We start from the raw sequence: 134,226 nt of genomic DNA, 5'->3' as shown, positions 1-134,226 counted from the left end.
TGGGAATCGTTCTCCATAGGGAATAATAGAGTGCCCAGTAGCCATTTCCCTCCCTCCCCTGCTTTTTAAGGCAGGGGGAGGGCCTCCAAACCGGGGAATCCCTTGCCCCCTCCCTCTCTCTCTCACAGACACACACGCACACACTTACTGGGTCTGGTCCCTCCACAACTTTACTCACTCTGAAAATGAAAGCAAAATAAACGGAGGGTCTGTGCTCTGACGAAACTGCTGCTGACCCTTCCCCATGAAGCACTTCCTGTTTCCTGCTTCCTGCTCAACTTTAAAGGCACACATTTTAAAAACAGACTTGTTTGCAGGTTTCTAAACCTGCAGGAGCTCTAGAGGTACATGGTGACTGTGGGGGGCGGGGGGAAGCCTGTAAAACTGGGGGATCCCCCGCTGGGACCTGAGGATTGGGAAGCCTCCTCTCTGGAGAATCTTCTCTAGTCTCAACCGGCTAGGAAGGTCAACTTCTCAGTGGGGGTTGGAGAGCCACTGGAATCACAGCTGGTTTCCAGATGGCATAAGGAACTTATTTCACTTCTCCTGCAGAATGCGGCTGCTTTGGAAGGTCGGCTGCGTGGCATTATACCCTACCAAGCGAGGCCCCTCCCCAACCCCACCCTCAAACCTCCAGGTATTTTCAGACCAAGTTGACAACCCTACAACCTGCCTATTAGCTAGCCACTTTCCTGAAGGCCCTTTTGCCCATATACAAAACTTGGGAAGTGTAATGTACTGGGAACGGCGCAGTAAGAGACCAGAGTCAGAGAGTGATTTCAGCAAGCTTTACTTCAGGAACACACACACACAGACTGAGCTCTGTTCAAACTTCCCGCTCCTTTATACAATTCTTCCCCCCTTCTGATTGGTCCTTAACTATCTACATGGATTGGCTATTTACAGGGCCCTAAGGGCCTATCAGGGTACAGTATGAGCCTGGATGTTGATTGGCTACTTATGTTTCAATCCTTCCCCTGATTGGGCACGCTTAGGCCTTCTCTGGAACCCTGCTGTGGAGTTCAAGCTCTGGCTTGTTCAGCTTCCCTCCAAAAGTAACAGTTCCCTCCAAAAGTAACAGTTCTCCCATTTGAGCCTAGGACACAACAGGAAGAGACACAGAATTATACTAAAGATACAGAATACTATAGTGAACTGATGGGAGCTAGGTACACACTATTTGCTTTAAAAAGGTAAAGGTAATCCCCTGTGCAAGCACCAAGTTTTTACCGATCCATGGGGTGGCAATCACATCATGATGTTTTCTTGGCAGACACTTTTACGGGCTGGTTCACCGTTGCTTTCCCCAGTCATCTACACTTTATTTGCTTTGAACGATGTTTTATTGCTGTGTAGGGTGGCCAGACCGTCCCGGTCTCCCGGGACATTCCCGGTTCTGGCCACCCAATCCCGGATCCCGGGCTGCCTATACCGGGACCATTAAAGGTCCCGGTTTAGGCAGCCCCGGAGCCGGTGGGCCGCGGGCGCCGGCGGGGAAGGCGGGGAGTGAGGGAGGGAGCGTCCCTGCGCCTGCGCAGGGCCCCTGCGCACGTGCAGGGACGCTCCCTCCCTCACTCCCCGCCTTCCCCGCCCGCGCGCGGGGCCCGGCGGCAGTAGTGGAGGCCTCTCCGTGGCCTCCGCTGGTCGCTGGAAGCCCTCCAGAGACTCTGGAGGGCCTCCAGTGACCAGCGGAGGCCGCGGAGAGGCCGCGGGGCACCCGGCGCTGGTCCCGGAAGGCCTTCCAGAGCCTCTGGAAGGCCTTCGGGGACCAGCGCCGGCCAGCGAAGGCTTCCCCGCTGCCTCCGCTGGTCCCTGGAGGCCCTCCAGAGTCTCTGGAGGGCCTCCAGGGACCAGCGGAGGCCGCGGGGCACCCGGCGCTGGTCCCGGAAGGCCTTCCAGAGCCTCTGGAAGGCCTTCCGGGACCAGCGCCGGCCAGCGAAGGCTTCCCCGCGGCCTCCGCTGGTCCCTGGAGGTCCTCCAGAGTCTCTGGAGGGCCTCCAGGGACCAGCGGAGGCCGCGGGGAGGCCGCGGGGCACCCGGCGCTGGTCCCGGGAGGCCTTCCAGAGCCTCTGGAAGGCCTTCGGGGACCAGCGCCGGCCAGCGAAGGCTTCCCCGCGGCCTCCGCTGGTCCCTGGAGGCCCTCCAGAGTCTCTGGAGGGCCTCCAGGGACCAGCGGAGGCCGCGGGGAGGCCGCGGGGCACCCGGCGCTGGTCCCGGAAGGCCTTCCAGAGCCTCTGGAAGGCCTTCGGGGACCAGCGCCGGCCAGCGAAGGCTTCCCCGCGGCCTCCGCTGGTCCCTGGAGGCCCTCCAGAGTCTCTGGAGGGCCTCCAGGGACCAGCGGAGGCCGCGGGGAGGCCGCGGGGCACCCGGCGCTGGTCCCGGAAGGCCTTCCAGAGCCTCTGGAAGGCCTTCCGGGACCAGCGCCGGCCAGCGAAGGCTTCCCCGCGGCCTCCGCTGGTCCCTGGAGGCCCTCCAGAGTCTCTGGAGGGCCTCCAGGGACCAGCGGAGGCCGCGGGGAAGCCGCGGAGCAGCCGGCGCTGGTCCCTGGAGGCCTCCAGAGGCCAGCGCCGGCAGCTCCCTCCCTCCCTCGCCGCGAGGCCGCCGCCGGAGGACTCCCCGCCGCTGGACTCCGCCGCCCTGGAATAAGGTAAGGGGGCCGAAAGCGGGGGGGGGGCGGGGGGCGGCCTTCCTTTCTTCCCTCCCTCCTCCCTCCCTCCCTTCCTTTCTTTCTTCCTTCCTTCCTTCCCTCACTCCCTTCCCTTCCTTCCTTCCTTCCTTCCTTCCTTCCTTCCTTCCTTCCTTCCTTCCCTCCCTCCTCCCTTTCTTCCTTCCTTCCCTCACTCCCTTCCCTTCCTTCCTTCCCTCCCTCCTCCCTCCCTTCCTTCCTTTCTTCCTTCCTTCCCTCACTCCCTTGCCTTCCTTCCTTCCCTCCCTCCTCCCTTCCTTCCTTTCTTCCTTCCTTCCCTCCCTCCCCCCTTCCTTCCTTCCTTCCCTCCCTCCCTCCCCCTTCCTTCCTTCCTTCCTTCCTTCCTTCCTTCCTTCCTTCCTTCCTTCCTTCCTTCCCTCCCTCCCTTCCTTCCTCCCTCCCTTCCCTTCCTTCCTCCCTCCCTTCCTTCCCTCCCTCCTTCCTTCCTTTCTTCCCTTCTTCCCTCCCTCCCTCCCTTTCTCCCTTCCTTCCTTCCTTCCCTCCCTCCCTCCTTATGTTCTTATGTGACACAGAGTGTTGGACTGGATGGGCCACTGGCCTGATCCAACAGGGCTTCTCTTATGTTCTTATGTGACGCAGAGTGTTGGACTGGATGGGCCACTGGCCTGATCCAACAGGGCTTCTCTTATGTTGTTATGTGACGCAGAGTGTTGGACTGGATGGGCCACTGGCCTGATCCAACAGGGCTTCTCTTATGTTGTTATGTGACGCAGAGTGTTGGACTGGATGGGCCACTGGCCTGATCCAACAGGGCTTCTCTTATGTTGTTATGTGACGCAGAGTGTTGGACTGGATGGGCCACTGGCCTGATCCAACAGGGCTTCTCTCATGTTCTTATGTGACACAGAGTGTTGGACTGGATGGGCCACTGGCCTGATCCAACAGGGCTTCTCTTATGTTCTTATGTGACGCAGAGTGTTGGACTGGATGGGCCACTGGCCTGATCCAACAGGGCTTCTCTTATGTGACAATACTGACTTTGGTGGACCCAAGCACTGATTCAGTGTAAGGGAGCTTTGTGTTTGTGACTGGAGTAGACAATACTGACTTTGGTGGACCCAAGCACTGATTCAGTGTAAGGGAGCTTTGTGTTTGTGTCTTCTAGTGCAATTTTGTTCTCAGATCCTGTATTTACTTCATCAGTATATGGGATAAGGCACTTTCTCAACTGTGCTGCATAATGCAGCCTATTTATTTTGTCCTGTTGGCTCTGTTGGCTCTATCTGCGCCACCTTCATCACTTTCGGGGTGTGGATCCCCCAGTGGAGTGGTCTCCCGACTCCCTCCGCCGGCTGTTTCTGATAGCCCTGCGCCCCCTCTTTCATTTGATATGTGTCCCGTGCGGGTGCCACCCTCCCGCCGGGAGATGCCGCAAAATGAGCCCCCTTGAGGCTTATGGCGGCAGGGCTCGGGGGAAGCGAGCTAGACTGCTGTTCTTTTGAGGGGTTATAGAGTGTTTCGAGCCCGTCCCTGTGGCATCGGTCCCATCATTGTGGGGCCCAGGGGGCCGGCGCAGCGGCACGCTGAAGCAGCCTGTCGGTCACTTCCAGGTTCCTGTCCTGCATCTTGACCGGTGTTATTAGTGACAGGCTGCTTCGGCGTGCCGCTGCGCCGGCCCCCTGGGTCCCACAACGATGGGACCGATGCCACAGGGACGGGCTCGAAACACTCTATAACCCCTCAAAAGAACAGCAGTCTAGCTCGCTTCCCCCGAGCCCTGCCGCCATAAGCCTCAAGGGGGCTCATTTTGCGGCATCTCCCGGCGGGAGGGTGGCACCCGCACGGGACACATATCAAATGAAAGAGGGGGCGCAGGGCTATCAGAAACAGTCAGCGGAGGGAGTCGGGAGACCACCCCACTGGGGGATCCACACCCCGAAAGTGATGAAGGTGGCGCAGATAGAGCCAACAGAGCCAACAGGACAAAATAAATAGGCTGCATTATGCAGCACAGTTGAGAAAGTGCCTTATCCCATATACTGATGAAGTATATACAGGATTTGAGAACAAAATTGTTTCCGGCGGTGATATTTGGGGGATTTTTGGGGACGTCACAGGAAGTGCTGTGAAGTCACTTCCTGTTTCCGGCAGGTGACGCGGGGGAAATGATGTCACAGGAAGTGATGCCACTTCCTGTTTCCGGTGGTGGCATGACGTCACCGGAAGTGACGTCACCGGAAGTGGACACCCCCCCCCCCCCCCCCCCCCCCCGGTGTCCCTGGCTGGCCTTCAGACATTATGGTCACCCTATTGCTGTGTTCAAAAGCCGGTTACTTTAGCCATTTCCAGCTTCAACTGGGAAAACTGCTGAGCAGTCGGGTTAGAACGGATAAAAGGAAGTACTTCTTCACCCAAAGGTTATTCACACATGGAATTCACTGCCTCAGGAGGTGGCTACAGGCATAGCCAGCTTCAAGATAAACATATGGAGCAGAGGTCCATCAGTGGCTATTAGTCACAGGTATTGATGGAACTCTCTATCTGGGGCAGTGATGTTCTGTATTGTTGGTGCTTGGGGAGGGACAGTGGGAGGGCTTCTAGCGTCCTGGCCCCACTGATGGACCTCCTGATGGCAACTGGGTTTTTTGGCCACTGTGTGACACAGAGTGTTGGACTGGATGGGCCACTGGCCCGATCCAACATGGCTTCTCTTATGTTCTTACTGCCCCAAGAAGAGGTGAAGGCTTAGATGGACTGAAAAAGCAGTTGGACATGTTTAAGGAAGATAGGTCTGCTAGTGGTTAGCAGACAGGGAAGTTGAATGAGACCTCTGGGGTCAGGGGCAGAATTGCCACCAGTTGTCAGGTGGTGGGAAGCACTCAGCAGGGAAGAGCTAAAATGGGAGTTACCTAGAGGCATCTCTCCACACAAAGCAGAAGACAGGATGCTGGAGTAGGAGAACCACTGGTCTGATCCAGCAGGGATAGTCTGTTACATTCTTACAGCAGGTGACAGGGCAGAGGATCTCGTGAATGTCATTTCATCTGGGGAAGGCCTTGTGACCGCCTGTGTACATTTTCTGATCAAAGAGTTATGGACTTCCTTTGAACATTACAAGGAGCTTTTCTGGCAGCTTTCCTACCGAAGCTTGATTTGAAAGCTACCTTTGAGAAGCAGACAAAAAGCAATGGTTTTATAATTCCATCAGTGAATGTTATCAGTTATCATCCCTATAACACTACAAGCTACATTACTGGGGTGTCAAACTCATTTGTTATGAGGGCCAGATCTGACATAAATGAGACCTTGTTGGGCCAGGCCGTTTGTGTCATAAAATGTAATGCCAAGTATGGGAGATATAAACTTTATAAAGGCTAATCCACATCACTGGCTTGTTGAGCCTCAGCCAACAGAAGGAAGAGAGGCTTGGCCCAGTAGCTCTGCTGTGCAATTGATAGAGCCTGGCAAAGCAAGCTATTCCTTCCCCCACTTCCCCCCCAAGGGAGGAGCTTTGCTCTGTTGCTCGTGTGCAATTGAGCATGCCTGGGAAAGCAAGCTGTGATGCAAAAGGAAGTGAGAGAGAAACAGACAACAGTGAGTAGCTCATAGGCCTGATAAGAGCCCTCTGGGGGCCTGATTCATCCCCCCGGGCGACATGTTTGACACCCCTGCTATGTTACTAGATTTTGGAGTATGAAATGTAGTGAGGAACCAAAAGAAGAAGAAACTTTGTTAGCGTTGAAATGGAAAGCTCCAAAATGCCTATTACTGACCAATGGATAGATAAACTGTGGAATTATTTCATTTTAAGTAAATTGGCTTTTACCACTTTTAATTGTTGTCCTGTGTTATATGATAGAAAAGTGGTAAGACTGTGGTATCCTGTAATTTGTTACCGGTTACAAAATGATTACTTACCTGCCAATGCAGTATATCAGAAAATGATTTACTTTTAGACTACTCTAGATAGCTTGCTGGGGGAAAAGTGTAGAGGACTGGGGAAGGCAATGGCAAACCACCCCATAAAAAGTCTGCCGGGAAAATGTTGTGAAAGCAGCGTCACCCCAGAGTCGAAAACGACTGGTGCTTGCACAGGGGACTACCTTTACCTTTTTAGATAGCCTGTATTTTTTATTTCATGTGCACTGTATATTTGTGTTGATTGTTTATTTGTAATTTTGAAAACTAATAAAAACTTTAAATTAAAAGAAAACAGCAATGATTGCAGAAATTCCAACACCTATCACAGACGAGAAAAAAAACGGGCAACAACTGGGCAGAGCACCTGTTTGGCCAAGGTGTACAGAACACAAAGGAAGCTTGGAAAAGTCTGTGTCGAGTTCTTCTGGTTTTCATTTAAAGTGGGGGAGAAAAACCACACACACACTTTCAAGTTGACAACCTTTATTTTACTTTCTGAAAACCAAAATACGATACACTCTGGTAGTTCTCCAAAGAGAGACCGGACTCTTAAACTGGCAATTAAATTTACATTTATTGTTTAACACAAAAAAAGGTCACAGATTTGCCAGGAAAAAAGTGTACATGTTTCACATCCACTTCGACCTTTTAAATTCAATACCAAACCAAAAAAAAACCCCTTCCTTATTCAGTTCCCATGTTTATGCCCTCTCCATTCCTGAAATTACTAATTCCTCACAATCCAGTCCACGTGTTCTGCAATCTTTATCTTAAGGTGAAGAATATCTCTTGCTCTCTGGATTGTTTTCTTTTATAAGAAACAGCATTACATTTTCCATTTTCAGGATCATTCAGGCATGGACCAAAAAAACACAGTTATCTAGCCTCTCCGAGCAGAGCTGCTGGAACTGGCTGGCAGTCCACATTCAGCCTGCCCTCTTTCACTTATCCATGCGATTCAGCTTGCAAATTATCCGAGACAAATCGGCTGCTTCAGAACACCCAAAGCTGTCTGCATTTTTACAGATAAAAGCTCTTGGAGCACAGAAAGACAGCCCTGTGAGGAAGGAACGTAAGCCCTTCTGGTCTGAATAATTTAGTCAGAAAAAGTTTCAGAGATTGCCATGAATTCTGTACGACTCCCAACATCATGATTCAAAAACGGCTCACAAATAATATCCTGCCATGGTCAAACCCTTAACAGTTGAGCTCACTCCCTTTTCTGGGACACAGTTGAGTGTAAGATGTTTCCGTACACAAAACCTGAAACCGCTCTGACTTAAATAATGATTATCTGCAATAGTAAGAGGTACATCGAAAGCTGCAGAGAAAGCTGATCCTTGAACCCCACCCATACAAACACACGTTTTTGTTAAGATAGTATAGCAGAGACAGTAAAGACTTCTGCTGGAAGCCACTGTTTGGACTCTAAGCTTATATGAACATAAAACCCGGTCTGACAGAATAATTTTTGTCCATTTAAACCTGAAATATTCTGTTATCAGTAGTACCGCTGATTAGGACATAACCCAAAAAGACAAGATCAGACCCAAAACTGATCTCACCACACATCTTTTTCCCTCATAACACAGTTCTTGAGGGAAATTGTAGAACCACCACAATAAGCCCGTTTCTACCTTGAGTCATGCCAAAACATATGTTATGAAGACTCCTTCTGGTCTTTGAACTTGAGAGACCTCCAGCAACACCCAGCTGATCTTTTGAATTATTCATAACTGAACCTCTCAACCTTCCAAGATGCCGCCTCTGAAACACCAGTTAGGAAACTAATTCTATAGGCAGTTTCAGTTCTCAAATTCTCCAAGGCTGAAGTCACAGGTCACTGCTGCTGTGCCCACCCCTAATATTACTGCAGACATTCATAGAGAATAACAATGAACAGCAAAGTGGTACATAAGTAAGACATTTGTCAATAGAAGGTCCATCTGGTTCCATCATATCGATACTGGTTGAGCTTCAAGACAAGCTTCAGTAACTGACTAGGAAAAAGACCACACAACTCCATACATCTGCAGAACTTGCATTATTAGTGTTTTAAAGGGAGAAGTGTCCCCTTTAAAAGACTAATAGCATAACAGATAACCCAGGCTTCCATTAGGGGAGCGAAGAGAAAACTGAAGGGTTAACTCTCCCTTCTCTCCACACACAGCCACAATGCAAATGCAGGCTACATTTATGGACAGATAAAGATGCAACATCATTGCCTGGTCTTTTTATTTTCTTGCTAAGACAGATCTTTAAAACCTTTCAACAAAATTCCAGCAAGGGAAGTTTGATTTGCTGTAATATTCAACATTGCACTGACCTGCTAGGGGAAAAAAACTTATATAAAAAAATATAAAGAGAAAGAGGTATGTGTGGTCATATTTATGAGTACCTAAACTTTTAAAGGGGTTTCATTTAACAAGCTGAAGTTTCCAAACTGTGTAACTTTAAGTGCCTTCCTTTCCCAACCAAAAAATACTGTAGAACAGGGGTGGCCAACGGTAGCTCTCCAGATGTTTTTTGCCTACAACTCCCATCAGCCCCAGTCAGCATGGCTGATGGCTGGGGTTGATGGGAGTTGTAGGCAAAAACATCTGGAGAGCTACCTTTGGCCATCCCTGCTGTAGAATTGTCAGCATTCTTTAACATAGATCCTTCTCCACTTTTCTGTTTGTGGCCACAACTTGAAGAAAACTGACTTCTCAGGGGGAGAAAAAATAATAATAATGCCCTCTGCTACAATCCTGCACACTGTCTAGCACATAAATCCCAGTGATTTTAGTGGAATTGGAGATTAGACACATACAGGACGGTCGTTCCATGGTCACACCAGCCAATACACCATGACATAAGGTTGCTGGTGAACTTCAGGAGCCAGAGAAACAACCAAGCAAATTTTCTTGTCCAACACTATCGTTCAACATTCAGTTTTAAGAATTTAAGAACAAAATAAAGTACAGAGGACACAATATTTCTCTGGCTATAAATCATACAATCCTTTCTAGCAAATAAAAAAGAGGCTACAGTGTGGCTTATCCAAGAACTCTTCAAATTGCAGCCCTGGAGGTATTCTTCTGTAGAGGAAAGATCTAGAAGGCATTACAGGAAGTACGAGTCAGTTACAAGGCAACCAAGTGGGATACAACTGGCCACAGGGATCTGGAATATAGTAGCTGCTGAAGTTTGCATCGCTGACATATGGAGCGGGTTGGTAGTAGCAAGTGACATTCGTGGCGTTAGGGATGACGTTTTGTTCTACCAGAACTCTGAACGCCATGAGGGAGATCAGGTTCAGCGTCTGCCTTCGCTCGTGTCCCATGAGGCACACCGTGCTCTCGTTGACCACTCTGCGCAAGATCGTGAGGTAGTCGTATTTGCTTTGGTCTTCGATGGCAAAGTGGTTCTGGAGGTATTGCTCCAGTTTACGTTGTTGCTCCAGAATATCTGGGAAGTCTATGAAGAACCGGGAACACATGTAGCGCTCCAGACTCTTGATCTCCTCTCTGTTCAAGGGTTTGAAATTCCTCACAAGGAGGTTGCTATACTTGAGAAGGCCGCCACCTCTGATCTCCTCGGGGTTCTTAGTAGCGATCAGTCTGTTCTGAAGATGATCGAGAGCTGCCCCAAAGTCACCGTACATACTCTCTCCAATCACAGTTGGATGGAAATGCTCAGACATAGGGTTTTCTGAGCAACTGTAGTACAAAAGCAGCGAATCGAGTATTATTTGGAAAGAATCCACACTGAACTCAAATTGCCGCCTTATACGGTCCACAAATTTCAGCTCCACATTCCTACCGTGATTGTTGGAGAGAGAGATTAAGCTCCACCGGTCCACTTCAGTGTAGACCTTCACCAGCTTTTGAATATAGGCTTCCTTCAGCGTCATGGGGGTAATTTTTAGTTTGCTCACCCCTTCAGGCAAGAAGTTCAAAAGGGACTGGAGAACCACATCTCGGACTAACTGGAACTCTGCCTCGCTCGCGAGGGTCACTTGAAAGACAAGATCCAGATCCTTACAGCCCAGTCCGTTATCTTTGACCAAGACCTGACCAGCTGCAGAACCATTCAGACGGACGTCGTGCACCTGAATTTTGGCTTCTTCCAACCTGCTGCGAACGGTCTGGACAATGTCCTTCAAGGTTACTTTCAGAGTCGGGAAATTGCCTCGTCCGTGGATTGGTACCACCTCCGACAGGATTGCGTGCAGGCGACTGACTTGATCCCAGCTTAGCACGCTGCGGGACGCATTGTCGGTTTTATGCTTGTTATCAGCCATGGTAGAGTTCGATGTTCAAAGCAACTACGAAAGGGAGGGGAAAAACACTTAAATCAGACTGCACAGAGGCAACAAGAGGTAATATAGCAATAATTATTCCAAGGGAAGAGGTTTTCCATGGAGTGGGGAAAGCCCTACTGGACACTGGAGCCGAGACAAAAGTCTGGGAATTTCTCTTGCTCTAGACTCTGCAGACTGGCAGTCCTGGGCTTCCCAACCTCCTGGTGGGGCCTGGAGACCTCCCCAAATTTCAACTAATCTCCAGATCACAGAGATCAGTTTACCTGGAGAAAATGGCTGTTTTAGAGGCTGCACTCTATGGAATTACACTGCTGAGGCGCCTCCTCTCCCCAAACCCCACCCACCTCAGGCTCCTCCCCCCAGATCTTCAGGAATTTCTCAACCCAAAGTTGGCAACCCTAGGTCATCCCCCCCATAGTATAGTTCACACTCCTGGCAGCTGAAAGAGGAACTCTGTCTCTTCTATCTAACTCAGTTCTTCCGATACCTTTCCTAAAAACAGTTGTTAAGTAGTTTTCTTGTGTTCTGCACAGTGAAAACAGATGGGATTAGTTCATTCATTTTCTCAGCAGTCTCCCTATCTGCTTTTAGCAATCATTTCACCCCTTTGGACCCCACCTCCGAGCCAGCATTTCAATCGGAATTTAAAGAAACTCTTAAAGAGTTTTTAATTTTTAGCACTGTACCCCCTACAGCTTATAGATACTAAGAACCTTATTCAGTAAAGACTTGCACATTTGAAACAAAGCCTTTTTGCCTTTAATTACTTCCTTGACTTTATTGTGGCAAGGCACTGACCAACGGAAAGGAGTATCCAGCAAACCAAATGTGTATTGGGGGTATTGGGGGGAGGGGGAAAGAACAGGCACACAGCCTGCCAATCAAAAGACCATAGCTGGAATCTTAACACAATGCATCGGAAGGCAGTAGGGTTGCCAAGTCCAATTCAAGAAATATCTGGAGACTTTGGGGGTGGAGCCAGGAGCAAGGTTGTGACAAGCATAACTGAATTCCAAAGGGAGTTCTATCCATCACATTTAAAGGGACTGCACACCTTTTAAATGCCTTCCCTCTATTGGGAATAATGAAGGATAAGGGCACCTTCTTTGGGGTCTCTTAGAATTGGACCCTTTGGTCCAATCTTTTTGAAACTTGGAGGGTGTTTTGAGGAGAGGCATTGGATGCTATGCTGAAAATCTGGTGCCTCTAACTCAAAAAACAGCCCTCCTCAAGCCCCAAATACCCGTGGATCAATTCTCCATTATACCCTATGGCAGGGGTGGCCAACGGTAGCTCTCCAGATGTTTTTTGCCTACAACTCCCATCAGCCCCAGCTATTGGCCATGCTGGCTGGGGCTGATGGGCATTGTAGGCAAAAAACATCTGGAGAGCTACCTTTGGCCACCCCTGCCCTATGGGAATCTGTCTCCATAGGGAATAATGGAGTGCCCAACAGACATAAGAGAAGCCAACATGGCTTCTCTTATGTTCTCTTATGTCTGGGGCAGTGATGCTCTGTATTCTTGGTGCTTGGGGGGAGCACAGTGGGAGGGCTTCTAGTGTTATGGCCCCACTGGTGGGCCTCCTGATGGCAACTGGGTTTTGGCCACTGGGTGACACAGAGTGCTGGAATGGATGGGCCATTGACCTCCAACATGGCTCCAACATGGGCCATGGGCCATTGACCTCCAACATGGCCATTGACCTCCAACATGGCCCCAAATACCCGTGGATCAATTCTCCATTATACCCTATGGCAGGGGTGGCCAACGGTAGCTCTCCAGATGTTTTTTGCCTACAACTCCCATCAGCCCCAGCTATTGGCCATGCTGGCTGGGGCTGATAGGCATTGTAGGCAAAAAACATCTGGAGAGCTACCTTTGGCCACCCCTGCCCTATGGGAATCTGTCTCCATAGGGAATAATGGAGTGCCCAACAGACATTTCCCTTTCCCTCTCCCCCCTCTGCTTTCTGATGACCCTGAAGTGAGGGGAGGGCCTCCAAACCAGGGGATCCCCTGCCTCCACCTGAGGACTAGCACCCCTAGAAGAGCAAAAAAAGCAGTGCAAAGTTGGAGATCAACTCCACAGCTAGCTGAAAAGTCACAGAGAAATGCAGGCAGCAATGCCCTGGAATAGAGACACAGGGGCCTAGTCGCAGCCAGTGTTCCCTCTAAGCTGAGTTAGTGCGAGCTAGCTCGCCATTTTTGGCCTCTGGCTCAAAAATGTTTGCCTTAGCTCAGGAAGGATGGCCCCAGAGCAACCTAATTTATGCAGCAGCCAAATCGCTCGCTCACAACCACCAGCTCACAAAGCAGGAATTTTTGATTGCAAGACTCCACAGTTTAGAGGGAGCATTGGTCACAGCCTCTGAAGCCTTCTAAAACAGTATCTTGGGGAAGCTTCACAAGAGGGGGGGGGGGGCTAGAGACCCACCGCCCCCCCCGCCGGTAATTCAAACACTAAGAACTCTTTCAATACCCCACTTTTTCCCCTCAATGAGGCATAAAGCAAAATGATGGGGATTCCTTCTCAACGCAGAAGAAATTTGAACCAAGTCCTGTCTCCAGTCCCAATGGAGGGACTCAGTCAGTCAGGCTTTCCCTTAGAGAGGGCATTCCCTGCCAGGTGAGTCCTACATAAGGACTAGCACAGGGGTGTCAAACTCATTTGTTATGAGGGCCGGATCTCACTTGTTGGGCCGGGCCATGTTGGGCTGGGTCATGTGTGTACCTATTTAAGATTAGATAGCAGAGATATAAGCTTTATAAAGGACACAAACACAATTAAAGGATTTTAAAAAAACAACCTTAAAATCTGCTTAAAACATTAGCACTCATTGGTCTTAAAGGTGCTTTCTTTGTATTTCTCCCATGGGATCCAGGGAACTGGACAAAAGAAGCTCTGGCTCTTTCCTTCCTTCCCCAGAGGAGCAGGACGGGGAGGAGTCTCAGCTAATAGAAGGTTTGGCTCAGTAGCTCTGCTGTGTGATTGTGATAGCCTGGCAAAGCAAGTTCTTCCATTCCCCCCTTCCTCCCCAAGGGAGGAGCCTCAGCCAATGGAGAAAACAGAGGTTTTGCTCCGTAGCTCCTGCGCAATTGAGGAAGCCTTGCAAAACAAGCTGTTACACAGAAGGAAGTGAGAGAGGAGAGAGAGAAGGAAACAGATGACAGCCAGTTGCTTGGGGGTCCGATTTGGCCCCTGGGCCAGCTCTTTGACACCCCTGGACTAGCAGTTGCTAAACAAAGAGTTATTCTTTTTCAAAGGAAGAGAGTGCACCTCTTTCTCTTCCTCCCAACTAATGCCTCTGATTTGTCTCTAAAACAGCCCAAAATTTGCTTGACCCATGCATTCCATGGCTGGTTGAAATGGCCTCAGACTCAATGAGAAACTAAATTCTTCATTAAAACTGTCTCCTACCTTGTGAAACCTGTCTTTTACTGGTCTAAGAAATTATGTATCAGTTTCTCATGACTAGTACTGAGACAGGGCAGGAAAAAATCAGGAATACAGAATGCTTTCGGTATGAGATTTTTTTTCCTCAGAAGTTATTAAAATATACAGATGCATCCTGTTGTTTGCATGTCACACAAAACTACAAAGAAATGGACTACTAAAAAAAAACTTTGTGGAATCTGTTCATCCCATTTGTTCCAACACAAACAAGTCTTGCTCACATCTGCTGAAATAAAGCAGTTATCACATTCCTTTGTATCTTAATTGGGCTCAGTTGATATCCCAGTAATACAGAAGACTTTAGAGAGAATGAACAACACTTATGTTTGGAGTCAACATCCATTTTAGGCTAGTTTCTTTTGTCCCTCACAGATTTAAACACCACGAGAAACGGTTCAAGAGCTATTGCAGTGGACGGCTGAGGGGTGAGGTGTGCTTCACACCATTTCCTACTGAAGTCTTCCCCCCCCCTTCTCACACTTTTGTTCATCATCCAAGAAAAGAGTTCCACGAAATTCCAAAGCTAGTTCACAACTACTAAGCTCCGCAAGTTCTAATAGGAATTTTGAGACAACTTGCATTTTTAACCCCCTTCTAGCTGCACACATTTGTGTTTTTAAATCACCAGCGGACAAGCAAAAAGACCATTAAAAAAAAAAGTACCATTGTGTATGGAGGATTTGCACAATGCTTTCCTCAAAGCAGTCCTCTCAAAGCAATTCCCTGGCAGCCCAACCCTAACCATATTTACTCACAGCGCATTCTACGGGACTTCTATAGTGGTGGCAGCCTTTGGCACCCAAACCCTTGTCTTCCAGGCACCTGACCATAAAGGTTATTTACTTTGGCATTAGCTTTTGTGGGCAAAGAGCCCGTTTTATACACCCAAAGTGAAACCTTATACTGCAGATACACTCTTGAGCCACAAATGAAAAATGTAAATAAACTCACATGAAATGTCCACACAGTAAAGTGACTTTCGAGACACCACTGTGGAGCTATGGGATAGGGTTGCCAAGTCCAATTCAAGAAATATCTGGGGACTTTGGGGGTGGAGCCAGGAGACATTAGGGGGAGAGCCAAGATCAAGGCTGTGACAAGCATCATTGAACTCCAAAGGGAGTTCTGGCCATCACATTTAATGGGACGGCACACCTTTTCAATTCCTTTCTTCCACAGGAAATAATGAAGGATAGGGGCACCTTCTTTGGGGGCTCATAGAATTGGACCCCCTGGTCCAATAGTTTTGAAACTTGGGGGGTATTTTGGGGAGAGGCACTGGATCCTATACTGCAAATTTGGTGCCTCTACCCCAAAAAACAGCCCCCCCCCCGAGCCCCAGATACCCGCGGATCAATTTTCCATGGGAATAAATCTCCATAGGGAATAACAGAGTTCCCAGCAGACATTTCCCTCCCCTCCCCCTGCTTTCTGACGACCCTGAAGCGGGGGGAGAGTCTCCAAACCAGGGGATCCCCTGCCCCCACCTGGAGATTGGCAACCCTACTATGGGAACATGCACACTACTTTCCATTGAAAACTTCCATTGAAGACTTGGAGGCAAGATCAGGCGAAGGCCTCAGCCTCTAGGCCCTCTTGTTGGCTCTTCAGAGGAACTGGCTGGCCACCGTGTGAGACAGGAAGCTGGACTAGATGGAAGTATATATCTCCATACAGTTCAAGCTTCTATCCAGAGCAGTGGGTAGTTTAACTGAGGCAACACCTAACCAGTTTGCACAGCTCAAAAGGCCAATTCTTCACACAAACAATTGAGTAACAACTAGAGCTGCCAAGGTAGAGGCAGGGGATCCCCCAGTTTGGAGGCCCTCCTCCCGTTTCAGGGTCATCAGAAAGCGGTGGGGAGAGGATAGGGAAATGTCTGCTGGATGCTCCATTATTCCCGATGGAGACTGATTCCCATATGGCATAATGGAGAATTGATCTACCGGTATCTGGGGCTCTGGGGGGGGCTGTTGTTTGAGTTAGAGGCACCAAACTTTCGGCACAGCATCCAGTGCCTCTTCTCAAAACACTCTCCAAGTTTCAAAACGATTGGACTAGGGAGCCCAATTCTATGAGCCCCAAAAGAAGGTGCCCCTATCCATCATTATTTCCAGTGGAGGGAAGGCATTTAAAAGGTGTGCAGTCCCTTCAAATGTGATGTCCAGAACTCCCATTGGAGTTCAGTCGTGCTTGTCACAACCTTGCTCCTGGCTCCACCCCATAGTTTCCTGGCTCCACCCCCAACGTCCTCAGATATTTCTTGAATTGGACACCGCAACCCTAGTAATGATTATTGGCGGCTACTATCCATGGTGACTGAGGGAAACCTCTACCTTCAGAGGCCCTCTGAGTCCCAGAGCCAGGAGGCAAGATCAGACGAAGGCCTCAGTCTGTTGTTGGCTCTTCAGAGGAATTGGCTGGCCACTGTGTCAGACAGGAAGCTGGACTAGATGGACCACTGGTCTGATCCTGCTGGCCTCTTCTTGTGTTACTTGAGGAGCTGACAGTGCCCATGGGGCTGCCGGCAAAGGCTACAGGCATGGCTTAGGCCCACCATCTTGTTCCCAGGTGAGCTGGAGGCTCTGTTGCAGTGTGTTCAGTTTAGTACAACTCTGATGTCTCTCCCCACTCTCTGTCTTTCTCTCGCTCACACACATACTTGTATGCCAGCATACTATCTCCTTTCCAGATGTGTTTTGGGAGCTCCAAAAGGTTGCTTAATCCAGAGCACACCTCATGATGGGTTGTTTCTAGCCATGTCCTATGTGACAGCCACACCAATGTGCATCCAACCATCCACAGGAGCCTTCCTCCAGCAGAGAGCCAGTTTGGTGTAGCAGTTAAGTGCATGGACTCTAATCTGGAAGAACCAGGTTTGATTCCCCACTCCTCCACATGCAGCTGCTGGCGTGACCCTGGGCCAGCCACAAGTTCTCAGCAGAGCTGTTCTACTTAAGAGCAGTTCTTATAAGAGTTCTCTCAGGCCCACCTACCTCACAGGGTATCTATTGTGGGGAAAGGAGGAAAAGGAGATTGTAAACTGCTGAGACTCCAAGTGAAGGGTAGGGTACAAATCCAATCTCTTCTTCTTCCAATGGAAGGGCCATTTAAGCTGGAGGAAGGCGTCAACCGTGAGCCAAAAGGAAAGGGGTGGTACAGATCTATTTTAATGAACGTATTACAAAATTCATAACTAAGTTTTCTCCGTTGGAAGTTACAGGATCCACCTCAGTGGTTCCAATTCCTTGGATGGAAACTTGCATTTGAAGGACTTCTGTCAAACATTTCTAAGGCTGTGATCACACACACTAAATAATGCACTTAAAAATCCAATTGGAAAGTAGATTGAACGTGCATTATTTAGTGGGTGTGATCGCAGCCCTAAAATCACTAGGCCTGCCAAATGAAGTGAAGGGACAGGAGAGATAAAGCCAAAAGGGGTTTTCAGAGACAGAGCAGTCCCAAAGAATTTGCACAGCCAGCTCCTTGGCCCTCCCCATAGCTCCTAGCTAAAAGTGCTCTAGTGTATGTATCTTCTGGTCAAGGACCATACTCCTGCACAGCCCTTTGGGTTCCTGGACAGTCTCCATATCTACCAGCAACAACAGCCCAGGGTTTAGATCAGGGGTGGCCAAACATGCTTAATGTAAGAGCCACACGGAGGAAATGTAAGAATTTTGAGATGCAAGACATGAACATCAGAAGGAGGGAAGGAGCTATAACTTTAAATACATTCGCCAAGCTGCCGGCTAAGCTTGGCTCGGAGAAGTTATTTAAAGAGACAAATGCCTTCTCCAAGCCAGCCAATGGGGGCTTCAAGAGCAGCACAATATGTGTGAGTCACATGTGGCGTCCAAGCAACAGTTTGGCTAACCCTGGTTTAGACTGTGAAACAAACTCAGACGTCAATTCTGCAGGGCTGGTTACTCCACAACACTGTTACAGAACCCAACACCAGCAGCTGTGCCTTCGGTGATTCACTCCCTTGCTTATCCTCCACTGTGATGTACACACAGCCATCCATCAACAATGCCCTTTTGCTGACTGCAAACAAGCTAGTCCCCAGGCAACTGTTTAAAAAAAGTCAGCATGAAAATGACAACGTTCAGAAACCCATGGGTGAGCATTTCATTCTTTCAGGACAACCAGGGCCTTTTGTTTCTGGGGGAACAGGACGGAATGGAATTCCGGAGCCTCTTTGTGGAAACCAAATTCCCCCAAAATGCTTAAAAGTTCACGAGGGGCACCCATGTGTTTCTTCTTCATTTCCCTCTTGAAAGTCCCAGCACCTCTTTTTTTCAGAAAAACAGCCCTGCAAGACAGTATTGCCGACCTGAACGTCACCATCGTTTAACAAAGGGAATTCAAAAGACCCCGTCTTGCACAAAATGGCCGACTGACTTATTTAATGAATGTATTTCAAACCCTGATAAGCTGTCTTTCTACCTTGTGGAACTCAAGGCAGCTTAGACTGTAAATGAAACAATGATTATATATATATATATATATATATATATATATATATATATATATATATATATATAAAGACTGCAATTTAAAATCTCAATTAGGACTCCCAACAAATAAAAACCCCTAAATTAGTTAAAGATAGTCTTAAATGAAGTATCAATAGAACTATATTAACCAGGGTGTGAGCAGAAGTCTTCCCTTTCCCAGCCATGTTAAAGTTGTGAAGTGTTATCAGATCGATTGAGATGGGTAGCTGCGTTGGTCTGAGGCAAGAGAACAAAGTTTGAGTTGTAAGTGTTATCAGTTAGAGCCACTGTGAAGGCTCCCCTCTGCTTACCAGGTATACTTTTGATTTCTGAGTAGAAATGTCATGTATTTTTTTGCATGCCATACAATGTTCTCACGCACACCTGGCGTGCATATTGTTATTTGCAGGGGTCGTTTTTTTGTAGAAAAATAGGTGCTGGAGCTCATCCAGGGATTGTTATGCAGCTGCAACTACTATCCAGTGAACAAGGTGGGGAGGAGGAGGGGGAACTGTCGGAAAGGTTCAGGAGCTCTGCTCCTGTGAGCTCCTGCTGAATTCAAGGCCTGGTTATTTAAAATACTGGGGTGTCACGCAGTGTTCCCTTTAAACTGAGTTGACGTGAGCTAGCTCAGATTTTTAGCCTCCAGCTCACACATTTTTGCCTTAGCTCAGGAAGGATGACCCCAGAGCACACTAATTTATGCAGTAGCTCGCAAAGCAGAATTTTTGCTCATAAGCCTCTGCAGCTTAGAGGGAACACTGGTGTCATGTCACACATTCAATTGACCCTAGCAGCACACATTTTCTGCCAACATAAAGGCATTGGCCTTTAAAATGTCCCAGGACTCCTTTCGCTTTACTCTCAGGGAAGCATTTCAGATGGCAGCCTGGCAGCCTTACGGACAGACAGACCATGAAGAAGAGACCATCAGGCCTTCCGCCTAGACCACAGGGGTTACACAGAAGAGAAAAGCAATGGATTTACTACATTCCACATCATGTCCAAGCCACTGAACCGACCCCACAAAAGCCTGTTGCAGAGTAAAGGAGGTGGTAAAGGCTGGACCACTTTAGATGGGGAGGGGGGTGGGGAGAATAGAAAATCATGGGGTTCTTCAGTGTTCCTCTACACCAGCAGGGTGGCCAAACTGTGGCTCTTTCACACATATTGCGTGGTTCTCAAGAAGCCCCCACCACTCCGTCAGCTGGCTTGGAGAAGGCATTTCTCTTTAAATCATTTCACCAAGCCAAGCCAGCTGGTGGCTTGGGGAATGCATTTAAAGTTGCTTTCTTTCCACTTCTCCCTCCCTCATCTATTTGCCTGCCTGCCTTGCAGCTCTCAAACATCTGACTTTCATGTCTTGTGGCTCTCAAACATCTGACATTTATTCTATGCGGCTCTCACATTAGGCAAGTTTGGCCACCCCTGCTTTACACCAATGCACAGCAGGCAACGCACAGACTTAAATGACGCTTAAAACCTCTCTAGTTCGATCCAAGTGAGCAGCCGTGTTGGTCTGAAGCGGCAGAACAAAGTAGGAGTCAAGTCCCACCTTTAAGACCAACAAAGTATCATTCAGAATGTAAGCATGAACACTTCTTCAGATGAGGAATCAGGTACAGCCAGCAGAGCCCCATACAGCTGGTAGGCAGTGGTTTAGAATGCAAAAGGGTACACATTTAAAATCCAATGACAGAATAGTAAAATTAAACTGAGCAAACCTTTGATCTCAGGCTGATGCTACCCAGATGTTGGTCTTAAAGTTGCGACTGGACTCCTACGTTGTTCTAACCTTTTTAGCATTTGCAGGGAGGGGGTTTCCAAACGTTTTCCATTTGCAGGGAGGGGGTTTCTCTTCTTTTTCCCTTACACGGAGCAACGTTCAAAAGTGGCATCCTATCTACACCCCCCCCCCGCCCGCACCGCGACCGACCCCCTTCGTTTTTTCTAGCTAAGGTCCCTTCAAAACCGGTCCCCAAAGTGGCAGCTGTCAATCACAGCTGCTTCCCTCGCCCCAGCCCGCGCTCACCAGCAGCCGTCTAAGCCTCTTTCCCCGACCCCCGCAGCGGCAGGCAGCCAACATTCACCCGCGGCCGCCCGGCGACTGCATTTATAAGCGCCGCCGTCAAAAGGGGACCCCGCCTCCAACCCCGGCGAGATAGCCAACCCGAGGGCAGGGAAGGGAAACCCAAAAAAGGGAATGGGGCCCAGCCATTGGCCGGCTTTATCGGAGTCGAGCCAGGTGCTTGGATCTACCGATAACGCTTCTGGACGTTCGAGGGCAGGGCGCGAAAGGGAAAGCGGAATGGGAGGCGCAGTCCTAAACTCTGCTCGCGACCTGAGTTCGATCCCGGCGGAAGCTGGGTTTTCAGGTAGCTGGCTCGAGGTTGACTCAGCCTTCCATCCTTCCGAGGTCGGTCAAATGAGTCCCCAGCTTGCTGTGGCGGGGAAGCGTAGATGACTGGGGAAGGCAATGGCAAACCACCCCGTAAATAGTCTGCCGTGGAAATGTTGTGAAAGCAACATCACCCCAGAGTCAAAAACGACTGGTGCTTGCACAGGGGACCTTTCCTTTCCTTCTACTCCAGTGCAACTGAGTGTTGAATAAAGAGGTTGTATAAGTTTTGCCGAAGGAGCCCCATGGCGCAGAGTGGTAAGCTGCAGTACAGCAGTCCAAGCTCTGCTCACGACCTGAGTTCGATCCCCGGTGGAAGCTGGGTTTTCAGGTAGTCTGCTCGAGGGTGACTCAGCCTTCCATCCTTCCGAGGTCGGTGAAATGAGTACCCAGCTTGCTGGGGGGAAAGCGTAGATGACTGGGGAAGGCAATGGCAAACCACTCATAAAAAGTCTGCTGTGAAAATGTTGTGAAAGCAACATCACCCCAGAGTCGGAAATGACTGGTGCTTGCACAGGGGACTACCTTTACCTTTTCAATGGGAGGTACTCTCTCTTTATGTCAGGTACAATTGACTACCCATCTGGGTATATGGACGTGTTTTAATGGGACGAGCACATATCCTTCTATTCCATTTTTCCTCCAAGCGTGAAGCTTAGGGTTACCCATCATCAATTTGCAGCAGGGGATTACACCCTATGGAGACCGGTTCCTAGAGGGCAGGGGTGGCCAAACTTGCTTTAACGTAAGAGCCACATGGAATAAACACCAGATGTTTGAAAGCCGGAAGGAAGGAAGGAAGGAAGGAAGGAAGGAAGGAAGGAAGGAAGGAAGGAAGGAAGGAAGGAAGGAAGGAAGGAAGGAAGGAAGGAAGGAAGGAAGGAAGGAAGGAAGGAGATGCATGGGGAGGGAGAGGTGGAAAGAAAGCAACTTTAAACACATTCTCTAAGCTGCTGGCAGGCTTGGCTTAGAGAAGTGACTTAAAGAGAAATGCCTTCTCCAAGCCAGCCGATGGGACAGTGGGGGCTTCGAGAGCCACACAATATGTATGAAAGAGCCACATGTGGCTTCTGAACCGCAGTTTGGCCACCCCTGCTATAGAACCTCTGGATCAGTCACACATACTCAACCAAATCTACCTCCAGGCCTCATTTTGGACAGGAGGTCACAGGAGTGGAGCTCCTCTAAATGTTACTGTGCTCTTTCTTTCTCTCCTCCCCGCCCCCCCACAATACTTGCTTCTGGGCTCCATTGTTCAAACCGCCTGTGAGAATTTTGCTGAACTCTAAGATTTGACAAACTTTCTAATATTTCCCCTCACAAAAAAAAAAAAATGGGAAAATAACCAAAACCTATAAAGCAGACAGATGGAAATCTTTCTCATGCCACTGTGGCCACGTAGGTGAAAGTCATTTTAAAAAGTATGATGGGAGTAAAGCGTTATGATGACAATTCTAATTCAAGAAGCATTTTAAGGTAGATGCTGAGCTGATATAATTTAGTACACCTTCCGGTGATGTCAGGGGTGTGCAGCATAGGCAAATGAGCTGTGCTAATGAGCTCGGCACCTCTTTTTCTACTAAATTTTCTACTAGGAGAGCCAGTTTGGTGTAGTGGTTAAGTGTGAGGACTCTTATCTGGGAGAACCGGGTTTGATTCCCCACTCCTCCACTTGCACCTGCTAGCATGGCCTTGGGTCAGTCATAGCTCTGGCAGAGGTTGTCCTTGAAAGGGCAGCTGCTGTGAGAGCCCTCTCCAGCCCCACCCACCTCACAGGGTGTCTGTTGTGGGGGAGGAAGGTAAAGGAGATTGTGAGCCGCTCTGAGACTCTTCGGAGTGGAGGGCGGGATATAAATCCAATATCTTCTTCTTAAATGATCCCTGCCTACCTCACAGGGACGTACGTTGTCGTGGTGATAAACCAAAGGAGAGGTCAATGATGTTGTGAGCCATGTTGGTGGTTCCAGCTGGGGATGGAAACAGGTTATCTAGACATCTACATAAAATATGGACAATCTGATTTATGGCATCCTTCCGAAGTCGGTAAAATTAATCCCCAGCTTGCTGGGGGGAGAGTGTAGATGACTGGGGAAGGCAATGGCAAACCACCCCATAAAAAAGTCTGCCGTGAAAATGTCATGATGCGACGTCACCCCAGAGTTGGAAGCAACTGGTGCTTGCACAGGGGACTACCTTTATCTTTTACCAAAGGGTGACTCAGAGAAAGGACTTCTTTGAGATTTCTCAGAAACAAGCTTACCCATGAAAACAAATCATCGCACAGAAAAGGGACAAATAGACACCAGGAACCGAGAATTAATGTTTAAACACATTGTTTCCCCACCCCGTGCATTTGCATGGGAATTTTCATCCCTTCTTTGGAACTGAGACCAGAACAAATGAGTGAAGATGTAAATCATTTGAAAGAAATGACTGCAGGAGGCCGGTATGGACGAAACCGAGACCCACCCCGGGTTATTTGGGGAGCTTGCAAACAAATTTGTGAAAGAGGCATGTTGGTTGAAGGGACAGGTGTTGAAGGAAATGAAAAGGCAGTTCAGTGATACTGCAGAAGAGAAACTGTAACGACGGAAAGCGTTGCCCTTGTGAATTGACTCTTCCTGCTTAGTCACTGGGGTGGAGGAACGGTAAAGATTTAAGATTTACCTGGAAACATAAAGCAAGGGCGTCAAGCTTATTAAATTATAGTCACTGGTCATAGCTCAGCCAATCAAGGTACTATCCACTGGTTTTAGAGCTTTATATTGCGAACCAGTGGAACTGTGACCCTCTACCATTATCTTGTGTCAGCTAGGGTTGCCAATCCCCAGGTGGGAGCAGGGGATCCCCCGGTTTGGAGGCCCTCCTCCTGCTTCAGGGTCATCGGAAAAGGGGGGAAAGTCTGCTGGGCACTCCAATATTCCTTATGGAGATTGGTTCCATTATACCCTAAGGAGACCAGAGAATTGATCCATGGGTATCTGGGACTCTGCGGGGGGGGGGGGGGGGGGGCTGAGGCACCAAATATTCAGCATAGCATCTGACACCTCTACTCAAAACATCCCCCAGGTTTCAAAAATATTGGTCCACAGTGTCCAATTCTATGAGCCCCCAAAAAGGTGCCCCTATCCGCCATTATTTCCAAACGAAGGGAAGGCATTTAAATAGCGCAGTCGCTTTAAATGTGATGGCCAGAACCCCCTTTCAGGTTCAGTCGTGCTTGCCACAACCTGGTTCCACCCCCAAAGTCCCCAGATATTTCTTGAGTCAGACCTGGCAAGCCTAGTCAGGAGACCAGGAGACTCTGATGACACTTCACATTTTTGGATTTAGTTGGGTCATGTATGGATTTGGACTTAAATTTCTAGTCCCAGACTTACAGAGAGTCTGGAATGTGCATGCAGACCTGCCCCGAGGCAAACTAGGCGATTACCTAGGGCACCAGCCATGTGACTCTATGATGTTAACACTGTGGGGAGTAGTTAGCCTTGCGTAGAAATGGCCCCGTGCGCATGTCCCTGAGATGCAAAAAGGGAACATTATTTTAAGGTGAATTTAAGTCCCACGTCTTCCTTCTGTGTGTTCCACAAGGTTGGTTTGTGCATGATTTTTTTGGTTGACTGGTCATGTCAACTGTGCTGTAACAATAACAACATCTTAGGGTATTCATAATCAGAGTGGTTTGAGGAGCGCATTTAAATAAGTGCTTGCTTATTTTAGAGCAGGAGTGGCCGAACTGTGGCTTGGGAGCCACATGTGGCTCTTTCACACATATTATGTGGCTCTCAAAGCCCCCGCCACCCCATTGGCCGGCTTGGAGAAGGTATTTAAAGTTGCTTTCTTTCCACCTCTCCCTCCCTCCTCCCTCTTCCCATCTATTTGATTTCCTTCCTTCCTTCCCTCAAACATGTCTCACGGCTCTCAGACATCTGACATTTATTCTATGTGGCTATTACGTTAAAGCAAGTTTGGCTTTTACGTTAAGCAAGTTTGGCCACTGCTGTTTTAGGTTCATGAAAACAGGCACATTTCGACTGACCGTGCAGTCAGATTGGTTTAACAGTGGTTCTAAAAAGAACCAATTAATGTTAAGGGCAGAAAAGAGATTCTAATGGTGCAATCCTGAGTACTGTTACACCCAGGGCTTTTTTTTTTTAGCAGGAACGCACAGGAATGCAGTTCCGGCTGGCTTGGTGTCCGGGGGTGTGGCCAAAATGCAAATTAGTTCTTGCTGGGCTTTTTCTACAAAAAAAGCCCTGTGTGAAACAGTGGCAACATCAGGGGTGTGGCCTAATATGCAAATTAGTTCCTGCTGGGCTTTTCCTACCAAAAAAGCCCTGGTTATACTTTTCTACGTTGATTGAAGTCACTGGGTTTCGAAGGTGTAACTCTGTTTAGGATTACATCGGATAGAATGGTGGCCCCATCACCTGTGCCTCTCAGAGGCCTGGGCAGTCATTCTGTACCCCTGAACCGGTGGCGCCCTAGGTGATTGTCTAAGTCGCCTAGCAGGAGGTCTGGCCCTCAGGCCCACCAGAGTCAATTTGGAACAGAACCACATCACGCAGAGAGAGGAGGCCAAAGTCTTCTCCCCCTCCCCTCTCAATGCAGTTTTCCTGACCTGAAATGGCCATGGGAGATACTATTGGCCCCAACTGGAATTGGGAAAACATACAGAGCCATCAATATGTGTGCGTTTCTCCAGTGGCCAAGTAGATTCTTCCTGGGGGCTGTTTTGGGTTGGGGAAAATAGCTCAGGGGCAGGGACTTGGCCCCTAAGAATATAGAATTGAGTTCTTCTCAGCTTGAAATTCACAAGAGAATGTCTGCTTGCCAAGATCCAGAAAGGAAGCAAGGAAAATGGAATGCGTACTTATGACCAGCGTTCCCTCTAAGCTGAGTTAGCGTGAGCTGGCTCACAGATTTTTAGCCTCCAGCTCACACATTTTTGTCTGAGCTCAGGAAGGATGGCCCCAGAGCACAGTAATTGATGCAGCAGCTCACTGCTTTCATGCCAGCAGCTCACCAAGTAGAATTTTTGCTCACAAGACTCTGCGGCGTAGAGGGAACGTTGCTGATGAGCTGAACTTCATGAAAAAGAAAAATAATAAGACAAAATGCATTTAGAAATTAAATGAAATGCTTTATTATGTAGTATAAATTACAAGAGCTTGAGCGCTGCTTGACAGTTACTAGCTCGACGGTCTGTTTTTCCCTTTTGGATTCTGAACTTCATGGTGGAATTCGAGCCCGAGTCTCACAGATGCAAGTCCAGCACTCCCACAGCTCTATACCCCACTAGCTCTCCTCACAGGGAAATGTGCAAAGGCAAGGGAGACCACATCTGGGAGACCGCTCCCGGCTTTGGCTGTCCGAGTTTCATGAGGATGCCTTCGCCATGACAAACAGCAGCGATTAAAATCATCCCAAGGGCATTGCTCCTAATATGTTTTTTATTGGAAGAAAGTTTCCAGTTGTTAAGTTCTGGAAATAGTTCACTGCATCGTTGGATGCAAAGGGATGGTGCTAAGTTTTAGGCAAAGCTCGATTTGTTGTTTGAAGCAGATTTTTAAAAAAATGTTTCTATTCAGATGCTGAAATTGCACCTCTTTGGGGTAGGGACTAGGGAGCTATCCGTGTTCGTTCCCTCCCCCTCCCTGCCCCCCCCCCCTTCTTCCGGAGTTGCTGAGGCAGAACAGTAGCAGGCAGGGTGTTTTGTCACTCGAAACCAAGCCCAATCACATTTCCCTTGAAAGAACTCAGTGGCTGTGGTTAAACCCCTAGAGCAGTGGTGTCGAACTCATTTGTTACGAGGGCCAGATCTGGCATAAATGAGACCTTGTTGGGCCGGGCCATGTGTGTATCTACTTAACATTATGTGGCAGAGATACAAATTTTATAAAAACTTAAAACATGCTTAAAACGTTAGCACTCATTGGACTTAAAGGTGCTTTCTTTGTATTTCTCCCATGGGATCCAGGGAACTGAGCAAAGGGAGCTCTGGCTCTTTCCTTCCTTCCCCAGGGGACTGGGGGGGGGGAGCTGCAGCCAATAGAAGGAAAAGAGGCTTGGCTCAGTAGCTCCACTGTGCCATTGAGAGAAAAAGATATTGGATTTATATCCCGCCCTCCACTCCGAAGAGTCTCAGAGCGGCTCACAATCTCCTTTCCCTTCCTCCCCCACAACAGACACCCTGTGAGGTGGGTGGGGCTGGAGAGGGCTCTCACAGCAGCTGCCCTTTCAAGGACAGAGTCTCAGAGCGGCTCACAATCTCCTTTCCCTTCCTCCCCCGCAACAGACACCCTGTGAGGTGGGTGGGGCTGGAGAGGGCTCTCACAGCAGCTGCCCTTTCAAGGACAACCTCTGCCAGAGCTATGGCTGACCCAAGGCCATGCCAGCAGGTGCAAGTGGAGGAGTGGGAAATCAAACCCAGTTCTCCCAGATAAGAGTCCGCACACTCAACCACTACACCAAACTGGCTCTACAAACTGGCACTACACTGAATATACCTGAGTAGGGTTCTGAGTAGATATTCTCTTAGCATTTTAGCCAATGTTGAAATACAGTTGAGGGCTTTTATGGTGCTAAAAAGGTAAAGGTAGTCCCCTGTGCAAGCACCAGTTGTTTCCGACTCTGGGGCCACGTTGCTTTCACGACATTTTCATGGCAAACTTTTTACAGGGTGATTTGCCATTGCCTTACAACTTAGTAATTCTTGGTGTAGAATTCAGTTTTTTGTATCTGACATCTGCATCCCAAATTCCATCTGTGCAGCTCCCCTTCTTCCACCTTCTAGGGTTGCCAATCTCCAGGTGGGACAAACAATGGAAGTTAAACAACTACTGTGGTAAATAACAAATTTTATTATAACCATTTAAAAATCTTCATATACTTTAATGCTCCACATTTAAAATTTTGCATAGTTCATGTTGTAATGAAGGTCCAATTTAAATATCCATTCATGTATTTTAATACTTCATATTATAAATTTTGCATACTTCACATTGTAACAGAGGTCCAATATTGACATTCCCATATTGCAAAAAAAGTCTATGAGCACCCATTTCATCAGTAGACTTCCTCAGGAGTAATGCCTTTCTATGTTTTTTGAGGTTTAACACACTAGTACCAACCAATGTTCATATTCTTCTTACCACATCTTTTCTCTCATTCTGGAATAAACCAAAATAATGACAGCAAAAGATAGCACAAAGCTGAATGGAACTAAAAATTCTGAAGTTTTTATTTCAGTAAAAAGCTTACCACTCCAAGACACTTAAGTGTGTATGTTTTATATAGGAGCTAGAGCCAGTGCAAACTGATTTATTTAACCAGATGCTCAAGCCTTCTGGAGTTTGCTGGCCAGTAGCCTTCTATGAATATATTTTGACATTCTCACATTTTGACATATTACTGTTTTATTGCTTTTGCATGCTCATGCTACTTAGATCAAAGGTCTGCTCAATTTGTTAAATTTTACTATTCTGTCCTTGAATCTTAAATCTGTACCATTTTGCATTCTAAACCACTGCCTACCAGATAATTTAATATACTGTCCTTGGATCTTAAATTTGTACCAGTTTGCATTCTGAGCCACTGACCACCAGCTACGTGTGGCTTTGCTCGCTGTACCGGATTCCTCGTCTGATGAAGTGTACTTAGAGAGCGCACGAAAAGTTTAAGTTCTGAATACAACGAAGTTGGTCTTAAAGGTGCAACTGCACTCCAATGTTTTCTACTACTTCAGACCAACACGGCTGACTACTTGGATCGATACCGGAATTGTTCATGTAAACAGCACAGCGACCTTGCCCTTAGGGGCAAGGCAAAAGCGCCTTCTGCCCGGAGTGGGCGGGGCTTCTTCGGGCCACGCCCCTTAACCACGAGCCGCCTCTCTCGCCACGATTGGGCGGAAGAGGAAGTTGCGTCAAGGAGGCTTTCCCCAATGTGGCGGCGATCGACGGGGTGAGGTGCGGGCGTTGCCATGGTGCCGGTGCTTCCAGGCCTGTTCTTAGGCAGCGGCCTAAAGGACGCCGAAGAGGCCGGGAAAGGAGTCGTGACGGCGGTGTTGTTGGTGGACTTGGAGCCGCCCAGTTATGCCGAAGCCGAGCTGGAGGCCGTGCTGCGCGTCCCGCTGCTGGATGAGCCCCAAAGCGACCTGCTGAGCCGCCTGGACGCATGCGCGGCCTTCATCAGCCGAGCGCGGGAGAGGGGAGGCTGCGTCCTGGTGCGATGGTGAGAGCGCGGAGGAGGCTTTCCTTCGCCCCCTTGCCTTGCAGCGCCAAGTAGAGTTGCCGGGTCTGTGTTGGAAAACGCCATTTCCAGATTGGGAAACATCGCCACCCCCGAATTCAGATGTTCCCCAGTCTGGAAATGGCTACCCTACCCCATCCCTTGCTGATGTTCAAGGGAGACCTGGCAAGTGGCAACCTCAATGGAAACCCATTTCTCCATTCTGGAGATGTTAGTGGATTCCCAGTAGGGTTGCCAAGTCCGACTTAAGAAATAGCTGGGGACTTTGGGGGTGGAGCCAGGAGACTTTGGGGGTGGAGCCAAGATCAAGGCTGTGACAAGCATCATTGAACTCCAAAGGGAGTTCTGTCCATCACATTTAAAGGGACGGCACACCTTTTCAATGCCTTCCTTCCGTAGGAAATAATGAAGGATAGGGGCACCTTCTTTTGGGGCTCATAGAATTGGACCCCCTGGTCCAATCTTTTTGAAAATTGGGGAGTATTTTGGGGAGAGGCACTAGATGCTATACTGAAAATTTGGTGCCTCTTCTTCAAAAAACAGCCCCTCCCAGAACCCCAGATACCCACGGATCAATTCTCCATTATTTTCTATGGGAATATATCTTCCTAGGGAATAATAGAGTTCCCAGCAGACATTTCCCTCCCCTCCCCCCCGTTTTCTGACGACCCTGAAGTGGGGGGAAGGCCTCCAAACCGGGGGATCCCCTGCCCCCACCTGGGGATTGGCAACCCTAATTCCCAGGTCCTGCCTGGAGGTTGGCAACCCTAGGTGTGTGCATGCTGCCCCATGAGGAAGGGACCTGCAGCTGTCCCCCTCTGGCGTTGGGTGGGTTTATTTATTCCTTGTGGGGGATGCTGGTGCTGTTTCCCCAGAGACCCTCTCAAGGCTTGCAGAAGGAAACGTCCAAATTGAAAACCACCGCAGCTCAATAAAACCACCAAAATTGGATAAAAACTAAGCAAGCCCCACAGTCTGAAGAAATCTAGCTAGGCAGTGGGAATGACATAAATGGAATAAATGCTGCATAAGAGTAGAGTGGAAGGCAGGCTCTTAGCCAGTTTGGTGTAGCGCAGGGGTGGCCAACGGTAGCTCTCCAGATGTTTTTTTGCCTACAACTCCCATCAGCCTCAGCCAGCATGGCCAATGGCTGGGGCTGATGGGCGTTGAAGGAAAAAAACATCTGGAGAGCTACCGTTGGCCACCACTGGTGTAGTGGTTAAGTGTGTGGACTCTTATCTGGGAGAACTGAGTTTGGTTCCCCACTCCTCCACTTCTTTTAGGTAGAGAAAGCAGGGTATAAAAACCTTCTCTTCTTCAAAGAGAAGTTCCTTGTGGATAGTGTCTGTAGAGCATTAGGAAGGCCGGGTTGGATGGCAGATGATAATCTGTTTTGATACCAAATGTACACGTATTTATACGTCTCTTTGCTTTTGAAGAGCATCTTAACATAATTACGGCTTCCTTCAGAATACACACAAAGCTGTGCAGGAAAGATCCCTCTCTCTTGAAATGTACATGTTTTGAAGGAAAAAGCTGTGATCGGCAATGCTTCTCATACTGGTGATGTGAGAAATGTGCCTTTTGTATTTTGCTATCCAGTCCTCCCAGAGGCCATAAGGGCCCCGCAGGACCTCTCCCAATTCTGCAGGGCCCCTAAAAATGAGCTTTTTCAACAGGCCTACAACAACTAACGAGGGGTGGGGTTGTGACTGCCACTTCTATGTCACTGAGCAATACCATCATTAGGGGAGGGGACGGTGGCTCAGTGGCAGAGCATCTGCTTGGGAAGCAGAAAGACCCAGGTTCAATCCCTGGCATCTCCAGTTGGTGTGAAAAACCTCAGCTTGAGACCCTGGAGAGCCGCTGCCAGTCTGAGTAGACAAGACTGACTTTGATGGACCCAGGGTCTGATTCAGTAGAAGGCAGCTTCATATGTTCATCTGTAAGATCGCAAACAGACTAACAGAAGAAAAAAAAAATTATAGCACTATACGGTTAGTTTTTAAATTGTCTGTAATTGTCTCATTTTATCTTTTATGATTGTAATTGTAACGTTTTATTATGACTGTTAGCCGCCCAGAGTCCACTTGTGGAGCGGGCGGCATATAAATCCAAAGTAAATGAAATAAATAAAATGCATTGTAAAAAGCAGGTCTCTAGCTTATAGAGGAAATGAAACGTGAAGAGCAATCGTTGTGGCTGCGTTCTAATGGTCGTCTCCTTGTCTTTCAGTTATGCCGGGGTCAGCCGAAGCGTTGCTGTGGTTACCGCTTATTTAATGAAAATTAATCATCTCCCTTTTGAAGAGGCCTATGCCTTCGTCCGATCCCTCAGGCCAGAAGCTGAGTATGTGTCCCTGCACCCTTTGGTAAAGTTTGTTTCCATTCTTCCGTAAGAACCAGATGTACATCCTCTGGGAGTGAAAGCATTTGTTTTAATTTAATTCCAGAATGAACGAAGGTTTTGAGTGGCAACTGAAACTCTATGAAAAAATGGGTTGTGAAGTTGATGTAACCAGCGCCCTTTACAAGCAGTACCGTTTGCAGAAGGTCACAGAGAAATACCCTGGTAAGTGACAGGAAGATTTCCTGCTTCTTGAAGCAATTGCAATGAAAGTTGCTGTTTAGAAGTTTCTACGGAGTACAGTGGACAAGCCTCTACGTGGGACTGCCCTTGACCCAAATCCGGAAGCTGCAGCGAGTGCAGAATGCAGCGGCTAGGTTGCTATTGGAGCTGCCTGTACGGGTGCACATTCAACCTGCGCTGCAAACACTGCACTGGTTGCCTGTGGCATTCCAGGTTCGCTTCAAGGTGCTGGCTTTAACCTTTAAAGCCCTATATGGCCTGGGGCCTGCTTACCTGCGAGACCGCTTTTCCCCATACGTACCCCAGCGGGCACTATGTTCAGGCTCTCAAAATCTTTTAACAATCTGTGGGCAAAAAGAAGTACAGTTGGCCACCGCCAGGGCTTTTTCTGTGGTGGCCCCCACATGATGGAATACCCTCCCAGAAGAAATTAGAGCTCTGCGGGACCTGGGTACGATTCTGCAGGGCCTGCAAGACCGAACTCTTTTGGCTTGCAGTTAACACCTGAGGCGGGCAACCGCTACATTGTAATATTTACATCATTGCTCTGAGAGCCCGACTGCCGCTATGATGGCGTCTGAGCGCCAACATAACAGTAGCAAAAGTGTCAGCAATATGTGAGCTCCAAAGCAATAATAGCAGCGATGCTAAAAGAATCTTGGATGGACAGCTTATAGTTTTGTAAATTGTTATATTGTTTTGTTATATTGTCTTATTTTTAAGCTGAATTGTTGTTTTAAAATGTAGGTAGCCGTCCTGAGCCCGTAAGGGGAGGGCGGGTGGGATACAAATCTGATTAAATAAATAAATAAAATAACACAAAGCATCCAACTGTCCAGAAGGTTAAGAGAGCTAAATAACGTTACGCTTAATACATAAAACACATTGAGGTATTTAGTTTAAAAAGCCATAAAAGGAGCCACCAAAGAAGCTCTTGGCAGCTTAAAGATGGAGAAACCAGCGGAGAATCAGAACTTTCCCTATTCCGAACGTTTGTTTGACTTTTCCAGTTGCCAGAGCAGTCAATGATCTGCACTGTGGTTTTTGCAGTGTTCTGTCAGCGGTGAATTCAACTGAAATTAGCATTAAAAACACGAGTCAATGAACAGCAGTTATTATCAAAGTGTGAATGTCATTATACATAGGGCGAACAGGACAAACCCTGTGCCAAAGGATAAAATGGGCACATATCTGGCATTAGGAATTACAGAACTGAGAAATCTGTGGGAAAACACTTTAACCTTCCAAAGGTGACCTCAAGGTAGCTGTTTTTCTGCAAAGGAACTTCCAAGAACAGACTGGAGAGAGAAACTGCTGAATTACAATTTATTATGAAACTTGGCACAAACACCTCCCCAGGACTGAACAGGGATATTGGTTTTTTTTATCTCATTACAGATGCTAAACCCACTCTCAGTGAGTATAGCTATACATCCACAGTATTCCAATGTAGTTCTCTTTTAGAATAGTGTATCAGAAGAATATTTTATATTGACATATTCAATATAAAATATTGGCTGTTCATCTCATTACATATACCTAACCTATTTTCATTTTACGTATTCTTGTTTTCTAATGGCAGACTAGAAGGATGTTTATAATGTATAGATCAGGGGTGGCCAACGGTAGCTCTCCAGATGTTTTTTTTTGCCTACAACTCCCATCAGCCCCAGCCATTGGCCATGCTGGCTGGGGCTGATGGGAGTTGTAGGGGGAAAAAACATCTGGAGAGCTACCGTTGGCCACCCCTGCTATAGATTGATGCTGATAAGTGAATCAGGTAGCCTACGACCTTGGAAATACATGTCCTTCTGTGATTTGCAAAAACACCAGTTGGCAGGGAACTTCATTACCTTTTCTGGCTATCCACCCCAAACGGCCAAGCCACAGTTTTATCATGCGACCACAGCCAGCTTGCACTCCTAAACCACAAACTGCACGTCTTTCAGTCCACGATACCTGATCCCCTCGTCTGATGAAGTGTGCTCCACTTTGGGGGCCCAAAGCAGCTCACATTCTTCCCTCCTGTAGATTATCCTGACAATGTCAACCAACCCTGTGAGGTCGGTTAGACTTAGAGACAGCAACTGGTCCAAGGGCACCCAATGAGTGGCGATTCGAACCTGGGTCTCCCAGACCATCATCTAGCCTTCATGGGATATCCTTCAGAATTTTCAGCAGACGAGTCTCACACACAACAGGATCGCTCTCTCGTGCCGTTAACATGCAGCGTTTCTAATACCCTCAGTGGCACACCATAGCAACTTTGAATGATTTCTTTGTGTGGGTCTTTAGCTTGGAAGATACGTGCTGCTTCCCCCACATCAGAACTAATATTTTGAGGACCTCATCTGAGCCCAACTTCCTTGCTTCCAACTAGAGTTCACAAATGCGTCTGCTGCTGGAGAATGACATAGAAACGCAGCAGATGGAGGAAAGTCCAAACCGACCTTTCCTCTCCTCTCCCCGCCCTCGGTGGATTTTATTTTTCACTTGTTTCGTGGCTTGCTTTGTAGCCTGAGGATCATTTTATGGATATATTTTAGTCTGCTCAGTAGTGGGGGGTTTTTTAATGCTTGTTTTTCTGGCTACTTTTAACATTGATCATTTATGTTGTGTTTTCATAGTGAGCCATTTCCAGCAGTTTTCTGGAGAGACGGCATATGAATTCCCTAAAGGACTAAGGAAAATATTTATTTATTTATTTCGATTTATATCCCGCCCTACCCCACCGAAGCGGGCTCAGGGCGGCTCACAACGTAAAAATTCTAACAATAAAATTAAGAATTAAAATACATTAATAATTTACACAATAAAATAAACGCAATTCGTCAGTGTGCTATCCCACAGTTTTCCTTAAAATATTCAGATGCCGGTGAGTTGTATGCCAACCGGAAGAGGACTGTCTTACAGGCCCTGTGGAATTGCCCATAATTTCCATAACTTCCTAAACTATAGGGGGCCCCCAAAAAGAAGACCACAGATTTATACTCCACCCTCTTCTTTGAATCAGAGTCTCGGAGCGGCTTACAATCTCCTTTATCTCCTTTCCCCACAAACACCCTCTGAGGTGGGTGGGGCTGAGAGAGTTCTCACAGCATCTGCCCTTTCGAGGACAACTCCTTCAAGAGCTATGTCTAACCCAAATATGTGTTGCAGATGGTATTTGAAAATGTAATCCAGTGAACTGTAAAACGAAGGCTCTTGTTTCAGTCGCAGCAGCTCCTCCATGGAGCAAATGTGAAAAGCAGGGTGCTTGAAATCTTCCGCGACGCTTGTCGAAGTGTTCCTAAATGCAGATGCGCTTCCTCTTTTCAGAGCTACGAGACCTGCCACGGGACGTCTTTGCAGCTGACCCGAGTGTCGGACGCCAGGCTCCAAGTCATGAAGCTCTGTATAAGTGCAGGAAGTGCAGGTACGGGGCTCCGCTGACCTGACCTGAAATGAAATTTGTTTCTTGCATTGGCTGCTGATTGCTGATAGCGAGAAGATTCAGTTTTGGGATGAGAGTCTAACAAGGGCTTCCACTTTGGAGGAGGCGGGGGCAATATCAGCATTTTTGATGGGCTAGGTGACACTGGATTTGAAGCGTTCATAGTTTCCTCCCCCCCCCTCCCTTCCCCAGAAGAGAAATAAAATTTGGACAGCTGCTACGACGAGGACATGCATTGTTTGAAATAGTTCTCAAATCTGGTAAGATATTTTTTCAAGGGTCAGAAGGGAACACTTTCCCTATGAAGAAAGGTTGAAACGCTTGGGACTCCTTAGCTTGGAGAAACGTCGACTGCGGGGTGACATGATAAGAGGTTTACAAGATTATGCATGGGATGGAGAAGGTAGAGAAAGAAGTACTTTTCTCCCTTTCTCACAATACAAGAGCTCGTGGGCATTGGATGAAATTGCTGAGCAGACAGGTTAAAACGGATAAAAGGAAGTACTTCTTCACCCAAAGGGTGATTAACATGTGGAATTCACTGTCACAGGAGGTGGTGGCGGCCACAAGCATGGCCACCTTCAAGAGGGGCTTAGATAAAAATATGGAGCAGAGGTCCATCAGTGGCTATTAGCCACAGTGTGTGTGTGTATAAAAATTTTTTTGCCACTATGTGGCACAGAGTGTTGGACGGGATGGGCCATTGGCCTGATCTAACATGGCTTCTCTTATGTTCTTATGTAAGGGAAGTAATTGAGATAAGCAGGTACTGATTTTTTCCCCCCGAAGATGTTTGCTGATGCCACTAAGAGAACTTGCTTTCCTGACACCCTAATATCATAAATATTCAGAATTTCTAGACATTTGGCTACTCAAACATCCCGAAGGCACCCACTTATATGTGGTGTGCCACGGGGTGCGATTCTATCCCCGATGTTATTTAACATCTATATGCGCCCCCTTGCCCAGATTGTCGGGAGGTATGGGCTGGGATGTCACCAGTACGCAGATGACACCCAGCTCTGTCTAATGATGGTTGGCCAGTCTGACTGTACCCCAGATAATCTAGACCTGGCTCTTCAAGCCGTAGCCACTTGGCTCAGGCAGAGTCGGTTGAAGCCGACGAAGACGGAGGTTCTCTATCTGGGTCAGGGTGGCCTGGGAAGGGAGATCCCTTGACCAACTCTTGACGGGGTGCCGCTGATACCGGCCGCTAAGGTCAAGAGCTTAGGCGTGCTTCTGGAGTCCTCTGACAGTGGCGGCTCAAGTTGCAGCCACTGCCAAATCCGCCTTTTCCCATCTCCGGTGGGCTCGGCGGTTGGCCCCTTTCCTGGAACGCGACGACCTAGCAATGGCGATCCATGCCACGGTCACCTCGAGAATAGATCACTGTAATGCTCTCTCCATGGGGCTACCCTTGACCCTGACTCGGAAACTGCAGCTAGCGCAGAACGCAGCAGTTTGGCTGTTAACGAGGCTCCCACGATGGGAGCACATTCAGCCGGTGCTGAAAGAACTGCACAGGCTACCTATTGTGTTCCGAGTCCATTTCAAGGTGTTGGTATTGACCTTTAAAGCCCTATATCAGGGGTAGGGAACGTTGGCTCTCCAGATGTTTTTTTTGCCTACAACTCCCATCAGCCCCAGCCACTGGCCATGCTGGCTGTGGCTGATGGGAGTTGTAGGCAAAAAACACCTGGAGAGCCAATGTTCCCTACCCCTGCCCTATATGATCGGGGGCCTATCTATCTTCAGGACTGCCTTTCTCCACATATTCCCCAGAGATCACTGCGTTCAGGGACGAAGCATCTACTCTCCATCCCCCGGACCAAGGGAGGCCAGGCTGTGCTCTACGCGGTCTAGGGCCTTCTCAGTGGCAGCACCTGACATATGGAATGCATTCCCGGAGGCCATAAGGGACCTCTCTCAATTCCACAGGACCTGCAAAACCGAGTTATTCCGACAGGCCTTTGGCACTTAAACCGGGAGAGGACTGCCACCTACACTACTGAGATATTGGAACTACTTCGGGTTTAACTGTTAGTAAAGGACAGTCCCGCCTAGGTAGTTATTTAACAGCACCGTAAAATGAAGCATCTACTCTCCATCCCCCGGACCAAGGGAGGCCAGGCTGTGCTCTACGCGGTCTAGGGCCTTCTCAGTGGCAGCACCTGACATATGGAATGCATTCCCGAGAGGCCATAAGGGACCTCTCTCAATTCCACAGGACCTGCAAAAACCGAGTTATTCCGACAGGCCTTTGGCACTTAAACCGGGAGAGGACTGCCACCTACACTACTGAGATATTGGAAACTACTTCGGGTTTAACTGTTAGTAAAAGGACAGTCCCGCCTAGGTAGTTATTTAACAGCACCGTAAAATGGTTTTGAAATGTTTTAATAGTGTTTATTGTTTGTAGCTTGATCGTTTAATTGTATTTATTGTCTGAAATTTTGAACTGATTGTTAGCCGCCCCGAGTCCGCTTGCGGAGAGGGTGGGGTATAAACTAAAGGTAATAATAATAATAAAATAATAATGATAAACATGAAGATATTGGATTTATACCCCGCCCTTCACTCTGAATCTGAGTCTCAGAGCAGCTCACAGTCTCCTTTACCTAAGAGAGTTATGGCTGACCCAAGGCCATTCCAGCAGGTGCAAGTGGAGGAGTGGGGAATCAAACCCAGTTCTCCCAGATAACCACTGCACCAAACTGGTTCTCAAAGTACATAATTAGGTATCTTAAAGAGGTTTGGCTCCTTACTGGGTGCAAGATCGCGACGGTGGTCACCAGCAGGGACCGCTTTGCCTCCCTTGGAAGGAGGAAGAGGCGGGGCACACATGAGGGGTGGATCCAGGGTTTAGGGGTGGCTCCACCCCTGCCCTTCCTGTTCGTCTGCATGCTCAGTAGCTGGAGGGAGCTCCGAGGATCTCTGAAGACGTGCCAAGGAGCAGGGCTGCGGCCCACACAGTGGCGTGGAGCGAGCTGCAGGCGGTGGCGGAGCGGGGCGTTTGGCAGCAAGGCCTTGGCCCGCGTGGCGCGGCAGTGGTCCCTCGAGCCCGGCACCCAAATTGGCAGGCTGGGAGCGTTCGGGGGGTTGGGCTGCTGGGTCGAGTGGGTGAGGCGGCCTTTCCTGCTCCAGGGCATGGGGGAGTGCCGGGGCTGTGGCCTCCTGGGCGTTGCAGTGGCTATGAAGGAAGCGCGGGTGGCAGCCTACTGAGGAGCCCTGAGTTTGCCTTTGCAGGCCAGGGGACAGCCAGGCTGCAGCATTGGGTGGGTGAAGCGGCCATTCCGGCCCTGGGGGTGGGTTGGGTCTTCCTGGGGCTACCAGGTTCCATGGGAGGCAGTGTTGGGCCCAGCATGCTGCAGGCTTGGGGTAGTCCTGAGAAACCCATGGGCAGACTAGTAGGAGGCTTGGCCTTTGGGGCAGACCCAGGGGGCGGTTCTGTGCTGGAGTGGCTTCAGGCCTAGGCGGCATGGGGTCAAGGAGGGGACAGGGGGGCTCAGAGGGCAAGCGGCCAGCTCTGAGCGCTGCCCCAAAGCAGGCGGTATTTGCCCTTTCTGTGGACAAGAAGGAAGCTGTCCACGGTGGAAATATGTTCTTATACGGCTTCAAGCATAGCCAGCTTCAAGAGGGGAATGGATAAGCGTATGGAGCGGAGGTCCATCAGTGGCTATTAGCCACAGCTCATCATTGGAACTCTCTGGGGCAGTGATGCTCTGTATTCTGGGTGCTTGGGGGGGCACAGTGGTAGGGCTTCTAGCCCCACTGGTGGACCTCTTGATGGCACTTGGGTTTGGGTTTTTGTGACCACTGTGTGACACAGAGTGTTGGACTGGATGGGCCATTGGCCTGATCCAACATGGCTTCTCTTCTGTTCTTCTGTGACACAGAGTGTTGGATTGGATGGGCCATTGGCCCGATCCAAGATGGCTTCTCTTATGTTCTTATGACATGCCGTTCTGGAGAGGCTATAAGTGCTAGAGGAGCAATTGGGTGGGATTGTGGCCTCTGTCAAGGCGGTGCATGTGGGGGGAGGCAGAGGAGGCAAGCTACGGATAGGAGGTTTCAAGCAGAAGCATTAGCACGTTTGTCTGCTTTGGAGGGCAGGTGCGGTGAGTTGTTGGGGAGCGAAAGTCTGGTTGCAAGTGCGATGCACCAAGTGGAAGGGCGAGGCGCGGAGGGAGCGAGACAGAGGCAGCAGCCCGCTGCGATTCCGGCGGCTTTGAGAGAAGCACCTTCAGCTGAGGGTAAGCATGACCGAACACACACTGGCGGGCTCGAATGGTCCTGGAGCCAGCGTATGGCCTCCAGATCCCCAGCCACCTCTCAGGAACGGGACGCGGCACAGATGCCCACGTCAGGTGGGCATGGGGGATGGGTCAGGCAGTGCCTTGGGGGACGGAGGGGAGTGTTTCACCGTGTGGCTCTTGAAGCTCCCACTGCTCTGTTGGCTGGCTTGGAGACGGCATTTGTCTCTTTAAATCACTCCTGCAAGCCAAGCCAGCCAACAGCTTGGAGAATCTATTTGCCTTCTCTCCCTCCTCTGACATTCACATTCCGCAGCTCTCTAACATCTGGCGTTTATTCTATGTGGCTCTTATGTTAAGTAAGTGTGGCCATCCCTGGGCTTTGCGGATCCAGCTGTTCAGCAGCTGGGGTGTAGGAGGTTACAGTGCTACAAGTCTTAGTGTCAAGCTCCGATAGTCCCAATAACGATATCCTTTGTTTATTTCAAATAGATTCATTTATTAAGACCTAGAGATGCTTACAGGACAGGTAACTTAAAGAACTGAAGAACCAGAGCATATACAGAGATATATAATGGGGGTTCACAGCCATTACTATTTGGCGGGCACTTCTACCTTAAGGGTCACATGTTATAATAAACAACAAAAGAGGAAGAACTGCATATCAAAGAGATAAGGACGTTTGAAGATACTAGATGTCACGTTCTCCGGGTGCAGGCAGGCAGGAGTCCAAAGCCAGTCCAAGGTGTCAAGCAGGAGCCAAGTCACCAATGCAGAATCACAAACCAGAATCAGAAGTCAATGTCCAAAAGCCAAAAGGTCAGGGTGCCAAGGGAATCAAGCAGGTCCTGGGCGGGAGCTATATGGGAGTCTCAATCAGTCTGCTCCCTGGGTGGCAGTCGCTCTGCTAGAACTCAGGGCTGAGAGATCTGAAGCATCGGCGTGCCTCATGCCTTCGCTCTGAAAGTTCTTTCCGGAGCCTGCTTCGAAATCTTGAGATGGGAGTAGGAGAGCTTGGAGGAGACTGATCGTCAACAGCTGACACTGGTGCGGGAGAGTGATTGATGGGCCAGCTGCTGTTTGTTCAGCTGAGGAACTGGCTGGCAGCTCTTCCAGGTCAGTTAACCCTTCCAGCTCCTCCTCGTCAGGGCTCATGGCACTAGAGCATTCCTTCTCGCACTTGTGAGACACAACAGTGTTTCATGAGAATCGAAACATCCCCTAGCCAGATGGCCCTGGCTATGAAGTAGTAAATACCACCATTCAGCTTCTAAGGGAAAGATATAGGCAGGAGCTTGACACTTAGGTTCGTCCGCTTAATACCCCGTAAGAGATTGGCGTTCTGCTGTTAACTGTGTTTTCTTTCTAGGCTTGGCTGACCACTATGAGAAGCAAAGAGTCACCGTCTGCGGCGACAGTATGATCTTTTGGGCGGCCCACTGGGCGAACAGGAAGCCCACAGGTTCCCAGTTGGGGCTGCATGAGTTGGCGTCAGTTGAGTGGTTGGGGCGACAGGACTTGAGGTGGCTCGGCCTCCTCCCCTTGCTGTTCAAGGAGAGGAGGGGCCCCCCACCTCACGTCTTGTTGATCCACCTGGGCGGAAGCGATCTCGGCCTGGTGAAAGGGAAGGGCCTGGCGATTCAGGCAAAGGCCGACTTGGCGCTCATCAGGAGCAGGTGGCCCGGCGTGGAGATCGTGTGGTCCGCTATATTGCCGCGCCGCGACTGGAGCAGCGTGGGAGACCCGAAATGTTTAGAGAGGGCCCGCTTGAAGGTAAACAGAGAACTCAGGAAGGCAATGGCGGATGGATTGGGCCATTTCTTGCCTCACCCCGGGATACGAGCGAACTTGCCTGACCTGTATAGCGGAGGTGGAGTACTTCTGTCGGACAAGGGCAACGATATATTTCTGGAGGATTTGCAGCACGGGCTTCAGGAGGCCTTAGGCTGACCGGCGGGCGCAGGGTCCTACATGCATCCATCGAGCACCATCCAGAACCTACCCTGTTAGGAGTCAAGGGGCCCGTCAAGCTCGGCCTTCGGGTTTTGCAGCCCAGGGCAGGGTATGTGGGCTGCCTTTGGGACCGCACTGGCTAGGCTGCTTCCCTCTTAAGTTTTGTGGCTTGGAGGGGAGCACTTCAGGGCGACGCCCAGCCTTGTCCTATTTTCCCCTCAGGGCTGGCCCTTGCCCCAAAAGATGTGAATTGTAAATAAAGTGGCCCTTTGTTAAACCCAATTGCGCGTGGGTCTCTTTCTTCTGACAGGGGGAGCGGCAGTTGCCCGTATATTTATTTATTTATCAGATTTCTATCCCACCCTCCCCCGACAGGCTCAGGGCGGCTAACGACAGCTTAAAAACATTAGCAATTTACAAGCATATTAAAATTAAATACCGTATTTTTTGGACCATAAGACGCACCCCCCCCCCAAAAAATGGGGGGGGGAGTGTGTGCATCTTATGGAGCGAAGGTACTGGTACGTACCTTCCGGGGGGGGCGATCCGCTGCCTCTGCCTCCGATCCGGTGCTTCCCCCGCGCCTCCCTGCCTGGCTCCATCGTCTTTCAGCAAGCGCTGGGATCGCTCCACGTGGCCCCACCGCAAACCCAGCACTTCGCAAGCGCCGGCTGCTGAGGGGGCAGCGTGCTTCCTCCTTGCCTGTGTGCCTGGCTCCACCTCTGATGCTTAAAGCAAGCGCTGGGATCGCTCCCTCTGCCCTCCGATCCCAGCGCTTGCTTTAAGCATCACAGCTGAAGCCAGGCACACAGGCAAGGAGGAAGCACGCTGCCCCCTCCACAGCCGGCGCTCGCGAAGCGCTGGGTTTGCGGTGGGGCCACGTGGAGCGATCCCAGCGCTTGCTGAAAGAAGATGGAGCCAGGCAGGGAGGCGCGGGGGAAGTGCCGGATCGGAGGCAGAGGCAGCGGATTGCCCCCCAGGAGGAAGGTGCATCCTATCGTCTGGAGCGCCTTATGGTGTGAAAAATACGGTACATAAAAAAGCATTTCCATGCATATTAAAAATCCAAGATGGCAAGCTTCTGATTTCCATTATATTAGTTCCGTGAGATTGTCGATGCTGAAGGTAATAGCTGCCTCCCCCTAACCATTAAAGGCGAGTTTGAATAACTCGGTCTTACACGTCCTGCGGAACTGTTGCAGGTCCTGCAGGGCCCTGATGTTTTGGGGGAGGGCATTCCATAAAACGGGTGCTGTTACCGAGAACGCTCTGGCTCTAGTGCTGGACAGTTGAGCCTCTTTCGGTCCGGGGATCTTAAGGAGATTTTGGGACCCTGACGTAGTGCTCTCTGGGGAAGGGCTGTCCCAAAGGTAGACAGGTCCCAGGCCATATAGGGCAGGGGTGGCCAACGGAAGCTCTCCGGATGTCTTTTTTTTGCCTACAACTCCCATCAGCCCCAGCCATTGGCAATGCTGGCTGGGGCTGATGCGAGTTGTAGGCAAAAAAAACATCTGGAGAGCTACCGCTGGCCGCCCCTGATACAGGGCTTTAAAGGTTATAACCAGCACCTTGAAACGGATCTGGAACGCCACAGGCAACCAGTGTAACGCTTTCAGCATAGGTTGAATGTATTGAGCGATTGCAGTCTCAGCCTTTCTGAGTCCAGCATTCTGAACGTAATTCCTCTTGCCAGCAACGCTCTAAGCTGCAGGGTCTCGTGAGCAAAAATCCTGCTTTGTGAGCTCCTGGCATTAAGTCAGTCAGTCCTTAGTTTATTTACAGTCACAGACCAAATAAGAAACAAGAATAATAATATATTTTATTTATGTCCCGCCCTCCCCGCCGAAGCAGGCTCAGGGTGGCTCACAACATGTGAAACTTACAATATAAAACAGTATATGCAATTTACTAATTAAAACCATACAATTACAATATTAAAAGCATAAAATTACAATAGGAATTAACATTTTCAGTGCTGTACTCTAGATGTTCTCCTCAGTAGGTTATGATGGCCGAATATCGGGGATCAATCCACATTTAAGTGAAGGCCATTTGAAAAAGGTTAGTCTTGCAGGCCCTATGGAATTGATCCAGACTCCGCAGGGCCCGCGTTTCATCCGGTAGTTGGTTCCACCAGTGTGGAGCGGCGATTGAAAAGGCCCTTTCACGTGTACCCTTCAGTTTGGCCTTCGGCCCAGGGACTCTCAGCAGATTTTGTGTACCTGATCTCCGTACTCTCTGGGGCACATATGGGGAGAGATGGTCCCTAAGGTAGGCAGGACCTCGGCCATATAGGGCTTTAAAGGTAATAACCAGCACTTTGTAACGAATCCGGTGTACAACTGGCAGCCAGTGCAGCTTGCAGAGCCCCGGCTGCATGTGCTCCCACTCGGGAGCCCTAATAACAGCCTAGCTGCCGCATTCTGCACCAGCTGCAGCTTCCGGGTTCGGCACAAGGGCAGCCCCGTGTAGAGGGCATTACAGTAATCCAATCTCGAGGTGACCGTTGCATGGATCGCTGTTGCCAAGTTGTGACGCTCTAGGAAAGGGGCCAACTGCCTCGCCTGCCTAAGATGGAAAAAAGCGGATTTGGCAGTGGCTGCTATCTGGGCCTCCATTGGCTGCTATCTGGGCCTCCATTGACAAGGAAGGCTCCAATAGAACCCCCAAGCTCTTGACCTTGTGTGCCACTTTCAGTTGCACACCGTCAAAAACTGGAAGGGGGATTTCCCTTCCCAGACTGCCACGACCCAGGCAAAGGACCTCTGTCTTCGTTGGATTCAGCTTCAACCTACTCAGCCTGAGCCAATCTGCCACGGCTTGCAATGCTAGGTCCAGATTTTTTGGGACGCAGTCAGGCCGACCGTCCATTAGTAGATAGAGCTGGGTATCATCCGCATATTGATGACACCCGAGCCCATATCTCTGGGCAAGGGGGCGCATGTTAAATAACATCGGAGAGAGCACTGCCCCTTGTGGCACCCCATAATCTAGTGAGTGCCTCTGGGACAGCTCTCCTCCAATTGCCACCTTTTGTCCCCCTCCGTCGAGGAAGGAGGAGAGCCGTTGTGAGGCCAGCCCTTGAATCCCTGTGTCAGGTCAGCAGCCGATGATCGAACGCAGCCAATAGATCCAACAACATCAGCGCTGCCACACCACCTCGATCCAGATGCCTCTGGAGATTGTCCACCAAGGCAAACAGCACTGTCTCCATCCCGTGACCCGGGCGGAAGCCGGACGGATAAGGATCTAAGATGGAAGCGTCATCCAGAAAACTCTGCAACTGTAACGCTATTGCCCTCTCAATGATTTTACCCCAAAATGGTAAATTTGAGACTGGCCGATAATGTGCCAATTCGGCCAGATCTGATGTAGTCTTTTTCAGGAGAGGGCGGACCACCGCCTCTTTGAGAGGTGTTGGAAAACGCCCCTCTGAGAGGGATCTATTTACGATCTAAAAGCTTCAACGCAGAAGATAAAATCTACTATAACAACTATTAGGAAGGACAATCGTCTTAACATGTTCAGTATAAAAAATTACCTCAGGACACAAGTAAAACAGAAAATCTTAAAACTAAGAAGCAGTAAAACGAGTCTTTCGGATGCTATATAGCAGGCAGCACGGAACTTAGCAACAGCTTTGGAAATGAGCTGGTTTTCATCCGAAAGCATGAGATTAAGACTTTTTGTTTCCAGCAGTCCAGAGTTTGCCCTTAATATAGGCTCTGTAAATTTCACACGGGCCTTTTTATACCAGGAACACCTAAGAATTATGTGCGCAGTGGATTCAACTTCCCCTAAGCCGCAGTGGCAAAGCCTTTGTGCCAAAGGGGATCCCCTTATATCTGCCCTCGAGAACTACTGAGGGAAGCTCTGAGCATCTGGCCAGAGTAAAAGCTTTTCTGAATTTATTAACATCTAGGTGGTGGAGATAGTTTGAGTACCCAACCTGATATCTAGTCTGCTCTGGTGATCTAAAAGCTGGATATCTGGCAAGATCAGACTGCCTCTCAATGTCCTTAATTCTTCCCTTCACATTTTCCTCGGCCTGGTTGGAATTCAGAGCCAGAATGGTTTCAGGGGAAAAACCAAGAAGATGTAATTTGCTAAGAACAGCTTTCAGCTGGGATTAAAGCGGTGAGCTCCTGCATAAAGTAGTGTGCTCAGGGGTCATCCTCCTTGAGCTAAGGCAAAAATGTGTGAGCTGGAAGCTAAAAATCTGTGAGCTAGCTCACGCTAACTCAGCTTAGAGGGAATACTGGTTGCCAGGAGAGCTGTAATTGTCCATTTTGTGCCTGCTTTGTTTCTGGTTCAATCATACAGATTAATCTAGCAAGCAGCCCTTCTGCTGTTGGTAAGAACATAAGAGAAGCCATGTTGGATCAGGCCAATGGCCCATCCAGTCCAACACTCAGTGTCACACAGTGGCAAAAAATTTTATATATACACACACACTGTGGCTAATAGCCACTGATGTACCTGTGCTCCATATTTTTATCTAAACCCCTCTTGAAGGTGGCTATACTTGTGGCCGCCACCACCTCCTGTGGCAGTGAATTCCACATGTTAATCACCCCTTGGGTGAAGAAGTACTTCCTTTTATCCGTTTTAACCTGTCTGCTCAGCACTTTCATCGAATGCCTACAAGTTCTTGTATTGTGAGAAAGGGAGAAAAGTACTTTCTGGTAAATACTTTTGAGTCGTATCCTGAATCCCTGGGAAAGTAAGAGAGCTTCAGCTTTGCCAGTTAGCTCAGCCATCATGGCTAAAAGGCTCTGAGTTTCTATATTTCTCCATACATTTTTTTAAAAATTCAGATCTGACTGTATCACACTCCCATCGCGTACACAAAAAACCGACACAGAATCAAGATAATTTTGAGCTTACATGTAGATGTGTTTTATTGACATCATACTTGGTGCTATATTTTTTTGTATTCTACCAAGCAGGGGGGGGGGTTGGTAGCAGGAACTCCTTTGCATATTAGGCCACACACCCTTGATGTAGCCAATCCTCCTGAAGCTTACAATAGGCCTGTAAGCTCCTGGAGGATTGGCTACATCAGGGATGTGTGGCCTAATATGCAAAGGAGTTTCTGCTACAGAAAAAAGCCCTGCTACCAAGTATAAAAAAGAGCAAAATGTGCTATACATACAGTATATTTTTGCTTTGTCATTTCCCCTTTCCTCCACTCTACTGCGTTTACCACTTTGTTTAACTTTGCGGCCCCGTGGCGCAGAGTGGTAAAGCAGCAGTACTGCAGTACTGTGGTCTGAGCTCTTTGCTCATGACCTGAGTTCGATTCCGGCGGAAGCTGGATTCAGGTAGCCGGCCTAAGGTTGACTCAGCCTTCCATCCTTCCGAGGTCGGTCAAATGAGTCCGCAGCTTGCTGGGGGGGGGGAAGTGTAAAAGACTGGGCAGGCAATGGCAAACCACCCCGTAAAAAGTCTGCCGTGAAAACGTCGTGAAAGCAACGTCACCCCAGAGTCGGAAGGGACTGGTGCTTGCACAGGGGACCTTTCCTTTTCCTTAACTTTGTTGCAAGCTTTGATGTACATAAACCGCAAGTGCGATGGATAGCGTGTGCATGCATACATCGAACATTTTAAGAAATGCATACATTTTTAAAAAAAACGAATTATCTCTTACTGCCACGTGCCGCTAATGTCGGATGCCTTTTCGGTTTTTGTGTTGCTTTGCTCCCGGCGGCTAGGCGCCTGCTCTTCCGGGCTTCGAGCGTCCTCGCCCACACAGAAGGCAAGGGGCCTGCTGCTTTTGCACACAAGAGACTCCCGGACCCCGCCTCCTTTCAACGCGGTGGACAATCGGCTTGCACTTCGTATTTCGTCGAGCCCGTCGAGTGGATGGAGCCAGCCCTGCTGGGAGTGCTGGAAGGACAGGTGAGGGAAGCGGTTGCGCAAGCGATAGTTGGAAGTTGCTCCGGGCTAGGGTGGCCAAACTTGCTTAATATGAGAGCCCCATAGAATAAATGGAGTCAAGGTGCACCTTTAAGACCAACCCATTTTTATCGAGAACATCAGCTTTCGGGTGCTCTTAAGCGCACTTCATCAGACGAGGAATCCAGCACGGTGAGCAGAGCCATACATAGCTGAGCAGAGCCCTACAGAGCTGGTAGGCAGTGGCCCAGAATGCAACATGGGACAGATCGAAGAACCAATGACAGTGAAGTGAAATGATCTGGTAGGCAGTGGTTTAGGATGTAAAATGGTACAGTGACAGAATAGGACAGTTAACAAATTGAGCAAACCTTTGATCTGAGTAGCACGAGCATGCGAAAGCAACAAAACAGCAGTATGCAGTAAAAACACATTGAGCAAACCAATTGTGTTCCGAGTCCGTTTCAAGAAGTTGGTATTGACCTTTAAAGCCCACTGTGGTCAGGGGCCTGTCTATCTGCGGGACTGCCTTTCTCCACATGTTCCCCGGAGAGCACTGCGTTCAGGGACAAAAAAATCTATTGTCCATCCCTGGACCAAAGGAAGCTAGGTTGCGGCTGACGCGAGCTAGGGCCTTCTCGGTGGCAGCACCAGAATTGTGGAAGAAGAAGAAGAAGATGATATTGGATTTATATCCCGCCCTCCACTCCGAAGAGTCTCAGAGCGGCTCACAATCTCCTTTACCTTCCTCCCCCACAACAGACACCCTGTGAGGTGGGTGGGGCTGAGAGGGCTCTCACAGCAGCTGCCCTTTCAAGGACAGAGTCTCAGAGCGGCTCACAATCTCCTTTCCCTTCCTCCCCCACAACAGACACCCTGTGAGGTGGGTGGGGCTGAGAGAGCTCTCACAGCAGCTGCCCTTTCAAGGACAACCTCTGCCAGAGCTATGGCTGACCCAAGGCCATCCCAGCAGGTGCAAGTGGAGGAGTGGGGAATCAAACCCGGTTCTCCCAGATAAGAGTCCGCACACTTAACCACTACACCAAACTGGCTCACCACAAGGCCACAAGGGCCCTGCGGGATCTCTACTTTCTGCAGGGCCTGTAAGACTGAACTGTTTCGACAGGCCTTTGAGATCTAACCGGGAGAGAGCTGCCACCCGACATCATTATAGAGTACCATATGATCACCGCTTATGTTATATTGTAGTGATACAGCACCATGAAATGAAATGTTTTTAAAATAATTTTAAACTGTAGCTTTTTTAAAATTGGTTTTTAATTGGTAAAAATGAATGTTGTTAGCCGCCCTGAGTCCGCTTACGGAGAGGGCGGGATAGAAATTTAAAGTAATAGATAAATAAATAACAAATAGAATAAATGTCAGATGCTTGAGAGCTGCAAGACGCGAATGTCCAATGTTTGAGGGCAGGCAGGAAGAGAGATTGGGGTGGGGGGAGAGGTGAAAAGAAAGCAACTTTAACTTTAAATGCATTCTCTAAGCCAGCCAACCGGGCAGTGGGGGCTTCAAGAGCCACAAAAAGTGTGTGAAGGCCACATGTGGCTCTCGTGCCGCAGCCTTGCCACCCCTGCTCTGGACAATTCTTAGGGCTTGATGACTTGACCTGTAAAAGAGGGTGGACTTCCATCAGTTCTCTGTCCACAGAAAGGGCCAGGTTTATGAGTTTACTCAGCTAATACAGGGGGGTCGAGGGGGTAGCGTGGCTATATCTTGGATAATGGTAGGACTCTTCCTTCACCCCGTACCTCTTCAAAGCTGTTTTGTTGCAGCCTGAAGCTGCACTGAGGAGAGGAGAAACCCTAGCTTGATCATGTCCCAGTCTAAATGAGGAATGGCCCCGATGGACGGAAGGCCAACTGCCTTCTGGCTCAGCTGTGTCTGTTTTAGGGTTGCCAGATCCTATCTGGTGTCCACTGGGGTGGGTGGGAGGAGGAATCCTGGCTCCATTCTGCGTGGCACAGTGACCACCATGACATCGGGGAGGGGGCACTAGCTTTTTGGGCAAAACTCTGTGGTTTGGAGCCAATTTCACCAGAGAGTTTTGCCCCAAGAACAGAGTGTCATGGTGGAGTGTTGGCGATGTGATGATGTCGCTTGCGGGTGATGTCGTGTTGCGTCTGGGGCAGTTGCGGGGGGGATATCCCCTGTCGGTGGGGGAGCACCCCACAAAAGCAGGCATTCCCATGCCCCCGGTGGGTGTCTGGGAACCTAGTCTGTTTGGTGGAGCAGTTCCTTCAGAGTGTTGCACTGGCAATGGGCAGTTCATCTCAAGCCTTTGGGCACCATGGGTGGTCACAATGCTGATGGGGAATTAGCTAAATATATGAGAGGCCATTGCATGTGTGTTCCCCAGTCCTCCACTGGCAGCTGCTGGAATGGTCTTGGGTCAGCCATAGCTCTACCAGGAGTTGTCCTTGAAAGGGCAGCTTCTTGTGAGAACTCTCTCAGCCCCACCTACCTCACAAGGTGTCTGTTTTGGGGGAAGGAGATGGAGATTGTGACCTCTCTAAAACTTGGAGATTCAGAGTGAAAGGCGGGATATGAATCCAATATCATCTATGTGAGCGCTTGTGCCTTTGGTTCAACTGCGGTGGTGTTACGGAACGTTCAGACACATTGCAGCTTCCCACAAACAGTGCAGCTTGTCTTGAGAGAGGCAAAAGGGCAGTTGGATTTGGGGGAAATTCAGAGGACACACCCATGAAATGCAGCCAATCCTCCTGGAACACTGCATTGCGCAGAAAGTGAACTGCTGAATGGGCGACGGCCCTTCCAGTGATGTCAGGGGGTGCGACCTAATATGCAAATGAGTTCCTGCCGGGCTTTTCCTACCAAAAAAAGCCCTGCGGGTTGGGAAACGCATGCCGTTAAGTGTGGGTGGAATCAGTGTCTTGAGTCCGGTGCAGGGGCTAAAGAATGGGTTTGCTTTGTGGAGAGGACCCGGATGGCAGGGAAGCGAAAAAGATAGCAAGATCTTTGGTATTAGGCTGAAGGAAATGCCTAGGGGATGATAGGGTCGAGTGGGGTGGGGCTGCTGGGATGTGGAGGGAGAAGCCTTGTGCAGGATTGGGGCAGGCAAGGGTGTGTGGATTTTGAAGGAAGGTGGAAGCCAGAAAGCCAGGTGAGGAGAGGACAAGGGCGTGGCTGGCTGAAGAGAATGGAGCTGGGGAGCCAGACCTGAACAGATGATGGCAAAGAGAAAATGAGCCAAGAAAATGATGGGCAGAGTTCTTCCAGGCAGGGTCTCTAGATAGAGGTGAATGGGGTTTTTTTGCAGCGGGAGCTCCTCTGCATATTAGGCCATACACCCCTGATGTAGCCGATCCTCATGGAGTTTACAGTAGGCCCTGTACGAAGAGCCCTGCAAGCTCTTGGACGATTGGCTACATCAGGAGGGTGTGGCCTAATATGCAAAGGAGTCCTTGCTACAAAGAAAGCCCTGCAGAGAAGGTTCTGAGATGCACACGGTACAGGTATGCCCTGACAGCTGGCGGATTTGTGGGCAAAGGGGGGGGCAGGTTTCATGGTGAGCGGAAGGAATAGTAACCAGCTTTGGTTCCAGATCCTCAACTTTGAGAACGTTTTGTTCTGAATTTCCCATATCCGCGGGGGAGGGCAGTTTGACAGGTGAAGAATGTCTTGCGTGTGCCTTACGTCCGGTTGTGTTCTTTTGCAGCTCCTGTGCCCCAAGTGCTCCTCAAAGTTGGGCTCCTTCCACTGGCACGGTGAGCAGTGTTCCTGTGGCCACTGGGTGACCCCTGCCTTCCAGATTCACAAGAGCCGCGTGGATGAAGTGAAGGAGCTTCTTGCGGGCAGCGGGCAGAGCGGGAGATGAAATCTGTGCGTGTGCCATTCAGGCACGAAGACTCTGAGGGCTTCTTCCAGACTGCCTTAATCTGATCAAGGGAAAACATTTTCCCCCCTCCAGCTTCGCAGCAAAGGGCAAATCCATCGGAAACGACTTGCGTTTTGGAGCATTGCCCAGAAGCGGGTTTGCGCCGGGAGAGCTTAAGTTGCTCGGGTTTAATCAAGAAATCATTTTTGAAAAGATGTCGGTATTCCCAGGAGCTTTTACGGACGATTGATTTGGTTTGTATTGAAGTTGCCTTCGAGGCCAAGGTGATCAGGAAAACATGACCTATTGGGTGCCGCGCTAAAATATAGCTTTCCAGACAGTGGTTAGTGTCATTTCCAAAGAGGGTTGGGTGTTTGGGGATACAGAGCGGGAAGAAACTGTTGTTGATGGTGTGACTGAGCCACAACGAAAAGAAAAAAACTCTCTGTGTAAAATGCAATTTTAACTTCTGAATAATAAGTATCAAAATACAAAACGAATATGATCAGTCCACATCACCAAGTTAAAACCTCCTAAGTTACTCAATGCTCCTACTGGCCTTATGTGGCTGAAAGCTGCTAAATTACATTCAGTCCAGTATTAAAAGCAGGCGGTCCACTGGAGAACTGGTCCGCTTTGCAAGCCGTTTCGGATCTCAAATCCTTCTAGGGACCATTCTTTTGAGTATTGTACAGTTTTCCAGGTCCAGTAGTGCCAAATGAATTTCTAGCGTTCTTTGATTAGCACGCATAATAGCGGGAAGGCCATAGTAAGTACTATCCTTATCAGCGATACAGGCGTCCCTGCATTGAGTAACTTACGAGGTTTTAACTTAGTGATATGTACTGATAATATTCATTTTGAGTTTTGATACTTATTATGCACAGCAAGTTAAAATTACATTTTACACGGAGAGTTTTTTTCTTTTTGTCGGGGCTTAGTCTCGACTCCGTGGTCCCGTTTACGTTGCGTTGATGGTGAGTCAGCAGAGGAGAGAATGCATTCAAAGTTGCTTTCTTTCCACCTCTTTCTCTCTCCCCTCATCTATTTGCCTGCCTGCCGCCTTTCCTTCCTTCCTTGCAGCTCTCAGAGACGTTCATGTCTTTGAGCTCTCTCCAGCTGGATAAAAGAGGGATGAAACTGGCAGGGACCCTGTAGTTTCAGAGAGAGAGAGAGACAGCTGTTCCAGAGTAACTTTTTTATTATTATTGAAGCCCTAAACCATAACGCAGAAACCTTTAAGCAGTAATATGCAGCATACAGAATTAAATGCCTAAATAGGCTGCACTGCAATTCTATAGAGGATGTATCCTGGTTGCTCTGCTAAGACTCATAAGGAGAGTGATTGCCTAGAGCAGGGGTGGCCAACGGTAGTTCTCCAGATGTTTTTGGCTACAATTCCCATCGGTCCCAGCCAGCATGACCAATGGCTGGGGCTGATGGGAGTTGTAGGCAAAAAAAACATCTGGAGAGCTACCGTTGGCCACCCCTGGCCTAGAACAACCCTGAACAAAAGCCAAGACTGATGTTATCTAGCTGTAAAATCCCATGTAGGTGTATATTAGAACATAGGAGAAGCCATGTTGGATCAGGCCAATGGCATATCCAGTCCAATACTGTCAAACAGTGGCCAAAGAAGCCCAAATGCCATCAGGAGGTCCACCAGTGGGGCCAGGACACTAGAAGCCCTCCCATTGTGGCCCCCCCACAAGCACCAAGAATACAGAGCATCACTGTCCCAGACACAAGGACATAAGAGAAGCCATGTTGGATCAGGCCGGTGGCCCATCCTGTCCAAATCAGTCAGTCAGACTTGCAATAAGCATCTTGACATGTTTGACAAATCCCAACTCCTCATACACAGCAACACTCTGTGCCACCCAGTGGCCAAAAAACTCAGGTGCCATCAGGAGGTCCACCAGTGGGGCCAGGACACTAGAAGCCCTCCCGCTGTCCCCTTCCCCCCCCCCCCAAGCGCCAAGAATAGAGCATCACTGCCCCAGACAGAGAGTTCCATCTATACCTTGTGGCTAATAGCCACTGATGGACCTCTGCTCCATATGTTTATCCAATTCCATCTTGAAGCCGTCTATGCTTGTAGTTGCCACCACCTTCTGTGGCAGTGAATTCCATGTGTTAGTCACTCTTTGGGTGAAGAAGTACTTCCTTTTATCCATTCTACCTGACTGCTCAGCAATTGCATTGAGTGCTCATGAACAAAAGCAGACTGATGTTATATAGCTGTAAAATCCCATATAGGTTTCTATTAGAACATAAGAGAAGCCAGTGGCCCATCCAGTCCAACACTCTGTGTCACACAGTGGCTAAAAAACCCCAGGTGCCATCAGGAGGTCCATCAGTGGGGCCAGGACACTAGAAGCCCTCCCACTGTTGCCCCTCCCCAAGCACCAAGAATACAGAGAGTTCCATCTATACCTTGTGGCTAATAGCCACTGATGGACCTATGTTCATTCGATTCCCTTTCGAAGCTGTCTGTAAGACCATAAGAGAAGCCACGTTGGATCTGGCCGGTGGCCCATCCTGTCCAAATCAGTCAGTCAGACCTGCAATAAGCATCTTGACATGTTTGACAAATCCCAACTCCTCATACACAGCAAGTATGAACTTTGCCTGTGTATGAACTCTGCTTCTCCCAGCCTCCTGACTACTGCTTTTCCTGGGGAGGAAGGGCCCAGTCTCAGTGGTAGAACATCCGCTTGAGGGTGCAGGAGGGTCTGGGTTCAGGAGAGTCTGGGTTCCGTCCCCGGCATCTCCCATTAGAGGGACCAGGTGATAGGGGGATGTGAAAGACCTCCACCTGACACCTTCAAGAGCAGCTGCAAGTCTGAATAGACTTTGACAGACCAAGGGTCTGAGTCAGTATAAGGCATGTGAAGAAGAATTGCTGATTTTATACCCCGCCCTTCTCTCTGAATCAGAGTCTCAGAGCGGCTTACAATCTCCTTTATCTTCCTCCCCCACATCAGACACCCTGTGAGGTGGGTGGGGCTGAGAGGCTCTCACAGCAGCTGCCCTTTCAAGGACAACCTCTGCCAGAGCTATGGCTGACCCAAGGCCATTCCAGCAGGTGCAAGTGGAGGAAGGGGGAATCAAACCCAGTTCTCCCAGATGAGAGTCCGCACACTTAACCATGACACCAAACTGGCTCTCTGAGGGTCTGATTCAGTCCAAGGCAGCGTTGTGTGTTCTAGCTGCCTCTCTTCTCCAGAGAACTCCGTTCTCTCTGGCTTTTGCAGCTATGAATAAACCGATAACATTTGTCACACGCTGGTTTTCTAAAAAAAAAAAAAAAAGATCATTTGGATTCGATGTCCAGCGACCTGATTTCAAAGACAATTACGGCGTGAGTCAGACGTTAGTGGTTATTGTCCTCTTCAGAAGGTGTCAGCAGCGACACAGTTCTGGCTGTTTCTGTGGATCGGTTTTTGGTCGCTTCCCTGCGCGACACCTGTGTCCTCCTCCTGACACTCCTATATATTAATGGTGCATTTCTGCTTCACCGTCTCGGGATGCTGCAGCCATGTTGCCATCTGGCAAAAAAGACTGCCCACCCTCCTCCCCGGCTGTCGCAGCCCGTCTCACTGTGGACTTGCGCGGGATTACGAGGTGAGAAGCGGTTGTGAACGTCCTCTAGCTCTCAGGTGGGGAGTGGCATTGGGCTGAAACAACAGAATAACGTTTTGAGTCCAGTGGCATCTTCCAAGACCGGGGTGGCCAAACTTGCTTAGTGTAAGAGCCACGTAGAATAAATGTCTGATAAGTTTGAGACCTGGGAGGGAGGGAGGCAAATAGATTTGGAGGGAGAGAGAGAGGTGAAAAGAAAGCAACTTTGAATGCCTTTTCAAAGCCGCCAGTCGGCTTGGCTTGGAGAGGTGACTTAAAGAGAAATGCCGATGGGGCTGCGGGGACTTTGAGAGCCACACACTATGTGTGAAATATTTCACACCCCTCTTCAAGACCAAATAAGTTTCGTCCTGAGTATGAGCTTTGGTGTGCACGCGCACTTCGTCGGATACATCGAAACGCTTTTCCTCATGCCTTACATATAGGTAGAGAGAGGGTGGGGGCTTGCCAGGTCGAGCTCGTTAAGAGTCAAGACGCATAAGGAACTGGGCAATAAGTGTAGCCGAGATTGGGTGAAAGCAGTTAAGATCTGTGGAAGGCAGCAAATGAGGATACAGATAGAAGAATTCACAAACCTGAGAACTAAGCTTGAGCTCTGTAAGGAAAGTCCCATTTGCGTACGTAGTGACCCAGCTGAACCCTGGAGGGTGGAAGCTCTATTAATAGAGCCGTGATCTAACATTCCTCTTCCAGATATCCATGGTTACCGCTGTAGTCATAACCCTCTCATTTCTTTACAACCAGTTCTTTGTCTGTCTCTGTTATAGTCCTTTCCTATACCTAGCTGCTGCGTTTTAATTGTTCTAAACTGTTTCGATCGTTTTATTATGTTGGAAGCTGCCCTGAGCCCACTATGGGAGAGGGCGGCCTATAAATCTATGGAAATGAAACAAATAAAATAAATAAGGATATCTCAGCAGTCCAAATTGCTGCTTTCTATCTGCCAGTTTCCCTGTAGAACTTGAGTCTTCCTGTCTCATGCAAACTGAGAACAAATGTATCACTTCTGTCGTCTTTGGTCATGTTTTTAGCAATCTGTTGTACGCTGGATCCCGTAGCACAGCCTGCTAGCATTTCCTGAGCGACAGAAAACAGGTAGCTAAAGAAGGCCCTTTCAAGCACCATGAAGGGATTTTATTTTCATTTTAAAAAAACTGGCTGGGAGCTTAATGAGTAAATGCAGGGCCTTTTTTTGTTTGTAGCAGGAACTCCTTTGCATATTAGGCCACACACCCCTGATGCAGCCAATCCTCCTGGAGCTTACAGTGGACCCTGTACGAAGAGCCCTGTAAGATCATGGAGGGGTTGGCTACATCAGGGGTGTGTGGCCTAATATGCAAAGGAGCTTCTGCTGCATAAAAAGCCCTGGAAATGTATAGTGGGGAGGGAACAGCTGGGCTTATTAAAGATGTTTTTAAAGAGCCCCGTGGCACAGAGTGGTAAAGCTGCAGTACTGCAGTCCTAAGCTCTGCTCACAACCTGAGGGTTGACTCAGCCTTCCATCCTTTTTGAGGTCAGTAAAATGAGTCCCCAGCTTGCTGGGGGGAAAGCGTAGATGACTGGGGAAGGCAATGGCAAACCACTCCATAAAAAGTCTGCCGTGAAAACGCTGTGAAAGCAACGTCACCCCAGAGTCGAAAACGACTGGTGCTTGCACAGGAGACTACCTTTACCTTTTAAAATGATATATTTTCGGGAAATACTTACAAACCTGTCTAGCCTTCATATTTTACAATTTGCTTGTGGTTTTACAATTTGCTAAATGGTTTTATGCCACTCAAGAAGGCTCTTATAGCTGAAACGCATCTGACCTATCGGGTTTTTTTTTTTTATGAGATGTTCTGTTCTGTGATTCATATTCACTTGATGTACTGTTTCTGTAGGTTGGATTTTAGTATTTCTGTGGATCTTGTTTTTCATTATCAATCATTACACTGTCTGAGTACCCTCACAAACAAACGTCTCAAAAATGCGGAGGTGCGCCATAACAGCTGCGATCTTTAAGAAGGGTCAGCGCTTGGAGCCAAGCTGTTACCTTCTTGCTCTTCTTATTTGCTACTTGCTTTAACTGATAGGTTTGAACAAGGTAACGTTCTGGGCCCCGGAGCAGATTGGGTTCAGGAGGGGTAGTTGTACCGTCGTTCGACTTTGGACCATTGCCTAGATTACACCACCTGATGGGAAAACACACTCATTTCCCAATTGGCTCCCTTTACATAGGATTTATGGGCCTGAAAAGTGACTTTGGATACCGTACCTGGGGCAGAACTGGGGAGAGGTTGCGACACACCACGGTTGATAAAAGGCTGCTGTGATTCACGCAGACCTTGTATGCTAATCTCAGTATTTCACCGTGTTTGGCAGTTCAGTCTGATATATATTCTTAAGCTCTAGTCACATCTACTCATTGACAGAGATCCAAAAATAACTAACAATAGCGCGTTTTTAAACTCCTTTTTGTCTATCGGGGTGATAAGCGATTAGCAATGACTGTTCACCACTCAAGATTACTGTATCAGAGCTTTTATAGGATGAAAGGAAAGCGTTGCCTTTATTTCCCCCAATTTACTTTTTCGAAAGAGACGCTTAAAAGCGGGATGCTGTTGTTTTAGTGTGTTCTTGCAGACTTGCAGCATGCGCAGCTCTCTCTCGGACAGTCTGCAGCCACTGATGGTTCTCCTGTTTGTTTGTTTTTTTAAAACCGTTAACCAAAATGGATATCTTAAAAAAAAAAAAAACTGTGGCAAGCAATACAAATCAGGAAATGGAATTGGTTTGCTGAACTGGAGATGGTAGCATTAAAAAAAATTAACTTTTTAGAATACTTTCTCATTTATGCTCTGGGCTTGAGCTCACAGCATCATGTGACATGCTCTACCCAATCATAAGAACATAAGAGAAGCCATGTTGGATCAGGCCAATGGCCCATCCAGTCCAACACTCTGTGTCACACAGTGGCCAAAAATGTATATGTGTATATATACACACACACTGTGGCTAATAGCCACTGATGGACCTCTGCTCCATATTTTTATCTAAACCCCTCTTGAAGGTGGCCATGCTTGTGGCCGCCACCACCTCCTGTGGCAGTGAATTCCACATGTTAATCACCCTTTGGGTAAAGAAGTACTTCCTTTTACCCATTTTAACCTGTCTGCTCAGCAATTTCATCGAATGCCCACGAGTTCTTGTATTGTGAGAAAGGGAGAAAAGTACTTCTTTCTCTACTTTCTCCATCCCATGCATTATCTTGTAAACCTCTATCATGTCACCCCGCAGTCAACGTTTCTCCAAGCTAAAGAGCCCCAAGCGTTTCAACCTTTCTTCATAGGGAAAGTGTTCCAGCCCTTTAATCATTCTAGTTGCCCTTTTCTGGACTTTCTCCAATGCTATAATATCCTTTTTGAGGTGCGGTGACCAGAATTGTACACAGTATTCCAAATGAGACCGCACCATCGATTTTTACAGGGGCATTATGATACTGGCTGATTTGTTTTCAATTCCCTTCCTAATAATTCCCAGCATGGCGTTGGCTTTATTTTTTAATCACGGAAAAGGGAGCCTTGGGGAGTTACTCTGGTAGACCAATCACAGACCTCTCGTGTCTTTAAAGTTCTACCAATGGTGCAAGAGAGACTGGTCAACCCTGCGGGTATAATTTCGAGAGCCAGCCTCCGTTTTCTCTGCTGAATGGGACAGGGTGTGTCGAGGTTCCCCCACCTCTGGCATCAAGGGGCTTGGCCCCTCAGGGACACGATCTGCCAGTCAGTGGCTTGGTGCCAGCTACTATTGCCTCTCCCCATATGAGCCCCAGAGAGCTTTACACTCTTCTGAACAGCGCCTCCTGGTGGTCCCCGGCCCAAGGAACATCCGCTTGACTAGGGCGAGGGCTTTTTGGAACATGAGATCAGGGACTTGCTACAGTCCGTTCTGCCAAGATTTAGTGGTTGAGGCGTCAAGACGTTCAGTCATTCTGGCTGTCCCCTTCCAGTGCCCTTGCTGTTTTGGATATTATTTGGGAGGCATGGCGTTCCTTGTCCGACACGAGGCACGGATTTTATTACCACCTGTTGCTATTTATTTTACAGAATGGCTTTACGTCGTAAGCCGCCCTAAGCGCCCTTGTGGGGTCGGGCACAGGGTACAACTTTAAGATGTCAAGTACAAGAACAAAAGGAAGAGAGAGAGAAAGGTTTCAGAGAACGCCGGCAGAGCTCGGAAGTCTCTTAAACTTAGAGCTTTCTTAAAGTGTAGACCCCTGGAGACTTTTTGAGTACTTGGTGCAAATCACATTTCAAAACATTCCAGAGCAGGTGTGGCCAAAGTTGCTTAACATAAGAGCCACACAGAATAAATGTTAGCGCAGGGGTGGCCAACGATAGCTCTCCAGATGTTTTTTGCCTACAACTCGCATCAGTCCCAGCCAGTGTGACCAATGGCTGGGGCTGATGGGAGTTGAAGGCAAAACAAAAACACCTGGAGAGCTACCATTGGCCACCTCTTTGCTAGATGTTTGAGAGCCATAAGACATGAACATCAGATGTTTGAGAGCCACGAAGGGTGGAGGGCAGGGAGGTAGAACGAAAGCAAGTTTAAATGCAGGTTCCAAGCCACTGGCTTGGCAAAGCGCTTTAAAGAGAAATGCCTTTTCCAAGTCATTCGATAGGACGGCGGAGACTTCAAGAGCCACGTGTGGCTCCCGAACTATGGTTTGGCCATCCCTGTTCTAGAGGCTACTGAGAGGAACCAAAAATCAAAATACAAAGACAGCAGTTTATTAGACATTCCTCAACTACGGTGTAACGTGCACAGCTCTTCGTAAACACGATAGTTCTATTTTGAAGAACTGCAGATTTATACCCCACCCTTCTCTCTCAACCAGAGACTCAGAGCGGCTTGCAATCTCCTTTATCTTCTTCCCCCACAACAGACACCCTGTGAGCTGGGTGGGGTTGAGAGGGCTGTCACAGCAGCTGCCCTTTCAAGGACAACCTCTGCCAGAGCTATGGCTGACCCAAGGCCATTCCAGCAGGTGCAAGTGGAGGAGTGGGGAATGAAACCCGGTTCTCCCAGATAAGAGTCCGCACACTTAACCACTACATCAAACTGGCTCTACACCAAACAGGAGAATAACTTCAGATATGGGAGCAAGCCAGTAGGAGCCAAACGGGGTAGATTTTCCTAGTACTGTAAGGGCATGTAACCCCATAAGTAGTTTCCCATTATAAGATGTGCCTGTTGTAGAATCCCGTCTTCGTATTGCATTGAAGTTGTTCTAGAGCCACAGATACATACTTCTCTGGGCAAACTTTTTAAAGTTTGGAACTGAAGTACGCTATGGAAAACAATACTGGCCGTTCTGTTCCACACCAGTTTTTGTCTGCGTTTTTTCACTCTTACTCCTGAGGAGCCTCCAGGTGAAAGCTGTGCAACCTCGGTAAGGTTTGAGAAAAGGAATTGTTTTTCAGTCCCTGATTTAGTATAGGAAAGGTCATATAGATTCACTGTCATATCCTGTTGTGAGGCCGTTAAGGCATTTTTTTAAAAAGCTAGCCTGTACCGTCTAAAACAGGGATGTTGAATCAATCAATCCATCACCTTTTATTTATATCCCGCCCTCCCCGCCGAAGCAGGCTCAGGGCGGCTAACAACAAAATTCAATATACATTGTACAGTACAACGTTTTAAACTACAGTTAATTAAAATCTATTAAAATTCTAAAAACAATAAAATTAATATTTTGTGCTATTACCTAGATGGCGAACTTACTTAGCAGTTCTAATCAGCGAAGGCCGTTCGAAGCAAGACGGTCTTGCAGGCCCTGCGGAATTGTTCCAAGTCCCGCAGGGCCCGCATTTCGTCTGGAAGTTGATCCCATAATTGTGGAGCCGTAACAGAGAAAGCCCGGGTACGGATACTTTGAAGTTTTACCTCTTTTGGCCCGGGGATAGTCAGCAGGTTCTTCCCTGCTGACCTCAAGTGCTCTCTGGGGTTCATGTGGGGAGAGACTCATTTGTTATGAGGGCTGGAGCTGAGATAAATGAGACTTTGTTGGGCCATGCGTGTACCTATTTAAGATTAGATAGCAGAGATGTAAACTTTATAAAGGACACAAGATTTTTAAAAAGAAACTTAAAACATGCTTAAAACATTAGTGCACATTGGAAGCTTTGGCTCTTTCATCCCCTTCCCAGGGGGCCAGGAGAGGGAGGAGCCTCAGCCAATGGAGAAAATAGAGGTTTTGCTCTGTAGCTCCTGTGCGATTGAGCAAGCCAGGCAAAACAAGTTGCTACGCAGAAGGAAGCAGGAGAGAGGGAGAAGGAAGCAGATGACAATCACTTGCTTAGAAGAAGATATTGGATTTATATCCCGCCCTCCACTCCGAAGCGTCTCAGAGCGGCTCACAATCTCCTTTCCCTTCCTCCCCCACAACGGACACCCTGTGAGGTGGGTGGGGCTGGAGAGGGCTCTCACAGCAGCTGCCCTTTCAAGGACAACTTCTGCCAGAGCTGTGGCTGACCCAAGGCCATGCTAGCAGGTGCAAGTGGAGGAGTGGGGAATCAAACCCGGTTCTCCCAGATAAGAGTCCGCACACTTAACCACTACACCAAACTGGCGGTCCTGATTTGGTCCCTGAGCCAGATGTTTGACATCCCTGGTCTAAAACAATTAACTAGAAGCTCGGTATTGTGGCTGGTCAGAGATTTCTTGCGAAATGAAGACAGGACAATGTATTTGAAATCCACTTTTTATTCTTTGTGACCTGAACAAGTGTACGCAACGTCTAGCGACAGTGTACTTACTATACAGGAGAAGAGTTGTATTTGCCCAGCCTCTTACTCCTCCCACTTTTTTGTGGGCCAGAGAGTTTGCAGCAACACGGTGAACATCAGTTTACCCCAACACAGAAAAACACAAAACAGACCAAAAAAAAAAAGATATGTACACGAAACTGAACTGGCCGCTCCTGGGCTAGATACAGCACAATAAATAGGTGCGTTGGTCGACTTTGTAAAGTTTTAAAATATCCTCTTGGAGTAACATGATCTATTCCCTATGCATGAAATACTACAACACAGTACAGCGGTGACAGTACAGTCCATAAGGTTTTGTTTTTTAAGAGGGAAGGCTTTGCGCTCGCCTTTCGCATACCACTGTTTGTAAACGGCATGATGACATTGAGAGATCGGTTGAAGTGGAGGGGTGGTGGTGGTTCGGATTGGAGAAAAAAAACACTGAACGGCTCAGCTGGACTCCAGGCCTGGATCTGAACTGGTGTCGCACGAAACAGCAGCGGCCTTGGTCCACACAAGTAAGACAGCCCCACTGAAAATGCCAAGAACGGGGTGGAGGAAGGTTTTTAACTTGGTCATCGTACAAGAGCCTGCGATTACTGGCTACCTGGCAACCCCCTCACTGTTACTAGCAGCCCCATCCAAAATACTGCGCTATGTGGGGGGAAACGATATTTCTGATCCTGCAAGACTTCCCTCCACAATCGACGAAAGAGAGAACAATGCATTAGTGCCAGGGTGTTTGGAGAAGAACCCCCCCCCCACCGCCCACCGAGATTCCCTTCCTCAATGAAACTGTGTAGTACAAAACTCTTACTACTCACAACAGAAGCTAAGCGAAGGTGGTCTTCCTATGGATTTTGCAGATCACAGGCCAGGAAGGCCAACGTACATCCCAAAGTCATCCAGTTTCTGGGGAAACGAGTGTCAGTGTCAAGATTCTCTGGGGTGATTGTGCGGGGAAAGTAAGCATTGCAGGAGGCGGAACAGAAAGGACTGGCTTCCTGATCCATTTTTGTCATGCAGAAAAGGGAGAAAAGTTACGAAGCGTCACTCAGACGTTATCGAAAGTGCTCTCCTAGGCAGCAGGAAGTATCCCTACTACAGAGAAGACCGAATTAACCATGGTTTTGAGGAGCAGTTCCAATCCCTCTCTCAGACATGCTTTCATCTAGGAAAACAAGCTGCCTTTCCTCAGAGACAGGCACACGGGATGTTGTAGTGTGTTCCCACATTGACAGTTCCACACCTGCGGATTTTTTTAGCCTGCCGGCTAAAGGAATATTAACAGCAAAGCAATTAACAGAAGAGGTCTTGCTTTCTCACAGCGGCAACGCATTACTGAAATGCAATTGGTTGGTGTTCTCTCTAAAGCATCAGAATGGCCACAAATGCATAGCTCTACTGCCCTCACGCCACACGTACATAAGACTGCGGTTCTTCCTCCTAAGAGGAAGCTGCGCTCTGAAACATCGCTCGCTCCCATCCGGCAGAGAAGGGGAGGCTTTCAATTTTTACAAAACCTGCTTTACAGCTCAGACTTAACACATACATGCGCTGCAAAGCTATGAAACTTAAAAAGGAATGTTTGTTGAGATAAAAAGTAATCTTCAGGGGAAATGTACATCTTTCTCTTCTATCCATGGCAAAGCGAAGAGGGCAGAGATGAAGAACACAGTCAAAAGCGGGGCTCCGGGGACAGAGTCGCGGCTCTAGTCTTCCAGGCTACGGAATGCATTCTGCATGTCTTCAAAGAGCTGGGCGTAGTCTGCCTTGATCTTTGCCTCTCCGTCTTTCACTGGGTCCTGAAATGTAAGAGATCAAAGGTAAGGAACTCTTGGAGAGTGTGTCTTTTGGAAAACAGCCATTGCCAGAAACACCTCCTAGGATCCATGCTTTTATGCTAATATGAGAGTGTGTGCTCTGCCAAGCTTGTGTAGATTTTTTTTAAAAAAGAGACCTTTGTGCAATACAGCATCTTTTAGGTATCTCTGGTGAGAAAGGTGAGACATTTTGCCAAATGCTGGCAAGAGACATGATTATTCATGGAGTAGCTGCCAAATCATTAGAGAGGTGGTGTAATGGGGCAATCTAGTCTCATATCCAATTGGAAAATCTGGACCAATTAGTCTTCGAAGAATTATTCTTCAAACTCTTTGGCCTCAGATATCTCCAGGATCTATCAATACAGTTGTTTGCAAGACTCAGTACTACAGATGAATTAATTTTGTGTTCTATTCTTTGACCTCTTAAATGCACACCAGCTGGAGAATATATAGAATTTTTTTTTTGTGGGGGGGGGGATATTATCTTTGTGAACATTAACCGTATAGCTGCTGCAAAAACAAGTACCAATGAAATCAAATCTTTTAGCACTGCTTAACCCGATCTAAGTAAAATTTATAGCAAACCAGATTTCAGATTATTATGCAATCATATTGACCAACAGATGGACCAACATAAGCTCAGAACTACATGGAAAACATGCAAGATCAGTGGGAAAGCCTGTAATTTAAACAAAATCCTGCCACAAAAGGGGTGGGGGCGGTTAAATACTACCCTAAGTCTCATGGGACCAGGATTTGGCTGACTGCCACTAAGGGTACACTTACCAATTCCTTGTCTTAAGTGAGAAAGGCTATGCTAGAGTTGCTTAGCAACAGCATCATGGATGTGAGGATTCGAACTCAGAGCCCCCTAGTTCTGGCTCTGACAATCTACTACTAATCCATGCTAGGAGCTTGGTTTGGGGGTTACACAACAGTGAGAGGACACAGTGCCTATAGTCAGAGGTCTGTTATCCTGTTGTGGTCGAGCTCTTGCATTCAAAGAGAGATTTCAATGCCCTTCGTGGCTGTTTCCCTCCATACCTTGAGAGGACATTCACAGTGAGACGGTCTAGACTGCACCATGTTAGATTTCAGCAGAGTCTGAATACGCCTTCCCCCTCTAACAACTACCCTACACTGACTCTCCATTTTAAATGCCCAATGTCTGTGACCAGACACTGCTTCAGTGGTGACAGTTTTCCTTCCACTGACTTACTAGGAGGCTATTAATGTCATGGCCAGCTGAATCATAGAGTTGGAAGGGGCCTTACAGACCATCCAGTCCAACCCCCTGCTCCATGCAGGATCATAGAATCATAGAGTTGGAAGGGACCTCCAGGGTCATTTAGTCCGACCCCCTGCACAATGCAGGAAACTAACAAACACCTCCCCCTAAATTCACAGGATCTTCATTGCTGTCAGATGGCCGTCTAGCCTCTGTTTAAAAACCTCCAAGGAAGGAGAGCCCACCATCTCCCAAGGAATCACTCTAACAGTCAGGAAGTTCTTCCTAATGTTGAGCCGGAAACTTTACTTTCAACCCATTGGTTCTGGTCCTACCTTCTGGGGCCACAGAAAACAATTCCACATCATCCTCTATAGGACAGCCCTTCAAGTACTTGAAGATGGTGATCATATCACCTCTCAGCCGCCTCCTCTCCAGGCTAAACATGCCCAGCTCCTTCAACCTTTCCTCATAGGACTTCGTCTTCAAACCATCTTCGTCGCCCTCTTCTGGACCCGTTCCAGCTTGTCTATATCCTTCTTAAAAGGTGGTGCCCAAAACTGAACACAACACTCCAGGTGAGGTCTTACCAGAGCAGAGCAAAGCGACACCATCACATCACGTGATCTGGACACTATACCTCTGTTGATACAGCCCAAAATTGCATTTGCCTTTTTAGCCACTGCATTACACTGTTGACTCATGTTCATGACTCGGCCTAAAGCATCTCTGACAAATAATAATCCCAGCCACGTTTTTAAGACTGCCAATGAAGGGGAATTCACCACCTTCATAGGCAGCTGGTTCCACCTCTGAACTACTCTGTAAAAAAACTTTTCCTAGTATCCAGCCAGTACCTTTCTGCTTGTAATCTGAGCCCATTGCTTCAGGTCCTATCCTCGGCTGCCAAGTGGAATCGCTCCTTGCCGTCCTCTAAATGACAGCCTTTCAAATATTTAAAGACAGCATTCATGTCCCCCGTCAGTCTCCTCTTCTCCAGACTGAACTTTCCCAAGGCCCTCAGCTGACTGCAATGTGACCTTCAGAGGTGGATGTGTTCAGAGATATTGTCATGATCTGTGCTGTGAGGCAGAGGCCTAGTGGGCTTAGGGAGCCTGTGTCTCAGTAGGAAGAGACAGCCTACAATCCCCAGAATGCTTGGCGCTGGCTTTAGCCAATCAGCGTCCAAGTCGGCTCTGAGGGGAACTGTTTAAAAGCTCTTTCAGGGGACAAACGCTGTTCTTTCCTCCTGAGAGGCCAAGCAGAAAGGACAGCTGCTGTCTAGGACGAAGACCCTCACTCTGAGGGAGACAGTGAGCAGGCCGAGGCCTGGGCCTAACAGACAAGGGACATTTAAGTTCAGTCGCGTTAGGGACTTTGTTTATTTTCCGTCACCCATGTCACTACAGTTTTAAAGCACCTTATCTCTTCACTTCCCCTTTATTGATTCTCCTGTTTAAATTAAACCATTTTGTTGTCCTTTGTTACTCTGCCTGGTCTACACGCCTCTTTTCTTGGCCAAAGCAAGGGATCTGAAGGGCTTGCGAGGGGACTCTGGGCCTTCTCAAGGGACACTAATTCCAGAGCGGTGGCAGTATAGGGTGGGATATAAATCTAATATTAACATCTTCTAATTAGAAGATGTTAATATTAGATTATATCCCACCCTATACTCTGAATCTCAGAGCGGCAACAATCTCCTTTACCTTCCCCCACTCCACAACAGACACCCTGTGAGGCTGAGAGGGCTCTTACAGCAGCTGCCCTTTCAAGGACAACCTCTGCCAGAGCTCTGGCTGACCCAAGGCCATCCCAGCAGGTGCAAGTGGAGGAGTGGGGAATCAAATCCGGTTCTCCGAGATAAAGTCTGCGCACTTAACCACTACACCAAACTGGCCAAAGGGGGCTAGCCAGAGTGCGATCGAGTTCTCTTTCACAAAGGAAGAAGTCTGAAAGCCACCCGCAGGTGGCCTCACCTTGAATTTCATCGAGGAGAGCCGGTAGAGGATTTCACTCATGTTCTCTCTGATGATGGACCAGGTGATCTTGTTGTCGCTCTGGGCCGTGGTCTCAACTGCTCGACGCGCCATGTCGTAGAAGGCAATCATATTGGACAGTATCCCCACAGTCTTATAGAATGGACAGAACCTATTAAGACACAGCGCAGAAACAATCTTGAACTGGGAGATGTGGCGGAGGATCAGGGACCCCTAGAGTGCCCCACATGAACCAGAGGCCCGTTCTTGTCTTTGCGAGACTGCATTTAATTTTTAAATTTTCAACCCCCATGAAAACTCCTGCGAGTATTGGGGGGAGCACTCTCCCTGCTACATAGTGAAGACCCTCTTCTCTGACCTGCACCACTGACAATGGCAAACATGTCATGAAGAAGATGATCTTGGATTTATATCTCGCCCTCTACTCCGAATCTCAGAGCGGCTCACAATCTCCTTTATCTTCCTCCCCCACAACAGACACCCTGTGAGGTGGGTGGGGTTGAAGAGGGCTCTCCCAGCAGCTGCCCTTTCAAGGACAACCTCTGCCAGAGCTATGGCTGACCCAAGGCCATTCCAGCAGCTGCAAGTGGGGAATCAAACCTGGTACTCCCAGATAAGAGTCCACACACTTAACCACTACACCAAACTGGCTCTCATCAAACAATTCTGTAATGAAAGATGAAAATCAAAGCCATTACAAAGAATCGAGTTTAAGCAAAAGAGACAAACTCCCGCACGATGTTCTGACTTGTGCAGTGTGTGTGCTGGCACTCGGTTCTATGCGTCTCTCGCACTTTTTATCTTGCCCTTCCTCTGAGGGCTCCAAGTGGCAGATGTTGTCTCTTCCGCTCACGCTTCATCCTCCTAACCACCCTACGAGGTGGGTTAGGCTGAGAAATTGTGATGGGCCCAAGTTACTGAGTGAGCTCCGTGACTGAGTGGGGATTTGAACCCGGGTCTCTATCAGGGGGTCCCCAACCGTCTCATTTTGACACAAGTTGGTGGGGCACAGGCACAAAAATGGCTGTCACAGAAGGTGGAGCCAGCTTATCTTCAGTCACAGTGAAGATTTTTTTGGGGGGGGGGGATTTTTGTATTGTGTGTGTATGTGCATAGATGCCTGGAAGTCATGGTGACTTATGACGACTCCTACTGGGGCATGGAGAATGTTCAGAGAAGTGGCTTGATACAGCCTGCCTCCACCTCCCAGTTCTGGTATTCCAAGGAGGCCTCCCATTCAAGTACTTGCCAGGGTTGGCCCTACTTAGCTTCCAAGAGCTGATGAGATCAGGCTTCCCTGGGTTATCCAGGTCAGGGCAATCGGTGAAGATTCTTGCACTGTGGAGACAGCTGCTGCTAAAGCAACATTGAAAAAAAAAACTTGCACTGCCAATCAAATTTTCAGCGGCCAATTGGAAACCCTGCTGAGCAAAAGCCCCAACTGACCCTGCCCACGTTCTAAAAACACTTGGCAGGCACCAGGAAAGGTGCTGGAGGGCGTCTTGCCATCCACAGTCACCATAGTGGAGTCTCTTGGTCTATACTAGTGCTCTGTGTGACATATTTAAAACCTGCTTTTTGCTATTGAAGGAAAACAAAGATTCTTGGGTGGGCAAGATGTGCTTTTAAGTGTACAAGCAAAACCTGCTGAAAACTCAGAAGCTGGAGATACAGCTGAATGTCAGGGGCTCAGAGCCCAGCAGAGCCTTCTAGCCTCTCCTAGCAAAAAAGCAAAGCAGGAGAATGTCTGTCGCCAGATACATTTTGAAAAAAACAGGAAGCAGAGATCGAATGGTCGCATCGGGTGGAAACCTTTTTCTAAGCACAGGCTGCAGACGCAGCTTCCCCGCGGAAGGAGCCCAGAGGCACACCTGTCGTAGGGGGTGTAGCCATTCTGTTGCAGGAAGTCGTCCTTAATGAGCTTGGCAACTTCCAGTGTGATCTTGTCCGTTTCTGCCAAGGAAGCCTAGGGGAGAAGAGGCTATGTTAGTTGTGGGTCCCGTGATTACAGAGTTGGTTTTGCCAGTTTGATCACGACGGCGAGGACTGGAGTGTTTTGTTGACGCCCACCACCACCATCAGCGCTAAGAAAACATCACGATAGTACTATGGCCCCTCTCTCCAGACTCTCACCAACATAGCGCTGGCTCAGCTTTGAACATTCTCTTCCTGAGACCCATAATTGGATCCTAGGGTCCAATGCACAAAAGGAGGAAGCACATTGAATGCCCCCGCCCCGCAAGGTATAGGCATCAAACTCGCAGTGGATCTCCCTGGAATGCCCCTCTACCTGCCCTCCAAGTTGTCTGCGGATTGGCTTTTCTTTTTTTGGAGGGGGAGACTGGCTCTCCAGCGCCTCTCCTCAGTTCCTCCCCCACTCACCTTTCCCACCAGCTGTACGATCTCGGCAAGATCCTCCTCTTCCTGCAGGATCTCCTTTGATTTCGTCCTCAGGGGGACGAACTCCGGGAAGTGCTTGTCGTAATACTCGTCCAGAGCGCGCGTGTACTTGCTGTAGCTGATCAGCCAGTTGACAGACGGGAAGTGCTTCCGCTGGGCCAGCTTCTTGTCCAAGCCCCAGAACACCTGCCGAGGGAATGTGCCCCCCCCCCCAAAAAAAAGTTTTAGCTCATTCTGTCAGGCCAAAAGGAGTCTCAGTTGCTTGTGCGGGACTGGCTAATTATAGCAAAGAAAAAAACTCCAGAGGAAATTTAGAATGCTAAGGAGCCAAAAGATATAACATCAACAGTTGTAAACAAAAGTACATGTTTAGGGTTTGTAGAATCTTCTGGGCTCAAGTGCCGTGTTCTACTGGAGAAAGTTTTTCTTCCAGACGTTTCGTTCTCAGCTGCGGAGAACATCCTCAGTGGCGTTGCAGCCGGAGCAGGCGCTCTGACCTTCTTGGCTGCTGTGCCTTGAGTGATTGAACTCAATGCACAGCAGCCAAGAAGGTCAGAGCGCCTGCTCCGGCTGCAACGCCACTGAGGATGTTCTCCACAGCTGAGAACGAAACATCTGGAAGAAAAACTTTCCCCAGTAGAACATGGCACTTGAGCCCGAAAGATTCTACAAACCTTAATGATGTTACCAGCCATGAAAACCTGAAATCTTTGATAAAAGTACATGTGTTTACTACAAAAAACGTTTTTAAAAAGAACCCCTTGTAGGGGCCCAAATGAAGCCTCATAAAATCGCTGAAGTGACACATACTCATGAAAGATGCGTATATGATCTGATACGTCTTGGCCTGCAGGGGCCTTCTTCGGAGGCCAAAATACAACAGAAGTCCTGGTTATGCTTATAAATCAATAAACAATTCATATAGGACCCCAAATGGAATGTTCCAATCTGGATATGAATGACACAGTTCTCGGAAGACCACTTGGAGAAACGTCGACCGAGGGGTGACATGACAGGTTTACAAAATTATGCATGGGGTAGGAAAAAGAAGGCCTTTCCTCCCTTTCTCACAGTACGAGAACTTGTGGACATTCAATGAAATTGCTGAGCAGTCGGGTTAGAACGGATAAAAGGAAGTTCCGCCCGGGAACTGGTTTTCCCTCCTGCTGCCTTCTGGGAGACCAGCCTGAAAGACTTCCTGTTTCTCTAGGAGGCCTCTTCAGATTTGCTGCTTCCAGACCGGAGGGGAGGGGGGGAGGAAGAAGAGACTAGGCCGAAGCCTGACTCCAGTTTGATGGTCTCTTCCTGCCAACTCCCAGATAACCATAGACTAAAATGGCGTTTCTCCACAGAGGGCACCACTGTAGTGCCGTGGGGGGGGAACAAGGCATACCTCAGTATTCTTTTGCACACTGGATACCAAGTTTAATCCCTACCACCTCCAACTTCTCTCCCCAAGAGCTGGGCTTGGTGGATGGACAGTGCATGGGAACATCACCTGCTTCTCAGCCTACAGAGGTTGGGCACACTGCAAGGCTAGCCACAGCTCCTCTCCAGGCACACCCACAAATCCCCACTTTCTGGGCCACAGAATGGCCATGCTGAAGACGATCTGTGATCAAGAAGCTCACATCACAGGTCCTGGCTGGACTGAAGCAGTGCTTCAAACAGAAGTCTATATTCGGCTGGGTCAATCAATTATCACATGACATTGTGAGTAGAATACCCAGGAGATCCCAAGATTGTCTGGCAGCCAGAAGTTCTAGCTCTAGTTCTAGGTGGTGAGCTAGACTTGTTTTTAAGGCAAGAGACGTTTCAGAGGTGGCTTGCCATTGCCTGCCTCTGTGTATTGACCCTGGTGTTCCTTGGAAGTCATCCTTAAAAATACCAGCCAAGGCCAGCTCTGCTTAGCTTCTGAGATCTAACAAGAACGGGCTAACCTGTGCTATCCACGTCAGAGTATTCTACTGGGAAAACAGAGCTTTAACCTACCTGAACAATGCCCAGGGTAGCAGAGGTAACTGGGTCAGAGAAGTCACCACCAGGAGGAGATACACTGAGTGAAGATGGAAAAGAGAGAAGCCAGCATGAGCAACCGTTACTCCTTATATTGCTCTAAAGGCAATGGTGGACTGCAGTTTAGCAGGAGTGTTCTGGGTTTGCTCAAGGATGACATCCCCCTTTACAGATGCCACCAGCTAACTGCACAGAAGGAAAGGGAATCTGGCCCATAATACTCACGCTCCAACAATGCTGACGCTCCCTTCCCTCTCCGGGTTCCCCAGACACTTCACCCTGCCAGCCCGTTCGTAGAAGGAAGCCAGACGGGCGCCGAGGTAGGCCGGGTAACCGCTATCTGCACACAGAAACGCAGGCATGTTGAGCTCGCTTCCAAAGCCACCCGACAGGGTTCAAAGCTTTAGGGGCCAGCCTCCCGACAGGGGGTTCCCAGGGGGAAAAGACTCACCAGCGGGCATTTCCGCAAGACGCCCGGAAATTTCTCGAAGGGCCTCCGCCCATCTGGATGTGGAATCTGCCATCATACTGACGTGATAGCCCATGTCCCGGAAATACTCGGATAGGGTAATCCCTACGAGGAAGAAAGACATCTTATAAATCAGGGGTGGCCAAACTTGCTTAACATAGAATAAGTATCAGATGTTCCAAGAGCTACAAGATGTGAATATCAAATGTTTGAGAGCCGCAAGAAAGGAAGGTAGGCAAAAAGATGGAGGGTGTGGGAGAAGTGGAAGGAAAGCAGCTTTAACTTTAAATGCACTCTCCAAGAGACTGGGGTGGTGGGGATTTCAAGAGCCACAGAATGTGTGTGAAAGAGCCACATGTGGCTCCCGAGCTACAGTTTGGCCACACTTAGTATAAATCTTGTCGTCTTACAGCACTGAAATACCACCGAGCAGCGTTTCTACACAGTTTTAGATGTGCGCAGGGCTTTTTTTAATAGCAGCAACTCCTTTCCATTTTAGGCCACATGCCCCTGAGGTAGCCAGTCTTCCAGGAGCTTATAGTAGGCCATGTAAGAAGAGCCCTGTAAGCTCTTGGAGGACTGGCTACATCAGGGGTGTACGACCTAATATGCGAAAGAGTTCCTGCTACAAAAAAAAAAAAGCCCGGGATGCACGTAAGGCAACTGCGAAGTCCCAGACATGACAAATCTCTCCATTATTTTAGCTTCTTGCTTCCTGCCACTTTTCCTGCCCTCTCCAATATAATTTACATTACATTACATTTTTGGCTTGAGAGGCTGCCATTCCTGATACCCAGCAGCACGGTTAATATAAAGAAGAAAGCAGCCTTAATAGAAAAGCGCCTAAGTGTCTAAACCTAAAGGATTCTCAGTCATTCTTACGACATCCCTGCATGGCAGGCCAATCTGTTACAGACTGGCTCTTTCACACATATTGTGCGGCTCTCAAAACCTTCACCCCCCTCGTCAGCTGGCTTGGAAAAAAGCATTTCTCTTTTAAATCACTTCTCCAAGCTAAGACAGCCAGCAGCTTGGAGAATGCATTTAAAGTTAAAGTTGCTTTCTTTCCACCTCTCTTCCCCTCCCATTCCCCCACCTACCTACCTACGTACCTTCCTTCCCTCTCTCAGCCATCTGATGGTCATGTCTTGTGGTCCTCAAACATCTGCTGTTTATTCTATGTGGCTCTTACATTAAGCAAGTTTGGCCACCCCTGGATTAGGGACTGAGGCGGCTCATGGCAGAAGCAAGAGCTGCCCTGGGAATTTGCCACTGCAGGCTTGTTAACGACTATGTTTCATCAGGCCTGCGACTTCAGAAGAGCTCTCTGCAAGAGAAAAAGGCAGAGGAAAGGAAGAGCACCATCCCACAGTGCAGATCACTATAGAGCAGGGGTGGCCAACGGTAGCTCTCCGGATTTTTTTTGCCTTCAACTCCCATCAGCCCCAGCCATTGGCCATGCTGGCTGGGGCTGATGGGAGTTGTAGGCGAAAAGCATCCGGAGAGCTACCGTTGGCCCCCCCTGCTATAGAGAAGAGCTCTCTGATGCCAAGGCTGCACCATTCCAGATAACCTACAGGCACTCCACTTCTCCATGTCATGGCCTGCCTTAAGGACTAGTATTGATGGTGCGTGTCTAAGAAAAGCTCGCAAGCTGTGAGGCTCCACCCCAAGGTTCAGTCTTTGGGACCAGAAAAAAGGGGACCAGTGGCCAGAAATGTGTGTGACAGCCAGCCCTAGGCAGCCGCCGCTTCCGCATCCCGTACCGGTGTAGATGGAGGCCTCCCTGGCGGCGACAGGCATGTTGGAGGTGTTCGCCACGAGAGCCGTCCTCTTCATGATGCTCTCCACCTTGCCATCCACTTCCATCGTTAGCTAGAACGGCAAGCGAACACGAGGTCAGAGGATGGGCACGAATCAAAGCACGAACCGCGATTCGTGCCTAAAACAGCCGTCGTGGTCGGTTCCGAATCAGTTCGGGTACGCGCTCTATGCACGACTCGCAAAACGAAGTGGTTTGCTTTGGGGCGGTTCGTCTGTGGCATTATTGGTGGGCGATCCTCCTTGCGCTCTGTGACGTGCCCAGCGTGATGACATCACCTGGAAGCGATGCTATCACACCAGGTACGGCGCCCCAGAAAATGCGCCTGGCACAACCGGGTCAATTCTGTGTGATGTCATCACGCCGGGCATGTTTGCAGCGCGCCACGCTTTCTGGTTCTCCCAAACCAACCGACTACAATTCGTTCACAAAATAAAAAATACACAAAACAAACTGAACCACGGATTCGGGCAGTGTTATGCCAATAAAGGTTTTTGGAACTGGAATTGCATTTGGGCAAACCAACGAACCACCAATTGCATGTTCCGTGCCCATCCTTAGTTTGCACCCGAGGGAAAGGTCCACGGTTGACAAGGGAACCGTATTGCTGTCCGAGTCCTGCACAGGTTGCTACAAAATTCTGATAGGAACTTCAGGCTTGATCCAAGACACAGCTTCAAGCATTGCTATCGTGACAAGTGGCCAGGCCATTTCCTCTTTTTGATAGACACTATTTTGTGAGGCAAATGATGGTAGTGGAAAGTGCCATCAAGCCACAGCCAAGTTACAGCGCCCCAGAAGCAGTCAAATAACATCACATTTATGAATGGAGTCACAGTGTTTGGTAGCGGCATTCAAAGAATGTTAAAGCCCATTCTACACACACTTAACTCATATGAACATATGGAGCCACCTTCTACTGAATCAGACCCTCAGTCTATCAAAGTCAGTCTTGTCTACTCAGACCGAGAGTGGCTCTCCAGGGTCTCAAGCTGAGGTTTTTCACACCTATTTGCCTGGACCCTTTTTCATTGGAGATGCTGGGGATTGAACCTGAGACCTTCTGCTTACCAAGCAGATGCTCTACCACTGAGCCACCATCCCTCCCCTAAAGAAATATGAACATATGAAGCTGCCTTCTACTGAATCGGACCCTGGGTCCATCAAACTCAGTCTTGTCTACTCAGACTGAGAGCGGCTCTCCAGGGTCTCAAGCTGAGGTTTTTCATGCCTATTTGCCTGGACCTTTTAGTTGGAGATGCCGGGGATTGAACCTGGGACCTTCTGCTTACCAAGCAGATCCTCTACCACTGAGCCACCGTCCCTCTCACAATAAAACATGAAAGAAGAAGAGTTGGTTTTTATACCCTGCTTTTCACTACCCGAAGGAGTCTCAGTGGGGCTCACAATTGCCTTCCCTTCCTCTCCCCCAAGAGGCACCCCCTATGAGGTAGGTGGTGCTGAGAGAGCTGAGAGAACTGCCCGGCAGTTCAGCTATCGACAACAGACCTCTTTTAAAGTAGGCTTTATTGAAATACTGACTGACATAGGGCAAGACGGTTCTTGCGAAAACTGGCAATGGGGGGCTTTTACCCTATACGTATAGTCTTTATTGGGCCTATCTTTGTAGGGAAAGTACAGCAGGAACTCATCTGCATATTAGGCCACACCCCCTGACATCACCATTGCCTCATGTAGGGCTTTTTTGTAGGTCCAGCGGAAACTCATTTGCATATTAGGCCATGCCCACTGCTACCAAGCTAGCCGGAACTGCGTTCCTGTGCGATCCTGCTCAAAAAAAGCCCTAGTCTTTATCTAAACTGTTATACATTTGAATAAAAATGGCTCCAAGCAAGCAAGCCTCCCTTCCCACCAAAATTCTGTCCCCATACCTGCTTTTGCAGGTATCCACATAATCACCAGAAGACAGGCCTGTGACCTTGGCTGTCTGAGATCAGGCCATTCAGTTGCTACAGAAAAAGCAGGGCACTGCAAGCGAAGGTAACCATGGGTCATACAGCAGGACTACAATCATGGCAAGAGGCACTCTTAACTAGAGATGTGAAGGCCCAGGAAAAAAACCCGGAAAAATTAGGGAAAAAACCCGTTTTTTTCCTGAAGCCTTTTTTGTTTTGTTTTTCCGAAAAATTGAAAAAAAAAGAAAAGGAAAAAAAAATTGATTGTGGAATGTTTTATTTTAACATGATGAATAAAATACTTTAAGACAAGGTGTTCAAATATTTCCCAAATCGTTTCTAAAAAACATGTATGGTATCAGATTATTCTAATTTCTGTGCACCGAGGACAAGCAAGGCCGAGGTCATGCCCATTCATTGAAACTTAGTCCTACACTCCCTTCTATATACTTTCTCCCCCTTCAATTCTTTTTATGAGAATGAGTTTTTTATTTTTATTTAATACTGTAGAGAGGAAATATGAATAATTGTTACTTCTGGTTTTTAAAAAATTGTTGTGTGGAGGTTTTTTGTCTGTTCCACATAAACTAGTAAACAGTTTAGGAGAGTGTTGCTCCATTTGTTACAGTGACAAATAAATATTATTTACAAAGTAAATGCTGTAATAATTGTTTGGATATACTATATTTTTAATATGCTGGTTGTGATAATTTCATGCCAAGTAAAATTGTCCATAGTCATATTTCATGTTCCTAAAAGTAACAGAATGACTTTCAATCTAGAAAAGAAAAAAGAAGTGCTAATGTAGCATTTTTTTCAATTTTTCCAAAAATTTCCATTCCCCCCCCCCCAAAAAAAACAAAAAAACTAAACTGAAAAAACCCAGGTTTTTTCCAAGCATCAAAATTTCCAACAATGCACTGTGGCTAATAGCCACTGATGGACCTCTGCTCCAGATGTTTACCCAGTCCTCCTGTAGCACTTCACAGCTGGCCTCAGTTTCACCGTTGCAACATGATTCAACAGCATGTGCAGACAGAAGCCTGAGACCATCTTAAATGGCACTGAGGCTCCCTTCAAAAGAAATTCCACACCAGATACTGACCTCCGGGAAGTCTCGGAGCACTTCAGACATTTCATTTCCTCGTTCTCCACAGCCCACGTAGATGATAACGTCACTGTTTGAATACTTAGACAGAGACTGGGAAATCACAGTCTTTCCGCATCCGAAAGCCCCAGGGATCGCTGTCGTGCCTCCCTGGACGCACCTGGGCAAAGATAAGGACAGGCCGGGTTCATATTTGACCCAGAAGAAATTATGAATAACTGACAAAGGTAAGCACCTCCCATCTCGCTTGTTGAGGCGGGCCTTATGCAAATCAATCCTTTCCAGTGGGAGGAGCTTCCACCTTCAGAGCCACTCAGGGTGCCCTGGCAACCTGGCAACGTTAACTCAACAGAACTTTGATCTCATCACTTACGGGAAAAGTGCATCTAGGACTCTCTGGCCAGTCAGGAGAGGATGATTGGCAGGCAGTTTCTCAGTGACGGGACGGACCTGCCGTACGGGCCACACCTGGACCATCGTGAACTTCTCCTTCACGCCCTCAAACTCCAGTTCCAGCACAACATCCTATGGCAGAAAAAGAGTAAAATGGCTGGGAGTGGCTAGCGACAAGCCACTAGAAGCCTGCTGCTGGCTTCTGCACAGGGGAGAAAAGGAAGAGGAGGAAGAAGATACTGAATTTATACCCTGCCCTTCACTGTGAATCTCAGAGTCTCAAAGCGGGTTGCAATCTTCTTCCCCCACAACAGACACCCTGTGAGGTGGGTGGAGCTGAGAGAGCTCTCCCAGAAGCTGCCCTTTCAAGGACAACCTCTGCCAGAGCTATGGCTGACCCAAGGCCATTCCAGCAGCTGCAAGTGGAGGAGTGGGGAAAGCAAACCCTGTTCTTCCAGATAAGAGTCCGCACACTTGGCCACTACACCAAACTGGCAAGGTAGACCTCCCATGACATTTGGGTTTCCTGCAGTCATTTTCGCTGGATCAGAGATGCAGGCCCCTCTGAAAGCCCTCTGCGGGCAAGGAATTTGCATCCTTGCCCACAGCCCTACTCAGCCTGAAACTTATGCATTTCAGCTACTGAAATGTCTACTGATGACAACTGGTCTACCTCTCCCAGGAGGAGGGGGACTCGGGGAGCTTCACTTGGGCAATGGCCTGTTCCCCAACAGCCTCTCGGGCACACCACAGATGCTTCCTAGGGACAGAACTCTCTGTCCAAGAGCTCTGTGTCCAAAGGGCGACAACTGGCCACCTCAAGTGCAACCAGCTCTGTCCTCTGAACTGTTTCCTGAAGTATTAATTGCCTGTTAAATGCCCAGACAGACATGCCCAATCTACTCCCCAGCCAGCGCCCTTGCCTTGTCAATCCACTCCTCTCAAACATGCCACAGCTGCTAGAAAAAAGGCTAAGGTTATATGCATGCGCTAGTTTTGGAGGAGTGTCCCTTGCACCCTCTCCCTCTTTTTTTTTGAGAGAGAGAGAGAGCCTATGGGAGCATGTGCACAGCGGGGGTGGAATTCTAGCAGGAGTTCCTTTGCATATTAGGCCACACCCACCTGATGTAGCCAATCCTCCAAGAGCTCATAAAAAAGAGCCTTGTAAGCTCTTGAAGGATTGGCTACATCAGGGGTGTGTGGCCTAATAGGCAAAGGAGCTCCTGCCAGAATTCTACCCCTGGTAAGCAGCATCTTAAGAGTGGCGACCCCTGGAAAATGAGCTTGGGCATCTTTCAAGCGGGGCAAACAGAAGCCACCCGCTTTCAACAGCGGTAATAGGATTGGCACCTCGGAATAGAACCCCGGGTCACAACACAATTTGGAGAAACACCTTGCCCAGTTATAGTGACTTTGGGGAAGCAGGTTTTATACAAGGTTTCCACCTTAACAGGTTTAACTTCACCACTAGATCTTCAATCAATCCTTTTAAATTGTTGGGAGAATTGTCAGGATACCTCAACCCCAGCAGGAGCTCATCGCTCTTCTACCTGGAGCTCAGAGGAACCCCCTTCTTTACGAACCTGGGCCAACAACCTGTGGGAGGTACTTTCTTTCAGATAAATTCACTGATGCTCGTCAGATCTGCCTGGGGGATAGACCGCAATTTCCGCTGTTGTATAAATGGCTCCCCCTTCTACAGTCAGATCTTGGCTCCCGTCATAAACCTCATTCTGTGTCTTTTGACGATTCCCTCACTCTTTCAACCTTGCATTAGTTGTTCACTGTTATTCCTTTAACTGATTTGTAAGGGCACGTTCAGGACACCGCAATCCTGGTTTTGTCTACTATTGTACTCGTTGTATCTGTAGCCTTTCGTTTTTCCCCTAAAGAAACAAGTTTAAAAAGAAACGTGGCGAAACCCTTACAGACGCATCGTAGTTCCCAGGTGGAGCGATGTACGTCACTGTGCCCCTGTTCCGTGGAGGCAGCATGATCTTGTGCTTGATGAGAGAGTTTTCATTCACGAGGGCATAAATATCTCCTCCGGTGATATGACTGCCAACCTGTAGTTGTAAATAAGACTGCTAATAAAATGCACATCTGACATTGTAAGTTCACATGTGGCCTACAAGGGACCTTGTGGGCCTTCTACTAGAAAGCCACTCTGTTCCACTGGGTCAGAGGTGCCACCCACAACACAGGACTCTTCCACACTTGCATTTTCGTCGCTTGTGCGTCCCCGATTAAGATCCCGTAGGGCCTGCACCTCTTCCGGCAGCTGATTCCACCATTGGGGCGCTTTTATGGAGAAGGCTTGCTCCCTAGTTATTTTAAGTTTGGCCTCCTTAGGCCCAGGGATTTCCAAAAGATTTTGTGAGCTGGAATGCAGTGCTGTCTGGGGAAGATATGGGGAGGTCCCTAAGGTAGGCAGGTCACAGTTCAACCATGGCGCTCAGCTTATTCCGAACCAACCCCGCCCCCCCCCGCAGTATTATTTGGATAGCTTCCTCATAACCAGGGGCGGAATACTAGCAGGAGCTCCTTTGTCTACACACCCCTGATGTAGCCACTCCTCCAAGAGCTTACAAGGCTCTTTTTTGTAAGCTCTTGGAGGATTGGCTACTTCAGGGGGTGTGTGGCCTAATATGCAAAGGAGCCCCTGCTAGAATTCTATCTCTGGGCCCTGTACTAAGAGACCTGTCAGCTCTTGGAGGATTGGCTCCAGCAGGGGTGTGTGGCCTAATATGCAAAGCAGCTCCTGCTAGAATTCTATCTCTGGGCCCTGTACTAAGAGCCCTGTCAGCTCTTGGAGGATTGGCTCCAGCAGGGGTGTGTGGCCTAATATGCAAAGCAGCTCCTGCTAGAATTCTATCTCTGGGCCCTGTACTAAGAGCCCTGTCAGCTCTTGGAGGATTGGCTCCAGCAGGGGTGTGTGGCCTAATATGCAAAGCAGCTCCTGCTAGAATTCTATCTCTGGGCCCTGTACTAAGAGCCCTGTCAGCTCTTGGAGGATTGGCTCCAGCAGGGGTGTGTGGCCTAATATGCAAAGCAGCTCCTGCTAGAATTCTATCTCTGGGCCCTGTACTAAGAGCCCTGTAAGCTCTTGGAGGATTGGCTACGTCAGGGGTGTGTGGCCTAATAGGCAAAGGAGCTCCTGCTAGAATTCCACCCCTGCTCCTAACTTACCCGCAGGTTTTTGACGGGGGCAAAATCCCACTTGAGGTCCCTGCTGAGAGCCGTCACGTTTACTCCTCTGGGGATGTAGATGCTTTGGGTGAGAGCGCTGATGTCTGTCAGGGGCCTTTGGATGCCATCAAAAATAGCTCCCATGATGCCGGGGCCCAGCTCCACCGACAGGGGCTTGCCAGTGCGCAGGACGGGGTCTCCGACAGAGACGCCAGCTACGCTTGTTGAGGAAAAGCATACCTGGGAAGGTGGCGTCCCATGAGGCAGAAAACATTTATCCTTAGGTTCGCTAACGAACGTACTACCCATCTTGCTTGACCACCAAGAATTCTAGCAACTGTCTCAAGTAGTGTCTCAAAGTGAATATTTAACAGGATTCAAAACCCCTTTCGACCTGAGGTAATATTATTGAACTACTGGCAAGGTATCTTAATTATAACAAAAAAAATCAGAAAAGACCTTATGGTTATTCTCCTTTCAGCAGCTTAAAGCCACTGTTGCGTCTTATTGGAAGTCTTCCGTATCTTCCACCGCGCAGGATTGGTATAGTAAGATCTGAGACCAGGAGCGGAATTCTAGCAGGTGCTCCTTTGCATATTAGGCCACACACCCCTGATGTAGCCAGAGTCAGTTTGGTGTAGGGGTTAAATGGAGAACCGAGTTTGATTCCCCCCTCCTCCACTAGCAGCTGCTGGAATGGCCTTGGGTCAGCCGTAGCTTTCATAGGAGCTGTCCTTGAAAAGACAACTGCTGTGAGAGCCCACTCAGCCCCACCCACTTCACAGGGTGTCTGTTGTGGGGGAAGAAGATAAGGGAGATTGTGAGCCACTTGGAGTCTCAGATTCAGAGTAGAGGGCAGGATATAAATTCCATGTCATCTTCTTCCTCCAAGAGCTTACAAAAAAGAGCCTTGTAAGCTCTTAGAGCAGGGGTAGCCAGTGGTAGTTCTCCAGATGCTTTTTGCCTACAGCTCTCATCAGCCCCAGCCATTGGCCATGCTGGCTGGGGTTGATGGGAGTTGTAGGCAAAAAACATTTGGAGAGCTACCGCTGGTCACTCCTGTCTTAGAGGATTGGCTACGTCAGGGATGTGTGGCCTAATATGCAAAGGAGCTCATGCTAGAATTCCACCCCTGCATGTAGAGTCCTCAACCAAGTTTAGACATCCCTCCCTCCCCACAGAATATGAGAGTCTTCACATAGTTTCTGCCTCATAAAAACTGGTCCCACTGTTTGGTGGCGCTCAACTCCTTCTTTAGAGGAAGCCTAATCACACTGGAAGTGCCTGTCCCACCATCCGTTACCTATGGAACACAGACTGCAAGGGAGAAGCTGATGGCTAAAGAAATTCCTCTTTTTCCAGAAACATGGCTGAGCTACCCAGGGGTGGCAAGAGCCTCACAGAATAAACATGAGATGTTTGAGAGCCAGAAGACATGAACATCAGATGTTGGGAGGGAGATGGGGAAGAAAGCAACTTTAAATGCATTTTCCATGTTGCCAGCTGGCTTGCCTTGGAGAAGTGATCTAAAGCAGGGGTGGCCAACGGTAGCTCTCCAGATTTTTTTTGCCTACAACTCCCATCAGCCCCAGCCAGCACGGCCAATGGCTGGGACTGATGGGAGCTGTAGGCGCCCCTGATCTAAAGAGACAAAACAGCTTCTCCAAGCCGACCAATGAGGTGGTGGGGGCTTCAAGAGCCGCACAATGTACGTGAAAGAGCCACATGTGGCTTCTGAGCTGCAGTTTGACCACATCTGGCATTACCAATGATAACACAGAAAGTTGTCTTTGGAAATGAATGGATCCCGAGCCTGTTTGTTGGTTCCCCACAAATCAACCTCCTCCCCTTGGGAGTCCCGTCATTCCACGCATCCTCTGACGCAGAAACCGCACAAAAGAAAGGATACAGGTTTCTTCGTACACCTGGATGGTCGCCATGTCGCCCTCCAACCGGATAATCTCCCCCACCAGTTCGCTGTGGCCGACTCGAACCAGCTCGTACATCGCTGCGCCCGCCATGTTGCAGGCGGTGACCACTGGGGGAGAAGAAGAAACGGGGACGGCTGTCATTTCCCACCCTGTGACGATCCGGAAGCTTTGCGTTCATGTCTTTGGCAAATCTCATCTTTAATGTTCGCTAAGGGGAGTCAGAAATCTTATCTGAAGCGCGACAGACAAGGTGCGTGTGGTTCTCAAATAGCACGAAGCCACAATGTTAGGTGACATCTTTCTCCAAAGCATGGAGTGGCATGATTTGTCACAGCTTGAGGAGCAACGCCATTTTAGGCCTGTATTTAACTGGAGGCAGGCTTCGGGGCCTAGTCTCTTCCTCCTCCCCTCCTGTCTGGAAGCAGCACTTCTGAGGAGGCCTCCTAGAGAGACAGGAAATCTTTCCGACTGGTCTCCTAGAAGGCTGCAGGAGAACTGGGTTTTATATTGGAGATTTTGGGCGGGAAAACAGTAGTAAAAGTTGGCAGTCAGTCTGTTCAGGCCTGACCGTTAAAGTGGACAGTCAGTCGGTTGAGTTCTGTCTTGGAGTTCAGACAGACTCAGGAAGGTATGGTCAGGCTTGCAACAATCTGAGTGCCTGTCCTGCATGACATCTAGTCAGGGAAAGGAGGAGTGTTTTTCCCTTCTTTGATTTATTTCTTCTGTTCGCTTTTTAAAAAAAAAAAATGCCTGTGAATAGTTGTATAAAGGTCAAGGTAGTCCCCTGTGCAAGCACCAGTCGTTTCCGACTCTTGGGTGACGTTGCTTTCACAACGTTTTCGTGGCAGACTTTTTACAGGGTGGTTTGCCATTGCTTTCCCCAGTCCTCTACGCTTTCCCCTCAGCAAGCTGGAGACTCATTTTACCAACCTCAGAAGGATGGAAGGCTGAGTCAACCTGGAGCCGGCGACCTGAACCAGCTTCCGCTGGGATCGAACTCAGGTCGTGAGCAGAGGGCTCCGACTGCAGCACTGCAGCTTTACCACTCTGCGCCAGGGGGCTCTCTAAATAGTTGAATACTTTTAAATATTTTGCTTGTTTAAAGGGGAGTCCCTCTGTACCAACCTAGTTCCCCCAACTGCTTGGAACGCTAGGAGTGGGGTGGGGTGTCCCTAGGGTGGAGAGAAGTGGCACAGCAGCCGGTTGCCAACACTCCAGGGGAGCCCCAAAGATCCCGAGGAAGCCCTGAAAAGGGTTCTTAGCGAGTCAAGAGGGACGTTAGGCGGCTGTCCCGCCTAATCAGAGCGGGACAGTGGTGGCAGAGAATACCTTGAGGCAGCAAAGTGGAACAGCCCTTTCAGGTCGGTATACCAGGAAGGCCTGGGCAGGGCCGGGGCCAGCTAGCAGACGCAGGACCAGTCTGCCACACAGCTAAAAGATGTCTGCACGAGGAGCCAGTGCTTGACAGCTTCTAGAGCGGAGGTGACAACATCGACTCTGTATGAAAAAGACTGAATGAAGAAGCACTCACCAGGTCCCGACACTCCATGGACGTAGCCGAACACGCTCTCTCGGTCTTCATCACGGATTTTCGGAAGCTTGGAGAAATCCATCTTAACTGTTCTCCTATGAAAATGGGAAGAGGACAGAAGAGAAAGAAACAATTAGAGCAGGGGTGGCCGGACTACATCTCGGGAGCCACATGTGGCTCTTTCAACACATACTGTGCGCCTCTCAAACCCCCCATCGCCCCGTCAGCTGGCTCAGAAGAGGCATTTGTCTCTTTAAATCACTGCTCCAAGCCAAGCCAGCCGGCTGGAGACTGCATTTAAAGTTAAAGTTGGTTTCTTTCTACCTCTCCCTTCCTCCCACCCATCTATTTGCCTGCCTGCCCTCAAACATCAGACGTTCATGTCTTGTGGCTCTCAAACATCTGACGCCTATTCTACGTGGCTCTAACGTTAAGCAAGTTTGGCCAGCCCTGGATTAGGTGTTTTTTTTTTGGGGGGGGGAGGTTTGTTAAAGACTGCATTCTGCATTATTAGCTTGCTCACGACTTCGGACTTTGAGAGATGTACCGACAATGATCGCCGCTGTGATCTGCTAGCAAAATGTGCACTGCCTTTGTTCTGTAGCCCTGAATTTGGGACAAAGAGGCCAACCTAATTTCTAAGCATTTGTCATTTTGTAAGTTTGATTATGCAGTGACCAATGTTCCCTCTAAACTGCAAGAGTCTTGGTGATAAACAATTTTTATTAGTAACATATGGTAGCAAAACTATATCTACAACTTATAAAAACAAAGAAAAAGAAAAAAAAATTCTACCCCATATCTTACTTTCCCCCCACCCCTCCCCCCATTACTTGACCCCCCCCCAGTGTTATTTACTTAAAGGAAACATATTAAAGGTACCCTTAACTGTTAAAAACCCAAAAGTTATATTCTTATTTTAAAAAACTTAATCATTATCAAAGATTGTCCAATGTCCTTTTATTTTCCACTCTTTTTCTACGCATCTTCTGAACTTCTTCCACTCCAACTTAAAGAGTTCCAAATCATAGTCTCTTAATTTTCTTGTTAGTTCGTCCATTTCACTCCATGACATAACTTCTATAATCCAATCCCATTTCTCTGGTATTTTTTCTTGCTTCCACAGCTGCGCATTCAATGTCCCAGCAGCTGAGAGCAAGTACCATATTAAAGTTCTGTCTTCTTTTGGAAATTTTTTCCATTTGTAATCCCAGCAGAAAAGTCTCTGCCACTTTATTGAATTCATATCCCAAAATCTTAGAAATCTCTTGCTGAATCATTTGCCAAAACATTTTAGCCCTTTCACAAGTCCACCACATATGGTAGAAAGAACCTTCGTGCTTTTAAAACTGCAAGAGTCTTGTGAGCAAAAATTATACTTTGTGAGCTACTGGCATTCAAGTTGTGAGCTACTGGCATTTAAGTTGTGAGCTCCTGCATACGTTACTGTGCTCTGGGGCCATTTTTCCTGAGCTAAAACAAAACTGCGTGAGCTGGAGGCTAAAAATCTGTAAGCTAGCTCACGCTAACTCAGCTTAGAGAGAACACTGGAAGTGACTCTTACGCACTGAAAGTCTGGGGAATATTAAAGGATGCAGCGTGCCCTGCAATCTTCTGAATCACTAGGCGGAGTGGGACAGAAGTTTAGATTCTACTTCAATAAGCTTCCTGAACTAGCACAAAGAGCCTCACAAGTGGAAAAAGCTTTTGAAAGCTTTTTTTGGGATTCCAAGAATGTACAGGTGGCTTTCAAGCTGCTTCACTAACCATTACTGATAATTAGAAAAGCCTTGAAGTTGCTTTCTCATTGTTCATCTCTGCTCGTAGATTAGCACGGTAACTCGGCAAAAGCATATGGGCATTGCCTAGGACAGGGGGGAGGAACAGTGGCTCTCCAGATGTTTTTTGCCTACAACTCCCATCAGCCCCAGCCGTTGGCCCATGCTGGCTGGGGCTGATGGGAGTTGTAGGCAAAAAACAGCTGGAGAGCCACAGTTCCCCACCCCTGGCTTAAGAGGACACTGCTCATATTCATACCCTATTTCTGAACTCAGGCCACCTGTAGAAAATTAGGTACTACCCCTATCTAAGCCAAGTCTGAAGCCTCAACTAAGATGAAGATGAAGATATTGGATTTATATCCCGCCCTCCACTCCGAAGAGTCTCAGAGCGGCTCACAATCTCCTTTACTTTCCTCCCCCACAACAGACACCCTGTGAGGTAGATGAAGATATTGGATTTATATCCCGCCCTCCACTCCGAAGAGTCTCACAGCGGTTCACAATCTCCTTTACCTTTCTCCCCCACAACAGACACCTTGTGAGGTGGGTAGGGCTGAGAGGGCTCTCACAGCAGCTGCCCTTTCAAGGACAGAGTCTCAGAATGGCCTACAATCTCCTTTACCTTCCTCCCCCACAACAGACACCCTGTGAGGTGGGTGGGGCTGGAGAGGGCTCTCACAGCAGCTGCCCTTTCAAGAACAACCTCTGCCAGAGCTATGGCTGACCCAAGGCCATTCCAGCAGGTGAAAGTGGAGGAGTGGGGAATCAAACCCGGTTCTCCCAGATAAGAGTCCGCACACTTAACCACTACACCAAACTGGCTCTCAACTACCTCAAACTAAGCCGAGTTTGAAGCCTTCCTCCACTAAGAAAACTTCCTGAAATGGAAGTGGCTCTGCTGTTGGGGAACAAGTTCTTGGAGCATGGCTGGATTCACCCTAACAGTTTGGGGAGGGGGTGAAGTCACACATCTCACAGAAGCCTGGGCATCACTAGCTGGTCCTGCACCCCAGGAAACCACCAGCCTGCCACGCCTACTAGCTGCCCCCTTCAAATCTAGCCCGATCCCCTACACCAGGGGTGGCCAAACTGTGGCTCTTTCACACATATTGTGAGGCTCTTGAAGCCCCCACCACCCCATTAGCTGGCTTGAAGGCATTCCTCTTTAAATCATTTCGCCAAGCCAGCAGCTTGGCGAATGCATTTAAAGTTAAAGTTGCTTTCTTTCTACCTCCCCCTCACATCATCTTCCCTTCCTTCCATCCATCTTGCAGCTCCCAAACATCCGACACTCGTGTCTTGCGGCTCTCCAACGTTTTGACATTTATTCTACGTGGCTCTTACGATAAGCAAGTTTGGCCACCCCTGCCCTGCACAATGCAGGAAATTCACAAATATCTCCCCTCCCCCCCACACACAGCCCCAGTGACCCCCTGCTCCGTGCCCTGGAGATGGCAGAAAAAACCTCTAGGATCCCTGGCCAAACTGGCCTGGAGAAAAAATTCTGACTGACCCCAAAGTGGCAATCAGCATTAGCCTGGGCGTAAGAAGGGGCCAAGGTGAGAACTAAGCGCTGATGCAACCCTTCCCGTCCTCCTTCTCATGATCTGCCTAATTCACAGACTCAGCATTGCTGTGTGATGGCCATCTAGCCTCTGTTCGAAAACCTCCAAAAGAGAGCCCACCACCTCCCGAGGAAGTCTGTTCCGCTGAGGAACCGCTCTGTCAGGAAGTTCTTCGTAACTTGATTTAATTTCAGCCCGTTGGTTCTGGTCCTACCTTCTGGGGCCACAGAAAACAATTCCGCTATGACAGCCCTTCAAGTACTTGAAGATGGTGATCATATCACCTCTCAGTTGTCTCCTCTCCACTTGACTTGCCGTTTCTCCAAACAAAGAGATACCCCACCAACTAAACTTCTTGAACATAAGTCACTTAAAAAGAAAAGGAAAGGTCCCCTGTGAAAGCACCAGTTGTTTACGACTCTGGGGTGACATTGCTTTCACAGTGTTTTCATGGCAGACTTTTTATGGGGTGGTTTGCCGTTGCCTTCCCCAGTCCTCTACACTTTCCCCCCAGCAAGCTGGGTACTCATTTGACCGACCTCGGAAGGATGGAAGGCTGAGTCAACCTTGGGCTGGCTACCTGAATCCAGCTTCCGCCGGAATGGAACTCAGGTCATGAGCAGAGAGTTCAGACCACAGTACTGCAGCACTGCTGCTTTACCACTCTGCACCACGGGGCTGCTTACTTAAAAAGGAAGCCACCTATTAACACATTTCAAACTGCTGTGAAATTATGCACACGCTCACCTTTAGCTGCCATTCAGTATGGGACTAGGAACTGGCACTTGGAAGGTTATGTGCCTTCTACACAACAAGGAGCAGCCACCGATTTACAGGGACACCAAACAGGTGGATGTCCAGAAATGAAAAGTAGTTTTGCAGCTTCCAGATACACGCCTGAACAACATACTCAAGACTGCTACAGCACAGACAGTGCCTCCAGATTTTGATGCAATCATTCAGAGCAAGAGGGGTCAGTTATCAAATAAACAAAATATTGCAAGTGCTAATCTTTGAAGCATGTTATAAGATTAAAAAAAAAATCTTTAATCATGTTTGTGTCCTTTTGTAAAGTTTACACCACTACCTGGCACTACATTTTATGACACAAATGGCCCAACCCAGCAAGGTCTCATTTATGTCAGATCTGGCCCTCATAACAAATGAGTTTGACACCCTTGGCTTAAGGGTTCTTCCAAGGAAGGGGGAAGATGTATGGGAAAGTGAAGTGATTAAAGGTAAGTAGAGTGGGTGCTTGTAACACAGCCCTCAAAACGTCTGAACGGTAAACTCCAAAGAAGATAGGGATGGGTCATTACAGCAGCATCTTCCCAGGATCCAACCCTATACACTTCCCTACAACCTGGAAAAAGGTGGGTATAGACTTAACAGATTTGATGGAACCAGGGGTCGTTTTGTAGTAAAATAGGTGGCGGAGCTCATCCAGGGATTGTTATGCAGCTGCACCTACTAGTCAACGGACAAGGTGGGTTCAGAAGCTGCGCTCCTGTGAGCGCCTGCTGAATTCATGGCCGGGATGGAACCGAAGAGATGCAGCAGAAGATAGTTTGAGCTGCGAAAGAGAATTCCCCGGCTCACTCACTGGAGGGCCTCAGATAAGTCACTGTGTCTCAGCCACCTTAGCTATCAGCAGTAGAGGGATAGTATTTGTTTATTTCTTGTGTGATTTAGGGGTTTGTGTGAGGGCGTGTGTATCTGCACCTGAAAGTCATATTAACCTCTGCTGACTGACCCTTCCTGAGGGCCTGGAGGATACCTCAGAGAGGTAGCTGAAAGCCTGCTTCTGCCCCCTCGACTGGGTACTTCAAGGACAGTCTCCCATCCAAATACTAGCCACGGTTGACCCTGCTTAACTTCCAAGATCTGATAAGATCGGGCTTGCCTGGGCTATCCAGGTCAGGCAGCAGTAAGGGGACATATGAAGCTGCCTTCTACTGAATCAGACCCTGGGTCCATCAAAGTCAGTCTTGTCTACTCAGACTGGCAGCGGCTCTCCAGGGTCTCAAGCTGAGGTTTTTCAAACCTATTTGCCTGGACCCTTTTTAGTTGGAGGTGCCGGGGATTGAACCTGGGACCTTCTGCTTCCCGAGCAGATGCTCTACCACTGAGCTGCTGTCCCTCTCCTAATAATACTTGAGCATATATGAACATATGAAGCTGCCTTCTACTGAATCAGACCCTGGGTCCATCAAAGTCAGTCTTGCCTACTCAGACTGGCAGCGGCTCTCCAGGGTCTCAAGCTGAGGTTTTTCACACCAACTGGAGATGCCAGGGATTGAACCTGGGACTTTCTGCTTACCAAGCAGATGCTCTACCACTGAGCTACTGTCCCTCTCTTGATAATACTTGAGCATATATGAACATATGAAGCTGCCTTATACTGAATCAGACCCTGGGTCCATCAAAGTCAGTCTTGTCTACTCAGACTGGCAGCGGCTCTCCAGGGTCTCAAGCTGAGGTTTTCACACCTATTTGCCTGGACCCTTTTTAGTTGGAGATGCCGGAGATTGAACCTGGGACCTTCTGCTTACCAAACAGATGCTCTACCACTGAGCCACCGTCCCTCCCCTAATGATGTACCATCCGTACTGACCCTACCTTATAGGAAAAGAAGAACTCACAGAGACCTTATCGGCAAAGGGAAAATGGTTTGCCATTGCCTTATTACTGATATAATGAACTGGATCCTTGCTACTGCCTACAGAAGTGAAGATCTTTATCACACTCCCTCCCTCCCTTTCTAATGCCCAGAAAGTGGGAACGATCTATCTGTGTCCTTTCCACTGAAGGTAGCTACGATCCAACTGGATGTATGGGATCTTATCTGAACACTGCACGAACACCAACTCTTAAGAATTTACATTTTTTTTACAAAAAAAAGCAGAGCTAGCGGTCATATTTAAAGATGCAACTGAGGAGTCAGCTGCAAAACATCCTAGGGGAAGATGAGAGAGAACAGGCATCACACAGATACACAGGAAGATGTACATGCAAAGCAACGGATTCCATTTTTGGCCTTTCCAGCTTGTTAATCCTTGCCCCCAACAAGCTGTTACTTCAACAGCCTGCAATAATGAAAGCGAAATGCACTTACAGAAACGATGTACCACATTTCTGATCCAAGCACAGCAGATGCAAAAGCAAGATTACTGACTTCTGCTTTTCGGCTATGCCACAGAGAAAATATGATTTTTAACCCCACCACGCCTGTGTCTGCCGCCTCAGTTAAGTATTAAAAGGTACATGTAGCCCCCTGTGCAAGCACCAAGTTGCTACTGACCCATGGGGTGACGTCAAGTCACGACGTTTTCTTGGCAGACTTTTTGTTATGGGGTGGTTTGCCGTTGCCTCCCGCAGTCATCTACATCCCGCCCCCAGCAAGCTGAGTACTCATTTTACTGACCCCCGAAAGATGGAAGGCGGAGTTGACCTTGAGCCGGCTACCTGAGCCCAGCTTCCGCCGGGATCGAACTCAGGCCATGAGCAGAGTGCTCGGACTGCAGTACTGTAGCCACGGGACTCCTAAATGTCTATTTTGTGTGTCAGTGCCTTACAGGGATGCCATCCTCCAAATGGCACCTGGGAATTCCTGGAATTACAGCTCACCTCCAGGCTGCAAAGACAAGTCCCCCTGGAGAAAATGGATGCTTTGGAGGGTGGATTCTAGGGCAGGGGTGGCTAACGGTAGCTCTCCAGATGCTTTCTGCCTACACTGGCCATGCTGGCTGGGGCTGATGGGAGTTGCAGGCAAAAAAACATCTGGAGAGCTACCGTTGGCCACCTCTGCTCTAGGGCACTGTACCCCAGTGAGGTCCTGTCCTATCCAGGCTCCACCCTGGATCTCCAGGAGTTTCCCAACCTGGACCTGGCAATCCTATCCGCCCCCCTCGACAAGCAACCTGGCAACCAGTGTTCCCTCTAGAGTTAGCATGAGCTAGCTCACAGATTTTTAGTCTCCAGCTCACAGATTTTTGTTTTAGCAGTGCCGGATTAAACCCTGTGGAGGCCCCTAGGCCAGGGGTGGCCAACAGTAGCTCTCCAGATGTTTTTTTGCCTACAACTCCCATCAGCCCCAGTCATTGGCCATGCTGGCTAGGGCTGATGGGAGTTGTAGGCAAAAGAAACATCTGGAGAGCTACCGTTGGCCACCCCCGCCCTAGGCAGTTGAAATCTTGGGGGGCCCCTTGCAAATTATCTCAGAATCTGAGTGCCCACCCTACCGCCCGCTAGGGTTGCCAAGTCCAATTTACGAAATATCTGGGGACTTTGGGGGTGGGGACAGGAGACTTTGGGGTGGAGCCAGGAGACAGGGGTGGAGCCAAGATCAAGGCTGCGACAAGCATAATTGAACTCCAAAGGAAGTTCTGGCCATCACATTTAAAGGGACAGCACACCTTTTCAATGCCTTCCTTCCATAGGAAACAATGAAGGATAGGGGCACCTTCTTTTGAGGCTCATAGAATTTGACCCCCTGGTCCAATCTTTTTGAAACTTGGGGGATATTTTGGGGAGAGGCACTAGATGCTATACTGAAAATTCGGTGCCTCTACCTCAAAAAACAGCCCCCCCCCCGAGCCCCAGATACCTGCGGATCAATTCTCGATTATTTTCTATGGGACTAAATCTCCATAGGGAATAACAGAGTCCCCAGCAGACATTCCGCTCCCCTCCCCCGGCTTTCTGATGACCCTGAAGCGGGGGGAGGGCCTCCAAACCGGGGGATCCCCTGCCCCCACCTGGGGATTGGCAACCCTACCGCCCGCGGCCCCCATTGCAGCCTGCAGGCTTCTTCTTAAAAGCCCCTTTTACTAAGTTGTGGGGAAGAGGCGGAGAGAGGCAAACGTGGCAACGATGCCAGCAGCCGCACCAGGCAAGTCGAGCAAAGAGTGGCTCAGCTGCTGGCTGCGTTTGCAGGCTGGGAGGGCTGCAAGCAGGGGGGAAACCGGGGGGGGGGGGCGAAGCTGACCTGGGGCCCCTAAAGGCGTGGGGACCCCCAGGCCAGTGCCTACTTGGCCTAATTGTTAATCCGGCCTTGTCGCTCAGGAAAGATTATCCCAGAGCACAATAGTTTACGCAGCAGCTCCCAACTTTCAATGCCAGGAGCTCACAAAGTAGAATTTTTGCTCAAAAGACCCTGCAGCTTAGAGGGAACATTGCTGGCAACCCTAGCGCCTAACCAGGAATGTGTCAAACCCTTTTTAACTCAGGGTTTCCCACCTCCTTTTCTCAGTCTGAAAGCAAAACGCTTTGTGCATATCGCTGACCAGAGGCTGGGAAAGGCCAACAGCTTTTCATCTGCGATTGCAAAAAGGTGGGAAAAACGTTACGCCGGCACCTCCCAAAATAACCTGATTTCTGAATAAAAAGCTCCGTTGCCTCTCAACCGAGCTGCCTTTTCCAAAACGACCATCCTCAAAGCAGTCTTCTGGTGAAACGCCAAAAGCGCTCTTACCTTGTTAGGAGCAGAAACAAACAACAACAAAAATCCAATCGCTATTACGAAGCGCTGCCAAAAAAACCTGAGGCTCAGGGAATCGATCGGCAAAGAGCCGCTTTCACAGACGCTCTCCGGCGCAGAAAAGGAAGGGATTCTGACACCCAGAGAACAGAGAATTCAGTTCTGTTCTCTTGACTAGCAAGAGTCACCTGATCTGGTGAATCATCCATCTCTCCCCCAACAGCACTGCTGCAAAGACAAACCAGTCGCTCAAGGCCCGGCTGAACGAATGCTCAGCCTGTCCTCTCTTTCCCCTAGAAATATCAACACACTCCGGTCTCCTGAATGACCCAGAAACCCTTTGGAACAGTCGCTACTGACAACACCCACCGAGCGGAAGAACCGACAAGCAGCTAAAAACCGACAAACAAGCAGCTAAAAACCGACAAGCAGCTAAAAACTGCACATCTCGATCAACGCCACCAGTGGGGCTAGAAGTCCTTTCACTGTGCCTCCCTCCCAGTTTGGTGTAGAGGTTAAGTGTGCGGACTCTTATCTGGGAGAACTGGGTTTGATTCCCCACTCCTCCACTCGCACCTGCTGGAATGGCCTTGGGTCAGCCATAGCTCTGGCAGAGGTTGTCCTTGAAAGGGCAGCTGCTGTGAGAGCCCTCTCCAGCGTGTCTGTTGTGGGGGAGGAAGGAAAAGGAGATTGTGAGCTGCTCTGAGACTCTTCGGAGTGGAGGGCGGGATATAAATACAATATCTTCATCTACCTCACAAGGTTTCTGTTGTAGGGGGGGGGAGAAAGGTAAAGGAGATTGTGAGCCGCTCTGAGACTCTTCAGAGTGGAGGGCAGGATACAAATCCAATATCATCATCTTCTTCTTCCCCAAGCACCAAGAATACAGAGCATCACTGCCCCAGACAGAGAGTTCCAACAATACGCTGTGGCTAATAGCCACTGATGGACCTCTGCTCCATATGTTTATCCAATCCCCTCTTGAAGCTGTCTGTGCTTGTAGCTGCCACCACCTTCTGTGGCAGTGAATTCCACATGTTAATCACCCTTTGGGTGAAGGACTTCCTTTTATCCGTTCTAACCCAACAGCTCAGCAATTTCATGTGATTCCAATCCACGTGGCCAAGATGTTTGCCTGGAGTTTCACTCATAAGGAAAAGGTGTTCTCACGCTGTGAGATATTCCATCCACGAACACATCAGCTCGTCTTGACCAAATCAGGACTGGTACCGTCCGCTTCAACCAGAACTGACTTTCCATGGTCTCAAAAGTTCTGAGTCCTGAGCAGCTACTCAAAATCAAAACCCTTTTAACTGGAGAGGTGGGGGACCGAACCCATGTCCTCTCACATACAAACCATTATGTTCTGCTGTCAAGCCACTTGAGTCCCTCTTTTGATTGATCTGTGTGCAATTCCTTCAACAACGATGAAGCCAAGCTGCATGGAGCTCGACAACTCACTGGGAAGAAGATGTCACTGGCTTGGATCCAGCCGAGAGCAGTGTTCCCTCTTAGATGAGCTCGTGTGAGCTAGCTCACAGATTTTTAGCCTCTGGCTCACATTTTTTTTGCCTCAGCTCAGGAAAAATGGCCCCAGAGCAAGCTAATTTATGCAGTAGCTCACAACTTTAATACCAGTAGCTCACAAAATAGAATTTTAGCGCACAAGATGCCACAGTTTAGAGCAGGGGTGTCAAACATGTGGCCCAAGACCCCTGGAGGGGTCTTATCAGACCTGCGAGCCACTGCTGTCCTCTGCTTCCTTCTCCTCTCTCTTGCTTCCTTCTGCATCACAGCTTGCTTTGCCAGCCTTGCTCAATCTCACAGGAGCTATGGAGCAAAGCCTCTATTCTCTCCATTGGCTGAGGCTCCTCCCTTGGGGAGGGCTTGCTTTGCCAGGCTTTCTCAACCGCACAGCACAGCTACTGAGCCAAGCCTATTGTCTGAGGCTCCTCAGAGCGAGAGTTGTCAGTTATCAGAGACTGTTAGTTAAAATATTGCAAGAGTGCTAATGTTTTAAGGATGTTTTATATAAGATCTTGGAACAAAGACTGTAGTACACAAATTCCTGTTGAATCTTGGACTAACCTTTGGCAATCAAATCTATTTCACACCCCTTTATTGAATCTAAGACTACAAAATTTTAAACTCTACTCCCGTTGGTATCTAACACCTCTGCAGATTTTCCATGCCAAGAAATTGAAAGACGCCAACTGTTGGAAAGGATGTGGCCTCGTAGGCTCTTTTATTCACTGCTGGTGGGAATGTCCAAGAGTTTTAAGTTTCTGGGGAAAAATCTTACCATCCATTGAATTAATTATAAATCACAAGATTCCCTTTTCCCCATTATCAGTTTTACTTAATTTATGGAAAAATGATGAGGTGCCGAAACATAAAGCTGACACTAGCAGCAAAAATTTTAATAGCACACCAATGGAAATCCAAGGCACTTCCTACAAAAAGACAATGGTTCTTGAAGATCTGGGACATAATTGTAATGGACAAAGCAAGCACTATCCTGCAATCTGAAGTACTAGAAAGCGGAAAGGATAATAATTCGTTTGTTGAAAAATGGTTTTATTTCTTTGAGTTTGTGCAAAACCAACAAAATGCCCTATGTAAACTACCAGAAAAATATACAAATTTTGTATTCTACTAAGTCTCTCAACATAATATTGTAATCATAATGAGACAGCTAGAGTTTAGATGTTGTTATAGTTGTATATGTTAGATTTATTAATGTATTATTAATATCAATAAAAAATTATTTAAACTGGGAAAAAAAGGATGTTTTATTTCCAGTTTTTTTAAAAAATCTTTGTTTTTCTCTGTGTCCTTTAAAAATTTTATATCTCCCCTACCTGGCATTACCTTTTATGACACACCACCCGGCTCCACAAAGTCCCATTTATGTCAGATCTAGCTTTTGTAACAAATGAGTTTGACACCCCAGGCTTAGAGGGAGCATTGGCTGAGAGAGAACATGGGGCCGATCAATTTCTGCCATCGAGGTACAATGCCTTTTTAACTCCTGCCGCAGCCCCGAAAACTGCCCCCAGGACATAGGCCTCCAGGAATAGTACTCCAGTGGCGTTTTGGACTACAGCAGGGGTGGGGAACCTTTTTTCTGCCATATGGATATTTATAACATCATTCGCGGGCCATAAAAAATAATCAACTTAAAAAAACAGTACTCCGCCAAGGGAGAACGATTTAAGCCAGCAAAATTAATGCAAATAATTGTTTTTCTTTTTAAAGTCATGTTGGGAGAGCCTAATCTAGCACGTGCACACACACACATGACCCGCCGCCCTAGGCAAATGAATAGGTCTCTAGGGCTTTTTTGTAGAAAAAGCCTAGCAGGAACTCAGTAGCATATTAGACCACATCCCCTAATATTAGCATATTAGGTCACACACTCATTAGCATATTAGGCCACACCCTCTGGGATAATCAAGTGCAAACTGAACAGTGACAGTAACTTTTCCACGCTCTGAAGCAATTCTGGCCAGCCAGCCAGGCCCCAGGGAGGCTGCTGCACAGTACATCTGGGCCCTGTGATCTCTGCCTGGCCCTGGGGAGGCTGCTGCACGGTGTGGCTGGGCCCCACGATCCTCACTGGCCAGCCAGGCCCCAGAGAGGCTGCCACCTCACTCAGTTCGGCCCAGCAATCCCCGAGGGCCGCACCAAGTGACCTCTCAAGGGCCTCATACGGCCCTCGGGACAGAGGTTCCCCACCCCTGGGCTACAGTAAGAACGTGGAGATGAGAAAGTCATGCTCCGCAGCAGAAATCCTTCTGCAACCCCCCCACCTTCGTAACGCTCTGTTGGATCCATGTCAATGTGCACCAAAAGAAACAATTGCCATCCCCACTCTTGACACGACTGTACTGACAAAAATCTTGGGAAAAGCCTAAATGAGGAACACCATTTTAAAAAAATGCACTGTTGCCAAATCACAAGAACGACCTAGTTTTCCGCCCCTTCTTGTTTCATATTTCTACAGGAGACTGGCTAGAATCTTCCACTGTGTGCCACAGCCGTCCCTCCCGCCTCCAGAATAGTAAGCCGCTCCAATCGACCACATGTTTTAAACAGTATTCTTCCTTTGTTGTTTATCAGATAGAAACATATTGGCACGAGCTGGTGTCATTCCAAGATCTGTTGTCTTAATGGCTGCAGAAGCACCAGTGTGGAAAGTGAAATTTGCACCTCCTCTGGGCAATGTTCCCTCTAAGCTGCAGAGTCTTGTGAGCAAAAATTCTATTTTGTGAGCTGCTGGCATTAAAGTGGTGAGCTCCTGCATAAATTAGTGTGCTCTGGGGTCATCCTTCCTGAGCTAAGACATAAATGTGTGAGCTGGAGGCTAGAAATCTGTGAGCTAGCTCAGCTTAGAGGAAACACTACCTCTGGGATGTATTCTAAACTTAACAGCACGCATAGTGACTTTCAATCTGTCAAGTGCTCCTTATGAATAGAGATGAACACATGTGAAACTCTGTAATACTGAACCCTTGGTCCATCAAGGTCAATACTGTCTACTCAGACTGGCAACAGCTCTCCAGGGTTTCAGGCAGAAGTCTTTCCCATCACCTCCTACCTGCTCCTTTTTTAACTGGAGATGCCAGGGACTGAACCTGGGACCTTCTGCATGCAAAACAGAGGCTCTGCCACTGAGCCACAGCCCTTCCCATAACTGGACACCACTCATGGACATAAACAGTACATACTATGCAACTAGGTCACTGGAGGGGGCGGAGGACTTTTCTCAAACAGATGGACCTTCTCTGTAAGCATGCCTTCTTGCATACAAGTCAACAAAAAGTAAAATAAAGTCAAATAAAGTGACCCAGCGGCAGGTGACGGGCAACCACCTCTGAAATGCCTCTTGCCTTAAAAATAAGTCTACCTCGCCACCTAGTGGTGCATATCGCTAAGAAAGCTAGAACTTCTGGCTGCCAGACAATCTTAGGGTCTCCTGGCTATACAACACACAAGCCCATACGATACTTATTAATTTAGTACTGCTAATGATCAGATAAAGTCCGGAAGCAACTTGAAAGTCAAAGCTTCCTTTGTCAGCTACCCCAATAACCTTGTTGGTTTCGGAGGTACTCCTGAACTCAAATCCAGTTCTTCTGCTGTGGACCGACACCGGTATCCTCTGAAACTACACTCATTCAACATTTTCAAGACCTAACATCACACAATTCCAGATGGGTGTAAGTGACTCAGACAAACTGACTACCCATAATAAATGCAATCGTCTCGTAATATTTTAACTCAACCAGGGCTTTTTTTGTAGCAATCGGGTTAGAAAGGAGAAAAGGAAGTACTTCTTCACCCCAAAGGGTGATTAACATGTGGAATTCACTGCCACAGGAGATGCCGGTGGCTACAAGCATAGCCAGCTTCAAGAGGGGATTGGATAAAAATACGCAGCAGAGATCCATCAGTGGCTATTAGCCACAGTGTATTGTTGAAACTCTCTGGGGCAGTGATGCTCTGTATTCTTGGTGTTTTGGGGGGGCACAGTGGAAGGACTTCTAGCCCCACTTGTGGACCTCCTGATGGCACTTGGGTTTGTTTTTTTGTGGGCACTGCGTGACACAGAGTGTTGGACTGGATGGGCCATTGGCCTGATCCAACATGGCTTCTCTTATGTTCTTCTGTGACACAGAGTGTTGGACTGGATGGGCCATTGGCCTGATCCAACATGGCTTCTCTTATGTTCTTCTGTGACACAGAGTGTTGGACTGGATGGGCCACTGGCCTGATCCAACAGGGCTTCTCTTATGTTCTTCTGTGACACAGAGTGTTGGACTGGATGGGCCACTGGCCTGATCCAACATGGCTTCTCTTATGTTCTTCTGTGACACAGAGTGTTGGACTGGATGGGCCATTGGCCTGATCCAACATGGCTTCTCTTATGTTCTTCTGTGACACAGAGTGTTGGACTGGATGGGCCACTGGCCTGATCCAACAGGGCTTCTCTTATGTTCTTAAAAGCCAGCGGCCAAGAATTACTTCCAGTTAACTCTGATGCATCATTGATGTATCACTGGCAGCCTTTAAGCAGCGGCTGGGCAAACACTTGTCAGGGATGCTCTAGACCAGGGATGTCAATCTCATTTGTTATGAGGGCTGGATCTGACATAAATGAGACCTTGTCAGGCCGGGCCATGTGTGTCATAAAACGTAGCAGGCAGCAGAGATATAAACTTTATAAAGGACACAGATGAACACAAAGTTTTTTTTTTAAAGTTAAAGCATGCTTAAAACATTAGCACCCATTGGTCTTAAAGGTGCTTTCTTTGTATCTCTCCCATGGGATCCAGGGAACTGGGCAAAGGGAGCTCTGGCTCTTTCCTTCCTTCCCCAGGGGACCAAGAGAGGGAGGAACCTCATCCAATAAAAGCCTGGCTCAGTAGCTCTGCTGTGCGATTGAGAGAGCCTGGAAAAGCAAACTCTCTCCCCGCTTCCTCCCCAAGGGAGGAGCCTCAGTCAATTGAGAAAACAGAGGTTTTGCTCTGTAGCTCCTGTGCGATTGAGCAAGCCTGGCAAAGCAAGCTGTGATGCAGAAGGAAGCAAGAGAGAGGGAGAAGGAAGCAGATGACAGCCAGTTGCTCGGGGGGGGGGGGGCGATAGGAGCCCTCCACAGTCTACATCCCTGCTGTAGACTGATTCTGCATTGAGCAGGGGGTTGGACTAGATAGATTCCGTTTTTAGCTTGCCCTTCATGCAAACAAGCTTAGGGCGGGGTACAACATAGTCATAACAGTAAAAATACATATAAGCAAAAGTGCTCCTGTAAGGCCCTTTCCAACTCTGTGATTCTTTGATTCTACCAGTACAGCAGTTTACAGTTTTCCTGTTGCAAGCCAGAGAGAGCCATCTAGAATATACATAATTTTAATTTTTTTTTTCTGTGGAAGTATCTGTATACAAACGACCACATACTACTTGAGCAAGTTGACCGGGTGAGCCGAACCAATACCAAAACATTTTGAACCCTCTCAGAAAAGGTTCTTGGACCATAGCACTACAGGGGGGGAAAGCAGTTGTCCCACAAGAAAACACAACTCATCCTTCTAATCTGACTCATGTTTCTCCCCCAACGTAAAGCGAGATGTCCTAGCTGGAATGATAAAGGGTGAAACGGAACAGAAAACCATGTACACAAGTTAGCATGTGATTTGTTCCGTTGTACCATACCGCAAGGGCTGTCCTTTGCCTCTAAAAGAAAATCAGTTTTTCCAAGCCAAACTTAATCCATGAGTTCAAGGAAAATTCTATTTTGGTTCTTCCTCGACTCAAGCCGCTCCACAAAGAAAGACATTAAGAAAGCAGGGCAATATGGAGATGTTGTAGCAGCCATTTGTATACATTGCCGACATTTCAATATAACCAGCAGAACCAAGAGCACTTTAAAAAACCATTAATCATAAAATTGCATATATCGGCTGTTCTTTTAGAGGGCAATCTGAAAACATCCATATAAAAAGAAGTTTGGTATACTATACATACAGAGGCTGTTTTCCAAGTAAGAGATTCATTTCCAATATCACACCAAGCTATGGTTGCAGCCACTGCAGATTTAAGACTCAGAACTGCTGTGGAGAGCCAGTTTGGTGTAGTGGTTAAGTGTGTGGCCTCTTATCTGGGAGAACCAGGTTTGATTCCCCACTCCTCCACTTGCAGCTGCTGGAATGGCCTTGGGTCAGCCGTAGCTCTCACAGAGCTGTCCTTGAAAGGGCAGCTTCTATTGAGCTCCTGCAACCCCACCTACCTCACAGGGTGTCTGCTGTCAGGGAGGAAGGTAAAGGAGATAGTGAGCTGCTCTCAGACTCCGTCCTTGAAAGAGCAGCTTCTATTGAGAGTTCCCTCAGCCCCACGCACCTCACAGGGTGTCTGTTGTGGGAGGGAGGAAGACAAAGGAGATTGTAAGCTACTTTGAGACTCTGAGATTCAGAGTGAAGGGCATGGTATAAATCCAATATCATCTTCATCTGATATTCTGATTTACAACTGCTTCTTGTGCTTTTGCAGCTTCATTTCTACTTGATCAATCACTCATTGACTAAATGAATTTTAAGGGGAGGGGGTTTGGTTTGAAAAATCCAGTTCTTGATCTGACTTCCTCCTCCCCATGGATACTCTTAGTCATTTAAAAACTATGGGAGATCTTATTCATAAATCTTCCAGATTGTCTGCCATTTGGCCCGTTAATAGTTATCAGCTTCCTGTACTAATAAAGTTAGTCACAGGACACAATTCTTTATTTGTTTTTAAAAAGGAGCTAGTGCTCACAGATAAGGTTGGCTGATTTTCATGAAACCCTCCTCCCTTAGGACTTGAGAGAGCTCTCCCCACCCCCCCAGGGTGCCAGTACTCAGTAGCTGTGAGTACTAACATAAGGACATAAGAGAAGCCATGTTGGATCAGGCCAATGGCCCATCCAGTCCAACACTCTGTCACACAGTGTAAAAGAAACCCAGGTGCCGTCAGGAGGTCCACAAGTGGGGCCAGGACACTGGAAGCCCTCCCACTGTGCCCCTCCCCAAGCACTAAGAATACAGGGCATCACTGCTCCAGACAGAGAGTTCCAGCTATACCTTCTGGCTAATGATGGACTTCTGCTCTATGTTTATCCAATTCCCTCTTGAAACCGTCCATGCATGTACCTGCCACCACCTCCTGTGGCAGTGAATTCCATGTGCCAATCACTCTTTGGGTGAAGAAGCACTTCCTTTTATCCAATGTAACCTGACTGCTCAGCAATTTCATTAAGTATCCATGAATTCTTGTATTGTAAGAAAGAGAGAAGAATTCTTCTTTCTCTATATTCTCTATCCCATGCACAATCTTGTAATCTTGTAACCCTGCCACCCCTCAATAGTTGTTTCTCCAAGCTAAAGAGCCCCAACCGCTTTAACCTTCCTTCATAGGGAAAGTGTTCCAACCCTTTAATCATCTGTAAAAGCTTACCCCATGATTACTGAGGAGCCTTTGATGGAGAGCTGTATCAAAAGCTTTCTGGAAGTCATCTGTACAACCTGTTCTTGGCAAAGCAAGGGATGCTTTCCTTCAACGAGGGTAAGCGGTCAACCTTTCCCCGCTCCATTTTTAACTTTTCCCCCTTAAGAGGCAAGAATTTGCCAATCTGAGTAGACGATACTAACACTGGCAGACCAATGGTCTGATTCAGTATAGGGCAGATTCATGAATTCTTCTTTGGATTCTACCTCTTAAGGATATGAATGGGATAGTTAGAATCATTCTAGGGCACAGTTGTTCTAGGCCAGGGGTGGCCAAACTTGCTTAACGTAAGAGCCACACAGAATAAACATCAGATGTTTGAGAGCCACAAGGAAGGAAGGAAGGAAGGAAGGAAGGAAGGAAGGAAGGAAGGAAGGAAGGAAGGAAGGAAGGAAGGAAGGAAGGAAGGAAGGAAGGAAGGAAGGAAGGAAAATAGATGGGTGAGAGGTAGGAGGAAGAGGTGGAAAGAAAGCAGCTGGCTTGACTTGGAGAAATGATTTAAAAAAAGAAAAGCAATTTCCAAGTTGGCTGGCGGGGTGGTGGGGGCTTCAAGAGCCACACAATATGTGTGAAAGAGCCACATGTGGCTCCCGAGCCACAGTTTGCCCACCCCTGTTCTAGGCAGAGACTGTAGGATTAATACCACTGTCGAATGGTTCCTATGCCTCAAAAAAAAAAATCACGTTTCAGAGGCCTGTCATTCTGCCTGACTCATGCAGAGATCAAGTACACCAGCCTTTGCTCTACTGGTGGTTCCCGGATTCTGTTAATTCCTCCCCCCCCCCCCCCAAAAAAAAACCCGTCCAGTTTGCACTTGTCTTTGATGCAGCAGACTGCCTAAATCACGTGGCCCTGCATGTTCCTGAAAAACATTCATTACCGGGATCAGTAGAGAGAAACCCAGGATTTCCACATCCACCTGCAGCACATGACTCTCCGACTGTCACAGCAACCAGTTTCAGGCCTCTGGCATCAGGGGTGTGTATATCTTTCACAGACTTTGGAAGTGATTAAGAACTAGCCAGGGCTAGCCATAAACTGCTCAACAGGCCTGGGCCAAGTTTCATTTCCATGAAAATACAGCTGCAGTTTAAAAGGCAATGCCGGGGGCAAAGGGGAAGGATAATCCTGCAGTTCGTCTGTCAGAGGTAATTACTGAGTAACAGTCCCCAACTAACAAAGGAGGCAAGGCAAAATGTAAAACAACAGGCCACTAACCAAGCTGATGGGACAGGAGAATTTCTATGGAAGCCCAATTCCTGCACCCAGCTACTCCCAGAGAGCACCCAGTCTGTAGTTCTAGAAGCCCACCCCACCCCCAGCATTCTAGAACAATCCCTGGAGAAGTGATTCTACACTTCTCTTTCTGACCACAATGGGCTTCTGATGAGAAGTGAAAGAAGAAGGCTTGTCTCTGGTTTAGTTTACCCACTAACTCTCCACCAGACAGCAAATTGCATTTGTCATGGCTTCATCATTTCCTTCCCCATGCTCTTCTTTACAAGAAGACAACTACAATTTGTTATTTCATAGCACAGTCCCTACTAAGAGTTGGGGATAAACCCAACACAACCCAAGACAAATTTGCTCTGCAGGCTTTTTTCAGTGGCTGAGGCAGAAGTATTTCTACATAGGATTGCACCAAACTACTAGTCTCTTTTTACTTTCAGCAGGGACAAGAGCGATGATATATGACCAAAGCAGAACAGATCAGTTTAAACCACACCCATCTTTTACCCTTAGGAACAGAGAAAGAGTCTACAGAACAGAGAAAATTTTTAAACCCCTAACCTCTACTCTTCATCATGTCAGAGTAAAAAATATGAGGAAAGAATCAAAGGCAAAGATTTTCAGGGGCCAGGATGATTTTTTCTCTCCTCCTGGATCTAGCTACACAGAACCTGGCTTGACTTTCTTACATAGGTCATTTTGAGAGCAGCGACTAACATTCAGAGCGTGGTGCAGGGATCAGTCTGCAGAAGTAGGATCAGGAAGACAAGGGTTCAAATTCCCACTCAGTCACAAAGCTCCCAGAGTGGCCATAGGTCAGTTTCTCTTTCAGCCCCTTGCGCTTTATAGGACGAGGCTGCCCAGATCCCACTCTTGCAAAACCGCAAAAGGAATAATGGGTAAGTAAACAATTAACAGAAAGCCCTGTGGCGCAGAGTGGTAAAGCTGCAGTACTGCAGTCCGAGCTCTCTGCTCACGACCTGAGTTCAATGCCGGCAGAAACTGGGTTCAGGTAGCTGGCTCGAGGTTGACTCAGCCTTCCATCCTTCCGAGGTCGGTAAAACGACCTTTGTGTGAAAGCTTGCTGGGAGGAAAGTGTAGATGACTGGGGAAGGCAATGACAAGACACCCCATAAAAACTCTGTCAAGAAAACGTCATGATGTGACATCATCCCATGGGTTGCTAACAACTTGGTGCTTGCACAGGGGGGGTTACCTTTACCTTTAAACAATTACTAAGATCGATCAGCAAGATCCAGGTTCAAATCTCCCTCATTGGTTAAAAAGCAACCACCACCCCCCGAATGACAGGATGACCTTGAGCCGGTATTTTCCGCCTCACTCACCTTAAAGGTGACTATGAGTATAAAATTGCAAAAGGAAGCTACACATACCATTGCGAGCCGCTTATAAGAAAAATAAAATAAAAACGAAGGTGGGGGGGACATTGCTGCGTCAGACACCAACGCTGTAACCGCACCTCTTTTTTTGTGGGGGGGGGTCTGCTTTTTAGTTAGTGGCTTCAGCTGCAAGAGCTAGCAAGGTGGTGAATGATGCATTGCAACCCCAGGTCAGAAAAGTGCAACCAGGAGGCAAGGGCGGAGGAAGCTCTTTGCAGCCCCTGAAGGTCTCGGAGACCCCAGAGACCATCTTTATCTTCCCCTCCCCTCTCCCAACCAGGGAGCAGCCTCGCTCCCCCTCGCACCAGCCCCTCACCTGGACCAGGAAGGCGAAGCGACCGCGCGAGTCTCCGCAAGAGGACCGGCGAGAGCTCAGCTGATCGCCCAACACGGCGGGCCACTGAGCATGCGCGCAGGCTGCGGGGGGGGGGCTCCGACTGGCTAAGTGCGCATGCGCCAGCGGAAGTAGAGCTACGCACATCCGCTTATGTTTTTCAGGATTTCTCGCAGGATTCCGCCCCCCCTGCAAGCACCAGTCGTTTCCGACTCTGGGGTGACGTTGCTTTCACAACGTTTTCACGGCAGACTTTTTACGGGGTGGTTTGCCATTGCCTTCCTCAGTCATCTGCACTTTCCCCCCAGCAAGCTGGGAACTCATTTGACCGACCTCGGAAGGATGGAAGGCTGAGTCAACCTCGAGCCGGCTACCTGAAACCCCAGCTTCCACCGGGGATCGAACTCAGGTCGTGAGCAGAGAGTTCAGACCTCAGTGCTGCAGCTTTACCGCTCTGCCCCACGGCCCCCCCTTGAGGTGGCACCATTTTATAGTTCTATACACTTCGCATGTGGTATTATGTAATCTCTTTAGGTATACATGTATGTACAAATACACATTTATATATTTGTTTGCGCGCTTGAAAAGACAGAACGATCGATCCTTCTTCCCCTCAGTCTTTCGGGGAAACTTGACCTTCCCGGTCAGGCCGCGGCGTTTCACGCCCTTTCGCGCTCCCGCCCAATGAGACGCCGAGAGCGCCGTCACGTGACGGGGCGGGCGGCAGGGGCTTCTGGGAAAAGGCGCCGCTGAGGGAGGGAGGCGCGGGGCGGGTGGGCGCGTTTCGCGTCGGGCTGGGCTGGGCGGCGCAGCGCCTCTTGCCGCGCGTGCGCCGGGTGAAAGGCCGCGCGTCAGGCGGGAAGGGGGGCGGGGCCTGCTCACGCACGCTGGCGCGGTTGGTCGGCGCGGCCTGAGGCCCATGTGGAGCGGGAGCTGCAGTAGCCGGATCTCGGGGCAGCCATGAAGGGGTGAGTGCGGGACCGGCGCCGGGACTCTTTCCGCCGCCCTCCTTCCCTTCCCGCCTTCCCCGTCTCGGCGGCCCGCTTCTCCCTCAGGGCCGCTCCGAGCGGCGGTGGCGGGTCTTTGTTTCCCGCGGGCGCCGCTGGGGCCTTCCCTCGGCGGGAGCCTCTTTCTCCGCCCGGCTTGTGGGGTGGAGGAGGGCGCTGGTTTCTCCCCCGCCAGAAACCCGCCTCGTTATGCAGACACCCGTGTGCGCGCGCATTCACAAGTGCACTCCCGTGGGTGCCTTTTAGGTGTCTCTTAACCAGTGGCTGGGGGGAAAGCGTAGAGGACTGGGGAAGGCAATGGCAAACCGCCCCGTAAAAAGTCTCCCGTGGAAACGTCCTGAAAGCAACGTCACCCCAGAGTCGGAAACGACTGGGGCTTGCACAGGGGACCTTTCCTTTCCTAACCAGGGGTGGCCAGACTTGCTTAACGTAAGAGCCGCATAGAATAAACATCAGATGTTTGAGAGCCCTAAGACGGGGAGGAAGAGGCGGAAAGAAAGCAACTTTAACTTTAAATGCATTCTCCGAGCAGCCACAAGCTTAAGGCATCAAAGCCCTTTGGCTCAAGGTTGTGGCTTTGCTTAGGCTGGAAGTACCTCTGAACAGGAAGAAGACGGACGTTCTGCTAGTCCTGGGTGGCCAAACTTGCTTAACATTAGAGTCACATAGAATAAATGTCAAATGTTTGAGAGCCTCAGGACATGAATGTCAGATGTTTGAGAGCCAGAAGGAAGACTGGGGAAGGGAGGGAGAAGAGAGAGGTGGAAAAGAAGCAACTTTAACTTTAAATGCATTCTCCAAGCTGGCTGTTGGGGTGGTGAGGGCTTCAACAGCCACACGATAAGTGCAAAAGAGCCACATGTGGCTCCCGAGCCTCAGTTTGGCCACCACTCCTATTAACTATTGCTCCCACCCACATTTGGGTAGACACAGAGCTCCCCTACCTGCGGGGTTATTCGGGAGTGCGCTTGTGGAGGTGTTTTCTTCATATGTGTGAACTCCTTACTCCATGATAATACAAAGCAGGTTGTTTTTTTTGCAGGGGGGTGGGGAGGTAACAGTGGCCACGTTTTGGCATTGGCCGTCTGGTGATGAGGCGGGACCCCTCCCACCCCAAAAATCCTGCCCAAGACAGAATGAATGTGTTCATGCTACACTAAATAATGCGTTTTGCAGCTGGACTTCTATTGTGTAAGAATAGCGAAAAATCCACTTGCAAAACGCGTTATTTAGTGCAGTGTGGATCAATGCTCTCACTAAGCTGCAGAGTCTTGTGAGCAAAATTTCGACTTTGTGAGCTGCTGATGTTAAAGTTGTGAGCTACTGCATAAATTATTGTGGTCTCGGGTCATCCTTTCTGAGCCAAGCCAAAAATGTGTGAGCTGGAGGCTAAAAATCTGTGAGCTAGCTCACGCAAACTAAGCTTAAAGGGAACACTGGTTTGGATGCACCCAATGAAAAAACGGCAATAACGAAGCAGGGCAGTTCTCCTGTGTGCGTTTAAGGGGCTGCCTCACCAGCTAGGGAAGTTTCATCTGTCATGCCCATGTGATGAGATGTTAAAATTTATTATTTTTTCTAATGCAGTTAATTAAGTTACAGGAGCTCTGCCAGTTTTTGCATTTGGTTGTGCTAAAAGAGCGAAGCGATAGAAAACAGCCGTTTATGTAGATCCAAATAGGCAGCTGTGTTGGTCTGAAGCAGTAGAACAAAATAGGAGTCAATTGCACCTTTAAGTCCAACTTAGTTTTATTCAGAACGTAAGCTTTCGTGTGCATGCACACTTCTTCAGCCGTGTACAGTTAGGAAGGGGGCAGAGTAGCTCCCTCTGTTGAAGGTTGAATGTAATGGTCAGCGCTTGGTCTGGAAAGCTTGGACAGTTGTGAGCTAAGTCCAAAAGCCATGCTCTATTTTTTAAAGGGGAAAGGTTGCTACTGAGCCAAAGCTGTGTGTTCTCCTAAGTATGGCAGGGAAAACAATATATGTCATCCCATCCTTTTTGTTTGGAGTTTGGGGTTGTGTGTTTTATTACCTGCTGTATCCTCACAACAACTCTCTGAAGTAGGCCAGGCTGAGAGAACTGCCTTTGGTCACCCAATGAACTTCATGGTTGTGGGGAGTGAAATCTGGGTCTAATCCAGCACACTCTGTACTACTTTAGCATGTTATTTCTCACGGTAGGAAGAAGAGATTCTTTAGTATCCAGGGGTGGCCAACGGTAGCGCTCCAGATGTTTTTTACCTACAACTCCCATCAGCCCCAGCCAGCATGGCCAATGGCTGGGGCTGATGGGAGTTGTAGGCAAAAAACATCTGGAGAGCTACCGTTGGCCACCCCTGTAAATTAAGTAAGTGTTCATATGTCCTGAATTAGTTGTTTAAAAAGGAACAGCCACACCTCTTCCCAAAGTATACAGGTGATAGAACTGAGTACATTCTAGTAAAATTGTGAAACCTGTTTCTGTGTTAACTCAGGGTTGTCATTGTATCGTTAGTAATCGGTATGGATAGAATGGGAAATTTGGTTATCTGGATACATGAACATATGAAGTTGCCTTCTACTGAATCAGACCTTTGGTCCATCAAAGTCAGTTTTGTCTACTCAGACCGGCAGCGGCTCTTCAGGGTCTCAGGCTGAGGTTTTTCACACCTATTTGCCTGGACCCTTTTTTGGAGATGCCAGGGATTGAACCTGGGACCTTCTGCTTCCCAAGCAGATGCTCTACCACTGAGCCACCGTCCCTCCCCTAATACAAATTGAACAGTCATCACAGGAATGTTGGTACTGGAATTGGAATACTTTTAATTAGTATCAGGCACAAAGTGTACTTTTCCATTGGATTAGTTTCAGTTCAAAGTGTTGAAATTGCGCAATCTTTATTTAATGGGACTTCTTCAGAAATTGGTATTGGTTAGGTCCCTGCCTTAGTCATGTAGCCAAAGGGGGTAACTTGATTGTGGGATCATTGTGTTAAAAAGGATTACTTACTAACAAAGTAGTTTAGGCTGTAATGAACTACTAGAACTAAATTATAGTTGGCAGGGTGGGGAAGAAATGGTGCCAGGCCTTGATCACAAGAAGGAATTCATCGTGATGAGGAATCTTTTCATTCAACAATGGTTTTTGCTAACAATGGTAAAAGAGCATTTTAGAATATTTCTGTTGTTTAACCTGGTGGCTACTTCCTTAGTTCTCTTGTGGGCTCTGGAAATATCTTCTATATTTTGTTCGCATAATCCAGGGGAGAAGGGAGTGTTGTGGTGCCCAAAAATGGCTTCGTGCATAATTCAGAGCAGTGGGTGAAGCCCAAAGTTAAGCGGCAGACCTCATGCGCATGTATGTGTGAGGGTCCTCTTTCATTCCCTGGTGGGTTAAAAGGGCTTCAGGAGCAGAAGGGCTGGGAGAAAACTGTGCTTTGGTGCCTTAGAGACTAGCCTTGCTGGACCATAGCTTTGCTTTGGTGGTTACATATCTTCCCCATCAAAAATCTAGTTTTCAGAAACAACGTTAGAGTTGGAAAGAAGTAAGCGAAATAATTACTGAGCGAAAGTTGGTAGTACCCAAACATTATATTAGATTCTCCTCCCCCCCCCAACTCAGACATCCATCAATTTGGTAACTAATTTCACTGGTCTGCATGTATTCTCTTGTAAAGGTAAAGGTAGCCTGTGCAAGCATCAGTCGTTTTTGACTCTGTGGTGACGTTGCTTTCACAACGTTTTCACGGCAGACTTTTTACGGGGTGGTTTGCCATTACCTTCCCCAGTCATCTACACTTCCCTGCCAGCAAGCTCGGTACTCATTTGACCGACCTCGTAAGGATGGAAGGCTGAGTCAACCTGGAGCCAGCTACCTGAACCAGCTTCTGCTGGGATCGAACTCAGGTCATGAGCAGAGGGCTCTGACTGCAGTACTGCTGCTTTACCACTCTGTGCCACAGGGCCCAGTATTCTCTTGTACTGTACTGTGTTTGTGCTGAGCCTTTGCTATTTGACAGCAATGCTGATTCTGTGTGAACCTAGGCAGATCATGAGAGGGAGGGCAGGAAAGGTTGCATCAGTGCTTAGTTCTCATGGCCCTTTCTTACATGCCCAGGGCAATACTGATAGCCACTCAAGAAGCAATTTTCTCTGGGCTTGTTTGTTTTTTTGCCATCTTCTGGGCATGGAGCAGAAGTCACTGGGAGTGTGGAGGGGAGGTATCTGTGAATTTCCTCCATTGTGCAGGGGGTTGGACTAGATGACCCTGGAGGTCCCTCCAACTCTATGATTTATGATTCTATGAAATGCTGATATGGTTCAGGAAGGTACCTGCAGTCCTTTAATAGGTTGTGGGAAGAGGAACGAATGGCAGCATTTTCAAAATTCCCACCTTAGCAGAGGTGCTTTTCTCCCTTGGCCACAGATAAAGAGGCAGTCTGGAACTGTTTTCTTCCCTTCCTGAGGCATTTAAGTTCTTACCAAGCAGGCCCTATCTTCAAACATCTGTCTCTGCTTGCGATTGGGAGGTGGGAATCTGCCACTGCAGGTGGAAGTCAAGGGATCTGGTGGTTATGAGCTACCCTGGAATAGAGTTCTTTCAGGAAGACAAATCAGTCCTAGTACTGAGAATGAATTGACCCAGTGTCACCCATGGAAAGAATGAAGAATTTGACCGTTCAGATATACCCAAAGTTGTGGGGTGTAGAAGCTGCTAAAAGAGGGGCTGGGGGGGTGGGAATCAGGGTTTTGGTCTGGAGAAGAATTGCGCACTGGCAAAGGAAGGTGGGCTGTGTTTCATCTCTGAATGAGTATATCATGTCCCAGAACTATGATGTGCATTCTTAGTGGTAGAGGTGGCTAAGGTGCAGTGAAGGAAGCGTGCAACTTGTTCCAGGCAACTGAAGTCCTTGCTTTCGCCAAACCTGAATGGAGTCCTGGGCAGGGCATGATTTTCTGTGCTTAGCGTCGATTACTCCGAGGGGATGTGTGTGAATGAGCCTCCGTGCTTGCGAAAGACCAAGGGCCACGGAGCGTGCAGCTTGAAGGAAGAATTGTCCATAAATTGGTGGCCCGGGAGCACGAAGAATTCTGTGGAGCTGTCATTAGTGGAATGGAGGGGACGCACAAGAGGAACTTTGGAGGTGTTGTGTTGGAGAACCTGGAGAAAGGAGGCTGAGAGATTGATGAGGAAGGAGGACAAACACAGGTGATGTTTATGTATTGGTTGGAATTTATCAACCAGGGGTTGGTTGCCAGACTACTGTAAGAAGAATAATCCTAATTCCAAAGGATTTGAGAATCATAAAAAAATCAAAAATACAAAACCTGTGCTGCTAAGCATGAAGGATTGTGCAAATCAAGTCAGCGTGTGAATGGAGTGGAAATGCAGAAGTCTGTCATTCATACCAGTATTGTTCTATGGAATGAGATGAGGTGACTTGGGGGTAGAGCATCAGGCTTGCATGCAGAGGGCCCCAGATTCAGTTCCTGGCACCTCCCATTTTCAAGGGGCAAGCTGACACGGAAGACCTGAGAGCCAGGGAAACTTGCTGCCAGTCATAGTGAACAAGGGGAGGGATGGTGGCTCAGTGGTAGAGCATCTGCTTGGTAAGCAGAAGGTCCCAGGTTCAATCCCTGGCATCTCCAACTGAAACAGGTCCAGACAAATAGGCGTGAAAAACCTCAGTTTGAGACCCTGGAGAGCCTCTGCCAGTCTGAGTAGACAATACTGACTTCGATGGACCAAGGGTTTGATTCAGTGTAAGGCAGCTTCATATGTTCATAAGGCTGACTGTGACAGACCAGTGGTCTGACTCAGTAAAAAGGGAAGCTTCATGTGTTCAAAGACCAAGCCCAGTTAACAGGATTTCACAACCTTAATATTTAGGGATGATCTGCATTAGGAAAAGATGGTAGTCATGAGGGCTGGATTGCCACACAGAACTCTGCTTAGCTTTTCTGTCACTTTGGTTTTCCTCATGTGTTTCAAGTTATGCTCTGCAGCTGTGAGTTCTGAAAACTGATCTTTAAGAAGAATACGTGAGATTCTCAGAGCTCATGTTCCTGAAGCTAGATTCCCCAAGACTTTTGGCTGCACAAAAAGCACATGTCTAATTTGAATTAGCCTTTGCTTAGACCAGAGGTTCCCAGACTTATTTGGCCTAATGCCCCCTTTTCAGAAAAAAAAAATACTCAGCGCCCCTCTGGAAATCTTCAGCTCCAACTAGCACAATGGGAAGGTGCTGCCGTCCAGACTCTTTCAACCCAAAAGCAGCAGATAGTGGTAAAATGGGGGTGCTCTTCAGAGGCTTCCTTGGCAGATGCCCCAGCGCAGGTGACGTTTGCCCTGCAAAGCAAGGCAGTGGTGCAGCAGCACCGTTCGGGGCTCTTGGCTTGCCTGCTGGCTGGTGCAATCGTGCCACATGGGAAGGAGGAGTAAGGGGGAGCCCAGCATTACCCCCTGGCAGGGTGGCACCCTAGGCGGTCACGTACCCCGCCTACTCCCATGTGCTGCTCCTGCAGAAGTCACTGACTAGAAATTCTGGACCCCTCCCGGAAACATGATTTTTGACACCTCCCTCTTCTCTGCTCTGCTCCCTTTATGCTTCCACCGCCCCCTTATTTTTATTCACTGACCCCCCAATTGCACCGAAGGCTACTACCGCCCCCCTGGATCGTTCCAGGGCCCCCCAAGGGGCAATATCGCCCACTTTGGGAAACACTGGCTTAGACGGTGGGCTGCTCATATAGACAGAGAGAAATAAGATAGTTGCTTTTTAAATTGTTGAATATTTAGGAAGTAGGTGGATTTTTCTGCAGTTCATTTGCATTGGGACCAGTGTAAGCTGCCGAGTCTTGTGAGCAAAAATCCTACTTTGTGAGCTACTGGCATTAAAGTTGTGAGTTACTGACATTAATGTTGTGAGTTACTGCATAATTTAGTGTGTTCTGGGGTCATCCTTCCTGAGCTAAGACAAAAACGTGTGAGCTGGAAGCTAAAAATCTGTGAGCTGGCTCTCGCTAACTCAGAGGGAACACTGATTGGGACCACTCCACGGTCCGTGTATCCTGATGTGAGCTGCTGTAGCGGCAAAGAGCCTGTGGTAACAGCTGGCAAACCCCTGTTGGCTTTTCACCTCTTTCTGAAGTCACTGAGGAGGTCTTAAGCAAGTCACTCCCAGCCCACTATCTGCAGTATAGCAGCGGGGCTGATCTGCCTTTTTACAGGGTGGGTATAAAGACCACTGGGTTACGTACGTGAATCACTTTCAGTGTACAAAAGCAAAAAACGGATCATTTCCAGCCATTTCCTCCTCTCACACCACACGCACACTGCAGCGCCACTCAGTTTGCTCCCCATGCAGTTCTTGGGGATCCACAGCCCTGCCCCTTTCTGGGGAGCACAGTATTGGGGGGGGGACTAAGTTCCCTTTTGTCCTGTAGCTCTAAATAGAAAGAATTTCTGGAGCCCAAGGAAAAATTCCTAGGAATAGGAACAGAATTACTGCAAAGGTAATGGAAAGTTTGTGCAAGTTGCTGGACTTGAACTCAGCTTAGTACGGTGGGGAAGGGCCGCTTTATTCTGCAGCATCAGTGATAGCTGAGAGAAAGATCTATTGCAACATCTCCACTTTTTCATCCTCAAGCCACAAAAAAATCGCCGGGCAGGACCAGGTGCTTCTTTACACCTGACTTCTAATGGAATTATTATTCTGGCTGAGTATTCTCCAGTAGTCTCAGGGGGGAAGTGTGGTGAGCAGCGCATGGAAGCAAATAATCTTTTGGCATTTAATGCTACTTTGACTGCAATATTGCCTGGTATTTTTTCCCCCTCAAAAAGTCTCAACCTGTATGGTATGCGGGTTGCCTTGGTTTCCTGAAACAAGAGATGAAAGCCAAATAACTTCTTAATTCAGGCGTTGATTAGCAATGCAAATTAGCTGTACAAAAAAGGGGGAACTCCTGTTTCAGAAGGGCCTTTTGAGCTGTAGAAACAAGAGCAGGGCTTGCGTACAAGTAAGCAGGCATAGATTCTGCTGCTAATATAGTATCAAGGGGAAGATTTCCAGCATTAGTGAAGGTGGAAAATTTTGGAGGCAGCATTAGCTTTTCATTGTATTGCTGCCAAGTATTGCTTGGGAAAAAAATAATGAAGTCAATATGTACATAGAAGAGTCGGGCGTAATCTAGCTGAGCTTCAGGACTTTAAATGCGAGCATCGAGCCCATAATATAGAGCAGGGGTGGCCAACGGTAGCTCTCCAGAAGTTTTTTGCATGGCCGATGGCTGGGGCTGATGGGAATTGTAGGGGGGGGAAACATCTGGAGAGCTACCGTTGGCCACCCCTGATATAGAACATGACCTACTGTGCTATATTTATACCTCTTGGCCCAGGAGGCAGCGATCTTAGAAAGTTGGCATTTGGTCGCTCATGGATTCAAGTGAAGGTTTTTTACCATGCCTCTGTTAAACATAGATTTCTAACTAAACAGTTTCTTTGTCTTAGTAAGACTTTGTTCTTTCTAAAGTGTCATCCCTTTTGGAGTGAGTTATAAACGCGCATTTGCTTTGAAAGCAAACCAGGACCAGTGCTTCTTGGTAGCACTGGCAACAGCAGCTCTTTTGCTTTGGGGGCTTGCATATTTTTTTGGGGGGGGGTTTCTTCCTTTTTTTTAAGAGCCCCATGGTGCAGAGTGTTAAAGCTGCAGTACTGCAGTCCTAAGCTCTGCTCACGATCTGAGATCGATCCCCGGCGGAAGCTGGGTTTTCAGTTAGGCGGCTCGAGGCTGACTCAGCCTTCCATCCTTCCGAGGTCGGTCAAATGAGTCCCCAGCTTGCTGGGGGGGAAGTGTAGAGGACTGGGGAAGGCAATGGCAAACCACCCCATAAAAAGTCTGCCGTGAAAACGTTGTGAAAGCAGCGTCACCCCAGAGTCGGAAACGACTGGTGCTTGCACAGGGGACCTTTCCTTTCCCTTTCCCTCTTCCTTTTTACTGTGGATCTACAGTTGAAGAAGATATTTGGTGTGGGTATATGACACTCAGTGCCCTGACCCGGAAAGCCCAGGCAAGCCCAATCTCATCAGATTTCGGAAGCTAAGCAGGGTTGGCACTGGGTCATATTTGGATGGGAGACCACCAAAGAATTCCGAATGGCTCATGCCTTGAAAACCTTACAGGGTCCCGTACGGGATAGGAGTCATCACTGGAAAGGTGGGGATCATTGGAAATCGCTGTTTCTCTCTTCTCATCTTTACAGCCAGAAGCGCCCTTCAAAACAAGGGAATTTGGGTCCAACGCAGTCTGCTTATTAAGGTTTTAATTGCTTGCGGGGAAGACTTTTTGTAGTCAGTGTGGTTATATTGGTTAGATTGCCTGACTAGGCTTCTGAAGGCCCCATGCTCAAAGCCCTTACTGCGCTATGGAGTTTTTTTCTGAGTGACTGTGGGTCAGTCGCATGCATTCAGCCTATGCTGTCTCACAGGGTTGTTGTGAGGGAGAAGAAGAAGACTGCAGACTTATACCCCGCCCTTCTCTCTGGATCAGAGACTCAGAGCAGCTCACAATCTCCTATGTCAGGGGTGGCCATAGGTAGCTCAACAGATGTTTTTGCCTACAATTCCCATCAGCCCCAGCCATTGGCTATGCTGGCTGGGGCTGATGGGAGTTGTAGGCAAAAAACATCTGGAGAGCTACCATTGGCCACCCCTGTCTATATCTTCTCCCCCCACAACAGACACCCTGTGAGGTAGGTGGGGCTGAGAGGGCTCTCACAGCAGCTGCCCTTTCAAGAACAACCCCTGTAAGAGCTATGGGTAACCTAAGGCCATTCCAGCAGGTGGAGGGGTGGGGAATCAAACCCAGTTCTCCCAAATAAGGGTCTCTGCACTTAACTACTACAGCAAACTGGCTCTGGAGAAACGATGTAAACGATGTTCACCCATTAGGGTGAACGTTGGGATATATATGAAGCAAATAAATAAATGGGTCCCTTGGCAGCTAAGCCCGAAGCCACTCTGTGAAATGTAGTTATGTAAATGTAATAAATGATTGAATGTATCTCCTGAAATAACTTGGTTGATGATTTTATGAACAGATGGGTGGAATGATTTAGATACATTAATACTTTAAGATCTGGCTGGTTCTATTGGTATTATAGGTGTTTTACTGTTATCCCCATTTTATATTGAAGACTCCACAAATCTTCGAATCGTGCATCGTTCTCTACCAAGTAGACATGCCCTCCAAGCAAATGTAAATAAAGCTGGAAGTAAAAAAAAATATACAGAAATACAGACAATATCCTATAAATGCATACTAATAAAAATGGGAAATGTAAGTTTTTAGTAGCTCTGATATCCCTGCCGGCGCACTGTCTTCCAGTCTTACAATTGAGAGCAGTCCTAAGGAGATCTACTCAAAATTCTACAAGGCACTGTTCAATGGGACTTAGTCCCAGGAAAGCGGTGTTAGGACTGTGCCGAAAATCTCTGTAACTTTTTCTCTCTCTCACCCTATTCTGCCTTATTGAGGCGGGCGGCATTCATGACCTGACAATGACGAATGCTAGCTAAGCTGAGCCTTTGTCAATGCAACCAGTCCTCTATCGGTAGGGAGAATAATTAATAATTATTATTGTATGGCAGTGTGTGTAGTACAGCCAGGGGATCCTAAGATTGTCTGGCAGCCAGAAGTTCTAGCTCTTTTAGCATTATGCGCCGATAGGTAGTGAGCTAGACTTGATTGTCAAAATGCCAATACTGGGCACAAGAAATAAATATATAACAACAATTTATAGATTCTGTGTCAATTAACAGAACATTCTGAGATACCACCTTTACAGTAAAAAAAAAATCTCTCTCACACGCGGGGTGGTTCCACTGCAGAAAACAGCAGTCCTTCTGTTCATGAAGTCCACATTCAAAAAAAAAAGTCTTAACACTTATCCAAACATTCTGTGTGGAATCCAACACTCCTCTTGAATGACGAGGCTCCAAAGGGAAGTAGAACTTCTGAAGAAGAAGTATTCCTGTGTGCCTGTCAACTGCAGATCCCATTTTGCATTAAAAGCTGCTTCTTCGAGAGCCTTGCTGTTCTGTAATTTTTACAATTTGACGCCAAGGAGGAAAACCTTACTGCGTTTTCAGTAGGCACAAGCTCTTTTAGTGTTACGCGCCAGTAGGTAGCAAGCTGGACCTGTTTGTAAGGCAAGAGACGTTTCAGAGGCGGTTTGCCCTTGCCTGCCTCTGCGTCATGCTCCTAGTATTCCTTGGAGGTTGCCCATCCAAATACTGACCGGGGTTGACCTTGCTTAGCTTCCAAGTTCTGATAGCCTGGGCTGTCCGGATCAGGGCATATTGGTAGGAAAGGGTTAGGCAGCGGTTCCCAACATTTTTGGGACCAGGGACCGGTTTTGTGGAAGAATTTTTCCATGGACCAGTGAGGGGGGGTTGTATGCTGGGGGTTTTGCCTCCCCAGGCTGCCCCCCTGCCCCTCCATGGGGGTCTTTAAATGAGGGGTAGGCAAAGGTTGCTGCCGCGACGCCCCTTCCACACACCTGGGACTGGGGTAGATGAAAGAGGTGGCGCTTCGGAGCTCGGCCGTACTGCCTCTTTAACCCGCCCAGGTTCCAGGCGGGCAAAAGGGGCAGTGAGGCTACTCTGCCTCTTTCGGCAAAAGGGTTGGCAGGGCTGCTCTGGCTCACTCTGTTAGAGACAGGAGGAGTCAATATGTTGTATTGGTGTTAGCCTGGGATAGCTCCCTCCCTCGTCCCGGATTCAGACCCCTGATTTCCATGACACTTATTGGGCCGGTTCCTTTTCTGTCAGCTGAACCTGCTTCACAATAAAAAGGTACTGAATAAAGCCAGTTATTCAGGAGAGCCAGTTTGGTGTAGTGGTTAAGTACGTGGACTCTTATCAGGGAGAACCGGGTTTGATTCCCCACTCCTCCACTTGCACTTGCTGGAATGGCCTTGGGTCAGCCACAGCTCTCGCAGAGCTGTCTTTGAAAGGTCAGCTGCTGGGAGAGCTCCCTCAGCCCCACCCATGTCACATGGTGTCTGTCTCCTAAGAGCCAGTTTGGTGTAGTGGTGAAGTGCGTGGACTCTTATCTGGGAGAACCGGGTTTGATTCCCCACTCCTCCACTTGCAGCTGCTGGAATGGCCTTGGGTCAGCCACAGCTCTGGCAGAGGCTGTCCTTGAAAGGGCAGCTGCTGTGAGAGCCCTTTCAGCCCCACCCACCTCACAGGGTGTCTGTTTTTTTGGGGGGGGAGAAGATATAGGAGATAGTCAGCCGCTCTGAGTCTCTGATTCAGAGAGAAGGGCGGAGTATAAATCTGCAGTTCTTCCTCTAAACCCAAGCATGGGATTTGAGTTTGGGGCTGATTTTCTGGTATGTTGCGTTGTCAACAGTGGTTTTGAAGAGCATCCATGAACCAGGGTGCATGCAACTCTGCCTTAAAGATGCTAACACCCTGTGTTTTGTGCTGTTGGAGAACTTTGTTCAAGGGTGAGGTGGCAGGTGTTTGGGTGCTTTGTCTTACTCGCCCGTGCGTATAAACACCAGTCTAGCTACCGCGGGTGAAACGTCTTGAAGAAGACAACCTCCTTTGTTTTGTTGCGCTTGCTGCTGCTCGTGGCTGTAGACTTTCTGGTTCGTCCTGTGCCATTGGGTACCATAAAGCAGGGGGTGGCCAACGGTAGCTCTCCAGATGTTTTTTTTGCCTACAACTCCCATCAGCCCCAGCCATTGGCCATGCTGGCTGGGGCTGATGGGAGTTGTAGGCAAAGAAAAAATCTGGTGAGCTACCTTTGGCCATAAAGCAAGAGTCCAGTTGTACCTTTAAAGCCAATGAAGTTTTATTCAGAATGTAAGCTTTCGTGTGCTAGAGGCACACTTCATCAGACGATAGCATGGAATGGCAAGCAATCCTAGATATAGAGAAAGTGGGCAGTGAGTTAGTATGCAGAGTCATGGAAATGTTTTTTAGCAGATTAATAGAGTCACAAGTTGGGGTTTGGGGTTTGTTAATTCATGTTAACTGGGCTGAAACAACAGCAAAGGGTAATTAAGTTGGAATAGCAGATTGAGGTCCACGTACTAAACCCATTTTAAACTCTCTTAATCTGCTAAAAAAAACATTTCCATGACTCTGCATACTAACTCGCTGCGCACTTTCTCTGTATTTAGGACTGCTTGCCGTTCCATCCTATCGTCTGACGAAGTGTGCTCCTAGCACACGAAAGCTGACATTCTGAATAAGACTTTGTTGGTCTTAAAGGTGCAACTGGACTCTTGCTTTGTTCTGCCGCTTCAGACCAACACGGCTGCCCACCCGGATCTATCTGTTGGGTACCATGTGAGCCAAGGAAGCTGCCATACCAAGTCAGACCATCTACCCCCCGTATTAGTCCTAAGGTCTCTTTCCTGGAACAGCTGCCCAAGCGAGACTCCTCTTTGGGGGACTGAACCTGGGCCATGCAAAGCATGTGCTTTCTCCACGCCCTCTTGTCTCCTCTCCCAGGCCCTCTTGATACTCCTATTTAAAATGGGCCCCTATGGCATCCTTCTTGCAGTAATCGTGGGAAGCCTGTGAAGTCTAGAACAGGGGTGTCAAACTCCTCAGTGCCGGATCTGACACAAATGAGACCTTTTTGGGGGCAAGGCCAGGCCATGTCGGGCCAAGCCATGCGTGTACCTATTTAAGATGAGGTAGCAGAGATATAAACTTTTTAAAGGACACAGACAAACATGACTAAAGATTTATTTATTTTTTAAAGAAAGCTGAAAACATGCTTAAAACATTAGCCCCTGTTGGTCAAGAAGGTGCTTTCTTTGTATTTCTCCCATGAGATCCAGGGAACTTGGCAAAGGAAGCTCTGAGTCTTTCCTTTCTTCTCCAGGGAGCTTTGTGTGGCGGGGGGGAGCCTCAGCTAATAGAAGGAAGAGAGGCTTGGCTCAGTAGCTCTGCTGTGCAATTGAGAGAGCCTGGCAAAGCAAGCTATTTCTTCTCCCTTCCTCCGCAAGGGAGGAAACTCAGTTAATGGAGAAAATAGAGGTTTTGCTCTGTAGCTCCTTGCAATTGAGCAAGCCTGGCAAAGCTAGCTGTTGTGCAGAAGGAAGCTAGAGAGAAGGAGAAGGAAACAGACGAGCCAGTTGCTCGGGGGCCTAATTCGGCCTCTGGGACGCATGTTTGACACCCCCGCTCTGGAAGCCTTCATGCACTCTTCAGGTTTGCAGTTTTCCTCCAGTGCTTTCCACTCCAGCAGTACAGAGATGGAGTATTATGTCGAGGTGCCAGTTTAGGCTGCAGAAAGTGTATATCAGGGGTGTCGAAATCATGAGGACTGGATCTGACATAAATGAGGCCTTGTCGGGCTGGGCCATGTGTGAACCTATTTGAGATTAGGTAGCAGAGAGATAAACTTTTTAAAGGACATAGACAAACACGACTAAAGATTTGAAGCAAACAAACTTAAAACATGGTTAAAACATTAGCGCTTGTTGGTCTTAAAGGTGCTTTCTTTGTATTTCTCCCATGGTATCTAAGGAACTGGGCGAAGGAAGCTGGTTCTTTCCCTCTTTCGCTAGGGGACCGGGATAGGGAGGAGCTTCAGCCAATAGAGAAAATCAAGGTTTGCTCTGTAGCTCCTGTGCGATTGAACAAACTTTGCAAAGCAAGCTGAGATGCAGAAGGAAGCAAAAGAGAGGGAGAAGGAAGCACACAACAGCCAGTTGCTTGGGGGCCTGATAGGAGCCTTCTGGGGGCCTGATTCGGCCCCCAGGCTGCATGTTTGACACCCCTGGATATAGCACACTGAAATTCTCCTCCTCCATGAGTTGCTTTTAAACGCGAGCTTTGACGATCCCTCTCCAAATCCTCAAGGCCCAGTTTCCTAAATTTAGATCTCCGTATGCCTTAAGTACTTTATATTTATTTCAACATCTGTTCCATCGAGATGTCTCTGCAGGGAGCAGCCTGTGAAGACCGAAGCCTTGTCATTTGAACTCGAGAACTCCTTTCCTGCGGCCCAAGTTTTCAGGTCTCCAGCCTGGCTTAGGTTTCTTCCTGTCACTTCAAGGCCCTAATTTATTTCTTTCTCAGCTGTCAACCCAGGGGTCACTTTGCAGGGGTCAGCCTACTTGAGCTTGCTTTGCTGGCCATGTATTAGTTGGGGGTCACCGCTGAGGCCTCCATTCCCCAAATTCTCCTGAATCCTGGAGTCCTGTTTTCATATCTCCATGGCCTTAGAGTAGGCATAAACTAGGGGTGTTGAACTCATTTGTTATGAGGGCCAAATCTGACATAAATGAGACCTTTTCGGGCTGGGCCATGTGTGTACCTATTTAAGATTAGGTTGCAGAGATATAAACTTTATAAAGGACACAAACACGACTAAAGATTTTTTTTTTTAAAAAAGCTTAAAACATGCCTAAAGCATTAGCACTAGTTGGTCTTAAAGGGGCTTTCTTTGTATTTCTCCCATGAGATCCAGGGAACTTGGCAAAGGAAGCTCTGAGTCTTTCCTTCATTCCCCAGGGGACCGGAAGAGCTTCAGCCAATAGAAGGAAGAGGGGCTTGGCTCAGTAGCTCTGCTGTGTGATTGAGAGAGCGTGGCAAAGCAAGCTATTCTTCCCCCCCCCTTCCTCTCAAGAAGGGGGCCTCAGCCAGTGCAGACGATCGAGGCTTTGCTCTGTAACTCCTGTGTGATTGAGGGAGCCTTGCAGAGCAAGCTGTTAGGCAGAAGGAAGCAAGACAGAGGGAAAAGGAAGCAGATGACAGCCAGTTGCTTGGGGGCCTGATAGGAACCCTTCAGGGGCCTGATTTGGCCCCCAGGCTGAATGTTTGACACCCCTGGCATAAAGAGCATTCTCTCTCTGCAGCTTCTCCTACTTCCCTCTGTTGGGAAGGGTGGAAGTGGGGCCTTCGGCTTCTTACCTAGCCATGTCACTGGTGAAGTGAATACCTGCCTCTCTCCTCCCACCCCCTTAATATGGTAGTAGTGATTCTGATTTCATTTTCAGCTGCTGTCCTGAAAGATCAGACCAGAACCAACAGTTTCAAATTAAAAGAGTTTTTGGCTAAACATTAGGAAGAACTTCCTGGCGGAGTGGTTCCGCTGCCGAAGAGAGTTAGCGGGGTCTTCTCTCTTTTGGGGAGGTGTTTAAGCAGATGCTATATGGCCACGTGACAGCGATGCTGATTCTGTGACTCACTGTGAATTTAGGCAGTTCAAGAGAGGGAAGGCAAACGCGATGAGCCAGCAGTTGGATCTTCTGGCCCTTTCTTATATGCCCAGGGTAATTCTGTTCGCCACGTTGGGATCAAAAGATGATTTCCCTGCAGCCCGATTGGCGCAGGGATCCTGGAAGCTTTTTTGCCTTCCTCTGGGCTTAGAACAGGGGGTCACTGTGGGGAGCGGGAGGAAGGAAATAGCTGTGAATGTCCTGAGTTGTGCAGGAGCTTGGGCTAGATGACAATCGGGATCTCCCCCAGCTCTGTGAAACGCAAGCAATTCAGTCTCGTTCCCTGAAGAACAGATTTTGAGTCCTCAGGGTTCACCCACCCTCTCGAAGTGGGATTCTGCAGCCCCGCTCCGAGGCTCGCAGTTGGGCCGCTTCCCTTGACATCTGCTGCGGCTTCCTACAAGCCTGAGATTCCTAGAGGTATTGAGCGCGTTTTGTTTTGTTCCAGTAGCCGGATCGAGCTGGGCGACGTGACGCCACACAACATTAAGCAGCTGAAGCGGTTAAACCAGGTCATCTTTCCCGTCAGCTACAACGACAAGTTCTACAAGGATGTGCTAGAAGTCGGCGAGCTCGCCAAGCTGGGTATGAGATCTCGATCTTGGCTCGGGAGGGTGGACTCATTGCCTGCCTGCCTTTGTTCTTCTTGGCATTTCCGCCTGATCCAAAACAACTTGCTGTTCCTGCAAGCGCCGATGTTTCTGGAAGCCTTAATTACCCCAAATGACGTGAGGCTTTTCCTCCCAAACGGTGGCTTGGTCCTGATGCTACACAGAGCAATGGGGCATTTTGATTATGGTTAGCTGGTGAAACCAGGGCTCGTCTCACAGACAGTTACTGAAAACCTGGTTTGCTTTGCCTAATAGCCTTGTCTCTGCACCCTGGAACAGCTTTGTCAGGGAACAAGCTAGGATGCCTATGCTAGTACACAAAACTGTACAGAACCCTAAAAGTGAAGGTAAAAGTAGTCCTCTGTGCAAACGCCAGTCATTTCCGACTCTGGGATTGCGTCGCATCACGACGTTTTCACGGCAAACTTTTTTACAGGGCGGTTTGCCGTCGCCTTCCTCAGTCATCTCCACTTTTCCCCCTTTACCAGCCTCGGAAGGATGGAAGGCTGAGTCAACCTTGAGCCGGCTACCTGAACCCAGCTTCTGCCGGGATCGAACTCAGGTTGTTAGCACAGAGCTTGGACTGCAGTACTGCAACTTTACCACTCTGAGCCATGGGGCTCCCGTACAAAACCCTGCTGGCAGTTAACTGGTCAGTAAAGCAGACCTTGGCTTAACAGCATAGCTTGGTAATGCTCACTAGAGCCAGTTTGGTGTAGTGGTTAAGTGTGCGGACTCTTATCTGGGAGAACCGGGTTTGATTCCCCACTCCTCCACTTGCACCTGCTAGCATGGCCTTGGGTCAGCCATAGCTCTGGCAGAGGTTGTCCTTGAAAGGGCAGCTGCTGTGAGAGCCCTCTCCAGCCCCACCCACCTCACAGGGTGTCTGTTGTGGGGGAGGAAGGTAAAGGAGATTGTGAGCCGCTCTGAGACTCTTCGGAGTGGAGGGCGGGATATAAATCCAATATCAACTTCATCTTCTTCTTCTCCTTAATGGCAACAGCAGCTCTTCTGAGCAGAATCCCCCTAGGTGGTGCTTCTCCTGTGTTTCATTGAGCAAGATCCTTACCCTGTGGGGAGTGAGGTTGGCAGATGGTTCTCACCTTGAAACAGCTGCTGCCAGAGTTAGGGGTGAAGTCTCTTTAAGGTACAGCCCTCATACCAGGGAGGGAAGTAAATGTTGCTCTTTGGGCTGGTGGGAAGTGGGTCTCTGCAAGGCGCAGAGTAAGTACCATTGCCCTGACTTATAATAGTTAGCGGAAGAAGATGATATTGGATTTATATTCCGCCCTATACGCTGAATCTCAGAGTCCCAGAGCAGTCTCAATTTCCTTTACCTCCCCCCCACACACACACACACAACAGACACCCTGTGAGGTAGGTGGAACTGAAAGAGCTCATACAGCAGCTGCCCTTTCAAGGACAACTGCCAGAGCTATGCCTGACCCAAGGCCATTCCAGCAGCTACAAGTGGAGGAGTGGGGAATCAAACCCGGTTCTCCCAGATAAGAGTCCGCACACTTAACCACTACGTTAAACTGGGTCTCAAGAAAAGTTTGTTTTTATACCCTGCTTTTCTTTCACCTTTCCCTTCCTCTGCACAACAGGCACCTTGAGAGGTAGGTGGGGCTGGGAGAGTTCAAAGAGAATTATTTCTAGCCCAAGGGTCACCCAGCAGGCCTTCTGTGGCGGAGTGGGGATCAAACCCAGTTCTCCAGATCACTGCTCTTAACCACTACACCGTGCTAGCTCTCAGTGGAGCGGCCTGCCTTCAAACGTACCCCAACCACAGTTGAATTAAACCACGGTTTTGCGCAGTGTTTGAACTCAAACCTCTCTGACTAACAATGCAGTTACCATTAATTTTAAGCATGCAAACCACGCATAATTGCTTAGGGCAGGGGTGACCAACGGTAGCTCTCCCGATGTTTTTTTTTTTTTGCCTACAACTCCCATCAGCCCCCGCCAGCATGGCCAATGGCTGGGGCTGGTGGGAGTTGTAGGCAAAAAACATCTGGAGAGCTGCCATTGGCCACCCCTGGCTTAGGAGGCTGTTGCTTAACCTCTTGTCCCCATCCCCCTTGCCATGGTTCCAGATCCTACTGTTAAAGCAGTGTTAGCTCCCATGCCTTCACAACCAGGCAAGGGGATTCCTGTATCGCCCTCTACTTTCAGCTGCACTTGATGGCTGTTTAGAAACACCAACCGATCCAGAAAGCAGCTTCCCATTTCCTAGTAAAAGGTGAGTCAGGTCTCTGCTTCGACAGCGGTGCCCGCCTCCTGGGCTTGGCCTGCTCAACTGCCGATCTACAGTGCTATGTAAACGGCTTGTCACGGTTAAAGGAACAACAGGAGCGAAAACACAGACGCCAAAACGTTTCTCTCTGCAAAGGTATCTAAATCAAATTTGTATACATGGTGTCTTCTGTGAGCACGATCTCAGCTGCACAAACGCCAATGGAAAATACTTCTTTTGTAGAATGCACACAAGTGCTTGTTGCAAGGGTCTGGGAAAGCCTCTGGTTTCAAGGCAGACAGTCGCTCAGCTGCACAAGGAAGAAGGAAGAGAATCGCAGGTTTATACCCCACCCTTCTCTCTGAATCAGAGACTCAGAGCGGCTCACAATCTCCTTTATCTTCTTCCCTCGCAGCAGACACCCTGTGAGGTGGGTGGGGCTGAGAGGGCTCTCACAGCAGCTGCCCTTTCAAGGACAACCTCTGCCAGAGCTAAGGCTGACCCAAGACCATTCCAGCAGGTGCAAGTGGAGGAGTGGGGAATCAAACCCTGTTCTCCCAGAGAAGAGTCCACAAACTTAACCACTACACCAAACTGGCTTTTTCTTAGTCCAGGGGTCCTCAACCCCAGGGCCATGGACCGGTACCAGTCCATGGCCTGTTAGCAACCGGGCCGTGCGTTGTATAATTATTTCATTATATATTACAATGTAGTAGTAATAATAATAATATGATATTGGATTCATATCCTGCCCATCACTCCGAATTTCAGAGTCTCAGAGTGGCTCACAATCTCCTTTACCTTCCTTTCCCACAACAGACACCCTGTGAGGTGGGTGGGGCTGGAGAGGGTTCTCACAGCAGCTGCCCTTTCAAGGACAACCTCTGCCAGAGCTATGGCTGACCCAAGGCCATTCCAGCAGGTGCAAGTGGAGGAGTGGGGAATCAGACCTGGTTCTCCCAGAGAAGAGTCTGCACACTTAACCATTACACCAAACTAATAGAAATAAAAAGTGCACACTTGTATAATCCAAAACCATCCTCCCCCCATCCCCCCCCCCCCCGGTCCATGGAAAAATTGTCTTCCAGAAAGCCGGTCCCTGGTGCCAAAAAGGTTGTGGACTGCTGCCTTAGTCTATAAGCCCTTACAAAGGTCTTTCTAGGCCAGGGGTGGCCAAACTTGCTTAATGTAAGAGCCACATAGAATGAATGTCAGATGTTTCAGAGCTGCAAGATATGAACATCAGATGTTTGAGAGCCACAAGGAAGGAGGAAGGAAGGTAGGTGGGCAGGCAGACAAACAGGTGCGGGAAGGGAGAGAGCTTTGACTTTAAATGCATTCTCCAAGCTGCTGGCTGGCTTGGGTGTTTGGAGAAGTGATTTAAAGAGAGAAATGCCTTCTCCAAGCCAGCCGACGGCGCAGTGGGGGCTTTGAGAGCCACGCAATGTGTGAAAGAGCCACACGTGGCTCCTGAGCCTCAGTTTGGCCACCCCGTTCTAGGACGTCACATTTTATGACTTGGAGATCGACTGAAGACGTCAGCTGTTCCCCAGAATAAGCTTTCTGCCAGCTTGTAAGAACTCATAACTTTGAACTCATCATTTATGACTTCAAAGCTAATTGAGGAAGTTATTTACAAGGTTGTCTTAGAACAAATCCAGGCAGGTTCAGCCATCGTCAAGCCACCGTTCCAAATCATCTGACCCCCCAAAAAAGAAGTCTGCCTAGAAACAGGAGTTTTATCAGGCTCGTCACGCCCTAGCCCCTGTTTGCTCATCCGAGAAAAGGAATCCCTTCATCTGTGATCTTTGTGTGAAAACATCTTTGCATTTTGCCCGTGTAAAATGACTTTCCCTGCATTTTGCATACCTGGTATTTTTAATGTTAGGAAATGCAGATGGCAAATGCATTTTAAAATACTTTTTGATTCTAACTTGCGCTTAAGGCACTTGCCGCATGAGCAGTACTAGATAGATTACAAAGACACTGGTTTAGAGGCTATGTATAAAAAAATCATGGACTGTCCCCGTATTAACCCATCAACCAGTTCTCAGTATAATAAATTACGGGGCGCCAGCATGCTTCCGTAATCGTAGCCCCCTGAAATGCAGTGATCATAATTGCTTCGCATCTTTCATCACCTAATCCCTTTGTCCCGGAGCAGTTAGAGATTTCCATAGTCCTGCTTAACCGTTCTGTCTACAGTCAATGTTGAACTTTTATTTCCTGATCTGAGTTTCACACCGTCCTTGCAGTTTGGTGGGGATGCTTTTCAGCATTTGTGTGTTACGTGGCTTGTCGCCGATATCACAGAAAGAGAGAGAGAGAGAGAGAAAGGCAGCCTTCTCGATGCATCAGCCAGCTAAATGAAAGGCTTCCATTTGAGGTTTCCATTACATGAACTCCCACACCTTCAGTCTGAAATAGTAAAACTGTGTCTGGGGCGTATAACCTCAGTGGGAACAGTTCCCATGTCCACCACGTTTGAGGCTTTGGTGGCCGTCATTTAATAGTTAATTGCAAATTGCGATATATGTCTTGTCGGATTATTCTTATGGCGCTGTCTCTTTAAATTGAGGGCTTGGGTCTAGCAATCCGCAAGCAGAAGCACAAACCAATTTAGCACAGTCCCACGTCTAACATCTGGGGCAGGGGATGTCAAACATAAGGCCCGGGGGCCGGAACCGGCATGTCCAGGTCTCTTACCCAGCCCTCAAGCAACTGGTATATATGGAAATATAAGGGGCTCCCCCCCTTTTATGGTATCCCTTGAGAAAACCTAGTCTCTTGGGGCTTTTGTTTGTATTTTAAGTAAAAAAAATTAATATTTTTAATTGGGTTTGCCTGTGTCCTTTATAAAATTTATACCTCCGGCACCTGGCATTACATTTTATGGCCCGACAAAGTGACATTTATGCCACATCCGGCCCTCGTAACAAATAAGTTTGACACCTCTGATCTAGCGCTTTCCTCCCCGTATGTTATAGAGCCCAGTAATTAGTTGCATGAGATCCCCGGGGGAAATGGGAGAGGCAGAAAGTTGGACGTAGCGCAAGCAGCCGCCCCCATCTTTTCCCTTGCATTTGAGTGGAAATTTTGCACAGGATCCAACCCCTTATATTGTCAAGCATGAGATTTCAAAATAACCAGTCCTTGGATTTTGAAACAAAGTTTGGTTTATTGATAATCCATGTGGCTCAGCCGAGTTAGGTATTGGAAGCGATACTTTTTAACATCAGAGTACATGCTTTAAAACGGCACATCAAAGGTTCTGTAAACAATTCTACATTCACGTGTGAAATTCACACGCTAAACTCCTTATCTCTATTACGGCTGGCGCATCCTGGGCCCCGGCCTGGCTGGGCCTGGGAACAAGTCCCAGGAGGTCTTATCTTCAAAGAGGACATTCCTGCATTTGTTAGTAAAAGCGAAAGAAGCAAAGGAGGGGGGTTTTCTGCTTTGATGTGCCTGGGTTTAATTCAGGGTTAGTAACAATCCTGTGATCTGACAACTACAACAAAGAGTGAATATACAATGCTTGACATGTATCTGCCCCAGCCCCTAAGGCTGTTAAGACGCATCAGAGGTCAAAGTGAATGCGCTTCCTTCCCATTTTGTCCCCCAGCTTATTTCAATGACATTGCCGTGGGCGCCGTGTGCTGTCGAGTGGATCACTCTCAGAACCAGAAGAGGCTGTACATCATGACGCTCGGATGCCTGGCCCCTTACCGAAGGTTGGGGATAGGTAAGGCCATCCCGCCCAGTTGCCTGCTGACTCTGGGGTGGCACCGCAGGGGGGGCTCGTAGGTTAACCAAATCAAAAATCCGTCTCTCCCTCATGACAGAAGACGTTCTGCAAGATCGGCATGCGTGTTCACGCTGTGGAATTCTTGCCAGGCCCAAACGTTCGCCGCAGAGCCTTCTTTTGGCTGTCATTTAATAGTTAATTGCAAATTGCGATGTATGTCTTGTCGGATTATTTTTATGGCGCTGTCTCTTTAAATTGAGGGCTTGGTCTAGCAATCCGCAAGCAGAAGCACAAACCAATTTAGCACAGTCCCACGTCTAACATCTGGGGCAGGGGTTGTCAAACATAAGGCCTTTCTAGCCGTTCCGGTGCCGCGGCAGGAAATTTTTAAAATAACCCCAAATAGCCACTGAGCTTCCACGTCATACTATCGCATTCCACAGCATGTGTGGTGATGTTGGGGGGGGGGGAGACATTGATCTACTTCAGGCGGTAACCCTTTGTCTCCTTTCCTTTTCAGGAACTAAAATGTTGAATCATGTGTTAAACATCTGTGAAAAAGATGGCACTTTTGACAATATCTATCTGTGAGTATCAGTTGCGGCTTTGTCCCTGGATATTTGTAAGGCCACCACGAGCCCACAAAGAAGGGTTCTGTTTGAATTCCGTTAGGTGCTGACGCTGTAGCTCCGGGGTTGGTGTGCTGAGATCTCAGGTGCAAGAAGTCTGGTTTTCGAGTACCATGGTTTGTTTTGTTTTTCCCCCAGTATGGGAGAGTATAAATTGGCTTTACTGGGCAATGCAAACGCTTGAATGAAATGCTAAGACAAATATTGCAACCTTTTGGCAAATGACGATCCCTCTTGTGTGGTGTTGCTTCTGGATCCTTTTAAGGGTGCCTTTTACCATGTGTGTTCATTGAACAGTGTCTGCTGAGCTCTGCATGATATCTTAATTGAGTCAAAGCACAAATTTCCTCCCGTTTTAAGACTTCCTTTCCTGGTTACTTGGGAGCTGTTCTTGCATTCAATACATGACCAGGTGGCTGTTCTGCCAGTCTTAGGTAAATCCCTTTGAAGATGTTTCGGGTCAAAGCACCACATATGCCTACAGTTGCAAATAAACCCCTTAAGTCAATTGAAATTCCAGGAAATGTTTTTCAAGATCAGTGCAGCCAGTATGGGGAGCAGACAAGGGTGCTAGAAATGGAGAAGATGATGATATTGGATTTATATCCTGCCCTATACTCTGAATCTGAGTCTCAGAGTTGTCACAATCTCCTTTACCTTCCTCCCCCCACCCTCAACACCCTGTGAGGTGGGTGGAGCTGAGAGGACTCTCATAGCAGCTGCCCTTTCAAGGACAACTCTTGCGAGAGCGATGGCTGACCCAAGGCCATCCCAGCAGCTGCAAGTGGAGGAGTGGGGAATCAAACCCGGTTCTCCCAGATCAGAGTCCGCACGCTTAACCACGACACCAAATTGGATTGAAATGGCTCTTATTCTTTGGACGGTCCACTGCAGGATTGGGAGCTGAGGAACGAGGGCTCGCCTGGAATTTTTTGGCTGTGAATAGCTGAACGCTTCCACTGGATCCCTTCTCAAACTACCTCTGTCTCCAAAGTCCTTTTTGCATGCAGCGCAGGAGCAGCTGTTCAAGGAACACATTTCTGCAGCCTCACCGAGCTCCTGTTACCGGCTCTGTGGTTCTTGGCATTCTCCTCACTATTAGTGTTTTTTTTTTTAGCAGGAGCGTACAGGAACACAGTTTTGGCTGGCTTGGCACTAGGGGGTGTGGCCTGATATGCAAATGAGTTCCTGCTGGCCTTTTTTCTACAGGGAAAAGCCTTGCTATTAGTCATGGGTTGCGGAGCTTTAGTGTCCATTGTTTTGACATGGCGTGTCAATATACGGAATTACTTGCTTAGAGCTAGAACGTCGTAAATTGTGTCAAAACGTAGCACATCAAGTTGCATTCAGCAGTAGATTCCTGCTCACAGAAGGGGGGGTGGGTCTTTTTGCTGGTTTCCCTGTCCCCCAGGAACACCCATTTTGGGGTTGCAGAATGGACAGAGAGAAGTCCTGGGCCCTATCTCAGAAGATTTCCCATCCCACTAATTCTTCTAAAACTTCTGAGATACGACCTTCCTTTTGACCTAGGCTTAATGCAATATGGTCATTAACAGACTTTCTCACATTTTGACATATGACTGTTCTATTGCTTTTGCACGCTCATGCTGCTCAGATCAAAGGTGTTGCCCAATTTGTTAGTTTTACTCTTCTGTCGTTGAATCTTAAATTTGTACCATCTTGCATTCTAAACCACTGCCTACCAGATAATTTAATATACTGTCCTTGGATCTTAAATTTGTACCAGTTTGCATTCTGGGTTTAAACAATTTTACTAATAACATATGGTAACAATGTCTGTTTGTATCATTACTATCCCTAACCCATATGAAATTTTCCAATCCCCCCTCCCTCTGTTCCTAGACTCCCGCCGAAGTTATGTACTTGAGTTCACTTATAAAGGTACCCTTAACCAATCAAAGTTCAATTTCTCCCTTTTCTCATACTCATTATTAAAAAATTGTCCAGTGTCCTTTTACCTTCCACGCTTTCTCTATATATCCTCTAAATTTCTTCCACTCCCTTTTAAACACTTCCAAATCATAGTCTCTTAAAATTCTTGTTAGTTATACTAGTTTGCATTCTGAGCCACTGACCACCAGCTATTTGTGGCTCTGCTCGCCGTACCGGATTCCTCGTCTGATGAAGTGTGTGTAGAGAGCACACGAAAGCTTACATTCTGAATAAAACTTGGTTGGTCTTAAAGGTGCAATCGACTCCTATTTGGTTCTACTACTTCAGACCAACACGGCTGCCTACTTGGATCTATATCCTGGACTAGGTTTTTTATTTGTTTGGTTTTTTTGCTGTCAAGTCACAGCTGGCTTAAGGCAACCCCATGGGATTTTCAAGGCCAGACACCTTCAGAGGTGTCTTCTTCACCCAAAGGGTGATTAACATGTGGAATTCACTGCCACAGGAGGTGATGGCGGCCACAAGTATAGCCACCTTCAAGAGGGGTTTAGATAAAAATATGGAGCACAGGTCCATCAGTGGCTATTAGCCAGTGTGTGTGTATATATAAAAAATTTTTGCCACTGTGTGACACAGAGTAGAGTGTTGGACTGGATGGGCCATTGGCCTGATCCAACATGGCTTCTCTTATGTTCTTATGGGGGCTTGCCTGTGCCTGCCTCTGCGTCCCATCCCTAGCCTTCCTGGCGATCTCGCGTCCACCTACTGACCAGGGTCGACCCAGCTTAGCTTCAGAGGTCTGACGAAATCAGGCTAGTCTGGGCCGTTCAGGTCAGGTCTACTGCTTTGGTAGCTGGTAGTAACAGAGGGTGGCTTTAGAACAAAGCAAGAGTCAAGTTGCACCTTTAAGACCAACAAAGTTTTATTCAGAATGTAAGCTTTGACAGGTTGGCTTCGACAGACTTCAGCATGCGGCCCATCTGCTGGCATTTCTTCTGCTCAAAGAGCACTAGATCTGAGTTCAGGCAACACGAATCGAGGGGCGTCAAACTCATTTGTTACGAGGGCCAGATCTGAAATAAATGAGACCTTGTCGGGCCGGGCCATATGTGTCATAAAATGTAATGTCACGTAGCAAAGATATAAACCTTATAAAGGACACAAACATAATTACAGATCTTTTTTTATAAACTTAAAATAAATCATGCTTAGAAGCTTAGCATTGTTGCAATATTTTGTTTTAACTGTTTCTGATAACAAAATCTGGAGTCAGTGTCTGTGCTGTAGCAATCTTGAGTTCAAGTGTTGCATTCAGGTGTTGTTCAGAAGTGTGTCCGTAAGTTGCAAATCTACTTTTGATTGATTGACATTCATTATAGAAATTTCATGGTCAATGCTTTGAGCCTAAGGCCCAAGGGAAAACATGAAACGGCTGGGCATCGTGTGTTTTTGTACCTAAGTTGCTTTGTGTTCTGGTCAGCCAGTGGAGAAAAATAGAGGCTTTGCTGTGTACCTTTTGGGTAGTTGATCATACCTCTCAAAGCAAGCTGTGATGCAGAAGGAAGCAAGAGAGAGAGAAGGAAGCAGATGACAATGAGTTGCTCATGAGCCTAACCTCCCTGCACTAATGCCTTTTTCTCTTGGCTTCTCTTCCTGCCCCAGACATGTCCAGATTAGCAACGAGTCTGCCATTGACTTCTACAGAAAGTTTGGCTTCGAGATCATCGAGACAAAGAAGAATTACTACAAGAGGATAGAACCAGCGGACGCCCACGTGCTGCAGAAAAACCTCAAGGTCCCCTGCCTTGGCCAGAACACAGACGTGCAAAAGGCCGACAACTGAACACACACAAAAAAGCCCAGCGAACACTTTTGTGCACTTGCTTGTCACCAAATAAGGAAAGAGCGGCCTGTTCTCCCCCCCCCCTGCCCCCTTTCTCCTAATGTGTGTTGTGTCCTCTCCAACAAATTAGTAACTTCCCGAGGATTGTCCAATTGCGTGTTTGGGTTTTACAGCTCTACTGTTTTGCATTATTTTTTGGGGGGAGTGTGGATTTCTGGTTGTGGGGCGGGGAGGGGGCCTTCAGTCGGTCTTCCAGAAGTCAGGGTTCCCCCCCACCCCCGTGCGTGTGATCCTCCTTATTGACGGGCAAAGTTTAAGCAATACCTTGCATCCAGATTCCTAGTAACCATGCGTCCTTTAAAAATATATATATCTCTGGAGGCTGACGCCCTCTAAAATACTGAACGTTGCTTAGAAGTCCTCCGGCCCCATTTGCCTCTCCGTGGATTGCTCTCTCAGCTGATCCGCAGTGTTTCGAGTTGCCGCTTTCTCCGTTGTATGCCGAGAGGGGCAGTGACAACCAAGAAGATCCATCTTGCCGAGTGTTTTGATCTTTTTTTTTTTTTTGGTGGGGGGTGTGTGTTGCCAGCCGGGGCAGCGTTCCTTGGACTCTTGTAGGCGAGGACTCCAAGTTGGCTGTACCATCTCCCATTTTTCTCCTGCTCCTTATTGGCGCCACAGTGGCAGAAAGAGAGGGGGGGGGAAGAAACCTTGGCAGAGGAGCCAGGCAATTTTAAGACTGGCGACGAAGATCGGCACGTGACGCTTCTCGGAAACGGTTCTGCCGGTTCGGACTCCACTTGCTTACTGAGATTGTACTCTTAAAACAGAGGATGGTTAAAACTGCCCCACCCCCTGCTGTTCTGAAGGCTCGGCCACCCCTCTTAACATCTTAAAGGGGAGGCTTATAAGACGCCGGTCGAGAGCGGCTTATTGGAAAAACGTTGTAAGGATTCGGAAAATATTCCTCCTATTGTAATGTCTGCGGGCTCCTTTACCGAGCTCTCGCTTTGTATCGTTTATGCTTTTTGTTTGCGATTTTCATTTTGAGCTTATAGTGATCAGTACGGCCGTCGCCAGCTTAATCTTACGACTTTTTCTCCTTGTTTGGAGGGGGCGGGGTGGAATGTACCGAAAGGAGAAACGACAAATCTGCCCCATCACCTAAATCAACATTAAACTGTATTACTTTCCCGTTTTGTTGAATCGGAACTGTATTTTGCGCTTTTCTGCTTTAAAAAAAAAAAAAAATCTCTCTTACCTGGGAGTGCGGGGTCGAGGAGTGGGCTGCCACAGTGTAACTTTGCTAGCCGGGGCTGTAACTTCACTGTGATGCTGAACTGAGTGGGTCACGACAGGGGTAGCACAAGTCATTTGTGATATTATAAAGTCTTGAATTGCAAGAGGAGTCCTTCTTCGGGAGGGGCCCACTGGAACCACCAGCCGGTCCTTACG

At 48.3% G+C, this 134,226-nt stretch overlaps 4 protein-coding genes across 6 annotated transcripts; 2 read left to right on the top strand and 2 right to left on the bottom strand.

Moving 5' to 3' along the window:
• Positions 1–7,034: 7,034 nt before the first annotated feature.
• TENT5C (terminal nucleotidyltransferase 5C) lies at positions 7,035–20,920 on the bottom strand. The gene is made up of 2 exons (XM_060236856.1): positions 20,861–20,920; positions 7,035–10,877 (listed from the first exon to the last, which is right to left on the bottom strand). Exon 2 carries the CDS (start codon positions 10,851–10,853, stop codon positions 9,690–9,692), a length of 1,164 nt encoding a protein of 387 aa, XP_060092839.1. The 5' UTR covers positions 10,854–10,877; positions 20,861–20,920; the 3' UTR covers positions 7,035–9,689.
• Positions 20,921–29,090: 8,170 nt separating this feature from the next.
• Positions 29,091–51,801, top strand: DUSP12 (dual specificity phosphatase 12). Of its 2 annotated transcripts, none has more exons than XM_060236855.1 (6): positions 29,091–29,461; positions 31,715–31,828; positions 31,932–32,050; positions 35,387–35,483; positions 47,422–47,608; positions 51,303–51,801. In XM_060236855.1, the coding sequence occupies exons 1-6, from the start codon at positions 29,211–29,213 to the stop codon at positions 51,459–51,461; spliced, it is 927 nt and encodes a 308-aa protein (XP_060092838.1). In that variant the 5' UTR covers positions 29,091–29,210; the 3' UTR covers positions 51,462–51,801. The 2 variants fall into 2 exon arrangements, with proteins under 2 accessions (XP_060092838.1, XP_060092837.1); XM_060236854.1 differs by lacking the exons at positions 47,422–47,608; positions 51,303–51,801 and adding exons at positions 39,615–39,754; positions 41,124–41,989.
• A 10,039-nt stretch (positions 51,802–61,840) lies between these two features.
• ATP6V1A (ATPase H+ transporting V1 subunit A) lies at positions 61,841–104,634 on the bottom strand. The gene is made up of 15 exons (XM_060236853.1): positions 104,537–104,634; positions 83,727–83,821; positions 82,174–82,302; positions 80,265–80,479; positions 79,004–79,141; positions 77,056–77,207; positions 76,680–76,842; positions 73,603–73,711; positions 71,819–71,941; positions 71,593–71,707; positions 71,344–71,407; positions 69,334–69,537; positions 68,823–68,917; positions 66,931–67,102; positions 61,841–63,705 (listed from the first exon to the last, which is right to left on the bottom strand). The coding sequence occupies exons 2-15, from the start codon at positions 83,806–83,808 to the stop codon at positions 63,613–63,615; spliced, it is 1,854 nt and encodes a 617-aa protein (XP_060092836.1). The 5' UTR covers positions 83,809–83,821; positions 104,537–104,634; the 3' UTR covers positions 61,841–63,612.
• Positions 104,635–105,377: 743 nt separating this feature from the next.
• NAA50 (N-alpha-acetyltransferase 50, NatE catalytic subunit) lies at positions 105,378–133,965 on the top strand. Of its 2 annotated transcripts, none has more exons than XM_060236851.1 (5): positions 105,378–105,522; positions 122,239–122,375; positions 128,263–128,382; positions 128,906–128,972; positions 132,591–133,965. In XM_060236851.1, exons 1-5 carry the CDS (start codon positions 105,515–105,517, stop codon positions 132,769–132,771), a joined length of 513 nt encoding a protein of 170 aa, XP_060092834.1. In that variant the 5' UTR covers positions 105,378–105,514; the 3' UTR covers positions 132,772–133,965. The 2 variants fall into 2 exon arrangements, with proteins under 2 accessions (XP_060092834.1, XP_060092835.1); XM_060236852.1 differs by having other exon boundaries at positions 105,406–105,522; positions 122,242–122,375.
• Positions 133,966–134,226: the final 261 nt, after the last annotated feature.

This window comes from Heteronotia binoei, chromosome 4 (assembly GCF_032191835.1).
Source record: "Heteronotia binoei isolate CCM8104 ecotype False Entrance Well chromosome 4, APGP_CSIRO_Hbin_v1, whole genome shotgun sequence".
NCBI classification, from domain to species: Eukaryota; Metazoa; Chordata; class Lepidosauria; order Squamata; family Gekkonidae; genus Heteronotia; species Heteronotia binoei.
Note: the sequence above shows the minus strand (reverse complement) of the source record. Positions and strands in the feature narration are given on the sequence as shown.

Excerpts from the sequence above, each read along its gene's own strand:
- TENT5C (XM_060236856.1), bottom strand. The coding sequence starts at position 10,853 with ATGGCTGATAACAAGCATAAAACCGACAATGCGTCCCGCAGCGTGCTA.
- NAA50 (XM_060236851.1), top strand. Across the intron at positions 122,376-128,262 it reads CGGCGAGCTCGCCAAGCTGG|CTTATTTCAATGACATTGCC; the intron begins GTATGAGATCTC and ends TTTGTCCCCCAG. Across the intron at positions 128,973-132,590 it reads ACTTTTGACAATATCTATCT|ACATGTCCAGATTAGCAACG; the intron begins GTGAGTATCAGT and ends TTCCTGCCCCAG.
- ATP6V1A (XM_060236853.1), bottom strand. The coding sequence starts at position 83,808 with ATGGATTTCTCCAAGCTTCCGAAAATCCGTGATGAAGACCGAGAGAGC. Across the intron at positions 79,142-80,264 it reads CCCCCGTCAAAAACCTGCGG|GTTGGCAGTCATATCACCGG; the intron begins GTAAGTTAGGAG and ends TTACAACTACAG. Across the intron at positions 71,942-73,602 it reads GGAGGCCTCCATCTACACCG|GGATTACCCTATCCGAGTAT; the intron begins GTACGGGATGCG and ends TCTTCCTCGTAG.
- DUSP12 (XM_060236854.1), top strand. The coding sequence starts at position 29,211 with ATGGTGCCGGTGCTTCCAGGCCTGTTCTTAGGCAGCGGCCTAAAGGAC. Across the intron at positions 29,462-31,714 it reads GGCTGCGTCCTGGTGCGATG|TTATGCCGGGGTCAGCCGAA; the intron begins GTGAGAGCGCGG and ends CTTGTCTTTCAG. Across the intron at positions 31,829-31,931 it reads TCCCTCAGGCCAGAAGCTGA|AATGAACGAAGGTTTTGAGT; the intron begins GTATGTGTCCCT and ends ATTTAATTCCAG.